Source organism: Lampris incognitus, chromosome 14 (genome assembly GCF_029633865.1).
Source record: "Lampris incognitus isolate fLamInc1 chromosome 14, fLamInc1.hap2, whole genome shotgun sequence".
Lineage (NCBI taxonomy): Eukaryota > Metazoa > Chordata > Actinopteri > Lampriformes > Lampridae > Lampris > Lampris incognitus.
This window is the reverse complement of record NC_079224.1, coordinates 37,915,217-38,059,395: the sequence shown is the minus strand read 5'-3', so window position 1 is coordinate 38,059,395 and position 144,179 is coordinate 37,915,217. Positions and strand designations below refer to the sequence as shown.

General features: G+C 45.6%; 4 protein-coding genes across 6 annotated transcripts in view; 1 reads left to right on the top strand and 3 right to left on the bottom strand.

Annotated features, from left to right (window-relative positions):
- Nucleotides 1-4,490, top strand: part of LOC130124142 (alpha/beta hydrolase domain-containing protein 17A-like) — a 6,417-nt gene extending 1,927 nt beyond the window's left edge. The window contains exons 4-6 of the mRNA XM_056293577.1: nt 1,200-1,394; nt 3,850-4,029; nt 4,265-4,490. Of these exons, the coding sequence (XP_056149552.1) occupies nt 1,200-1,394; nt 3,850-4,029; nt 4,265-4,490 (601 nt within the window). The remainder of the gene's footprint in view (nt 1-1,199; nt 1,395-3,849; nt 4,030-4,264) is intronic.
- Nucleotides 4,491-7,279: 2,789 nt separating this feature from the next.
- LOC130124138 (GRAM domain-containing protein 2B-like) lies at nt 7,280-21,063 on the bottom strand. Of its 3 annotated transcripts, none has more exons than XM_056293569.1 (13): nt 20,899-21,063; nt 19,965-20,099; nt 19,250-19,307; nt 19,068-19,140; nt 18,858-18,961; nt 15,663-15,752; nt 15,503-15,574; nt 15,336-15,401; nt 14,927-15,020; nt 14,525-14,581; nt 14,270-14,369; nt 11,896-12,000; nt 7,280-9,065 (listed from the first exon to the last, which is right to left on the bottom strand). In XM_056293569.1, exons 1-13 carry the CDS (start codon nt 20,937-20,939, stop codon nt 9,032-9,034), a joined length of 1,029 nt encoding a protein of 342 aa, XP_056149544.1. In that variant the 5' UTR covers nt 20,940-21,063; the 3' UTR covers nt 7,280-9,031. The 3 variants fall into 3 exon arrangements, with proteins under 3 accessions (XP_056149544.1, XP_056149545.1, XP_056149547.1); XM_056293570.1 differs by having other exon boundaries at nt 15,336-15,398; XM_056293572.1 differs by lacking the exon at nt 15,503-15,574.
- Nucleotides 21,064-27,723: 6,660 nt separating this feature from the next.
- On the bottom strand, nt 27,724-126,968 carry LOC130124059 (receptor-type tyrosine-protein phosphatase delta-like). Its single transcript, XM_056293441.1, has 37 exons — nt 126,666-126,968; nt 99,297-99,516; nt 94,989-95,134; nt 93,759-93,900; nt 81,225-81,413; nt 73,266-73,280; nt 70,588-70,599; nt 69,700-69,810; nt 68,784-68,795; nt 61,762-62,031; nt 60,633-61,012; nt 57,773-57,974; nt 56,448-56,584; nt 55,951-56,095; nt 52,464-52,781; nt 51,736-51,929; nt 51,487-51,513; nt 50,683-50,800; nt 48,988-49,659; nt 48,102-48,196; nt 47,536-47,789; nt 45,733-45,820; nt 44,900-45,118; nt 44,442-44,599; nt 43,447-43,559; nt 39,804-39,901; nt 39,416-39,539; nt 37,985-38,160; nt 37,478-37,597; nt 34,428-34,582; nt 33,850-34,135; nt 32,856-33,034; nt 32,311-32,437; nt 32,054-32,179; nt 31,093-31,247; nt 30,033-30,168; nt 27,724-28,605 (listed from the first exon to the last, which is right to left on the bottom strand). Exons 2-37 carry the CDS (start codon nt 99,442-99,444, stop codon nt 28,537-28,539), a joined length of 5,916 nt encoding a protein of 1,971 aa, XP_056149416.1. The 5' UTR covers nt 99,445-99,516; nt 126,666-126,968; the 3' UTR covers nt 27,724-28,536.
- A 3,107-nt stretch (nt 126,969-130,075) lies between these two features.
- LOC130123806 (protein fem-1 homolog A) lies at nt 130,076-133,566 on the bottom strand. Its single transcript, XM_056293101.1, has one exon. The coding sequence runs from the start codon at nt 133,408-133,410 to the stop codon at nt 131,557-131,559; it is 1,854 nt and encodes a 617-aa protein (XP_056149076.1). The 5' UTR covers nt 133,411-133,566; the 3' UTR covers nt 130,076-131,556.
- Nucleotides 133,567-144,179: the final 10,613 nt, after the last annotated feature.

The window sequence follows — 144,179 nt, the reverse complement described above, 5'->3', positions numbered from 1 at the left end:
CTCCACAGAGATGAGGTATGTCTTTGTGCACGAGCAAGGTAGGACAAGTCTAGCAAGGAGGATGATAGCTTTTACAAGATTAAACTACAACATTATGGTTTTAATCTTGCAATCCTTTATGTGTTGCTAATAATAAGATGCAGACATTTTTTTCCACTTAATGTGCTTTGACTCCAATTGTCACGTGCAAGCAATCAACATGTAGATTGAGTTTTAGACAACATCGAAATACACACTTCCAGCTGTGAGCCCACTGGTCCAGTGATAGACTGGTGTAAAAATGTGTTAAAATTTTGCCTACTTCCAGATTGCCATAAACATAAAACATGCGTGGCTAATTTGTGTTTAAATGTTAGGTTGTTGGGAGCTGAATTTTTATCAGGTGTATGCAGAGGCTACTGCCGAGTTTGTTAAACAATTAAATAGAGTAAGCTTCTGTGTTTTATATTTGAGAGGCACTGGCACCGCATGTAACCTATAGCCATGTGTGTGTTTTCTAATATTGTTGTACTGCATGATCAGCATGCTGGTAAGGAGTAGCCATAACTTACTTTGTATGCGATGCATGTTGAGTAAATTCTGTATGCTTTCATTTCAAATGTTGAAGCATAGAAAACGTGTCCTTATGGAAGGATAATTAAGCTTTGCTGTGTGTACAGACAGTTATACTTTGTTTTATCATCAGGCTGCTGGAACCCTCTTGGAATAATAATAATCACCCCTCTTCTCATTCCTTAAAGTATCAGCAACACTTGGAATTGTTAGGATGATTCTTCCCTGTTATAGTGTGATTACAAGTTGTCGTCTCCTCTTCATTTTCTTTAAATATTTCCTGCACACATTGTTGATGTATTTCCTCTTCCAGTGTTTAACTTTTATGGTCAAAAATATTTTCTATCACTCTGCTTCTATTCTTAATCATTTTACAGATAAACAAAAATAGATATTGCACGCTTCTTCTGCTTGAACTGGCTTTCTTATAGCATTTCATAGCCCAATGCCATGCATGAATTCTGCCAATTGCACCGAAGACTGAAGTTTTTCTATCTTGCTTTGTTGGTTGCAATGTTATTACAAAATATGACAATGCTTCATAGTATTGGCTTCAGTATAGAACCACGGTTTTTTTCTGTTTTGCTTGCATTCTCTACCTTTTATTCTGTAAGCTTGACCTCTGTCTCTTCTGGTCTGTCCCTCAGGTTCACAGTGTTGTTTTCACACGGTAACGCCGTTGACCTGGGCCAGATGAGTAGTTTCTATATTGGCTTAGGAACACGCATCAACTGCAACATCTTCTCCTACGATTACTCAGGCTACGGTGTAAGCACTGGCAAGCCCTCTGAGAAGAACCTATATGCAGACATTGATGCTGCTTGGCACGCCCTGCGCTCACGGTAAAGACACAAAACAAAGATCAAACATGTTGCATTGTGTTTTCCCTTTTTCTGTGTATGTCATGCGTCATCATTGTGAAACAGTACTTTGTCATTGGAAGCTCATGGGTAGGTGTCCCTTTCGCATTGGACTGACCACCAGATTGCATCCTTGATATCTGCACAAGGGCTCTTCCCTAAGTTATTCAGTTGTATTTTGCACAGTTGTTTTTTGTTTCTCCATCTTTTGCTTTTATCAGTTTATTTGTACTTTGCACACCATCTGTTAATTGAAATTGCCAATTCTGCAACACTGGTACAATTCTTCAACTCAGATACTTGTAAGATGCTAAGTAGGGTTGTGCGATATGATGATATATATCGTGTGACGATAGAAAAACATCTATAATTTCATATTACGCTCTTTCGTTTATTTCGTGTCGCAAATCACTCTTTACGGCAATATTTTTTGTCATTTGGAGTCTGTCCATCTTTGCGTAGATTATATTTTTAAATTACTCATATTGGTTTTTTTGGGGTTTTTTTACTCGCAAAGCTTCTATTGCACTTACAGTAACGTAACTGCTGTAGTTGTCGTCAGCTCTCCACCGCTGTCTGTCTCTCCGCTCTGCTGAGCAACATCTGCCCCCCCCCCACGATGAAACAGAGCAGAGGCAGAGGAGACGAGAAACTAACGCGACCATAAGTGACAGCAAAATGCAGTAGAGACTGTTTATTTATGTTATTCACGTGGTTTATGTGCACTCGTTTAGTTTCAGCTCAGTGTGAGAGTTTCACCTGCCTTATGCTTTCATTTTTGGTTGCGCTACTGCTCTGCTCTCTGTGGTTCAGCCAGGGTGGTGTTTCCCTCCACACACTCTATATTGTGATATGTATTAGGGTTGGGCAATCGTTTCTGTTTTCGTATCGTCCAGTCGTGATCGCCGGGGTGGGGGGAGTGACGTCACAGCACACCAGTGCCAGCACGGTCGTGTCAAAGAAATACGTAACCTCTCGTGTTTGTGAATATTGTGGGTTTTATCTGGTTTGTAGCTCCGGTTTCCTCCCGCAGTCCAAAGACATGTAAGTCAGGTGAATTTGCCATACTAAATTGTCGTTAGGTATGAATGTGTGTGTGTGTGTGTCTCCGCCCTGTGATGGCCTGGCGGCCTGTCCAGGGTGTCTCCCTGCCTGCCGCCCAATGACTGCTGGAATAGGCTCCAGCATCCCTGCGACCCTGAGAACAGGATAAGCGGTTCAGCTAATGGATGGATGGACCTGGTTTGTAGTAGTAGCATATTTATTTGTTTTTATTAAATAATTTATTCGCTCGTTAGCATTTTTTTAAAATTATTATTAACGTTAGAATTTAATTTGGATCAAAGATTTGAATAATCACCTTGAGCGTGGCTCAGCATCTGGTGGAGCGTTGAAATTATCGAACCGTTAGGCTTTCTGTAAGCAATACAGTTAAGTTACATGCGTAAACATTTATAAGAGTATGAAAATTTTATTTAAACTATTTAAACATTACCAAAAATCCGTTTAATAGCACTGTCTCCTCTATTCAACAACTGCTCCCTTTTAAAAGTCCGTGTGTCTTTGCTTGGTGTGACAATATCACAGCGTCTTGCTCCATTTAACATCTTTAATATCACAATCCAAGTCATACCCATAACGTTAACTACTTTTATAGAGCGCAGAGCAAAGTTTTGGTGAGCAGGCGTATGGAGAATGGTGATGTGGGGTGTCAGATCCGTGGAAAAGAGATGGCAGACTGGTTTGTAATTAAGGATTTAAAATTCACTCGTGCTGATTAACCGGGCTCAGCAGGCGGACATGCTGCTCCACCAGAAACATCGCACAGTAGGGTGCAGATTCTAGAGGTTATTTTTGTAGCACTGATGGTCAGTTAGTTAAAATCGCCTTAATGTCGGCATAGGAAAACAAATCGTCGATCATCCCTTCAGTCGTCGATATATAATCCGATCAGCAGTTGGCCTATATCGGGATGAGAGATTTTGGTCATATCGCACAGCCCTAATGCTAAGTCTGCTGTCACACAATATGTCTTGTCTACACTCAATTAAAGGTCTTGACGTGTTTATCCCTGCATCCGGTGTACCAGTTCTGTGTTGTATAACAATCTTGGAAAATTGTCAGCAAGAGTTTACCAGTTCACACTCTAGATGTGGTATACGTTGTGCATTGCTGTCCAGTCATGTGTATCATGTGCTATGGAGGGCCATGTGCATGCAGGCTCATTCCAACCTACCACTACACCAACTGGTTTCACTGATTACTCCTCCCCTGTGCGGCTGAAGGTGTGTTAATCATATGTGTTAATCATCAGGTGTTTGGTAGGAAGGAATACCTGCATACACATGGCTCTCCAGTGTACATCACTGGGCATCGGTGATGTAGTGAGTATAAGTCTTACTGATTGTGATGTTCTCTAATGAAACGTGTGCCTCAGGTATGGCATCAGCCCGGAGAACATCATCCTGTACGGACAAAGCATCGGCACAGTACCCACGGTAGACCTAGCGTCACGGTTTGAGTGCGCCGCTGTGGTCCTCCACTCCCCCCTCACTTCTGGCATGAGGGTGGCCTTCCCTGACACCAAGAAAACATATTGTTTCGATGCCTTCCCTAAGTAAGTCATCCACAACACAACTCATCTACATCCTAAAGGATGGCAAAAAGTGTTGATTCGTTCTTCATTACTGTATGACTTTGTTTGAGTGGATTGCAAACCCAGCAATAGAATCACAACCTATTGTTGGTCAATGTTTGATGGATAGATGTTTTATGAGAGTTTTAAAAGTTCTCTATACATACAGTATAGTTGGGGTATTAATTATTTTCTACTATACTATTTTGTTTTATAGCATAGAAAAGGTGTCTAAGATTCCATCCCCAGTGCTGATCATCCACGGTACGGAGGATGAGGTGATTGACTTCTCCCATGGTTTGGCTCTATTTGAACGCTGTCCCAAGGCTGTTGAGCCCCTCTGGGTCGAGGGAGCGGGCCACAACGATATTGAGCTCTACAGCCAATACCTGGAGAGGCTACGGCGCTTCATCAACCAGGACCTGGCTGCACAACATGCCTGAGATGCAAAGCTACTCTGTGTAAATGGGAACGCGTGCGTACGTGAGTGAGTGAGTGAGTGAACGGATGAGAGAGTTAAGTGAAAGTGCTTTTATGAATTAATGTGTGTCAGAAGGTTTTCATGAATGTGTGCAATCAAGGGTGTAGTTGAGTGTATATCCATTTTTTCCGTGGACCTTTGACACCTAAACAAGAAGTGTGCATGTTTGTGCGTGTGCATGTATGTGAGAAATTGGAAATTGGCGAGTGAACGACATCCCGACGAAGACGTTGGTAGACCTCGCCGGACTGCATGGGGAGCAGACACATGGAGACTCGTCAAAGTTGATAATCCGTGTGTGTGTATGACGAATACCTCCACAGCTGGACTAGTTTTCTTTACAGAGAACCTTAACGTTGGTTAAGCATGTGCCCCCCCCCCCCCAACTCCTTTTTGACCTGACAAAAAAATGGCTATCCTTCTTACTGACTGCCAGGGCATTTCCCACGTTTAAATCCAGCTAACACTAACCTACGCCGTATTCGTGCGGTTCGAAGCTCTGACTACTTTCCTGTGCTGTCGGATGAAGCGAAGGTGGAAGTTTCAAGGGACTAGTCTGGAATACTGACACAGCCTGTACGGTGGGTGGCTGTATGTCCTCCTCTTCCCTGCTGTGGGTTCCACCTACTGGAAATATTCACAGAATGGCCAGGTTCCACTTCATTTCCTTGGCTCTGTGCTGTAGCCTCAGCCTTGTATTTTTCACCAAACTGAAGAAGCAGGTTCCAGGGAATGATTGTGGTTCCACTGTTTTGTTTTCTTCCCCCGTCCAATTTTTAATTTTTCTCGGCAACCAAGATCTGGTTGAAAAGGGTAGCGGAGCCGAACGAGAGCCAGACCGCGAGAGGATGTCTCTGGTTCTGTGGCTCTTTCTCTCGTCTTAATGAAGCAAATAATAAACTGTGGGTCATGCCTGGGTAACCGAAAAGCTCATTTCACATGTGTGTTCACATGTTGTATCTCCATGGTTGGCTCCAAACTGAAGGTAAATGCCCCCCTCTCAACACGTGTGTGAAGAAAAAGGTTTAGTCGGACCGGACTGCCCATGTAGCAGCAGCAGAAATTGATTTTTTTTTTCTTAATGTGAATGAAGTGTAACAGTTACAGGAGGACTTTGAGCTATTATGTGGTTCCCCTAAACAGACCCGCTGGAGTTGGTACTCTGGTCGGGTTTTAAGGGTTTTTAAGAAAGTCACAAATTCAGCACCCACAAAGGTGGCTGCTCAATTGAACAAACTGATGAAGTTTATGTCTGGTAGATATTTCTCCTTCTATCAGGAATCATTTGTTCAGAGTAATCATCTCTTCTTTTATCAGAAATCCTCTCCGTGTACTGATGGAGAGGTTAACCTCTATTCTTCCGTCACAATTTGTTTTCCCATAAACAAGTCTTGTTGAAGTGGCACTCACCGCAAGGGTAAGACAGGCCCTTGTTCACACACCTTCAGCATACTTTCTCACAAGGTTCTTGTTTGGTGTAGGAAATCTGAACATATGTACTGTATCGTAGGGCCATAGACACGTCCTGTTCCAGAATCTCGTGGGTTCCGTTTCGGTGTTTTGACAAACCATGTGCTTTAAATACTTCAGGCAAACAAGGTGCCAAGACAGGAAGTAATGCCAGCTAGCTGTGTTTAATGTCTGTGGCCCTAATGTACAGGAGCTCTTGTATGGGTGGCAGCACGTTTCATGTCTGACCCAAGCCATATTTGAGCCTCTCACTGTTGGTGTGGTGCAGGTTCCACCACACACACCTTTGCACATCACAACACACACACACGCACACACGCACACACACACACACACACAAACACACACACCACTATAGACACACGCGTCCATACAGATACTACATGTACTGTGGTGTATATTTACACATTTCTATATATATTCAGATCAAGCATGACAGAAGCAGGTCTTAAGTTTAGCACTATTGTACAAAGCATCCAAAGTGTATTAAGGGTATACAATGTAAGGTTGTGCATCTTATTTAGAATTATTGACTCTCCTCCACAGGCCAGCAGGGACACTAATGTCCTACTTTGAAGCCCTACAAGTAGGCCCTATGTGTAGACCTGAATGCAAACTAGAAGAACAACTACTGCGATGGTAGTAGGCTAGCACCACCTTGCTGTTCGATGTGCTAACACTGTGCCATTTTGCTCTCTCCAGCCTAGCTAATTCAGGTCTACACAAAGTGCCTGGCGCACAAGAGAACCATCAGCTTCGGTAGCAGTTGTGTTGTTCTGTGAAAGGGAACATGTGCGGTGCTAGCACCGATCCGGATACTCCATTTTGTGGTAACCCCCGAGTGCGAGTAGGTGTTTTGAGCGTTGTGTGGTGTGTCGATGGAAAGAGCACCTCAACTGCACTGCTTTTCATCATCCTTTTCGATTCAGAAATTCAGCCCAGTTCTCATCCCGTGCTTTGTCTCTGGTAAAACGATAACAGGAACTACCTAACCCCGCCCCAAATGAAAAAAAAGAAAAGAAAAGGGGGTTATGAGGTGTCAGACTGGCCAGAGAGTTAAACCCCTTCTCTCCTGTTCATGTAGAAGTAGCTCTCAGTTTTTCCTGAGTAGGTCATATTCGCAGGCTAGCTGCCTGTTCATATGGTCTACCTTAAGAGACGGGCTGGTTGTGCCGATGCACCGCCGTGGATAGGGAATATTGTGTCCTCTGGCCCTGAATGTTAATGGAGGGAAGTGGAGGGTGGGGTGGGGTGGGGGGGTGGGGGGTGGACACTGAAAATTTGTATGCATGTCCATTCATTTGTGTTCGCTGCAAGAGGTGGGGAAGAACATAAGCTCTGTTAGTATGTATAGTTTCTGAGAGCAAAATTGAACTCATGGCATTGGAACATTTAAGCGCTTTCTAAAAAGGGGACGTTTATTTAATTTTTTTTATTACCAATACTAACTGATCTATCGTCATGACTTTTGTGCTAGAGTTTGGGCGGGGCAACAGTGGGCGGGGGCTAGATATATTTGTGGGTTGTTTATATGGTTACTGTACTTACTATTCTATTCTTTGTTTGTATTATGATTTGTAATTTTATGTTGCCGTTTTTTGAACTGAGAATATGATGTAGTGAAATTCATGGGACTGAATCTTGACCTTTTTATTGACAACAGAAAATAATTAAAGAACACTTATGTACAAAATACATTGACTTTATGAATTCTTTTATACGATTTGTATATACACTACATCAATCTTTTAAAGCATTCACTCAAGACCTGAAAAATTAGTAAAAAGAAAATGTTGCTATTATAGGAGGCCATTGTGTCAAGTGTTATGTTTTTGAACCCAAGCTTTTCGGAGATCTGTCTTCCTGTCGGGCCAGATTTGTCATTTTTAATTATATTTCATTACACACAAACACATGAATGAACAGAAGTTGCAGTTTAACTGTGGTGGCCTTCCCAACTATTTATGAAATTATGGCAGATATGCTAATCCTTTAAACCCCAAAGAACATACAGAAGGCCTCGCCATATGGATTATATGGGACACACTGCCCTCTGCTGGCTGATTGCGTACACTAGCAGTCACTCTACTACTACTTTCGGCTGCTCCCGTTAGGGGTCGCCACAGCGGATCATCCGCTGTCACTCTAATACCCGCATAATGCAATTAAAGTCCAGCAATTTATTTACACACTGTAAACCCATTCATCCATCCATTATGCAAGCCGCTTATTCCAATCAGGGTCGTGGGATGCTGGAGCCTATCCCAGCAGTCATTGGGCGGCAGATGGGGAAACACCCCGGACAAGCCGCCAGTCCATCACAGGGCCGACACACATTCACACCTAGGGACAATTTAGTACGGCCAATTCACCTGACTTACATGTCTTTGGACTGTGGGAGAAAACCGGAGCACCCGGAGGAAACCCACGCAGACACGGGGAGAACATGCAAACTCCACACGGAGGATGACCTGGGACGACCCCCAAGGTTGGACAACCCCGGGGTTCGAACCCAGGACCTTCTTGCTGTGAGACGACAGTGGTAACCACTGCACCGCCGTGCCGCCACAATGCAAACCCATAATATTCAATTTCATCTCATTTGCCAGCAAATTTATTTGAAATCGAGGGTAGTAAAAGTGCTTTCTCTCAACTTCACTTTGACGGCGTCTCTCTTGTCTTCATCATCACCGTCGTCCTCATGCTTTTGAGCCAAGACAATTTGGACTGCAAAGGAAAACTACAGCAGCCACTGTGCAGAGCCTCAGTCCATCTTGCAAGTGTTCTGCAGACAATCCAGTTTGCTCAGGAGTAAATCCTAGACCTGACAGTTCTCTGCAAACAGAGACACATCCATCCATCCATCCATTATCTTAACATGTAACACATAATATACACTCATGATGATGTGAGAGAAAGGACCGTCTAGTAAATAGCACCGAATGTGCAAGATGGACAAGGAGAAATGATTTTGAGAGGCTGGGTCCGGCCGGAGGCCCAGTGATGTCTGCAGGCAACGGGTTCATTTTTATCTCAGTTTCTTTCTACTGGCGACGGTTCTTGATACCTGCAAGAGAGAGGAAGAAATGGTAAGAGGAAGGAGCATTACTTCAGCTTACTTTCCATTAAAGCCAGAGGTAGAGAGAAGTGGGTCTCAATGTGTCTTCCTTGGAGCCACCTACACCTGAGAAAGCTGACCGCCCCCCGACACACACCCCTACCAAAAGAGCGCTTCTTCTCTTTTTTCAAAATATTTAATGTCAGTTAAAAAATTATTTTATTATTATTATTATTGAAGGTCAGTCGGGTTCTGTCTGATGGACAACATTCTTGAAATCAATGGTAAATATCCTTTTAACATTTCTTGAGCCTAACCCTTCTTTTTCAGCTCCCACAGAGCATCTGCCCCTTTTCGTTTACCATACATGTTTACTTTGGCGTTTCAGAAATAAAACTATGGTGCTGTATCTGTGAATGTTCTCATTCATCCAGGTCTTGGTTATCCAAAGGAGTTGAATCAAGTGCAACTGGACTGGTATATATCCGTGAAGACGTTTCGCCTCTCATCCAAGAGGCTTCCTCAGTTCGGGCCTTTCTGACTAGACCAAGCTAGTCTGACTGGCTAGTGATGAGACTCAGTATTTATCCTCTTTGGAGTCGTTGTCAGAGCTATAGATGTCCATGGCTCTTTGTGTCCTGATGTTTACCAACGCCCGTCGCTAACAAGAGCCAACAGAGTCTATGGCTCTGTTAGCGACATACCAGTCCAGTTGCACTTGATTCAACTCCTTTGGATATGATGCTGTGAAAGACGTGTGGGTGGTAGCTAGCTCTTCCAACAGGATCATATTAGAGATTTATGATGTGGTGGACTGGCCTACGTAACTATTGCAAAGACAGCACAGGTGTGCACGGTGTGTCATGTCAGGGTGTCTCCCTGCCTGCCGCCCAATGACTGCTGGGATACGCTGCAGCATACCCGCGACCCTGACCGCAGGATAAGCGGTTTGGATAATGGATGGATGGAATGGATATATATATATATATATATATATATATATATATATATATATATATATATATATATAGCGTTTTCTTCCAAAACCGTCAATGGTGTTACAAGTATTCAACTAATGAGAAGCAGAATATCAACACAGATACAGAAAAAAATGCAGTCAATAATTTAAACTCAGTCACATGAATTTCACTGCCATTCATTAAAACTTTTTTCCGGTATCTGTGTTTATATATATATATAGTGTTTTTCCCAAAACCATCAATGGTGTTGAGTGCTCGACTAATGAGGAGCGGAATATCAACACGGATACAGGAAAAAAAAAAGTTTTAAAATCTTTTTTCCTGTATCCGTGTTGATATATATATATACATTTCCCTTGGGGATTCATTCCCCCCCTCCCCCTTTTCTCCCCATTGTATCAATTACTCCACCAATTACTCCACTGTTCCGAGCCGTCCCGGTTGCTGCTCCACCCCCTCTGCCGATCCGGGGAGGGCTGCAGACTACCGCATGCCTCCTCCGATATACTATGTGGAGTCACCAGCCGCTTCTTTTCACGTGACAGTGAGGTATTTCACCAGGGGGATGTAACGCATGGGAGGATCACGCTATTCCCCCCAGTTCCCCCTCCCCCCTGAACAAGCACCCCGACCGACCAGAAGAGGCGCTAGTGCAGCGACCAGGACACACACCCACATCCGGCTTCCCACCCGCAGACACGACTAATTGTGTCTGTAAGGACGCCCGACCAAGCCGGATATTTAACCAACATTTAACATGGGGATTCAAACCAGCGATCCCCGTGTTGGTGGACAACGGAATAGACCGTCACGCTACCCGGACGCCCTGGTGTGTCATATTTTTGAGTGAGGATTAGATCTTAACTAAGAATGCCAAATAAATAAATAAATAAATAAATAAATATTAAACAAACTAATTAATTAATTAATATATTAGAAAACTGGAAACATCCCTTGAACTATATGTACGTGAGAACCTTTACGAAATGGTCGGGTAAGTGAGCTAGGGTTTTGTGCAACCTGTTTTATAAATCTATTTTTGACAACTTTAAGAGCAAGCGAGGCCTCTTTGTCGCCCCCCTGAGGGAGGTTGGGAACACAGGGGCATTTCAACTCAACTCAAAACGTTATTGCAGACCCAGGGCCCATAGCAGACAGACGTCGTAAAAAAAAAAGAAGAAGCCATAAAAGATAAGAACCATAGGTAGTAAACGATAAACCCTAGACAATACATAAAGTAAACACAATAACATAACACAAAAGGAACAGATCCGTGTCTTACAAGCAGGCAGCTATACCAATGGTCCCACTGCTGGGACTGGGAGCGTGTGGCGCTGAATCTTATATTTGATACGCCCATGATGATTACATTACCAGAGTCATTGATCCGATAAATAAATTTATACGCGAGATTTGTTAGAACAGCCTGGAAAGTTTTGACTCCTGCAGCCACAAACGTTTCACTTGCACCGCACCATCTAGGTCTTTTCAGTAGTATTCTCATTGCACCATTACAAGCTACTTGTAGTTTGAGGGAATGTGAATGCGCTACCTTCTTTGCGGGCACCGTGTTCATTAGATTAATTTCCTTCTGGGTGTGCGACACTACGTGTTCTTGCTAAACAGGTTGTAACTTACAGGAAATCATACAAATCCCTTATCGAGTGTGCTTCTGTGACCTGCTGCTGGTGGTTTTGTCCTCCCCATAACCGGTTCTAGCCACCTCACCTTGCTTCACTGGTCCAAACGGAATCACCCTCACGGTCACGTTTGCATTTTCGGCTTTTATCCCGCATACTTCCTCTTTCAAATTCTTTCTGTGTTTGTGCGTTTAAGAATGCGCGCGAATGTGCACTTACGGGGGGAAGGAGTACTCCGTCAGGGCTCCCAAAGTGTTCAGCTGCTCCTCCAGTGCAAGAATCCTCAGCCCGATGAAGCCAGATGCCAACAAGAGCAGTGCCATCCTACACACACACACACACACACACACACACACAAAGTAATTTAGAACAACTTCCCTGAATATCTTGGCAGCAGATTCTACACTGTCACACGCCCATTTACTTTCAATCTGAGATACGTAACTGACTGGATGAAATGTGGCACAGACCGTTTAGAGCTGGCATATATTAAAAGATTTGGGAACGGTGTGAAAAAAAAACAGGAGACACACGTGTTTGGGCACGTGCGTGGAGAACCAGAACATTCTCTGATAACACATCTGTGAACCCATCAAGCCATCTCCTCAGGAATGGAAAAAGACAAGACAACGCAACACAAAACGGTGTTCCTGTTTCTCAGGAAATGGGGTTGGATTGTAAATCTCAGCGGCCGATCTGTAACACTGTCTGCAGTGCAACACAGAACAGACAGTGACTGTTCCCTAGGTAGAATATCACATGGGGAAGTTTGTTACCCACAGAAGAGACTTTTCACATAATGTTAATATGCTGATAAGCTTTGCCCAGGACTATAAGATTTTTATATTGTATACAAATAAAAACGTATGCAAAATTGTATGGCAAAGTCCCATATTGTGAAATGGGCCACATTTATGGTATGGAATTTATATCAATAGCATACATATATGATATTTAATTTACACAATATTGGAATAAAGTCTGATTCTTACATGAATCTGGTTATTTCTGATAAGCAGGAACTACGAGTTTTTTGTTTTGTTTTGTTTTGTCTTGTTTTGGATTTTGCCCCCTTTTCCTCCCCATTATCAATTGTACCCGTTTAATTACCTCACTCTTCCGAGCCGTCCCGGTCGCCACTCCACACCCTCTGCCGATCCGGGGAGGACTGCAGACTACCACATGCCTCCCCCGATACATGTGGAGTCGCCAGCTGCTTCTTTTCACCTGGCAGTGAGGAGTTTCACCAGGGGGACGTAGCGTGTGGGAGGATCATGCTATTCCCCCCAGTTTCCCCTCCCCCCCGAACGACCAGAGGCGGCGCTAGTGCAGTGACTAGGACATTAACCCACACCCGGCTTCCTACCCACAGACATGGCCAAATGTGTCTTTAGGGACGCCTGACCAAGCGGTAGGTACCACAGGGACTTGAACCGGCGATCCTCGTGTTGGATATGGGGACTAGAACGGAATAGATCACCACGCTATCTGGACGCCCCCTACGTGTTTCTTTTTTTTTTATAATCAGTAGTTTCTATTTTCCTTTAACACAAATACAGGCCATGACATCACACATGGATTACAGAGATGGAAGGGACAATTTAACAGGGCCTACTAGACAATATCAAGAGACAGACATATTTGGATTAAGGGTGATCATAAGACGAGTCTTAACAGTATACAAGACAATAGGAACAGCAGAGGAAATTAAAAATAAAAACAAATAAAAACATAGTTGGCAGATAGAGAGTAGTCTATAAATAAATCATACACGGGGCCTCTAATGAAGGAAATATAGTGCGTCCACTTGGCCTCGTATTTTTCCACCTGGTTGATGAGTCTAAAGGAGAGTCGCTCGTGTGCTGCCACAATTCCCAGATGGGAGAACCCTACATTGGTGTGAGGTAGGGTGGCCGACCTCCACTCTGTTACCATGAGCTTTCTACCCAACATCAGGGCTGTCTGGACCCACTCTGCCCGTGCTCGTGTAAGGGCTTTTAAAGGAGTAGGGTCTCCCAGAACAAAGAGGCTTGGAGAAAATGGGATGTCTGTTGTTAGTATGAGTTTGATATTCTCATATGTAGCTGTCCAGAATTCTTGTGCAACACGGCAAGACCACAGCATGTGGATAAGTGTACCCGGGCCCTCCCCACACCTCCAGCAGTCAGGGCTGTCTCTTAGTTTCACCCTGTATAACCTTGAGGGGGTCCAGTATACCCTGTTAATTATTTTGAACTGTACTAATCTTGTCCTGAGTTCCCGTGATGTTTTCTTATAATTCCTTACAATGTTTTCCCACTCCTGACTGGTAAAGGTAAGATTAAGATCAATCTCCCAAATTAACTTTAAATTGGATCCCAAACCATCAGTGTTTAGTCAACAACAAGTAATATTTTGAAGCTTCATGGCCTGTGCCAAACACCTTAACTATATCCCCCTACGTGTTTCTTATAATGTTTTTCATGTGCACGGAGTCAACTTTTACACTCTCTATCTCAACATGAAATACAAAAGAAATACCAGAGAAAAATACAGAACAAGGGTGTGAAGGAGTGCAGGAGAGACACCATTAGTGAGGAACAGCAATACCTACAACAAAAGGTAGATGTAGAAGAGGTGGTTGAGGTTGCCCAGTCCTGTTGTGGAAAGTAAGGGTGAAACTCTTTGGGTAATACTCCGCATCCATGATTCAGCTGATTGAGAAAATAATATCAGATCATAAGTTGAGCCTGAATTTATATTTCTCTCCTTACAATATGCATGAATTAAGTTGATATTTCTGGCGTGCAAACTTAATGTTAGATTTGCAAGTGTGTGTGTGTGTGTGTGTGTGTGTGTTCTCAAACACCTATTTCTTCCCCATCTGTCGAGCTGCTCTGTGGAGTGGAGCTACACCCTCTGGGAACTGTGGATGCACGATAACATTCACTGTGACTTTCAGAGCTTTAAACAAGCTATTGTAAACAGCACAATATCCCTCAGTACTTCATTCTCCGAGGGCCAAGAAAGATTTGCAGATAATATAGGATGCACATTTCAGGAACGGCTTTGTCCGAGATGCAACGGAACAGCTCAAATTCAATTAGGAAGGAAGGAAAAAGGGAAGGAAGGGAAGAAGGAGGGAAAGAGAAATTAAGGAGGGAAAAATGGTAGCATTTCTTCTTACAAAAGGGGTGGACAACACAGCTTCCTCAATTCCACACACGTTTTACTTCTCTCTTTCATTCATTCTCTATAGATGTCCCCTTACCTCCGTTGGAAAGAAATTCCTTTTCAAGAGAAATGCTGTTGTTTCTGCTTGGGTCCGGATCAACACTTTCTTCTAGACTAGAGTAGCTGAAGCTCTGTAGATGAAGATAAATGGGGTTACTGATGGTTAGTGTGTGTGTGTGTGTGTGTGTGTGTGTGTGTGTGTGTGTGTGTGTGTGTGTGTGTGTGTGTGTGTGTGTTTCTCTCCAATTGATCAATGCCGAGGGCAATGAGATGGCTGGAAATTGCCTGAGCTCTCTACTGCCTGAAGAAAAGGGGATCACAACTACACCTACGAGAGGTAAGCGCAGGTAAATTCTGGTGATTTCGAGGCCAACGTTGTTGGTATGTCGTTGGCAAGAATTGGATCAGATGCCGCTCATCTAATATACAATGATCAGTAAACCTACCATGTCCTGATCATCCTCGTTTTCCACAGAGGAGGCATGGGGACTACTGTTGGCACTCTCTCTCTGCTTCAGACATACACAGAAACATGAATCATCCCCCAGCCACAAAATGGCCTTCATCAGAAAACTGCAGCATAGACACGGACAGAGATTAATGTGACATCCACCTGTGCTTGTGAACAGACGGACTGCAGGAGCCTGTAACACAGGTCACGGTTCCTCATAGACACAAATGAATACTGAAAAAGAGCAACAAGATCCAGGGTTAATCCACTAACACGTGAGACACAAACCATGTGCATTCTGCATTTAGTATTCGAGTCTGACCTTCTCTCCATCCGTAGTTTGAATGGACATTATAGACAAGGCGGACTTCTGTTTCTTCACCTCCCTCACACTGGATGTAGGGATCACCACCTATAATGTAGTGACCAGACATAACAGAGTACCGTCTGAATGTTTGAAGCCACAGAATCAATCAATCAATCAATCAATCAATCAATCAATCAATCAATCAATCAATCAATCAATCAATCAATCAAACTACAAAAAAAAGCTTACAGAGACTTCGAGTAGATTCTAATGATGCAATAAGAATACTACTAGAAAGACCTAGATGGTGTCGTGCAAGTTAAATGTTTGTGGCTGCAGGAGTCAGGAAACAGGAACACTTTATTTGTCATTTCATTTCATGTACTTCATTTCCCCCAGCAGTGCAACACAAAGACACACATCCAAAAACTACAAGAACTTCAAGAACACACATACTAACTAACACATATATCTAAACTAATACATATCTCCAAAAACAAAAAAAATCACTGTCCAAGGGAACGAACGCCGCCACGATGACTGTCGGAACTGCCGGTCTGCATGGGCTAGCAGTTAGCTTAGCCTGCCTCGCTTCCGTGTCCTGTCAGACCACCCTCGGAGTTAAGTCTTCGGTCGCAGCTCCAGACAGGGCCGTGGTCCCTGGGCCCACAGGATGCAGCAGACCAAGATCTCCCAGCCGATCCAGTGCCAGCTCTCCCAGCCACCAAAGAAGACAAAACTTAAACGCAGACGTGGACAAAGACACTGCATGGACGGTACTGGGTGAGGCCGCCGCAAACCACAGCACAATCCGGACAGTCTTTGTCAAAGAATTATATCCATTTTCATCAAACAGAAACTCAATTCTACAATATTTCTCCAGAGATGAAGCTGAAAAATTTAGAACAAAATTCTTTCCAATTGCACCAAAAGTAAAAGAAATGCACTTTAAAATTCTTAATGGAATATATCCTTCTGGATAACGTTTAAGACATTGATTTGGTTTAGACTGTAACAACTGCTCGTTTTGCAATGAACACAATGAAATAACAGAACATGTGTTTTACGAATGTCAGCTTGCTGGTGCCTTTTGGGAAGCTCTGCATTACTGGTTGTTTCTCTGAACTACAAAAAAAAAAAGATGTGATTTTTGGTATGCTTGTGAAAGACGGAACACATGATTTGGCAATTAACACAATTACTATTCTTGGAAAGTTCTTTTCACATAAGAACAGATCCCTGAAAACGCAGCCAATCGTCTTCATATTTCATAGGGAACTGTGTCATCATTTCTCATCACTGAAGTTAATGGAGAAGAAGAACGCTATGGAAGTCTCTGAACTGATAGCAGAACTTGAACTTGCAGAGAACCCCTTGGACCCCCCCCCCTTCATTGATGTATTTAATTTTATTTATTTAAATTTCTTCATTTTCTTTACTTTTATTTCCCCCCTCTTTCTTTTGTTTTATGCGTTGCATGTAGAATTTAAACGTGAAGACAGGAAGAAATGGAAACGGATGATCCGCTGTGGCGACCCCTAACGGGAGCAGCCGAAAGTAGTAGTAGTAGATGTAGAATTTAAACGTGAATAAAAAAAACTGTTCAAAAAAGAAAAAATCTTCCCACACCGGTACTGGATGAGACCGCTGCAAACGTGAATTCATACCGCTATCTTCCCACACCAGAAGCGGAAATACTTTTCAGGCTGTTCTGAGAAATCTCATGTATAAATGTATTCGCTGGTTCAATGACTGATAATCTAATCATGAGTTTAACAAATATAAGACTCAGTGCCACACGCTACCAATCCCGACAGTAGGACCACTGGTATAGCTGCCTTCTTGTAAGACACTGATTTTTTTCCTTTTCATGTTATTTTATTGTGTTTACTTTATGTATTGTCTTGGGTTTATCTTTTACCTCTGGTTCTCATCTTTTATGGCTTTATTTTTTATTATTATTTTTAGGGGTCCAAGCAGCGATAGCTGCTGGAACCCTATTGTTTTTCTAAGGATTATTATTATTGTTGTTGTTTCCGCAAAACGCTACAATAAGCACATTTACGTTTTGGGTCATATCTCGGGCTCTGTATGGAATTTTTGAGAAATTCTTTTCCCCCCCTCTAATTCCCTGGAAACTCCCGAATCTAACGCACCCATCCCTGCCAATTTCCACCTGCCAAATTTTCCTGCTATTTTCAAAAAACTTAAAGTGAAACTAAAATGATCTAATCTGAGCCTGTTCATCCTGATTCACATGAAATTTGGTATGCGTGATCTCCAGACAATGCTGATAAAAAGTTGTGGAACCAATTTTGATATGTCATTCCATTTCGAAGTAACATGTCAATCAAAATTTAAGGTGTGGCCCATAGTGATTGTATTGCCTATGTCTAGTGATGTAATTGTCCAAACTTAACGAAATTTGTCACGCACAATCACCACAACATTCTTTGGAAGCACACCAAATTTTGTGTAATGTCGTCCATAGGGGGCTCTACAACTGACACATGTCAATATCTCAAAAACCGTTGCAATACTGCTTGGATCCCGTTAATAACTGCTTGTGGCCATATTTTACCTTGTCTTTGTCTGTTATGGACCCTGAGTCTGCAATACCATTTTGAGTTGAGTGAGACTCAATCAATCAATCAATCAAAACGTTATGTACCACATTTCATATATTGAAATGCCATGCAATGCAATGCGCTTTACATAAAATGAAACTTCATCTTCTGTACTTTTTTCCAAGAAATGTCTCATCTTTTTGCAGGGTTATGAATGATCAGCCACAAACACTGGCATCCCTGGAAATGCTCTTAAGTAAGATGTACAGAGCCGAGGCTGTATAACCAAGGCACTATTTTATTCTGTGTACATGGTCCCACATTTCCTTAGTATAATCATTAGTACTGGGACCTGAGGGTGTGTGTGTGTGTGAATACTGGTAGTGACAGTGTATGCTGAGTGCACTGTTGAAGGCTGACGGTGCCTTTAGATCTGTCAAGGTAAAATTGCGAGCTTATTAAGTGAAAGAGGAAATGCTCTTACCAAAATGAAATCCATGGCTAAAATCATTTGACGTCAAACCGTGTTAATGGTTAAGGAAACAGGAAACCAGCTCTCCTGTTCGTAAACGGATATCTGTGAACTCGTTGAATTGAATTAGGGTGTGGTTCACCGTAACCTATAATCAATAGGGAGTCTCACCTTGGTGTCTTTGAGGAGCACAGAGGAGAAGAAACACACATAGTTCTCTGAGACAAAGAGTTTCCCATGGTACAGCACTTCCTTCTGCAGGGCACAAGTGAAAGCTGAAATGGACAATGCATAATGTGCACGTGAGCGACACAACGGGAGGTATTTCCAGTATGTAAATCAAGAAATGAGCGAGAGACTCTTGACCTTAACTCGGCTTACTGTGTGTTACATTTTCCCCCTCAGGAATGCCTTGAAACAGCTTGTGGAAGGTTTTGTTGTGTTTTGCAAAGCTCTGCAGATGGGTAAGAAAAGTCATAGAATAACAGATAAATACTAAACTCTACTGGAAGCTTTAAAGAAAGCAACAGACTCACACTTTTAAGGGTGTTTAAAGTACTTACACGTTTAGAAATGAGCCCGTCGTGTCGGTCGGTATGCTCTTCTGCTATTGTTTGGTCCCTTTGAGCAAGATGAGGCAGAGTCAGAGGAAATCAGAAAAGAAATGAAGAAAAACAAAATTTGTTTAAAAAGAATTCAAATCGCAGGTGCCGTGTTTCATTCATACCAGAGGACAGCACCTTCATTCATCCATCCATAAGTTCTTGTTTATTTACATGGGACACACAAACACAAACACACACACACACATATAGTATATATAATCCAGTGAGTCAACTAAATTCTTTGAGACAGTACAACCCTATTTCATGTCATAAGCAATCATCAGCTGTTCTTTCATGCTATATGCAACCATCAGCTGTTGCATATAGCATGAAACAAGCTTGTATTGTTTATTAAAGAATTAGTTGAATCACTGGATTATTTTGCTCCTTATTTGTTGAGCACTTTCCCTACCATTGAGGGTTTCATTTAATGAAATTATATATATATATAAAAGTGACAATTGAATTTACAATCTCTGATGTCCTGTATATGTGGATATGGCCAAAGTTGATTAATTTCAAACACTAGTTCCTTGATGGGCATTAAAGTTCCCATATAACCGATAAAATGTACCTTATTCCAATCAAAAATCAGTCGATGAAATAACAATAAACAAAACATAGAGCCCAGTGTTTTTAAGGATTTTAGGGAAAGCGGACCCCTCCCATCTACCTGAGCGGGCTTCTCCTGCTGAGGCTTTGGCTGAGCTCCTGGATCTCCAGCCGGGCCTCCTCCAGACTCTTGCTGGACCTCTTGCTGAGCTTGCTTCCTCTGCGATGACTGAGTAGTCCCACACCCTCCAGAGCACTGCCAGAGCAGATTAAAACCATCATACATGTCGGATACCCATCTTCAGGTCGGCTTTCTGTACTTACGTCTGGGGGAGCTGTCACACCACAGAGCGACGATCGATGAAGAATTACAGATAGCCAACATTTGACCATGAGAGCACAACATTTGAATTAAGTCAACTCGAACTTATTTGCATAGCCCTGAGTCACAATATAGTCCCAGAGGTTTTATAATGGCCATTACATTTTGTGCAATGTACACCCCCCACCCCCACCCTAAGATGCTCGATTCAGATGATGAAAAAACTAGGCCTTAGCATAGGCATGTCTTATACAGTACCGGTCAAAAAGCCTGGACACACCTGAATGAGTGTGTTTTTCAAAATCTTGAACTCATTGCCTATTTCTGAATTTCTTCTCAAAACAATTTTAGATTTAAACAATATACATTTCTGACACCCCCCAAACCTACCCCAACAAGTTGTTTCATGTAGCACTTAAGTGAAATTTAGAAAAATTAAAGAAACCCCTTGTCCACACTTTTGATTGGCACTTTAGGGGCCCAATGAACAGAGTAGCCAAGCAGTGACAGATTTATAACAAACACCTAATGACTAAATGATGACACAAGTTGTACCAAACTGTGTTATGAAAAGCTAATTAGCAAGTGACATAATCCATGCCCACTGGAAATAATGCAAAGGCATACACTGCCCGTCTCTCTGGTGGGATCAGTGCTGTTACTGAAAAATATAAAACTTGACAGAATGAGGAACGTGGGGCAAAGTGCTGGGAAGGGGATGAGGTTTACTCACACGGAGCTGTCCAGCGAGAACCGCCTCTTCTTCAGACTCATTGCGCGAGATCTAAAGTGAAATCATAAAAGTCGTATCCACAACCCTCCAACATGCGCCGTGCTGGGATATGAGCTCTAGATTAACGCCCTTACTGTTCCCTCCCGTTCACAAAGCCGCATCACTTGTATATTAAGAAGTACCCTGCAACAGCAAGACGGGAAGAAGTAGACAGCAGCCCACTTCCCTCACAAACCGGTCAACGTTGCAGGCTGGCCGCCCTTCCTCAGGTTAACCTATCGACTTTCAGGGGGAGGAGTTTGCAACTTGGGAATCAACCAATCAGAAAGAGCTGGGGCAAACCGTGTGAGTGCGCCATGGCGTTGTTCCCACGACGTCATAGTGTCGCTCCGGGACCGTCATTGCAACGGACCAATCACGTTGTTGCGCTGTCGGGGGGGGGGGGGGGGTTGTGAGTTGGCGTGGTTTAGCTATCAAGGGTAAGGTTAGGGTAAGGTTATGTTAAACCTTTATTTAAGCAACTTTGATAGATTAGGGTAAGGTAAGTGGTAGGTTGGGGGTTAGGTCGAGGCACCACGTGATTGGTCCGTTGCAATTATGGGCTTGGAACAATATTTAATTATGATGTCGCGCGAACACCAACGCGGGGATATCAGATCGTGCATTGAGATGGTAACAATACTATGCCTGTTGTGGTAACAACCGTTGGTATGAGTTGCACGCACAGTCAACCCTGACACACACACACATACACACACACACTCGTTCACTATCCTGATGAGGACCCCTCATTGACTACATTCATTTCCTAACCCTTACCCTAACCTTAACCACGCAAACTACATGCCTTACCCTAACCTTAACCTAACCCTAATTCTAACCGTAACCCTAAAACCAAGTCCTAACTCTAAAATAGACCCTTTTCCTTGTGAGGACCTCTGTAATGTCCACACAAGGTAGGTGCTCTCAGGTTTTTCTATGCTACTGAGGACATCTGGTCCACATTAGGATAGTTAAACATGTACACACACACACACACACACACACACACACACACACACACACACACACACACACACACACACACACACACACACACACACACACGCAAGCCAGAAGCCAGGTATGTGAAGACAGTTGATGCATGTGCTCAGTCACAACAGCTCAAGTGACTGCTGTCACGAGCAGGTCTCCTCCTACACAACCCGTTCAGCCTGCACAGATAGACATCAGAAAACGACTGGCGGGCTTCTGACCTATGACTCAGCCCTGTGACAAAGCGTTAATGGCACCAAATCCCAGGAGAGTGAACTTCGTTTCACACCAAAATGCCAGGCGGTTTTAAAGTCCCGTAAAAGTATTAGAATTTTTGGACGAGCTTCGCTCCCTAATTACAGTTTTGCTGCTCGCGTACAGGAATGGTTAAATGGTTTGGGGGCCTAATTTCCTGCGCAGTCTCTTCCAGCAGCCGTTTCCTCAAACAGTGCTTTAGATGGTTTTTTAATGGACCCCTGCCTGCTCAGAGGCCTCCAAACATTAGAGACCCATTGGGTCAAGGATTTGCCATGCATGAATACTTAATGTTTGCTCATCTGTGTCTGCGCGTTCATGTGTGTGTGAACGTGCGGAGTGGTGGTGACGGGGAGAGCAGCATGTTTCTGCATGACCCTGTACACATCTTTACATATTTTACCTTGCATAATTGTCATGTTCCTCTTAAGAGGTTTGCCCATTGCAGGCTATTACATTAATGAGAATATCCCATAAAATGGGATAATGTAATCAAAAGCAGTGTTTCCACCACAGTTTGGTTTAAGTGGGATAAAATGAGCACTAATGATAAAACTGGTGCCTTAAGGCTGAAGGATCATTACCGTCTTTCTCTCGACGTCACAACTCTGTTCTGCAGTCCAAATATTCACAACTTCATTGCATTTTAACTTGCCTGATGTGTGTTTACTGATCTGCTGGGGGCATGAGAGACATATAACAGAATAACTCACATACTACCGATGATAAAGTCCACTTTTTATCAAAACCTGCAGCATGATGCAAGAACAAAAGAGGAACAATAGAAATTACAGTGACATTTAACTCGTATTGATGTAGATAACCGGCAATGGTGCCTTTATGACTTACAACTTGGCACAATTAAATGTTCCCGTTCACTATTTTCTTGTTCTTCTCCCAGCAGGACATGCTCCTTAACTGTTTGGTGAGGCATTAGTCGGGTCATGGTGATCCTCCGTCTCCCTGATGCCATTGTTCAATGCCACCATACAAAGAACAATCGGTGACAGTAATGAATATGAACCAGGGCCTATGTCTCCAGAACTGGAACTGGTGGAAGATGTCTCCAGGTCACAACGGCACTGAAGTTGGATGAAGGCTGCGACAGAGGGTGGTCCCCAATCGTCTTTGTTCTCCATGCCATTGGACTCTGGCCACCCTCTGCCAAGGACCATGTGGTGGCTGCAGGCGCATCAGCCACTCCACGTAAAAAGCTGTCACGTGCAGGCATCCTCCCTTTATGTGGCTCCAGGATCGGCCTCTACACCCACCTGAGGACCCAGAGGGACCCAGAGGGAGGATGGTCATACTTAACCCAGAGTGACCGCCGATGATGATGATAATTGTGTCTCCAGAGGGAATAGGTTGATATTACATTCTGAATAGTAATTACACCAAGCAGTTGGGGTTTTAGTCATCGGGCCTGCAGGCCTAACTAGCTATTGTGGTTGAGAAGTGTGTCTGCACGTGCAGACACACTTCTCAACCACAATAGGAAACTCAGGAAACCGCTGTGACAACAATACAAATGGACCAAGCATCTCACTTTGGAAGTTTGTGTTGTGTTCAGTTTGCTTTTTATTGTGTATATTGTAATATAGTATGACTATATTTAAAATGATTTGGGATATTTTATGATAAGACGAGTGATGTAGTTCACTAGTGATGTAGGTAACTTTGCCATAATCTTCAGTCAGCGACCATCACTGGGTGACCAACCACCAATTTTGGACGATATTTTCAGAAAAGCAAATTTATGTATTTTTCCCATTCAGATACACTATTCTCTAAAACATACATCAGTTTGACATCTACTTTGACGTATACTATGCATTTATGCAACGAAGATTGCATAAATGTCTTCATCACTTTATGCAATGAAGATTGCATAAATGGAGGTGGATATGCAAATAGATAGATCCATCTTTCTATCTATCTATCTATCTATCTATCTATCTATCTATCTATCTATCTATCTATCTATCTATTTATTGAAAACTCACATGAGTGTAGAAACAAGGAGGAAAGTGTGTGTGCATGAAAGCTAAGTTTCACTTTTACTAAATGTAAAATTTGTGAAAGTCAAAGCAAAAAGAAAAAAAAACATATTGTGATTTTCATCATTTCCATGCAACGTGAGTACTCGGGCGTGGGTGCTGTAAATATGAAGCGTCATGCCATGAGCCACGCCAGTCTCGAGGAACGGCATTCATGGGGTCCGTATCTCCTCATCAGAAACATACAGGCTGCACCATGTTCCAGAGTGGAGATCTTTAACTTTGGAGAAAAGTGAACCGCATTGCAGATAACAGTGATGACATCCAAGTATCATTCACTCCCACCGCCTTTCCCCAAAGAACACAATTTGTTGTGGAAACAGGAGGGCATTCACATTATGTTCTCTGTCCCTGCATTGTGAAAAGCATTTAAACCTTCACGGGCGCCTGTTTATTATACGGTGGACGCTGGCCATCTGGTGTCCTTGTTTCATGAGAGATATTTGCTTGATGAAGGCATGTTGCTTATGATGGTCTGCTGATCGCTTTACACTGTATTTAGGTTGGGGGCTATGCTAGAGGTTCTCCACTGTATTTCACATTAAGTCCTCCACCCGTCCTGCATCAACGCTTATCCAGCTGTGTGTTAAACTCTACATGATGAAGAGCAGAGATGAAACGTTGCTGTGTCAAAAATCTGGATTACAGTAGTCACATCTGTGTTCGCACCCAGGACGAGTATATTGTCTCCACCTAGTGGACAGAGAGGGGATGAACACCATTATGTATAGGTACATACATACATGTATATTAAACACGCTCATCTCCATTCAACGACTGTCATGATCTCCTCTAGTGTGGGGTGAGATACACAGAAAGATAGATGCTGTAATTACAATGAAATAGATGGACAGAAATATAAATAGATAAATAGCATTTGAAGCTATCATTCTAAAATAGATATAGACTTTGATAGATAGGTTGATAGATGGATATAATAATAATCATCATCATCATCATTACATATAGATATAGATGGTAGATAGATAGATAGATGCTATCATTATTATAAAACATATAGATGGATAGAAATATAAATAGGTAAACGGCATTTGAAGCTATTGTTATTATAAGAGAGATAGATAGATAGATACTAGATGGATGGCTAGATAAGATAGACAGATAGAAAGATAAATAGCAAATATGAATCTAGAGGCTTGTTGTGTTGTATTTCCAACCATCCTGCTTTTTAATACAAAGTCAAGATACAATATCTACATCCATAGTTTGAAAGGAAAGGTACATAGGTGAGGGGGACGGCGTCATAAGAGCTGGCCCTCGATAAACTTCATATGTTTCATCTGTGCGTTTTATACTTCTCTTGACACACTAATGACCAGAAATGTAAGGAATAACATATTTCATATATGTCACACATTGTCAAGACTTTTGGACCACACATAAATCTCATATCAGAATAATTTTTAGAACCAAACAAAGGACTCTGAGGGCCTGTAAAACGCGTAGCGGGGGTCTGACTCACGCCCATTCGCTGTCAAAAATACACTTGTTACCGTGTGCTCTCCTGGTCACGGCAAACTAAACAACTGTGCACAGCTTGCCATAGTACAGTTTCACCAAACTGCTCCGCTCTAAAAAGCTAGGTTCCCTGATTCCTTACACCCACCACGGACCATAACACTCTTGCTATGACCGTAACACCGTCGATATGGGGGGGGGGGAGGGGGGTCGGTCGGGGTTAATCACTGTAAACTTAAAACTAGGTCTTGATCAAATGTACATGTCTAGCTAACTAGTCGGACATCAGTAGGAAACAGCACCCTACAAAGAGTGCATATCATATGTTTAAGCAAATAAAAAGAACAAAAAAGCACCAAAACCTGGCTGTTAAAAAAACAAAAAAACAAAAAAACAACCCAAAAACACTGACAATATCATACAATAACATTGGCTTGCGAAAGAAACGAGTAAACAACATCTCATTGGTTATATTTGCTAGATATCCCATATAAATAAATAAAAACAGGCGTTAAAAAGTAAACAAAATATAAGAATCATATTTTTTACAAAAAAAAAACAAATCATCATTCGACATAAGTATGACAAAAAGTGAACTCTTAACAATAAGGCGTTTTTTTTCTCCCGACAATAAGAACTACGTCACGTCTAACCCCACATTATAGCTTGTGCTCAGGCTTATTTGTAGCTGTACTGTATAGATCTCCAATGATAGACTGTATGTACAAAACCAAGCGAAACCTCCAAGAGTTCGGGTACACCGGGACCTTACTGTGCTCTTCAATCACAACATGGAACCGATTATGATTATATGTCAAATCAAGAACGTTAGATACCATTAGCAAAGGACTTTGTGCAGTGGGCTGGAAAAGACTTTTTTTGGGGGGGGGGGGGTAAGTTGAGATGCTCTGTACAGAAGGAGATTCGGGATCAGACAGAATTAATCAGGAGTCGAGTCTGAGCGTTCGGGTCAAGAGGAGCCACAAAAAAAAAAAAGTGAGCGATTCATCTACGAGGCCCCTTTTTCAACCCTCCAACTTCGTTAACCTAAACCCTTGCCAATGAAATGTTCCGAGTCGTTTTAAACTGCAAAATTGGCTGAATTCAAGTAGGTGAGCTTTAGAGGAGGAAGTCGCCCGTGAACGCTCGGTCTCGACTCAGCTTTGTCTCTCCGCGTGACGCCGCAATTGGCCCAGTTGAGCTGACGTCGGATCGGAGTCCAAGACCAGGATCCGTCCTTGGCGAAAGTGACCGTATGACACAAAATGCTTAGCGCACAACACTGGAAAGCGCATGAGCAATAAGCAGCATGTTGAGAGATGACACAGAGAGAGAGAGAAAGAAAAAAGTCCGTTCAACATAAGGCAAAGACATAGAAATACATCAAACCACTTTGAAAATCTGTCGAAATGGGCTGGCAGCTTGTGTAAAAATAGTAGGGCAAACAGATTGGACCAGTTCATTCGTTAATATTTCTTTCATTAAGCCATTGCTGAAATAGACACACTGGGGTGGACATCAAGAGGAGCTGAGCCGGACGATGTAAAACCCATAAAGTCCCATAGCAAGCAAGAGTAGTGGAGTTAACAATACATTTGATAACAAGCCCAAGCCTGTAACGAGGATTAAGCGGGCTCTAATTGCTGTTCTGAGGCTGTACTCTGTTCCCACCAAAGGTTTACACAAGAATTTGGGTGTGTTAGCTGGTACGAGACCAACGGGGGTGGACTCTACCCTCACTTCAGTCAAGTATGCTGGATGAGAGAGAGAGAGAGAGAGAGAGAGAGAGAGAGAGAGAGAGAGAGAGAGAGAGAGAGAGAGAGAGAGAGAGAGAGACTCTACCCTGACTTCAGTCAAGTATACTGGAGGATGGAGAGAGAGAGAGAGAGAGAGAGAGAGAGAGAGAGAGAGAGAGAGAGAGAGAGAGAGAGAGAGAGAGAGAGAGAGAGACTCTACCCTGACTTCAGTCAAGTATACTGGAGGATGGAGAGAGAGAGAGAGAGAGAGAGAGAGAGAGAGAGAGAGAGAGAGAGAGAGAGAGAGAGAGAGAGAGAGAGCGAGCGAGAGAGCGGTCCAACTCTCCTTTACGGGTTGATGTTCATGATCGGTCTGCCCCAGAATGGTGTGATTTCTCTTGGCACTGTGGGAAAATAAGCATCCATCACATGCTTCTCAGACAGGTCCCCAGGGTGGTTAAGTTACGTCCATGGTCCTCTGCTGAGGCAAAAACCTGTCATCTGCAGAAAACTACGCTCAGAACTAGCTGCGGAGGCAGTAGACACCTCTGAAACAGACTCACAGACACAGAGAAATTACGCCTCGTAATCTCCTAGTACACCAAACCAATAGATACAAAGTTGAGGATAAAAAGCCCATTTCGGGTGCAGCAAATATCCAGGCTCTTTGTGTAATCTTTTTTTTTTATAATAATAATTTTATACACACATTGTACCTTAATTCCTGTTCAGTAGCAGTTTGTTTTTCACTGGTTCATATTGGAGATAGCTGACCACAACACACACAGGTATTATATGTCCTTCACACTGGAACACTGAGGTAAGTATATGGATTACACATGGATAGTCTCCACACCCACGGGCTCTTCAGGGAACATCCTGTTGAGCTGGGTGCCCTTGGACATAGAGTTCTTGTTGCTTTTTGTTGGTGATTTTGTCCTAGTTGGTGCCGAATTCGTCCTTGAATCTCTCCCCTCTTATTCTTAATGTTATTTCAGACGTTCTCTCTCCTGGTTACGCGTTTGTTTTGTGGACCTCCGAGCAAAAAAGGATGGAGGGATGGTTCCCGTCTTCACCTATGTTGCATAGTGGTCGAAGCTACCAAGGTACTCCAGAGCAGCCTGGTAGCAGAACTGGTACTCGTCCTGGGGGAGAGACACACAGATGCCGCGTGGAGTTAGCAAAATATACACAGGTGGACATGGCTTGTTGCATGGGTACGTCCAGGGCTGATCTACCTCACAAGTTATTACCGACAGTCTCTCTTTGTGTCTGACAGGTTTTCAGGCATGTCAGTAATACTCAGTGGTCCATTTGTAAAAAAAAAAAATTGGGGTGGATGGTGGGATCTGGTGGTGCTTAAAAAAAAATCGCCTTTTCTTCCTGTCTTTCTTTCTTTTTGGTTGAATTTTCTCCCCAATTGTAGCCGGCCAATTATCCCACTCTTCCGAGCCGTCCCGGTCACTGCTCCACCCCCTCTGCCAATCCAGGGAGGGCTGCAGACTACCACATGCCTCCTCCGATACATGTGAAGTCCGCTTCTTTTCACCTGACAGCGAGGAGTTTCGCCAGGGGGACGTAGCGTGTGGGAGGATCACGCTATTCCCCCCAGTTCCCCCTCCCCTCCAAACAGGCGCCCCGACCGACCAGAGGAGGTGCTAGTGCAGCGACCAGGACACATACCCCCCCACAGACACAGCCAATTGTGTCTGTAGGGACGCCAGACCAAGCCGGACGTAAAACAGGGATTCAAACTAGCGATCCCTGTGTTGGTAGGCAATGGAATAGACCGCCACGCCACCTGGACGCCCCTAATAATCGCCTTTTCAACCATAGCATAGACCAACATATTCTTAATCATGAAAGATTTTCTTACATCAAGTATACTCAAAAAAAATTAAAATAAAACCACGTCTCTGGTGTGCAAATCTCCAATAAGAATATAATTAGATACTGATAATAGCCAAGTCAAGTTAAATCAGATTTATTTGAATAGCCCTAAATCCTAATTTAAGCCCAGAGGACATTACAGCCACAGTTACATTCTGCATAATTTACAACACCCTCTATCCTTATCTTTATCCTTTATCCGACTGGTACAAGGAAATACGCCACAGAAAAACCCCACAAAGACACCTTAATAGAGTTCTTTATGCATACTAATGGTCAGATATATCAAATATCGGTAACCCAAAGGGAATGGAAAGGTGGAAAGGGAGGATGGCAGTTTTACAAAAGGATGGTTTTGGTCAATTTGTTTAAGGGGGATCGCATCACCCATGGTACCCTCCCCCCCAAATCGGCCCCTGATAATACTTAAGATTAATTATTATTAAAAAATGTGCATTGCTAATACAATCACAGACCATCATAAAATACAAAACAGAAGTTTGGAGTTGGATAATTTGTCTAATGCGTGGGGAAACAAAGTGGTAAGAGTGTGAAGCACTCCTGTGTGTGCTTTTTTTCCCCTGTCTTCTTCCCTAGTTATCCCTGCTTCTTTGTGTGGATCTCTTGCCGGATCAGTGTGTGTGGGTTCGGTGGTGAAGCTTTGATGTTTCCGTCTGTGTACCTCAGTCTGCACCATCGCTGGTCTCTGTGTCCGCAGCATTTTGACAGTCTGGAAGATGTCCACGGCTCCTTCATAGCGCATCCTCTCCAGTACAATACTCAGAGTGATGAAGACACCGGTCCGCCCCACGCCAGCACTACACTCAGAGAAGCAAGCAACAACCAATCTTGCTTACAATGTTTTACTCTGTTGAATTGTGCTATGACATTAGTTTACAGTATGTTTTTTGTTTTATGAAGTGTATTTTGAGTTTTTTACATCGTATATGGAGCTGGAAGTGGCAGAATGGAAGATGCTAAGATTTTCATTGGGCGTGACGAAGAAGGACAGGATTAGGAACAAGTATATTAGAGGGACAGCTCAGGTTGGATGGTTTGGAGACAAAGCAAGAGAGGCGAGATTGAGATGGTTTGGACATGTGTGGAGGAGAGATGCTGGGTATAATGGGAGAAGGATGCTGAATATGGAGCTGCCAGGGAAGAGGAAAAGAGGAATTGCCAAAGAGGAGGTTTATGGATGTGGTGAGGGAGGACATGCAGGTGGCTGGTGTGACAGAAGAAGATGCAGAGGACAGGAAGAAATGGAAACAGATGATCCGCTGTGACGACCCCTAACAGGAGCAGCTGGAAATAGTAATAGTAGTAGTAGTAGATATGTCTTTGTGTAGATTTCAGTCATCCAGGTAATAAAATATCCAGGAGAGGTTTAAATCTGTTCCCTGGATACATGGTGAAATGTCCTCAAATCAATAGATTTAAATCTCTCCTGGTTATGCTGTATATGTTGTACCTTCGAATTATAGAAAACAGAACTGCATGTGGTGGCGGAGTCTTACATGTTGGTCGCACGAAGCAACATGTAAGATACATGCGGGCAACATATATCATGTGGTGTATGGAATGAGATCATTCTAGCTGTGAACTGTAAAGCGTAACGTAAAGAAATATGTACCGATCAAAGCCCTAAAAAGTTGCCATCCATTCAATTCTCATTGCTGTTTTTAATATAATAAAAAATTGTAGTGGGCGCTATAAAAACACGACTGGCAACACCATCTTACCTGCAGTGAACGGTGATTGGTCCATCCTGGCCAAACTGCTCCTTTGTTTTGTGCACCTGGCCAATGAAATCGATGAAGCCCTCTCCAGACTTGGGCACCCCTTGCTCGGGCCAGTCAGTGAACTGGAACTGACGGACCGTCCGGGATTGGCCGTCCTGAGGGGAGCCAGGAACCAATGAGAACGATGCAACATTCACAGCCATTGAAAACCTGAGGCTAAAATTGATTTAAAAAGGGGTATCTGTATTCATGTCAACACACATCAAGTCCTTTATCGAGTGACCAAACAAAAAAGGACCTTATTTAAAGTGCACCTCCCAGCTGGATGGAGTAAGGGCTGAGTTACCTCCAAACCAATATCCGGTTTTCCGTCTAATGATTACTGTTATCTGACACTGGATCGCTAGCTGGAGTTAACTTGTATCTGCAATGTCGGTAAGCCTGCCATTGTCAACCACTCAGTAGGCAATTACATCTTTTCTCTTCTGCTCAGCCTGCCCGACTCCCCTTTAATGGGGATCAATAGTTTGTCTGCCGATGGGACGACAGTGAAGGACAGGCTTTACTGAACTTATCTGTGACTGGCAGCCATGTGCACAACACACACACACAGACGTACACACGTCTGCACGCATGCACTCAGCCCTTGTCAAGATAGGCGTCAGGAGTATGGGTAGAATGAGGTAATCTAGGTTGAGCTGTCAATAAAAGTAATCCGCTGTGAAACACTCACACACACTCACAAAAGATACACACACAGCAGGTCAATACAACATGTTCGGTGTCACAGCTACATTGTCGAACAGCATTGCTGGATAGGGAATTGAGGGGAAGGGATGTTACAGCAGCACCTGAATACAACCCAAAAGCAGAATGAACACACACACACACACACACACACACACACACACACACACACACACACACACACACACACACACACACACACACACACACCTACCCTGGCATCTGTGACTTTGAACTCTCGAAGGATGTACTGGGGCATGTTGTACTCGGCCATGGGGTCGACCACAAAGTACTGGTACCTAGCTGAGCGCTCAGCGGGCCAGTACTGGTGGCACTTCTCCTAAAATGGCACAAATGAAGAAAAGGAAAACAAGTGTGATATTTCTCTAAAATGCACTAGGCTTGAGATATCCTAAAATACACTATACTATGCGGTTCTATGTGTGTGTGTGTGTGTGTGTGTGTGTATACCCGTCCCATCTCTCTCAGCTTTGTGAGCATGACCACTATAGTGGAGTTGTGCTCCCAAAGCATCCTCCAGAAGTCCTCTGTAGTCTCAGCCAGCGGACCCTGGGTGGCGATATAGCCTCTCTGCTGTCTAGAATGCACACACACACACACACACACACACACACACACACACACACACACACACATATTAGCACATGAAACATAACCAATGTCCTCACTCTCTTTCTTCACCTCCTTTCTTGCTATCTCGCTATAGCTTCAGCTTCAAAAGAAACTCATCTTCAGGGAACAAAAGCGGTCAAAACAGGCATGTGCGACAGCTCCGAATCCCTGAATCATCAGAAGCACTTCGCAGTCCTTTTATCCACTGGGAGCGAGGAGAGTGCTGTGTGCCGAGATTAATAACGGTCCACGGATACAGTAGCCGTGCATCTGACAGGACGTGACAGGTGAAAGCGCACAGTGGTGAAAACCCATCCGATCCATTTATTCATCAGAAGACAAGGAGGTCGGGTCACATTAGTGTGTGCAGGAGGAACATGTACCTGTATCCGTCAATGTAACTGGCGTTGACATAATCAGAGCCCTCCAGGCCTCTAATTGGCTGAAGACAGACACGGGTGGTTTCGTAGGGCATGATGTTGACGAGTCGGTTCTTGAATTTGTTGCAAGGCAGGTTGGCTGTGACAAACCGAGATGTATGGGCTTTGGTGTTGGCCAGTCGCTGGATGGAGAAAGAGCATTTTGATTATTTGCTACAGTGGTTTTAAAAAAATGTTCTGACTCTGGGGAACTGCATTTTCAAAACTATATCTTATGGTGAATTGAAACCATTATTTATCATTTAACTTTTAGTGTAGTAACATACAAGCCTCCTGTATTTTTTTTAATCCTCCCAGAAAATTGTGCACTGCAAAAACAGGATAGCTGAACAAGTCTGCCAGTCTTGATTTCACACAGAATCTCATCACCCAGTTTCAAGATACACTTACTCATCATGAAATGACAATGTAAGAGTATGAATGATTGAAGAATATATGACAAGAATATTTATTCTTTTTTTGGATTCCCCTCACCCTGCCTTTTTCTCTCCAATTATGCCTGACCAATTACCCCACTCTTGCCGAACCCGGTCATGCTCCAGCCCCTCTGCCGATCTGGGGAGGGCTGCAGACTACCACATGCCTCCTCCGATACATGTGGAGTCGCCAGCCGCTTCTTTTCACCTGACAGTGAGGAGTTTCGCCAGGGGGACGTAGCGTGTGGGAGGATCACGCTATTCCCCCCAAACAGGCGCCCCGACCGACCAGAGGAGGCGCTAGTGCAGAGACCAGGACACATACCCACATCCGGCTTCCCACCTGCAGACACAGCCAATTGTGTCTGTAGGGACACCGGGCTAAGCCGGAGGTAACACAGGGATTCGAACCGGTGATCTCCATGTTGGTAGGCAACGGAATAGAGTGCTACGCTACCCGCACGCCCCCAAGAATATTTATTCTTGAATTATCTAACTTACTTATTTCACTTTCCCCTCACCTTGAACTCCAGCTCCATGCCGGTGACGTGCTCCCCGCTCTCCACCTGGGACAGTTTCTGCATGTAGGAGTACAGACTCCTGGCAGCCACCTCTGTGTTGCCACAGGCCACGGCCTCCAGCAGGGCCTCGTGGATGAAGCTGTACTGGTCCTCTGTCTGCACCATGTAGTTCCGCTGGGAGCGCATCAGGGTCACGTGGCCATAGATGTCCACAGCACGTTCGTGTCTAATGCGCTCCAGCATGGCATCAATGACAATGAAGCAGCCAGTACGACCGACACCAGCACTGACAGAGAGAGAGGTAAAGACAGGGAGAGAGAGAGAGAGAGAGAGAGAGACATAAGGTATGTATATATATATATATTATTAAATTCTCAGATACTCTTTTCTAGATATTCTTAGACAGTTTTACTCTTCCTGCTTTAATGTTGCATCATGTCCCTTGGGTCTTTTTTCATAAGCATCCCACTATCCTCGTGCAGTCTTACTTAGCGATCAATAAAACCTGGACTTAAACACTAAAGGGAAAGAAGCTGTCTGGTTTTAAGAACCGTGTGTCTGTGTGTGTGTGCTTCTACCTGCAGTGAGCGATGATGGGACCAGCGTCCGGGGGGTTGCAGGCTTTGACCCTGCGAAGGAAGTTCAGGAAGGGGGTGGGGTACTCTGGAACACCATGATCCGGCCAGGCGGTGAACTGGAACTGACGCACCTCCCTCCGCTCGCTGCTGCCACTCTGAGATGGAGAACAAGCAAAATCCCCCACCTTTACAACCACTGAAGGAGGAAGCACTATCACGATGTAGGTATATATCACAACATCTGCTCACATACCATGCTAAGGTTCATTACATTGAACTGTTTGGTAATGCCACATATAATGTCAAACCAAAACTAGTTTTCAAATAATACTCCCTCAAAGGTTTCAGACCTCATTTGGTAAAAAATTTTAGGTAATATTTTCTCGTTATCATTAATTTAGACAACAAAATTGTGTTTCATGATATACAGTATGTGGCAATATCCAAAATGTTATCCTGATACAATACCTTTCAATGACGCTAAATTATACCAAATTGTCTTTATGCATGTTCAATAATCCAGTTAAGGAAATCACAGGAAGTTGAATCAGTTCATCTGAACACAATGTTTACTGAGAGAAACGTTTCATCACTCATCTAAGTGACCTCTTCAGTCTCAACTGACTGCAGGTATCCCCACCCTTATAAACAATACAATGGCATAACGACCAAAAAGTTTCAATACACAAATTGTCGTGACCATTAACTAGAGTTACAATGGCCATGTGTACTAGTCAAACCAGCGGTTGAGTGGCCAGTGAGAGGGAGGAACGCTGGTTTGAACCGGGAGTCAAAGAGGCCATCTATATGAAGAGGGAACGACCATCCCTGGGGGGGGGGGGGGGGGGGGGGCTGAGAGTACACCTGTCGCCATCTTACAATGCTGTGATTGCAACCATTCCTCAATCCTCTGTGACTAGTACACATGGCCATTGTAACTCTAGTTACGATGTTAGTTAATGGTCATGGTAATTTGCATATGAAACCAATTGTTGGTTTTGGTCATTATGCCACTGTTAGACTGAAGAGGTCACTTAGAAGAGCGATGAAACGTGTCTCTCAATAAATGTGTGCAGATGAACTGATTCAGCTTCCTGTGACAATATCAAATTATTGCTTGTTTCTCAGTATGGTAGCAATTCAATTTTAAACATCTGTCCCTCTGATTTGGGGCCCCTAAAAGACCCCCCCCATCACACACATTTGAGGTAACCCTGCAAGTCATCATTTTGCGCACACAATTAATAATCCTTAAAAAGTTGGGTCGGGTACTCTGCCAACTGGCTGTGGCACTAACTTGTGCAGAACACGTCATGAAACTGGTTGCAGTGCACAGCTGTTAGTCAGAAACGCCTCCATTAATCACAATTGTACTACGAGCCATGTCTTGGTACATTAGGATCTGCAGGCAACTCATTAAGGAGACTCATTTTAGCAAACAAATTAAAAAAATCGCTCCTGAGGGAATTCTGGACCCCGTACAGAAAAATAACCCTAACTAATCCTAAACTCTGTCACGATCTTAACACTTTTAACTTAACATAACACACACACACACACACACACACACACACACAGATCACACATAATTGGCCATTTGCTGAATACGGCTTGTGTGTTTCTTTGATGCTGGATCTATTTCTTCGCCTGATATTTCACAGCAACACACTGAATAAAATTTAAAAGAGCTGCTACACTTCGAAAGCCTGCTGGCCTAGTTTCTCCACGGCAAGAAGTAGGCCACAGAAACATGCCGGTCTCACAGCCAGAGATCGGCCCCGCGTTATCAGGAAGTATTCTTCTCCCGACAGTGACCACGTCTCTGCAGCGGGCACAGAAAGTTGGACTTGTTACCAAAACTTCGTGAAGCCCACTCGGATTTATTCTTCTCTGTACAGCTGCCCCCCCCCACCCAAACCCTATACATCACCCGCGTGATGCTGCAGATTTTATTTTTGATTCATGATTCTGCTAGTTTCTCGTTCTTGACTTGTATCTGTGAGACGAGAAGGTTTTCACTGTTTATCGCAGTACGTTAAGCGAGAAAAATGAAGGAATAGAGAAGTAGGGTTGGCGTAAATGAAAAAGGGCCTTGAAGGAGATGAGGAGAGAAAAAGAGAGATGGGGGCAGATAACCAGAAAAGGCAGGTGGAAAGATGTAAAGAAGGCTGGGCAGAGTTTGAGGTTCCTGCTCTTTTTAAGAAAAATGTTTTTCCAGGACTTTTTCAGGGATGTTTTCCACAACTTTTGCTCAGATATGCATGACAAGCGGTTACTTGCAGACGGTAATTTCATTCACTATCAGTGGAAGCCTCCACAATCTCTAAATGGACTGTGCAACTTTTCATTTTTTTTTGTGGACCCCCTTTCACCCAATTGTACTTGGTCAATTACCCCACTCTTCCGAGCCGTCATGGTTGCTGCTCAACCCCCTCTGCCGATCTGGGAAGGCTGCAGACTACCACATGCCTCCTCCCATACATGTGGAGTCGCCAGCCACTTCTTTTCACCTGACAGTGAGGAGTGGGAGGATCATGCTACCCCCCCCCAGTTCCCCCTACCTCCCGAACATGCATCCCGACCGACCAGAGGAGGCACTAGTGCAGCGACCAGGACACATACCCACATCCGGCTTCCCACCCAGACATGGCCGATTGTGTCTGTAGGGATGCCCGACCAAGCCGGAGGCAACACGAGGATTCGAACCGGCGATCCCTGTGTTGACAGGCAACAGAATAGACTGCCACGCCACCTTGACACCCGACTGTGCAACTTTTAGCTGGTCACTGAAAATACCTCCCAAACTCCAAGCACCATTATATGGCTAAACTTACATAATTTCAGCTAAAAATTGCCCAAAAAATATGCCATCTCAATGGGTAAAAATAATTTTATTACATAACTTTAGAATTTGCAATGAACACATAGCATCTCGAGGACACTGATCTGTTTAGTCAATTTTCAGGTGTTTTCCATGTGCCATGTGTGGAAAACTAGTCTACACTGTCTCAGGTTTACCAGGATACGTGGGACCCCTGGACTTAACTTACCTTATGCAGGGAGAAGGTGCGAACGCAGAATGTGGCCAGTTCCATGGTGTCCAATAGGGTGACCTGGATCATACCGTAGGTCTCTGTCCCACGACTCGGCCAGTATTGGTCACATTTTATCTACAGGGAAAACAACGATAACGCCACCATTTTTAAATTACACCGTAGGGCTGGGTTTTCTGTGAATCAGTTTCGTTTTCCTTCTCCAAAGAGTCCTCTGATATATCAGCCATGACTATAAATAGATGTGGTCTCTACTGTTGGGGCCTGTAATTCCCCTCTAATGCAACCTTGATGAAAATGACCTTTGGAGAAACCCACGCAGTAGACGTCTATTTTGGAAACACCGCCTTGAGTGGCATACTGTGTGCCCGTACTCCATAATGTGCCGATGCCCTTGGTAAGTCAGTGTGTACACTTGTAATTTAACAGTGCTCTGTGGTGTCCTAGCTAATTCACAACGGAGAACAGAGGATGACGGTGTTGGATGAGGGTGTGGTTTCTCACGCGCGACTTCTCCTCCAGACGTGTCATCATGACCACAGACGCCGCCCGCTGCTCCCACACCATTCTCCAGAAGTCCCCGAACGTCTCTGCTAGCGGACCCTGGGTAGCGATGTAAGCATTCTGCTTCCTGTAGCCGTCAATGTAGTTGGCGTTGATGTAGTCGCTACCCAGGATACCTGCACACGGCGAAATGCGAGGATCTTGTTAAATCTCAAATCAAAACCCTAAATCCAATCAAAAACCACATCGCTGTGACAACGGAGCACGGTAGCAGATTTTGCTGGTAGTTAAATGTTCTGTGTTCGAGCTCAGTAAAAAAGAAAAAAACAGCACCCCCCCTTTTTTTTCTCCCCAATTTATCCAGCAAATTACCCCACTCTTCTGAGCCATCCTGGTTGCTGCCCCACCCCCTCTGCCAATCCGGGAAGGGCTGCAGACTACCATATGCCTCCTCTGATACATGTGGAGTCACCAGCTGCCTCTTTTCACCTGACAGTGAGGAGTTTCACCAGGGGGATATAGCGCGTGAGAGGCTCATGCTATCCCCCCCCCCCCCCCAGTTCTCCCCTCCTCCCCGCATAGGCGCCCCGACCGGCCAGAGGAGGCGCTACTGCACCGACCAGGACACATCCAGCTTCCCACCCGCAGACACGGCCAATTGTGTCTGTAGGGACGCCTGATCAAGCCGGAGTTAACACAGGGATTCGAACCGGTGATCCCTGTGTTGGTAGGTAACGGAATTGACTGCTACACCACCCGGACACCCCAATACAGCAATCTTGACACAAAATAGGAATAATTCAGTTTATTGATCATAGCGAATGAGCATTGAGGCAGTGCTTGCAGTTCACAATACCAATCGCAATACAAACCACAGGACAACTCCAGCTTGAGGAGGAGCTGGCAGAGCAGAGATCACTACTTCCAGCGCTATCTTTCAGTAAGCTTAATCCAAACAAGTGCAAAAAATGAATTAACTTCTTTGTGTGACGGTAATTGACCTCTGTATCTGTTCTCATTTAATGCACTACTGGTAAAAGCTGATGGCTGAGTGACTAAGAGAAGAGAACAAACAAACAAGATACTGTCAATGTAAATTTACAAGCTCCAGATCAAACCCATTCTCCCCCAATTGTTCTGGAGGAGTGCTGGCTGCACTTGAATGCACTCGCACTGTTTGTCAGTCTCATGCCACTGCACACAGCCGGTCTGGCACACTGTTTACAATTTCACATTTCAGCATTGTGCTGCTCCCTCGCTCTCTCTCTCTCTCTTTGCCGCTCACTCCTCCGTGCTCAAACATAGTCAACCTCTCACTTTCACTCGGCATCTCTTGGCCTCTACACTCCTCTGCTATGCATTTTTTTCCCTCCAAACTTCCAACTGATACTTCTCATTTCCTAATGCCCCCCCCCCCCACTGATATCCTACCCTCTATCGGAGACAGGATGACTCTGGTGTGGTCGTAGGCGATGACGTTGGCGTAACGGTTCTTCGGCTTGTTGACCTCCAGGTTGGAGTGCTCCCAGGTGAACTGCTGACCAGGGTCAATCGACTGAGGAGAAACAGTAAATACAGGCTGACAAGAGGAAATTTACAACGGTAATAATGGTTATTTGTCAGCCGATTCAGTCACGGGTCTCAGAGGTTATTAGGAAGATGTGTGACTCTTCCAACGAGGCTACTTGTTAACCTCTAATGTAGGCAACAGAGATGCAAAGGTTTATCGACCTCAGCTTCACGATGCATACGGCTCAACATCCGTAATCCATATGGATGTTAACTATCCAGCCGTGCTGCTCGGTGATGCATTTCTCACCTCGTATTCCTGAGACAGCCTGAGGTTGTCATTAGCTTTCAGCAGCTCAGTGTGTTCAGCTAGATCGCTAATGGGGATGGGAGGATGGCTCATCATTCCTGTGTGACAAAAGACCGTCAAAGGGCAGAGGTCAGGGGGGGGAACAACATCGGGGGACCGTCCCAAAATGTCAACAGCCAACTTCATTTAACAACACTTTGAATTTGAGAGAGCTATGCAAGAAGTGATGAAAACATTTCATATCATCAAGGAATACTCTGTGGTGGGAAATCAGTTTTGAGCCGTGTGCTGGGACAAACTGAGGCGAATAATGTTTGTTTGTAAAAACTGTTTTTCTTTGATAACTAGTTTTGTCTGATCAGAGGTGCAACGACTCAGAAAATGAACACAGACAGAACACTAATTAGGAGAGTTGAGCACACACATGCCCACTTACACATGCCCAAACACCCACACATTCACACACATGGGCATGCATGCATGCACACGCACGCATGCGCGTGCGCACACACACGCACGCACACACACACACACACAAAGAAAATAAATGAACAATCCTTATCCTCCGACATCCCCTTCTTCGCAGAGCTAGAGGTAGAGGAGTGGAGTTCATCCACCATTCCTAATGTGCACAGCTACTGCGCTAGAGCCAAGTATGAGTTATGAAGCTATGCATGAGATTCAATATCGATACAGTCTCGTAGTTCCACACCAGAATCAGAATGGATTCTCCATACATCTAGACTTGTGTATTGATGCACTACAAAAGGTTTCCAAGTCATTCATTCTGTTATATTCTTTTTTTGGCAGAATTTAAAAGAACTTTATCCGCTGACCTTCTCGCCAGATGAAGACACCAAGCACCAAGTGACACCAAGCTCTTCTCCACGGTCATGTCTTTTTTTTTTTGGGGGGGGGGGTGTTTTTCTCCCCAATTGTATTTGGCCAATTACCCCACTCCTCCGAGCCGTCCCGGTCGCTGCTCCACCCCCTTTGCCGATCCGGGGAGGGCTGCAGACTACCTCATGCCTCCTCTGATACATGCTTCTTTTAACCTGACGGTGAGGAGTTTCACCAGGGGGACGTAGCGCGTTGGAGGATCACAGCTATTCCCTCAGTTTCCCCTCCCCCCCCGGACAGGCGCCCCATCTGACCGACCAGAGGAGGCGCTAGTGCAGCGACGAGGACACATACCCACATCTGGCTTCTCACCCTTAGACACCGCCAATTTTGTCTGTAGGGACACCTGACCAAGCAGGAGTAACATGTGGATTCAATCCAGCGATCCTCATGTTGGTAGGCAACAGAATAGACCGCCACACTACCTAGATGCCCTACCAAACTAACACTGGCGAGCTAATGTTCGCAATTGCATCTTTTACCATAAATGTATGCTAGAGCATAACATTATGCACTGATCTATTCTTGTAGTTTGCAAATTAATGGGGGGCCTGAGGAAGAGCTGACAGATCGAAATGTTGCCGAATGAAACAAGTACTGGGAGGATTTCAGTGTGCACACCTCACTCCTTTGTTCTATGTTTTGCAATTTTTGTATTGCACCTGAATATTTTTTTTTCTGTATGTGCACACACTTGGTTCCTCTTCTGAAATCAACGGCCGTCAACATTTTCAAAGTGACCACATGGCAGGAAAATGTATGTTGGGTTTTCCAGTTCAGGAATTGTGCACATTTAATTTATCCTCCACTTTTTAGAAGATCATACTGACTCGGAACTGGAGGGACTTTGTAGTTGTCATACTTTATGCTGATTGGTTCGATGCAAATGAAATCTCCACTTTTCAACTGAAGTGAGTGACCAGTCCCCTCGTTTCGTGCAGCTCGGGACGATACAGTGACTTGAGGTGCCATATTGGCTCCTTCCACTAACTTTTCATTGGTTTGCACATTGCCAAATTTTGGCATCACAACCGATGCGAACACACAGCAATATCCATCAACATGCATGTTTACCCTATTTGTCTTATTATTTCGTTCTCTTTTTCAATGTCTTTTTATGCCCTTATGTAAAGTACCTTTTGAATCATCTTTGTGTATGAAATGTGCCATATATATATAAATAAACTTGCCTTATCCCCACCAGATTCTCTGAAGTATCAAATTTGTGATATTAATCTTCTTCCTCTTCTGGCTTGTTCCCTGTTTTTCAGGATTTTTCTGTTTTGTTTTTGTTTTCTGTTTTTCAGGAATTCTATAAAAAATTTTAATAATACATTTTTATACAGCGAATTTTATAATTTCCATCGGTACCATGTGATATTTATTATATTTCATTATATTATTTATTATATGTGAAATTTGTGATATTAATAAATAACCTTAACACCCCGTTTCTGAAGATCATTATTTATTTATTTTTAACTTACTGACAACCACAGTGGTGATTGGAGTGACTGGAGTCCCGTGCTGTCTGTAGCACAAACAAGAAGCACCAGCTGACGCTCGCGAAAATATGAATGGTGCTGTATTAAGCAGAGCTCTGCAAAACCAGCAAACCTTTCTTCCCCCTTTGAAAATACAAGTATCTGGGAGCAGTAACGCCTGGGAATAGAATAACGTCCTGAGAATTCGCGGCTCATCGAGTAGTCGACAGATGTCGACTCGAGGCGAGACCGTGGCATTCGATGTTTACATTGAAATGAATAGGAGGGTTCTTCTCGACTTATGTCAGCCGGCAGCAGTGTGTATTGGTCTATTTCACATTTCAAAAATCTGTATGAAATAAAAAAGCATTTACTCAACTGCCAAACAAATAATAATAATAAAAAAAAACAGAATGGTTTTAGTTTTTGATATTGTATTATGTTATAAAAGGTAATCTATGAGCTTGTTCTTTTATATTTGCCTGTTAGCAACTTGCTGCTTACTACCTGTGTTATTCTTTTTCTTTTGGCTGCTATGATGAAAACTTTTTTTATTCTCTCCCCCCCCTCCCCTTTTTCTCCCTAATTGTATCCGGCCAACCACCCCACTCTTCCTAGCCGTCCCGGTCGCTGCTCCACACCCTCTGCTGATCCGGGGAGGGCTTCAGACTACCACATAACTCCTCCGACACATGTGGAGTCGCCAGCTGCTTCTTTTCACCTGACAGCGAGGAGTTTCGCCAGGGGGATGTAGCGCGTGGGCGGATCACGCTATTCCCTCAGTTCCCCCTCTCCGCCAAACAGGCGCCTTGACCGACCAGAGGAGGCGCTAGTGCAGCGACCGGGACATATACCCACATCTGGCTACCCGGCTGCAGACACTGCCAATTGTGTCTGTAGGGATGCTTGACCAAGCCGGAGGCAACACGGGAATTTGAACCGGGATCCCTGTGTTGGCAGGCAACGGAATAGACTGCCACGCTACCTGGACGCCTTGCTATGATAAAAACTTAATTGCTGTTGCACCCTGTTATTTTTCTTGGTAAATCCTACCTGACACTCACCATCAAAATGAGCAACTCCAAAAGCGTTCATGACATGGATATTCGCAGATTAACTCTAGTTTTAAAGAGCGCCGGTGACAGAGAGTATTAAAAAAGTCATTCGTTTGCATGTGAAACTCCAGCTTTATAGCTTTACGTGTGCTAATACACTCAAAGTAAAAGCATGTGTTTGTATGTTTGTGAGTTGCTTCATACCTGGTGTCTGGAAATTGATGCGTCTCATCTCCACAGGGTCAGTGGGGTGGTGGGCCATCATCTCAGCGTTATTCAAAAGGCTTTTGGTGCCGGGTTCAGATTCCTTGCGCTTACTTCTTGGGGACCAACGAGTCAAGTAAACATTAACACAAAGCAATGAGGACAGCGTTAAAAGAGGACTCGGTAATGATACTGATTACTCACTTGATTACATACTTAAGGTGTACACTGTATCGATTGGAAAACATGACATGTCAGGGCCCCGTGTCAGTTCTCTTCAGAACATTTGGTACAGTACCAAGTAATTGCCCTGGGTTAAAATGCAAAAAGAGCTTGTCGTTGGTTTAATCTTACCTGTCAGGTTTGCTGCTTCCAACGAAGCAGGAGCGGGGAAAAGAATAATTAGATGTAGAAAAGGAAGGAAACAGACAGATTGTTAGAGAAGAAAATCAATATAATGCATCAGTATTCAAAAGTCTGAACTGACGCCTTGCAGCGGATAACACTGGCCTTTGGCTGGGTCAGACTGTTTGAAGCCTGTTAGAGGAATGCATAAACTTCTAAACTGGATTTAATTCATTGAATATTCTGATATCATCTGAGAATGTGTCAGCATAACAAATGCAAGATAAGACAGTCCTTACACAAGCATGATCAATTAGATCTTTGATACTGAGTGTAGTATTAATATTTTTTTGGCACTTTTTTCACAGCGACGGGAAAGGCCCCGGGCTGGATTCAAGCCCAGGCCGAGGTGGAAGGACTCAGCCTTGATACGTATATGGTACGCGCTATACCAGGTGAGCCACCGGGAACCCCCTGAGTGTAGTATTAACAGTAAACACTAAACACAATGGACAGAAACTCTATCTCGAAGGAGCTCGGCCAAATTCTCTCTGTCAGTTAACACGTCCCTCTCACAGCTGTTTATCTTACAGTTTTAATGGAAGTAATTGCAGGGCCAAAATGCACGGCGTTCATCTGCAATTACTCACTTCTTGTAAAGGAGGATGGCAATCACAATGCAGATGATGAAGACCACAGCCAGGACAGGTCCCACCACCCAGATCAGACCGTCCCCAGCATCCAAGGGTTGGGGGTCTGAGTCTGGAGCAATAACTGGATCTGTGTAAGGGCTGGCCACATACATCTTCTGTAAACACACAAATGGGCATAGGACTCGGTGAAAAGAGTGGACTACGCATGTAGAGGTAGAGCCACCTCTGACCAGTGTTTGTTTATGCACATCAGCAGCTGTGATGGAAAAGCTGGGTTGTTATTGCCTTTTTTATTTGTTACACTTTGACTGACATGAATTTTATTGTCTTAGCAGAGCGGCCATATTGACTGCAATGTATAGTGACAGCCTGTGGGAGACAAATATGGCGTAGCGGAATGAGGGTAAAGATAGTGACACGGAGTGTCAATGGACATGACAGGGTTCCTTTCGTACCCCAGTTGTGGCGTTGAGTTCAGCCAGGATGAAGAAGACATACTCCTGTCCCGCCTCCAACGCTCGGTTCTCAAAGCCGCCGTAGTCGAGCTGGTCTCCCAGGGTGAAAAAGGCTGGCAGGGTGGCAGGTGTGAAGCGGGCTGTGATGTAAGCCCGGCGCAGGTCCACCTGCTTCTGCTGCCTTGAATCCCTCTGCCGCTGACTGATGTCTTTTAACAGCTGAGAGATGGAGAGATGCAAGGTGGATAGGAGAGAGGCGGTGGCAGAAGGAGAGAGAGGAAACAGAAACAAGAAGGGTGGAATTTTGTTGCACTATATATGACTTAATAATGGTTGACAGGGTTACCACTCTTTCCATGACTTTTGCGTGTCTGTACATGTGAGCCGTTGCTCATGGAAGGTCATATTATTCCGCATTAAGTATCAGTGGAAAACTCAATAGTCTCCAAATGGACGGTATAACTTTTAGCTGCTCACTGAACACATTCCCCAAACACTGGTGCTACTCCAGCGGTTAAAACTATGGATAAGATGATGCAATCCCAGCAAGAATCATGCAAAAAAATATGTAGTTTCAGCTGGTAATGATACAATTTTATTACCCAACTTTCCAATTTTCCTTGAACCCAATATTTCCAGGACATCTGATCAATTTGATCATTTTCCAGAAATTTATATAGTTTCCATGATTTCCGGGACATGTGGAAACCCTGGTTTGAACACTTCTCTTTTAATTCAACACAGTCAACAGAAGTTCTCAGTTCTGCAAATGTGATTTTGTTTGCAGGTCCTCTCCTCCTCCCAGGTAGAGCTCAGCGTGTGCTGTCTCTCACCTCCTCTAGGTCCATTTCATCCGGACTCTTAAGGTGTCTGATGACGCCTCTTGCTCTCCTCAGTGGAACCACCACCACATAGACATTCCTGTAAAAGCAAAAGAACACAAACAGCATTGAACAAACAATCATCTACACATGTTAAAGGACTGAACATTAACTTTTTTCAAGCGCTTCATTGCTACCCGTCACACCAACAAAGACTGCACTGTGCATTACTTAACACCATGAGACTAGCAGATTTTGTTTAGTCTTGTACGAGGTATAAATGCTTTTATCATCTCGATAGGACTACCATCCATCCATTATCCAAGCCGCTTATCCGAATTCGGGTTGCGGGGATGCTGGAGCCTATCCCAGCAGTCATTGGACGGCAGGTGGGGAGACATCCTGGACAGGCCGCCAGACCATCACAGGGCCGACACATTCACACCTAGGGACAATTTAGTACGGCCGATTCACCTGACCTTTTCAGGCTAACATTCTCCGTTTTATTTACGGCGAGTGTAAAATGCAGCAGCAAGGCTTTTAACCAAATCTAAGCGGCGAGATTTTACTACCCTGATTTTAGCATCACTAAATTGGTTGCCTGTTAATTTTAGAACCGATCTCAAAATCTTATTGATTGCCTATAAGGCTGGCATTAGTGTAGCACCCAGCTATATCGCAGATATTTTAGTCCCATGTGAGCTTACTCGCAGCCCGAGACCCTCTGGCAATGCCAGCCGACTCCCATCAATACATGAAAGGTGCTGTATTTTGCACAGCTCTGCAAAAACCTTTTTTCATAGAAAACACGAGTCTGCCTTATTACTGCTTGTAGGATAGTGCTTCGACACCGGAAAATAAAGGGAGATATTTCACTGAAGCAATGGACGGATGAAAATTTCTTGCTGTGAAAAACTGCTATAGCTTGATAGATAGGGAAGATACGGGGCTTAAATATTAATGCAATATAATATAATAGGCAAGAACTGCGCCCTTTTAGGATGTCCCAGTAAGCAAGATGTATAATTAGCATAATATATTCCTCTCACCCAGTTGTCTCCCTTAACTATACAGAGATGATTTTCTCTTCTGAACACCTGTTTTCCCTTGTTGGTTGTTTTTATCTCCTGTCTGGCTTGTTTTTAGTGTTGTTTTGACAGGTTTTATATTCTGTGTATGTACATAAAAAAAAAAGGGCAAGAAAACGTAAATAGCAAGATAAGAAAATACAAATCTGCAGGAGCACTGACTCCTGAGAAGAATACGGCGTTCTGAGAAGCGGCGACTCATCAAGTAGACGCACATCCACGCAACACTGAACGCCACCGGTTCTGGGGGTTTACATAAACTGAAATGAATAGGGACATCCTTCTTGATATGCGACGACTGGCGCCAGTGTGTGTTGTTGGCCTTGAGGAGGTCAGGTCAGTTACATCGCTCCGTTCTTTGAGATCATTATTAAAGACAACCGTTTATAAAAGTGCTTTTGTTAGATTTTGTCTCTGCACCTGTGTTTTTTATTGGCTTTAATCTGTCATTTCTGTTTTACTAATTGCTTTCAGTGTTGCTTTTGTTCCTTGAATGCCGTCAGTCACACCACCTTTGGCTCCTGTTTCTCCTCATATCTAAATCATCGTTTTATCATTTTTTTGAAGCACTTTATAACTTTGGTTTTTTTTAAAAAAATTTTTAAAAGCATAATAATTAACATTATCATTTTAAGATCATTATCATTATAAGCATACGGTGACATGAACATAACGCGGATGCGTCATTAACAACAACTCAGGTCATAAATTTCAATGCTGGTCTTACTTGACGGGTGTACGAGTCTCAAGCGAGGGCAGGATAATGGTGACAGTGGTCTCGGTATCACGGGTGTGATCAATCTCTGGGCGGCGGATGGTGATTGGCGGGGAGGTCTTGGCGTGGATGCGGTGGCGAAGGCCTCCCATGTTCCCCTCTGGAGAGGTGATTTTAAAGTCGTAGGTGGTGTCAGGCTGCAGGTTGGGGATCACCGCCTTCTTCAGACGAGCGTCCACCTCCATTTTCTGCCGGTTATATTCCACCTGGATACGGCCATAGTTTTAATGGGATTTGGGTTAAAAATTCAAAAGTAAAAATATCTTGTACATGTGATGCTCATATCTACATCCTAACATATATGCAGCCCTGTATAGTTTAATTAGTGGAGCCTGGCACCATCAGGCTGGGGTCAACCGTGGTAAAAAATATATACATGCATAATACTGCAAGGCATTATAGTTTAAAGTATATGCTTGTAAATATATGCCCTGTTATGGTGAATAAATAAGCTTTGTGTTATATAAAGATGTGTACTACTTTATCGCAAAGTAGCACAAATCAGCTGGTTGACGTACAGTGAAGCGATAGGGGTTGCTACTTTCTGGAAACTCCCAGGTCAGCAGGACGCTGGTCTTAGTGGCCAGATTGACTGAGAAGTTCCTTGGCACATCTGATAGATGAATTAAAAAAAAAAGTTACACATAAATGAAGAATTTCTCTCAATTTCAGGGCTCCTCTGCAGAACACCACCGCAGACCTGCAAAATGGAGGGAGGGAGCCAATTCAGATCTGTTACAAGGAAAGAATGGCACATGATGAAGAGGAAGATGAGGAAGTGATGTGGAGAGTGGATGCCAAGAGTTGTATACATACAATAAAAGTCAAGACAGACAGAAGGAATGTGACATGCCACATTCTCAGCCTTAAGTGTAAGGTTGTGTTAAGAGTCCAACGTCAGCATGTCAACAAAGATTTTGGAAAAAGGTGGCTATGGGGGTTTCTAAGAAGCAAAGGCTTACCTGTAGATATACAGCCAGACATTGCCCCCGATTTGTTTCAGTCAGACTTAGACTTAACACTTACCTCCTGTGTTAGATACGTCCGATTCCTCTACTGACTTTTACCTGAAGGTATGTGATAAGCAGTGCTCTTGAAGCAAACATCCATAAGCATTCAGCCTGTTTCCACTTGTGGTGAAGGGTAGAGTAGGTGATGGAGGTGTTGGTGAGTGAATGGGTAGAGGAGATTGGGGAGAGTAGTAGTGTTCCTCTGGACTTTGCAGGTCTCAGCATCTTAGAGGTGCACAAGTGAGAGGACCAGCTTGTAAGAACTGGTCCAGAGTTAACTTAGTATTTTTTGAAGCACAATACCAAATCCATAGAGGGGAGGGGGAGTGGAGACGTGACCTGGAGCAATGCTTAAAGGATAAGGGGTGCTCCTCGGGCCTGAGGCCAGCCCTACCTGTTTCTAAGGCCAGGGTTTGGCACAACAGCGGCGGGCTGAAAGGGCCTGGCCCGACTTTGGTGTGGGCCCTGAGCTGGACCTCATAGGCTGTGCTGTGGTTGAGGCCCAGGATGGTGTAGCTGGACTCGCTGGCGGGTAGCCTGACCTGACACAAGGCAGCAGAGAGGGCAGGTAGGGCAGGTAGGTTAGATGGGGCTGGGGCAGCAGAGGGTTTGAGGACCTCTGCCTTTCGGTACGCTAGGGTGTACTCTGTGATGATGCCATTGCACTCTTCTGGGGAAGGGGGCAGCCAAGAAAGCTGGAGGGAGCAGCAAGTGGCATTGACCAATTCTGATATTTTAGGGTATCCCAAGGGTAGATACTCAGGAATTTCTATTTCCTGTCGCACTACATCTCCATAGCCTGCTCGGCTCTTAGCAGAGAAGACAAAGACGTAGGAGGAGCCTGGGGAGAGGTTACTGACAGTGAAGTTTTTTTCTCGAGCTGTGAAATCCACTGTGGTGTCTAAGGAGGTGTTCTTCGGGCCAAACTGTAGGCGGTATCCCTGTATTTCCACTTGGGGCCCCTGACTATCAGAGCCTGACTCAGAGCACCCTAGAGGAGGAGCCCATCGAACCAGCGCAGATGGACCGGATCCTGGATGCACCCAAAGGGAGGGGGGGCCAGGCACTGCAAACAGAAAGGAGGTGTGAGCAGCATAAAATTAATCTTGGTATATATAAAGAAACAAACAAACACATCAAGTAAACCCTCGGGGAAGAGATATTCAAGAACGCAATCATGATTTTCAACACTATGTTGTGTGGATAACACTCCATAATATTAGGCAGGCTTCTGTGTATCTCTGAAATGCCTGTGAAGTTGTGTGGAAAAATGTCCGCCATGTATATGAAACGCTGCCAAAATTGTGTCTGCCAATGATCTCACTACTAGATAATCTGTGAATGTGAAGATGCACTTTCTGGTTTGCTGAAAGGCTGCATTGTAATTGCACTGCAGGAAAACACGAGTATCAGCCCTACATACAACTGTGTGAGAAAATGAGAACAACGATGCAACATTACGCAGCTGTATGTAAGGTTGTTATTCACCCTTTTTGCTTACGCAACGCAGGCTATTGGCAAACCAGGAAATAAGTTTTCACATTCACAGATTATCTGCCAGTGACATCAGCGGCAGATAATTTCAGTGATGCTTCAGAGACAAACAAATGACTGCTCAGTATCATGACTGCTGATGGAGCATTATCCCTACAACATCATCTTGAAAATTGTGATTGTTTCCTTTTTCTTTTTCTTCTTTTTTGAGAATGTAGTGGTGTTTTGGAAAACCAGTCGTTTTCAAGATACACAGCGATGAGGTAAAGTATCTCTAATTGTGGCTACGTCGCTTGTGCAAATCATATTGTCAGATTTCACAGGGAATCCGATCCGGAGACGAGCATTTAAAATCACTTTAAAGCAATATCTAATCTTCATGCTGATGGTCTCGTTTGCTTATGTCGGTCATACAGAGGCATCAAAATTAAATTGAGACTGACAAATAACCCCTTGTAGAAGCTTTGAGTTTTTATTGATTCGGTTGGTTATCTAGTGTAAATAAAAAGGCTCCTGGCACGGCTTATAGTAAGGTCATTTGAGTGTGTTGGTTCTGCATCCAGCGCACTGATCTGTGTGTTTGGCATATACTTACCGATCCCTAGGGTCTGCACCAACTTGGCTTTGCTGTGTGTACCGTCCCCTTTGGTTGTGTAGGCTGCCACTGAGATGGAGTACAGAGTCTCTGCTTTCAGACCTCCCAGAATCATCTCCTGTTGTAAAGAAAGCATTACAGAAACATGAGCCCAAGCCGAAAATGCATCATTTTCCCACTGATATGATGAGAAGCTATCCATCCATTAACCGACTCAGTGTCACGGGATGCTGGAGCCTACCCCAGCAGTCATTGGGCGGCAGGCGAGGAGACACCCTGGACAGGCTGCCAGTCCATCACAGGGCCGACACATTCACACCTAGGGCCAATTTAGCATGGCCGATTCACCTGACCTGCATGTCTTTGGACTGTGGGAGGAAACCGGAGCACCCGGAGGAAACCCACGCAGACACGGGGAGAACATGCAAACTCCACACAGAGGACGACCCGGGATGACCCCCAAGGTTGGACAAACCCAGGGCTCGAACCCAGGACCTTCTTGCTGTGAGGCGACCATGCTAACCACTGCGCAACCCTATCAGTAGCCCTAGCCCTAAGCCCTAGGAGAAGCTATCTCCGTTTATTTTGTTTTAAGTGAGGGTTCACTGAGGGCTGCATTAAAATAATTAAATAAATAAATCCCACGTTACATCACAAAAAGTTTAAATGCATTACAGGCTCACTGACACTGGTAGTCAAAACTTGTTAATGAGGATTTCATAACCGCCCTTATGTAATGTTTCATACGTTACATTAACAGTGATTTAAGTTTATAGCACAAAGAGAATGTGTAGTCACACTCACATACTGAGTCGAGTCATCCTCCTCCATCTGACCCCACAGGCAGGACACACCCCGCAGGCAGTCGAGACAGAGGCAGAGAAAAGGAACAGCGAGTCAAATGAGCAAAGGAAAAAGCAAGGACGGCTGGAAATTTCGAAAATACCCCCGAGGCAGAGCTGTGTGTGCGTTGCTTGATGTTAAAAATGAACCTTATGCAATTCATGCATGAATCCCGTATTCAGAAGCTAGACATCGGCGTTATTATGTCACCTGAGAGTCATCCAACAGCAGGTCTTTGATCCAGGGCAGGCTTCGTGATTCGCCACTCTCCACGCGGCTGTAGTGCACCTGGTAACCACGAATCTGGCCCTGCCGCAGTCGCGGTAACACCGACCGCCAGGTGACTCTGAGTGCCGAGGAGTTCAGTGGCCGCACGTCCACCTGACGAGGGGCAGCCCCAGGGACTGAACATGCATGGTCACACACACACACACACACACACACACACACACACACACACACACACACACAAACACACACACACACACACACACACACAGACAACCACAAAAATAATGCCCATAATTAATGGCTGCCATCACCGATAAAAATATAGCTGTCTGTCTTTGTGTGTGTATTGGTGTGGTAGAGAGAGAGCGAGAAAGAGAGAGAGACAGAGAGGTAGAGAAAGAGAGAGAGACAGACAGACAGAGAGAGAGAGAGTGTGATTGACTGTGTGCTTGCATGGTTGTACTGTGTGTGTGTATGTGTGTGTGTGTGTGTGTTTGTGTGTGTGTGTGTGCGCTGGCCGAACTCACCAGCATCATTAAAAATATCCCTATACAAGCTTTTAACTAACTACCTCCAGTGTACGCAAGCAGATACGAAGACAGACAGACACACAAACACACACAGAGTAACAGTAAATAATGCTCTGAACAATCAATACCATTTGGGTCTAATCACCGACTAACCCTTGCCACTGCAAAAATACTCACCATCCTCATCAGTTCTGCACAACACAGCCAGGCTCAAGGGTCCACTTCCCTCTGCAGTGGAGGCTGCCATAGTAATATTGTACCAGCTCCATTTCTCCAGTCCCTCTATCACCGTCTGTCCCTGCTTGGTGGGGATAGGAAGGCTCTTCATCTCTTGACCGTGACCCTCAGCTCGGGCCCCAGAGAGCCTCTGGTAGCTCAGCTCATAACCTGCCAAAACGCCATTCTGGCCTTCGATTGGAGGCGGCTTCCAACTTACTCTCACGGAGGTAGAGCTGGCGCTCTCACAGGACACACCCTCGGGTGCAGCTGAGGGCTCTGAGCGGACAACGGGTAAAGAGGGCAATTGGCAAAGAGTTTAGGAAAGACCCAAGAGAATGGAATAGAGAGGCAAAGAGAGGGGGAAAAAGTCCAAGCGAAGAGAAGGATTGAAGATAAGGATGAAAAGAGGAAACAATAGCAAAACTAAGGTGAATTGAACCGACAGAGACAAATGATAACATCCGGAACAAGGTGACTCAGGAAAACTGAGAGCAACAGCAAAACGCAGAAACAAAATTTCGGGCGCGGAACCTAATGAAATAAAACAGAGAGGTTAGTATCGACCGCAAGTAGTCAATTCAATCATACCCAAGGAGAATTTGTAACTGATATCCCATGATTGCATTTTATACATCGCCAGTAGCTGCGGGTACAAAAGGGGCCATTTTTATGAATGAAAAGCAGATAAAAACTTATTTTCGAAGGCTGCGATGTGCAGTTCACTGAAAAGAAGCACTGAGACACATACACATTTCTGACCACTAGTCCCCATGGTGGCGTTTTCCTGGATTCCTCTAGGTAATAAAACACGGAGACTTTCCGATGCTGACTATGGTAAGATCTTGAGCTACGCTGAAGATAAAAAAAAAACAACCCCAAAAACAAACAAACAAAAAAACCTGCATCATACACTGCCAGGAATGAATTAGGAGGTAGGTGGAGTGAGAAACAGCGATAGACAGAAGAGGAGAAGGCACTCTGAATGATGGCAAGAGTGGGAATAAGACGACAAGCTGTAGATGCTGAGATTTAATGACAACAACTGTCATGTAAGAACACATTTTGCGAACACACACACACAAGTGCACACACACAACTACTACAAATTTCCAAAGAATTAAACCACTTCTTACCTTGAACAACATCCCCTAAAAACACAGGTTTCGGGTGAAAACCAATATGCAACACACACACACACACACACACACACACACACACACACCATCCATTATCCAAACTGCTTATCCTGCTCTCAGGGTCGCGGGGGTGCCGGAGTCTATCCCAGCAGTCATCGGGCGGCAGGCAGGGAGACACCCTGGACAGGCCACCAGACCATCACAGGGCCGACACACACACCCCCACACACACATTCACACCTAGGGACAATTTAGTATGGCCAATTCACCTGACCTACATGTGGGAGGAAACCAGAGCACCCGGAAGAAACCCACGCAGACACGGGGAAAACATGCAAACTCCACACAGAGGTAACCAAAGGAGTTGAATCAAGTGCAACTGGACTTGGTATATATCCGTGAAGACGTTTCGCCTCTCATCCAAGAGGCTTCTGCCTCAGTTCGTGCCTTTCTGACTAGACCAAGCTAGTCTGACTGGCTGGTGATGAGACTCAGAATTTATCCTCTTGGAGTTGTTGTCAGAGCTATAGATGTCCATGGGTCTTTGTGTCCCGATGTTTACCAACACCCGTCGCTAACAGAGCCATAGATATGAGTGGCTCTTTTGTGTACCGATGTTTGACCGTGCCCGTCGTTATCGGAGCTATTGATATGCGTGGCTCTCCTGTGCTCCGATGTCCAGCCGCGCCCATCGCCACACAGAGGACGACCCAGGACTACCCCCAAGGTTGGACTACCCCGGGGCTCGAACTCAGGACCTTCTTGCTGTGAGGCGACCACGCTAACCACTGCACCGCCGTGCCGCCTAAACACATACACACATACAAACAAACGCACGCACGCGCACGCACATACACACACACAGACATGGGGGAGGGCTGCTGGTGGTTGACGGTAGTATATGTCTGAGGGTATGATAGTCATAGCTGGCAGGTTTAAGTATCTATCCGCTCAGCTGTACCGCCACTGTTCTGTTGGCCCCAGGGGACAAATCTAGATGTGCACTAAGGCCCGGTGATAACGAAGCGCAAGTATAACTTCACTTGAAAGTGAATTCTACTGCATGAAATGGCTTGCTTATCTGCCACCTTCGCTCTCCTGCCCCACTGCCAGTCTCTTCGTTTTTTTCTTCTTGGGGGTATGGAGAGGTGAGGAAAGACCAACCAAGTGTATATTACACTTCAAAATGCATTAATTCAACCCCAAGAGTTCAAAAAGGCTTACCTGTTAGTTAGGCGCAATGCACCGATGGACTCCTCGCTTGACCGAGACAGAATTCTATCAATTCTTTCCCTTGCACCATTTTCTCTATAATCTTTGATATTTTTTCCTTTCTTGTTAGCAGATATGAAATGACTAGATGTGTCAGAGCCATACAACAGATCCAATCTGGCGTCTTATCGTCTATCTGAGATTGTTTTCAAAAAGGAGACAAGGGAGAGAATCTCAGTGATGCTGCAGAGATGAAAAGGCCTTGGATACAGCACACACTCGCCTGCACTTACCTGCTAACACAGAAGACCAATCACAACCCTTCAATCCTCCTCATGGCTGCCTACCAATGTGTGTGTGTGGGGGGGAGAGTTAACCCCTTCAAAGAAATATGATGCTGTGACAGATTTGAGAAAGAATGAAGAAAAAAAGTGAAAGCAGGGCGGGAAAGAAGAGAGTAGTGAAACATTAAACCAGTCTCCGGGTACTCCGTCTCCATCTGTCAAGTTGCTTTGGCTGTATGAGAAAGCAAAAGGCTGACCAGAGGAAGAAAGGCACACTCCAGACTTGGCTTGATGGATGGGAGTGGGTTGGACAGATGGGCTAGATAAATGAGATGGATGGATAGATGTGGAGATGGCTGCCAGTTTTCACCGAGTCATAGGGATTTAAGTGTTTGTGTGTGAAAATGTTTGTTTATATGTGTGTGTGTGTGTGTGTGTGTACCTGGTTTTTCTATCCTAATGGGGACCAAATGTCTCCATAAGGATACAAAAACCTGAAACCACCTACCTTGTGGGGATATTTTATGGGTTCCCATGAGGAAGAGGGTCTATTTTAGGGTTAGGTCTTAGGTTTAGAGTTAAGGTTAGAATTAGGATTAGGTTAAGGTTAGGAATGTAGTTATGATGATTAAGGTTAGGGTTAATGGCTAGGGAATGAATGTAGTCAATTAGGGGTCCCCACAAGTATAGGGTGACATGGTATTCGTGTATGTTTGTGTGTGTGTGTGTGTGTGTGTGTGTGTGTGTGTGTGTGTGTGTGTGTGTGTGTATACACTTGTGTGAATGTGTGTTTGGCTGCACACGGTAACGTACTGGCCTGCGACGTCCTCTGGACCAGTTCATTGGTGAAAGCTCCAATGCCTTTGTTAGAGATGGCGGCCAGGGAGAAGGAGTACTCTGTGTTGGCTTTCAAACCCTCCACCGTGTAAGAATTCCTGGGCCCAAAGGTCAGCTTCTCCTGCGTGAGAGTGAGATGGGAGCGGAGGAGAAGTTGAGCGATGTGAAAAGGATTAAATGAACAGATGGGAAAATAAAAGGATAAAGAGGGAAGCGAAGTGAGAGAGGAGATGATCAGTCAGAGAGTGGTGCTGGACATTGGGGATAATCTTTTGAAATTCCTCTTCTTTTCTTCCTCTTATCCCTCTAGCCTGTTTGCAAATCCACTTGCTGGAGGGATCGAGAGAGAGAGAGAGAGAGAGAGAGAGAGAGAGAGAGAGAGAGAGAGAGAGAGAGAGAGAGAGAGAGAGAGAGAGAGAGAGAGAGAGAGAGAGAGAGAGAGAGAGAGAGAGAGAGAGAGAGAGAGATCTTACCAAACTGCCAAACTTGACAGGCTTGTAGAGCAGCTCGTAGTTGACGATGCCCTCTTTAGTATAAGCGGGCTCCCAGGTCAGCTCGATGCTCGTGTCTGTCACTCTTCCAACTTTGAACTTCCCCGGCTGACCTGGAACTGCAGCGGCCGTGATAGTACCCGGTGTTAGAAACACAGTCAGCTGGCAAACTGCACAACCATCTAAACAAGTCACTCAGATAATGCAGTACTGAGTCTTAAAGGGATAGTTCAGGTTTTTTTAACAGTGTGGTATGAGTTACTCGCGAGCAGGAAATACTGACGCGTAGACATTAGCCAGGTCAGGGCATCCTTACCAGATGCCTCAGCGAGTTAGTAGCTTGTCAGAAGGGAAAAAAAAAAGATTTTAACCATCTGCAACAGAATACATTTGTCATGTATTAACAACCTAAATATCATGTTCGTTGAAGATTAGTCTACTGTAAAATATAGTAGTGCGACACAAGCGCTTCTCAACAAAATGGTTTTAAGATATAGCCTCTATCTGTGAAGAGAAAGAGCATCGATAACAGAGGGCAGATGTTGTATTCTGTCATGGATGGCTATAACTTTTTTTTTTTTTGCGTATTGTGTCATGTTTTTGTTAGCTGTCCTCCGTTCACCGCTGTGCATTTTTCCCCGACAAGCTGCTGACTCGCTGTGACAAGCGGCCTGATCTACGAACGCAGGACTTACTGACTCAGTCAATGTCCACGTTAATATATCTACTTGTGAGCAACTCATCCCAGCATGTGTCGGAAAACCCGGACTAGCCCTTTAAAATCTTTTTTTTTTAGGAAAGGGGGAAACTGCCGATGGGCTCGGATTGTTTTTTGTTGCCGTTTCTGCTGCATTTTTTTGTTATGAAGATTTTTTTTCTTGAATCAAGTGACATGTTAAATAAGTAGGAGCCTGCCCCCATAATGTAGGCAACACCAATTTATTTAAGAAGAGAGGGGCGTTCGCCCTGCAGATTCTTTAAACAAGTTTATTTACTTTAGAAAAAATTAAGTTATAGCACCCCATTAGCAGATTTGTTTATTTGTTTGGGATTTAATACTCGACTAAAATTATTTTTCAAGATGGATATTTTTTGCAGTATAAGGGCTTCAAGAGAATATTTTTCCTTTGCCTTTAGAAGTTAATTTACTTGATCAATCAGAAGCACCAACACACAACCAAGCATCTATCAACAAACTCACATCTGCATAAATGCACACCTGCAAACACAAGCGTGCACATACGCACACACACATACACACACATGTAGAAAAACACACACACGTGCCCAGTAACCCAAATACTGACCTCCAGGCATGACTTTGACATGGACCGGATCAGAAAAAGGTCCGTCCCCTACAGATGTGAAGGCCAGTACCTGGACAGTGTAGGTCTCTGAGGGTACCAGATTCTGGATGGTGGTGATCACACTGTCCAGGACATTATGGATCTGCCACTCGTTCATCGGCCGCGATGGATCCATGGTGTAGTACACACGATAGCCCTTCACCTAGACAAGATGGAGAGAAGAGTGAGAGGCCACTAGATAGGTCTAGGACATTGTTAGAGAGGACAAAATTCAGTATATTATCTGAAAGGTACTCGGTGGACTAGACACTATTAAGTGGTCATTCACCTAATCCCACTGTCCCACATGGTAATCCATAATACCTCTTTATATTACACAGAGCAGATTAGATTTTTACCACAGGGAGAATCAAATCTGTGAATGTAATTTAATTTCTTTTTTCCAAATGGTCTGGCGGATTTGTTGGCTCAGTGTTTCTAAGGTAGGTAGGTCACTGACAAAAGGTGAAGCCTTCTTATGTCTCGGGCTGCTGTGGCTTTGACCCGGATAAACAGACTCTGCCCTCACTTTATGGCTGACGTGACCTTTTCCCAATAAGAGTGTTAAATGGCTGTTGCCCGGCGATGCTAAAATGTAATCACTACTGCTCCTGAGTAATCTGTTTATTGCTTATGTATATTGTGGGCAATCTGACAATGGTTACCTTTTCCCCACTTACCACATGTATGACCTCTCTGGTAAGCTTTGATATTTATTAAATCTGTATGTACCCTTTTAAAACCTATGCTTTTATTAAAAAATTCGGTTAGCTGCTGAAGGGAACAACCTTCTCTGTAGGTTGTGGCTTTATTTTTTAGACCTACAGCTACACACAGCAGCGATTGAATGTTCTGCTATATACGCTGATGAACCAAAACATTATGAGCACTCACAGGTGAATCGAATAACATCGATCAACTCCAAACAAGGACACATCTCAAGGTCTGGGTAGATTAGATGGTAAGCGAACAATTAGTCCTAGCCAGTGTGTTGGATGCAAGAGAAATGGGCAGACCTGAGCGACTTTGACAAGGGCCAAATTGTTATGGCCAGATGGCCGGGTCAGAGCATCTCTGAAACGGTAAGGTTTGTGCGGTGCTGCCGGCCAGCCGTGGTGAATACAGTGTCTCTCTGCGAGTATACGACTGTGGTCTGAGGAGGGACCAACCACAACCAGGCGACACAGGATGTTGGGCACCCAAGGGTCATTGATGTGCGACGGCAACGAAGGCTATCCTGTCTGGTTCAAACTGACAGAAGGTCTACTGTGGCACAAGTCACAGAAAATTGTAATGATGGTTACAAGAGGAATGTGTCACAACACACAGTGCATCGCACCCTGCGACGTATGGGGCTGTGTAGCTGCAGACCAGTCAGAGTGCCCATGATGACCCCTGTCCACCGTCGCAAGCGTCAGAACTGGAGCTTGGAACAATGGAAGAAGACCGCCTGGTCCAATGAGTCCCGTTTTCTTTTAGATCATGGGGATGGCCATGTATGTGTGCACCGGTTACCTGGGGGAAGTGATGGCACTTGGATGCACTGTGGGAAGACGACAAGCTGGTGGGGGGAGTGTGGTGGGGGGAGTGTGATGCTCTGGGCAATGTTCTGCTGGGAAACCCTGGGTCCGGCCATTCATGTGGACATCAATTTGACACGTGCCACTGACTTAAACATTACTGCAGACCAGGTACACCCCTTCATGGCAATGGTATTCCCTGATGGCAGTAGCCTCTTTCAGCAGGATAATGCATCCTCCCACACCGCACTCATTGTTCAGGAATGGTTTCAGGAACATGATGGCGTGTTCAAGGTGTTGCCTTGGCCTCCAAATTCTCCAGATCTCAATCCGATTGAGCATCCGTGGGATGTTTTGGACTGACAAGTCCGATCTATGGCGGTTCCACCTTGCAACTTACAGGACTTGAAGGATCTGTTGCTAATGTTTTGGTGCCAGATACCACAGGACACCTTCAGGGGTCTTGTCGAGTCCATGCCTTGGCGGGTCAGCACTGTGTTGGCGGCACACGGACAACCAACAGCATATTAGGCCATAATGGTTAGGTCATAATATTTTAGCTCATCAGTGTATTTGTGACTTTCTGAAATCATTGCTTAGTGTAGTTAGGTTTGACAAGTGCATTTTTATACCAATAATGCTACAAATGAGACAATATTATCATTATTATTAGCGCTGCAACTAATAATTATTTGCATTATTAACCCAAAGTGATATCTTCAACCTGATTACTTGGTCTCACCAGCAGCCAAAATCACGTTATAACAATATGATTCACCCAACTAAGCAACAATGTTGAGTAAATGTCTAAAACTGGGCTAAATTTGGGTGAAAAGTGAAAGTCTCGTAAAAGTTTAAAATCTCTTGGCTGGAGAGCCAACCCGTCACTACTAAAGCAAAAGCAATTAAAAGTACTCTAGCACAATATATGGACTTACACTATGTATTTCAGAATGTTAAATTGTTTTGGAAACACGTAATTATGTAATAATGGATTAAACAGTTTGGTCTTAGAGTGGGCTAATTTTAGCCAGATATATTCTGGGCTAGGTGAGCGCTGAGCTACCATCTTGAAATTGGGTCTACTGCTCAGTGGGATGGAAAGGCAAACAAAACTGTAACCAACAAATGTTTGGTATTTTTACTTTTCAAAAATTACTAAAATGATTAACTGACTGGCAAAAATTATGACTAATTTTTTGTCAATCAATTAACTCATTGTTTCAGCACTAATTATTATTATCACAATCACTATCTGTAATATGACACTTTATACATGGCTGTCTTGACCTCTATCCCACCTGTCCATTGGGCTCTTCTGGTTCCTCCCAGCGGACCATCACAGTGTTTTGGGAAATGATTCGGGCTTGGACATTTCTGGGTGGGCTAGCTGGGGCTTGCTCCCCGGTGCGGGCCTCCACACGCATAGATGGCGGCCCCTGACCGATGCTGTTGAAGGCTGACACTCGGATCTCATACTCTGTATTTGGGTACAGCCCCCCGATGCTGTAGCGGGTGGTGGTGATGCTGTCCACCGTCTCATACTTGCTGTCAGGGGCCTTGGCGCGGTACTGGATGATGTAATAGGAGACGGGATCAGGGTTGCCAGAGTCCCAGGTGATGGTCACACTGGTGGCCGTGGTCTCTGTGACTATAGGCGTGCCAGGGGGCTTTGGCAAAGCTTAGAGGGTTGGAGGAGATTGAAGGGGGATATTAAATCAAAACAGAGAAAATAACACAAAGCACCCTCTTTTTCCACTGTACAAATTTAATGACCCAACCTCAAAGCTGAAATCCAGGATTATTCTCCATTATAAAATAGTTATTTTATCTATCGGGACCATGAAGTCAGGTTACATAATACTAACTGTCATCTTTACTGCAGTTGGAGAGACTCTCCATATACCACTGTTGAATTTTTTGACTGCGTAGGTCGAACACTGGCGCAGCGGCAAACATGTTCCTACTCAAACAGAAAAAAGAATTGATGATGATGTAGCATTGCTTCCACTGGATACCTAATCTATCAAGTCTACAATCAATATTACAGTACAATACCTTTTCTATATAGTATGATATTGTTTGTAATACATTAGATTAAACTGTTAACTTGGGTCTGAGGACGCCATTTTACAAGAGTAGGAACTGTTTACTTCTGAACTGATGACACACAAGCCACAATGGCCGCTACACCTTATTTGTAGTTCTCGTGGCCAGAGGGAGAGACAGATATGGAAAATCACAAAATTCAACTTTAACCCCCGCCACCCCCCCCCCAAAAAACCCCCCACTGTGATCTTACAGACATTTCAGCAGAAATGTCTGTTCACTTTTTCTCTTTCAGTGGCTATAGTACATGAATAGAAACTGCTTTAGTCAAGGCTGCCTTGGGGTGGGGTGGGGTGGGGTGGGGTGGGGGTTGTCCCTTACTCTTGACGGAGACCTGAGCGGTGGCCTCGATGATGCCCAGGCTGCTCATGGCCACGCAGGTGTAGTTGGCAGACTCCCGCACGCCATTGAGCTCCAGAACGTTGCGGCCAATCGGCATTTCGTCCTCTGGCGTCAGGTCCTCACTGCCCAGCATCCATTTGACATAGGGCATGGGTGAACCCACCGCCACACAGGTGATGTTGACGCTCCCTCCGGGCATGATCTCATGATTGAGGGGGAGGATGGAGAAACGAGGGGGCACGCGGCGCACTGGGAAAGGAGGAGAGCCGGGGGAGAGAGGAGGGGATGGGGGTTGGGGGGAGGTGGGGGGGGAAGAGAGTGAGGAGGAGAAGGGCAGAGGGGGGGGTTGGAGAGAGAGAGAGAGAGAGATGGAGAACGGGAGAGAGAGATAGAGACAAAGAGAGAGCAAGGTAGAGGGCAAGTAAGATAGAAGTTGAGAAAAAAGTGAAGACAGGTTAAAGAAAATAAGAGTAGGAGAAAAGGAGAAAGGAGAGAGTGAGAGCAAACAGATGGAAGAGGAGAGAGAGTGAGACAGAGAGAGAGAACGAGAGAGAAATATGAGAGAGATAAAAAAGAAGAGGAGAAGAGGAGAGGTAACAGGAAGGGGGAGAATGAACTTCAGGGTTTTTACAAAAAATTTTACAAAGGGATATTTCAAGTTTAGTTCAAGCTACTTTTATGGCACTGATGATTTCAACAGAAAGACACAAATCTTGTGTTGAGAGCTCAACTGATCAGAGTGAGCTGCCTACTCAAAATAATAATAGTGAAAAACTCTTGAGTACCATTTGACCCAGGACATGACGCCTATAGTCAAGTTTCTCATCTTAACCATCTTTACTGTGTTCTCTCTCCGGCCCCCTACCCGTTTAAACAGAGGAAGAAAACTTTGGGGGTCTCAGGATCTTGGCTACTGTATAGCTGCATGTCCCCTGCCTTCGGCACTGCTCCGAGCGATGGCTAAACGCTCGCCAACTAAACCAGAAACTTCAGTGAGAAACTTTAATGTGAATCTTCAATGAGATTCCTGTGCCTTGGGGTTTCTGTCTCTGCAGCAGGCAGATGGGCTCCTTTTGGAGACAGTATGCATTCTAGGGCCTATCAATAGGTCCTGCTAGCTATCTGCTGCCCCCCCCCCACCCCCACCGCCGGGAGACGAACAAGCAAAGTGGCAAGTCTATTCAGTACTGCATCTGCAGCGTCTTGGCTGATTGTATATTATATAGGAAGATACACTGAGAGACTCAAGCTATAGGTCACTCGCATGCCTGGAGGACTCAAGAGGGATAAGAATGGTGGATAAAACACAAAGAAGAGAACGGAGAACTTGAGAGAGAGAGAGAGAGAGAGAGAGAGAGAGAGAGAGAGAGAGAGAGAGAGAGAGAGAGAGAGAGAGAGAGAGAGAGAGAGAGAGAGAGAGAGAGAGGTAGAGCAAGACAGAGGAAGAGCAACAAAGAGATAGACAGAGACAGAGAGAGACAGAGACAGAGAGAGACAGAAAGACAGACAGAAAGACAGACAGACAGACAGAGGAGCGAAACAGAGTGAGAGAGAGAGAAAGAGAGAGGGACGAGCGAGACAGAGGAATAGCAACAGAGACAGAGAGACAGAGAGAGAGAAAGACAGACAGAGAGAGAGAGAGAGAGAGAGAGAGAGCGCTCTGCTTCTCTTCCAGACAATGACAGGCAATGTAGCAAAGGACAGCCACATTGTACATCAAGATACTGTACGGTACATAGGATTCAAAACTGATAACAGCGTGTACTCAAATGGACTGGCAATGTGGAGAGGATTGGGTCGAGGGGTCTTATCAGGCATTGTGGGGCGATTACAGAGTGATCATTGGACACATTAAGTAAAGGAACAACAAGACGGCATGAGGGCGGCAGAACAGGAAAGAGCATGTGAGAGGAAAAAAGAGAAATGTGAGGTAGTATGTGCATGTTTATAAGTTAATAAACTTATGTACATGTGTCTGTCGCTCCTACACATCAGGGTGCAGACAGAATGCAGAGGAAGGAGAGAAAAAACGGGTGGGGGGGGAAGGGGGGGAAGACGGAGGGAGGAGGAGAGAAAGAGAGGATGAGAAGAGGGGTCAGGGCAGAGGGGGAGGGAGAAAAAAGAGGAGCGAGAAAGAAGAAAATACATGGATCTATTTAAAAACACGGCTATATTAGACTCAGGCCCATTCAGAAGGTACACAAACATAAGAAGAGGAAATAAAGTACTTTTATTGAATGTTGAAGGAAAAGAAAAAGAGGATACCCCCCGGGGGGCCCGAAACTCAGGCAATTAAAACAAACAGAGAGAGAAAGAGAGTGATGGACAAAGACCTCTAGATGAAAAGGAGGAGATGCAAAGGGAAGGCAGACAGAGAACATTACCTCGAAACTCAACTACACGTAACTCTCCATTCCAACACTAGGGCTTGTGTGTGTGTGTGTGTGTGTGTGTGTGTGTGTGTGTGTGTGTGTGTGTGTGTGTGTGTGTAAAAAAAATAAATCTTAGAATCACAGAAAGGTACAAGTGAAAAGACTTGGATAAAAATGTGCTTGGCCTCTACTACAACAGCCACAAGCCTCTTTTTAAATCGAGCGTGAGCTATTCTTGCATCCGAAAAAATGCAATAAGCAAACACGGCTGCAAAAACCACCTCTCCTTATTGAGCAACATCATTACTTGGGATCTTCACGGGCCACATCCCCCCTATCAAAGAATCTAGAAACAATTGGACACAAGTTAATATTTGGTTTTCTCTTGCGTCGTTTCAACATGTCGAAATAGTGAAGCTGTCAAGACGTCATTTCATTCACTTAAGAGAATGTGCAATATACAATCGGGACAATTGTAGAAAAAGCCAAAAAGACACCCAGAATTGGACACAGAAGTTGAAGACAAGAAAGAGACAATTGAAAAGACAAAAAAAAAAAACAAAAAAAAACAAACAAGTAGATCTGTTAGAAAAGAATATGATTAGGCAAGCGTCGTCTCATCCCAGCATGCTGGAGACAAGCAGCGTTCCTGGCAGACCCATGCACAAGACAAAACACACGGTAAAGTGCAAGGCGGTGTGACGTGACACTATCAAATTCACCCGTTCAGTCATTTCACATCCATCAGCTCGCACCTCTACGGTCAGAAACACATGCAATGGGTTGGTGATATGGATGATGGCGTGATGAAAATGAGACTTCAAAAGCATTATCCGCGGATGGAGCCATTTTGCCCTCACAAACCTCGATCAGAACCGCGTGATTAACGCTTCAGGGATCCACCAAATAAATTTAAAAAAAAAAAGAAGCTGTGCTCGACAACAAAGAGAACTCATAAAACGGGATAAACTCTCCCACATGCTGTAGGATAGTCCCTGACTTAAAGTGAATCAAGTCAAGTCCCTCTTGATTTCCTTTACACTTTATGGGAGCCCGAGGCTTGATTCTTTGTTAGCAGCGGTATCATTAGCCATGTCCTCAACAGCAAGTCTTGAGGCGGCAGGGCTCAGGAAACCTTGGCGCTGACATGAAGATCATTGCTTGTATCGCAACGCTATAGTGCCCCATTCAGGACCGACACTGAGCGGATATCTGCAGAGCCTGGTCCTGCCTGTCTCAAGGACACAGATTTCATTACCCACTGGAATAAGATGAAATCATTAACATCTCCTCAGTGTAAAAATGTCGGACAGACATCTTTCTTTTTCACATGTCAGTCAACAGAACCGTGCCGGAGTGTTCTTTAGAGATAGCGACGCGACAGCCACAAGGAAAACAGATGAATAATAATGTATTTGCATAGGCACCGCCCCTACTGGTGTGCTTACTTTAAGCATTCGTAAGACGAGAAGAAGAGTTCTGGATACTGCTCGTGGGTCAAACTTTTGCCACTTTGAAATAAACGTGATACCTATTATTATTGATTTAATTTAATCTATTTTTTATTCTTTGGGGGGATCCCCCCGTTTCTCCCCAATTGTATCCGGCCAATTACCCTAATCTTCTGAGCAGTCGCTACTCCATCCCCTCTGCTGATCAGGGGAGGGCTGCAGACTACCACATGCCTCCTCTGAGTCGCCAGCCGCTTCTTTTCACCTGACAGTGAGGAGTTTCGCCAGGGGGACGTAGCACATGGGAGGATCACATTATTTCCCCAGTTCCCCCTCCCCCCCGATCAGGTGCCCTGACCAACCAGAAGAGGCGCTAGTGCAGCAACCAGGACACATACCCACATCTGGCTTCCCACCCACAGACACGGCCAACTGTGTCTGTAGGGACGCTCGACCAAGCCGGAGGTAACATGGGGATTTGAACCGGCGACGCCTGTGTTGATAGGCAACGGAATAGACTGCTATGCTTCCTGGACGCCCCGTTATTATTGATTTTATATGATCATTGTTACCAGTACTGTTTATGTGAACTGGTGCATTTCTTCTTGAGTTAATTATATGAATTAAGCTTAATTAATGATGCTCCTCAGACAAACAGAGTCAGGGGTCGTTCACACATTTCCTCCAGCACATAAAGCAGCAGATCACGCAGGCTTACGGAAGCATGACTGGCAATGCTAAATAAACCCTCCACGCAACAAGTGCAGAATTAGACCAGACAGGAACACTTATGTGCTGAAGCAAGACATTAAAGGAAGCATCGCAAAAATACCCTCACTGAGAACAGCAACACATGGCAAGATAACACACCTGATAATCATAGCCAGACCGAGCATATTAATAGAAGTGAAAACACGCCATACCATGCACTTGTCATTCAACAAGCACAGACATGCAAGTGGGGCTTTTTTTTCCCTCTCTTCCTCACTTTCTCTCTGCCGCTCTCCTTTTCTCCCTCCATGCAAACATTGGCTCTTTTTATATCTTCCAATTCCTGGGTCTCCATGACAACAACATCTTTCCATGCAGAAAACAATAAACAGGGAGTAAAGGCAATACCACGGGTTCTGCACGCAAGGCCTCACAATGCAGTCAATGCACGCTGCTGCGTAGGCTTCATTATGGCACCTCAGTTAATGAATTCTCTGCATGATGGTTCAGACAAATCGTGTCACTGAAGATCTGGTCTGGGGTTCTTTAATTTTTTTTTCTTCTTTTGTATGTTACCTCCCCCGTCCAGGTGGGGTGTCATTTTTGCTCCCGTTTGTTTCTGCGTTTGTTTTTGTGTCAGCAATATGACAGAAAAACTATCGTGAAATGAGACAAAAATTATAGAAAGTACAGAATACCATCCTAAAACGTTTGGCATTTTGAGTGAAATACAATCAAGGTGATGTGATTTCACCAAAAAGTGAGTATTGTTTTGTTTTTTTCCAATTACTTAGTCAAAAATTGTTAAATTTACTTCAAATATGGCCATTGCTAAGATATTACTTTATCTAATGCCATGGTAAAAAAAAAAAAAGAAAAAAAAAGCATTTACTTGAAGATCGGCAGGGTTTGAAGTTTAGGGAGTTATTGTGAGTCTGATTTAGGGGTGGGACGATACTGGATCGAATTCCGAGTCGTTCAATACAGTCTTCATGGTTCGAGGCGTTTCGTGAGAACGGACCGGGATTTCACTCCCACCTAAAATGACCATGGGCAGTCAAGATGACGGCCGGTTTTTAAATTCTATATTCTGTCAAGATAAAAACCAGTTGTGATATTAATGCATTGCATTTGTCAGTATGTCTGTTAGGAAACGACTGACACCAAAATTAACATTTTAACAACTATAATACTGTAGCGAATTCAGGAAGCAGCCGCGTCTCCGGCACCACGGGCGGCTGCGCTAACCAGTCAACTAAAGGGTCCAACCCGTTAGCCAACGGGCTACACATCCGTGATCGTTACAATACTATTTTTGAAACAATTTAAAATCGCTGCTGTCCAACGCCTGTAAATACTGCAACGCCTCGGTGGAAGTTATGGTGCGTCTGAAACGGCGTATGTACCCAGACATATTGGAAGTAGTACCTGAAAAACGAAACGGAAAACACATACCGTATTGCTAATTGAACAAACGTAACAAGGCATATAATGTGAAATATAAAAAAAGAACTGAACATTGCGACGGAAATGACGCGAGCAACACACGTCATAAATAGTGACATGACGCGCAACTTACGCGCGATCACTTTGACGGCTCACGGTCGTTTTAGGTAGATCTTGTCATAACTTTGTTTTTTATGTGCAATTGATCTAAAGCTCATTTTAATGCAAAATATATGTAATTTTAGGAGCATTCAGAGAGGGGCAGGTCTGTATCCCCCCCCCACAAAGTTATTAAACTTCGAAAATCCAAAACGGCCAAAATGCCCGCCGTGGTCATACTAGTAGCTTTTAAAGTTTTTTTCTTAATATAAATGTATTTCTGATTTTTCTCCCAATTTTGTGGCCAATCACTCCCTATTCTAGTTCAAACACCCACCCTCGTACTGCGTGCGTTCGCCAACTGCATCTCTCCGTCCAGCAGTCTCGAAGGAGACGCCTTTCGTGGCGAGGCGAATCCAGGCCAACCACTGACACAAAGTCGATGCTTAGACCGCTACACCACCGCGGACCCCAAAGTTTAAAGTTTTAAAGTGAAGCAATTGTGTTACACAACAAGAAAAGACGGCACAAAATGTTGTTAGAACTTTTGCACTTGCATTACGTTTGAATACGTGCCTTGATAACGCCGAAAGGTTGGGCCTAATTCTTAAAACAAATCAAAAATAGAGAACTGCAATGGCGCTTGGTCTCTCGCTTACCAAGGCATCCATCGTATCATACTGAATCCCACCCCTATGATCAGTCAAAATAACATATATTCCGGTACGTATAAGTTAAAAATGGCTCAAAATTTAGAGCTACAAAAACGCTGATGGCAAGCCATGGCAGATGCTGCCTGGAACACAAGAAAGATTTCCAGGGAGGGTGTTTGTCGTGCCTGGCACCAGTTGTTCCTCTTTGTTTTTAGCAAATGAGGGCTTTCTGAAACAAATGAGTGACTAAGGAAAAAGAGCACACCAACCTTCTCGAAGCTCTGTGGGATGGAGGGGGTTTGATGCGGAACACAATGATGTGAGGGGGTGGGGGGAGAGAGAGACAGAGAGAGAGAGAGATAGAGAGACAGAAAGAGAGAACGGGGAAACAGAGAGAATAAAAACAGCCAGCGCAAAGCCGCACCTACAGTAATAACACACACACACACACACACACACACACACACACACACACACACACACACACATATATACACACAAACATGCACGGATACATGAATCGCACACACACATACTCCTCCGATCCAACTTAAAAATAAAACCTGACAACTCAAAACAGAATATGGTGTTACAAGCATAACCCAGTGAGACACTCGTACCCAACACCCAGTAGCTAGAATGAGCTAAAGAGGGATAGGGCTGGTTGGCCAAATGGTGCAATCAATTGCAAAATGTATGCAAGTACAAATAGCAGATAGAGCCATCTCCATTGACTTAAGATTGTGTACCTTTTACAGGGCAGCTTTGACTCATCCCTCTTTATCTACCTCTAGAAAAGAAAACATTTTAGCTGAAAGATAAGTGGATAAGTGATGTATCCATGCAGTTAAACCAAGGTGAGTTCCCACTGACAACGGGGCTCTGGGACTCAGCACCTAGGTTTAATAAAAGTGGATTTTGTTAAAGGAAGTGTGAAAATACACAATATGTTGGAGACAGTGAATGGGGTTAGTATTTAGCTCTCACTTAAGGTAAGTGTTCTGCAATAAATGGACGGGAAAAAGTCAGTATTAATGTCACCTGTTGCAATGATGTGTGTGTGTGTGTGTGTGTGTGTGTGTGTGTGTGTGTGTGTGTGTGTGTGTGTGTGTGTGTGTGTGTGTGTGTGTGTGTGTGTGTGTGCGTGTGAGTGTGCGTGTGTGTGCTCCAAAAGTCAGGTCCTACCTCGCACGTATAGGTTGGCAGGAGAAGAGTAGCGCACACCTTGAGAGTTGGTGGCCACACATTCATACTTCCCTTGGTCTGTCTCCTCGCTGTTCTCTATCTGCAACGCTCCTGAAAAAGAGAACGAGAGAGATATAGAGAGTAAAATTGAGTTTGCAGGCAAAGTTATTGCCCCCACTTGCATTCTTCCTTTTCATCAGGTCTTAGTCCATCGGTGTTATCTCTTTCCTTTGTCTCTGTTGTTTGTTGCCCTCAGGTACCTTCTCTTCTGAAACAGGCAATAAAGCATTTTCTCTCCTGCTGCTTTGAAGTGCCTTCCGTACGGCCACGACTCTGATGTATCTGTTTTTGAACAGATCCCTATATTTCTCTCTCCACCACCCTTTCCCAATTCCCCTCTTTCTCCCTGCGGTGTGGGAAGATGGCGGTGCGAATTCATGTTTGCAGCGGCCTCAGTACCGGTGTGGGAAGATAGCGGTGCGAATTCACGTTTGCGGCGGCCTCACCCAGTACCGTCCATGCAGTGTCTTTGTCCACGTCTAAGTTTTGTCTTCGTTTTGATTGCTGGGAGAGCTGGCACTGGATCAGCTAGCAGAGCTTGGTCTGCTGCATCCTTTGGGCTCAGGGATCACGCCCCTGCCCGGAGCTGCGCCCGAGGAGGTAACACCTAGGGCGGTCTGACAGGAGGCGGAAGCGGGGCAAGCTAAGCGAACTGCTAGCTCATGCAGACCGGCAGTCAGACAACACCAAGGGCGGTCTGGCGGCGGCCTCACCTGGTGTTGACTGTGGTGTTTTTGATGTCATCATGTGGAGTGTGGGGTGGGGTGTCGAGGGTGTCTGGCTGGGAGAGCTTGGTGTGCTTCGTCCGGTGGGCCCACGGACCATGGCCTCTGCTCGGAGCTGCGCCCAAGGATAAAACACCGAAGGCGGTCTGGCAGGACGTGGAAGCAGAGCGGGCTAAGCTAACTGCTAGCCCATGCAGACCTGTGGTTCTGACAGTCATCCTGGCTGGCGTTTGCTCCATTGGACAGTGCTTTTTTGTTTAGTTTGGATATATGTTAGTTTGGATAATTGTGTTCTTGCAGTTTTTGTATGTGTTTTGTCTTTGTGTTGTACTGCTGTGGGCTGGAGGAAACGGGATTTTGTTTCATTTCATGTAACGCAAGTACATGAAATGAAACGACAAATAAAGTGTTCCTGATTCCTGCAAGTAAGCAGACACAATAACACAATCAAAATTTGGAAAAATCCCTCCAAAAAATCTTAGCAGCCAAAAACGACCCCCAAGATGACTTGACACACACCGTGGTGTGTCGTTGCATGCTTTTAATAACTGGTATCAGCTCTCCAATTAGTCTCAAATTTGGCATGAGCATCCTCCGCTTCTCACCTGACAGCTAACTGGCAGCAAGTTACACAGAATTACCCGAGGCAGCATTCTCACTCTATAGCTTAATTTCCCTCCCTAATATCGTGTGTTTCCATAAATATGCCATAATTACACACCATGTTCTTTTTCTTACATGATAATATTCTTACTGAATGGCTGTTTTTTTGGTTTTTGTTTCCAACGAGAGCCTTTGAATTACTAGCTGCGGTTCTTTTTTTCCCCTCTCATCCTGCTGCGTCGCACACACACCTCATCTGAAATAGAGTTTGACATGGAGCCCGAGGAGGAAGCACAGAAGCAGGGATTACACTCTGCAGCATCGTGCAGTGAGGGAAGTGACACAAAACAAGACACGCGTGCGCGCGCACGCACACACACGCACACACCGGGTAGGGATGAGGAACACAAGTGCACACAAGGGTGTTGATAAACAGGCGCCTTTATATGTTCATGCACTAAGGCACACAAACACATGAGCGCACACACACACACACACACACACACACACTCACAGAGCTGCTTTAAGTCTGATACGAAGCTTAGGGGAGAGGCACTGTGACTGACAAAGGCAGTGTGCGTCTGACAGAGGGAAGATTTTCTATGAGACTGTGTACCCGAGCAGAGAGACTGAGATTACAGGGATCTCGCTTGTGACTGACTGTGGCAAAACAGTAGATATGGTATGCTCTTAGATGCGATTTTCGCAGGACTGAACAGGAGGTGAGCGCACACAGACACACACACACACACACACACACACACACACACACACACACGGACACACATACACACACGGGGTCTGTGATCCTACATGCGACTATTTTTCACTGTTCAGTCTAATGAAGAAACTGCTCAGGCGAGAGCCCCAAAATGTTGTGTGTGTGTGTGTGTGTGTTTCTCTAAACTATACAATAACTGATCTGTAGAGGCTGGAGTTAGAACAGCATGTTTTCGAGATCTCGGGGGGAGGGAAAGTTTGACTTGTTAAAGAGTCAGCGAGGGTGCAAGTGTGTGTCTGCGTATTTACTGAGCTGAGGCCCTGCTTGCTGAAGCTGTCATCTCTTCGCTTCCCTCCTCTGCAGCTACATGAAAGAAAGTCAACCCCTCCTCCCCCTTCTCCACCAGTCTCTCTATCTCTCCATCTCTCGTCTCCCTATGGTATGGAGCGGAGTTGGGAGACAAACAGGAATAAATTATCGGGACCTCTAGCAGTACACTGAGGAAAGAAGAAGATGGAGTCAAAGAGTCGGGGAAAGGAGGGGGGAATAGAGAGAACTAGAGATGGAGCGGAGAAGAGATGGAGCTGGACAGGTGAAGACTCACGAACAAGAACTCTTTCGGCAGCTGAAAACAGCTCACACAGTGAACCATCAGCAGAAATTCACCAGTTACCAGCTGAAATCTTGTATTATGCAAAGCCCGGCACTGCCGCACGGAGAGATGGTCTGCACGTGCCGGGTGTGTATGTGCACTTGATATTAGAAAAAAACTACACAAAAAGAACAGAAAAACTTATACTATACACACACATTCATGCACACACGCGTACATGTGAAAAAACCCAGAGGACAGACAGAACACTGGCAACGGATAAACGCAATAGCATGAAAGGTGGCGGCGGCACAGAATTGGCTAAAGAAGAACGTGGGAGATAACGGAGGGGGAGAAAGAACAGTTTGCAGGTTATTAGTGATTCTGAGAGCTGCTGACAGTACCCAGAATGAGATTTGACATCAGTAAACTGAACCGCTGTGAACTTCGGGATGGTGTACTCTGTCCGCTGAGACCTGGCCGATCAGATGACAGGAGATACCGGTAACCTGATAGCTCCGAGAAACATCTAGGTCAGCCTAACCAACCCGGGTCAGGACTCCATCAAGACAGGAAATCAACTTTTCAGGCAACTAGCCCTCATGATTAAAAATAGAACCACAGTGGAGTCCGGGTGGCGTGGCGGTCTATTCTGTTACCTACCAACACAGGGATCACTGGTTTGAATCCCTGTGTTACCTCCGGCTTGGTCGAGCGTCCCTACAGACACAATTGGCTGTGTCTGTGGGTGGGAAGCCGGATGTGGGTATGTGTCCTGGTCGCTGCACTAGTGCCTCCTCTGATTGGTCGGGGTGCCTATTCGGGGCGGGGCTGGGGGGAATAGCGTGATCCTTCCATGCGCTACGTCCCCCCAGTGAAACTTCTCACTGTCAGGTGAAAAGAAGCGGCTGGTGCCACCACATGTATCGGAGGAGGCATGTGGTAGTCTGAAGCCCTCGCCAGATAGGCAGAGGGGGTGAAGCAGCGACCAGGACAGATCAGAAGCATGGGGTAATTGGCCGGGTATAATTTGGGAGAAAGGGGGGGGGGGTCAAACCACAATCGACCAGCCATTATAATTTTGTTTGTCCAATTAAAGAAAACATAGATGGGGTATCAATAAAGTGATCACAAAACAGGTCATTTGTTCTTGGCACACTTAAGTACCAAAGAAATCGATTAGTCGGACAGAAATTTAAGTTAATATTTTCTAAAATCACTTATGAGTAATCCTCATGCATTTTGCACCATCCTAGAAAAGTTGAATCAGTTCATCTGGACACAAGGGGAGAGAGGACAACAGCTGGCTAAGCATAAACCAGTGGTGAGTCCGTATGTGGCAGGAGTGTTGGAACAGTTGAGATGTGTATTTGCCAAACACCAAGTCTTGATTGATTTCAAACCCCAAAACACACTGTGCCGGAAATTGGTTCACCCCAAGGACTGGGTCCGCCGGCACAAACAGAGCAATATAGTGTATGCTGTTAAGTGCCGGGAGGCTTGCCGTGACTTGTACATCGGGGAAACCAAACAGAGGATGTTACAACACAGGAGAGCTAACGCATCAGTCCAGGACTCCCCAGTCTACACCCATCTACAGGCCAGTGGCCACTCTTTCAAGGATGAGGATGTGCACATCCTTGATAGGGAGGAACTCTGGTTTGAACGGGGAGTCCAACGAGGCCATCTATCTGAAGAGGGAACGACCATACCTGACCCGGGGGGGGGGGTACATCAACCTTTATTTTAATAGGCAAGTTAATTAAGAGCAAACTCTTATTTACAATAACGGCCTATGTTGGGGGTAAGTGCCCCCTAGGGGAAGGGGATGGGGAGTAAAATAAAAAAGAGAGGTAAAAACAAGGAACAGCAGTGACATGAAAGGCCATGTCTGTCGCCATCTTACAATGCTGTGATTGCAACTATTCCCAAATCCTCTGTGAATAGTACACATGGCCATTGTAATTCTAGTTAATGCTCACAGCAATTGCATATGAAACCAGTGTTAGATTGCCGGTTTCAGTCATTATGCAACTGTATTGTTTATAAGGGTGGGGACACCTGCAGTCAGTTGAGGCCGAAGAGGTCCCTTAGGGCCCCGACACACCAATGTCAGGCCGTCGGTGAGCGTCGATGACCCTAGTTTTTGCGGTGTGTCCCGCACCGTCAGCACTAGTCTGACCCCTGTTGGTAGCTTTTCAGCCGATTCATTAAGTTGAATCGGCAGAGCCCATTGGGGAAAGAGATCACTCTGATTGGCTGTTCAGCTTAGCGAATCAGTGCATATTGTACATACTAGTTGGCTGTTGGCTGTAGTCTTTGCAGTGTGTTCAAATGCTACTTTTTGGCCCAGACGGCAGACGACGCAACAGTCGGCCTTTGTCGCCACTAGTCAGCTTGGTGTGTCTGGGCCCTTAGATGAGTGATCAGGAATGAGGACCTACAAGAACACATACATCCAAGCTTTAAAAAAAAAAAAAAAGCTACAAAAACTACAAAACTACAAAAACACATATCAAACAGCCAAAAAAAATTTTTTTTTGTTTTTTCACTGTTCAAGAGGCGAACGCCAGCCAGGATGACTGTCGGAACTGCCGGTCTGCATGGGCTGGCAGTTAGCTTAGCCTGCCCCGCTTTCGCGTCCTATCAGACCGCCCTTGTTGTTTCCTCTTCGGGCACAGCTCCGGGCAGGGCCGTGATCCCTGGGCTCACCGGACGCAGCAGACCAGGCTCCCGCTGCCGATCCAACGCCAGCTCTCCCAGCCAGACACCCTCGACTCGATTTGTGTCCAGATGAACTGATTCAGCTTTCTGGGATTCTTCACCTGAATTATTGAGCATACATCAAGACATTTTGTACCGTCTCTTTCTATGAGCACTAGACCACTCCCGCACAGCATCTGAGACAACTGAGAACAGCTATGGATTACTGCATAAAAAACACAATATTAGCCATTTACAAATAATAATGAATGTTTTAACATGCTGGCTTCAAGGTTTCTAGACGTGACAAGTTAAAGCAGATTACTCATTTTGATCAGACTTTAAAATCTAACTGTTTAACACTTGACTGCTCCATTGTTTGGACACAAATTCCAACAATAAACAAACAAGCTAAAGACCCAGCCCAAGATCCCTCAGGGGCAATTAAGCAGTGGGTGTGTACATAGTACATAATCCATGCATAAATGAATTCACCTCGAAGCATTGGCCTTCCAGGATGAATGCATGATTAACATTCAGTTGTCTCCAGCGTAGCTCCAAACACGTCCACTCAAACTACCACGAAAAGCACGCTCGCCCACAGAGGAAATGGAACGCTACTACACTTGCTTTCCTCAAATTACCCCAGATCCAGTGACCCTAAGCGAAGCAGTAAGTAGGAATGCAAAACTGGATAATTGTTTTACCTTCAAGGCACAGCGACCTGTGAAAGCACTGTCACCGAACACATGCCGAAAGGTCGCCTGCCGAAGTGGTTTGTAGAATTGGGGAGGTTTAAATCAAGGCACTTTTTACTGCCGTCTGATGGGTGACAGGTGGTAATTTTCCACCCTGGTGTTCACTACATTATTTCCCCACTACATTATTAACTCTGGTGAGACTAAAAGGGAAGAATTAGAGACAGATAAGGATGTAAACATGCAGCACACCGACGCGAGGAAAAAAGCAGGAGGGTTACGTGGGGACGTGAAATGCCAGTATTTTTGAATTAATGTCATAAGGGCCTGGCAGCATCTGAGTCAGTGCAGACAGGGTGCACAATCCTGTTGACACAAAATCATGCATTTTTCATGGCTGGCTGGCTATAAAGGTATGAAAGTAGAACGATAAAAAAGATATTGGCAATCATAAATGTTGGCAACACTGCTCCCCTATGTTACATGTTCGTGATTTAGCAGTAAAAACAACCTTGAAGACAGCCTTAAAACAAAAAATCCAAGTCTAACCCTTTTAGCCCCATGTCCCAGAGGAAGGAGGCCAAATCCATAACCACAACCTGAAATCAGATCAGAGTTCTCACCTACAGATGTCAGACATATTCATCCATCACCCAGCAGTCAACCTCAGGTTCTTAATTGCACACCATCTGTTCCAGTGTAGGTCTAAGTAGGCCTAATGTGTGCTAAGGTAAGCTCTGCAGATAAGACTGTTGAATGACAGAGATGGATGGATGGCTCAGTGTGGTTCTGCTCCTGTCCATCTTGACTGCCACGGCAGATGGTGTGGAAAAATGGATGGATGTCTGCGCTGAGATCCAAAGACATTAAGCAAAGTTAAATACTGCACTGGACCATATGCTGCCATCCTCAGGGAACTGGTATGTGTGTGTGTGTGTGTGTGTGTGTGTGTGTGTGTGTGTGTGTGTGTGTGTGTGTGTGTGTGTGTGTGTGTGTGTGTGTGTGTGTTCTTGTAGTTCTATACACTTGTTCGGAACAATTGAGTTTTGAACCACAAGAGTGAAGACATTTTGTCTGGTCCTCACTTCTTTAAGGGTCTATTTTAGGGCTAGGATTTGGGTTTAGGGTTAGGGTTAGGATAACAATTACGACTATGTTATGGTTGAGGTAAGGGTTAAGGTTAGGCATGTAGTTCTGATGGTTAATGAATGTATTCAATGAAGGGTCCTCACAAAGACAGAAGTACAAGGATGTGTGTGTGGTGTGTGTAAAAGTATGCGTGTCATGTGTACACGTGCCTATCTTGGTATGTGTATGGACTCAGTCCAGTGACAGATGCACATGTGAGCAGTAACAGCAGTGTAAAGATACCACAGATGATGGATACCGAAGAGCTTCGGAGGTTTGGGGTGGAACTTGAGCACACTCGCTCTCAGTATAATTTTTCATCCTGTAGAGGGGCCATTAAAACATTCTCAGAATCCATTCTTTCTTCTCACCAGTTTCTCCCTTTTTACTTTGCTACCATTTCCCCACACCAAGGTTTCCCAAACTCTTTTCATGCCATGACCAACCTGTGGCAATATTTTTTGGCCCGGGAAACCACCAAATATTTTGCATAGCAAAATCAGCAACAAATTCTCATAACCTGTCAAAAACCTGCATAATTAACAATCCTCTACATTGTTCATAAATGGGAGTATATTCAGTCATGGCCTACTAATGATCAAATAAAACATGTCAACATTAAACAATATTTTTCTGATATTCTGGAATACAACACTGAATTATTTGAATCATCTCAAAAAGTGTGAAAATTACGTTTTCCTGAATCTATAATGTGGGGAATTAGCCAACTGTGATTCGTGCCCACCATTTTGATTTGTTTTGTTGTGTGTGTGTGTGTGTGTGTGTGTGTGGGGGGGGGGGGGTTGGATGTGAGATGGGTGGTGAGGACCAATGTTTCTGTTATGGCGGAGTAACGAAAGCGCCCACATTTACAGTATGTTGTCACGGAAAGCAACGCCAAACTTTGGTGTCAATCAATCAAACAATGGAATCAATTAAAAGTGAATGGAACGAGGCGGTGGCGTGCAACAAGCCGCTGTTTCTCCTGATGTTCTGAAAACATAACGTTATGTACTGACCTATTCATGAAGCTGGCAAAACAACAGCAAGCCAACATTCTCAAGAGAGTTTTGCCAGGGGGACGTAGTGCGTGGGAGGATCACGCTATTCCCCCCCCCCGAACAGGCACCCTGACCGACCAGAGGAGGCGCTAGTGCAGCGACTAGGACACATACACACACCCAGCTTCCGACCTGCAGACACGGCCAATTGTGTCTGTAGGGGACGTCTGACTAAGCCAGAGGGAACATGGGGATTTGAACTGGCAACCCCTGTGTTGGTAGGCAACGGAATAGCTCACCATGCCACCTGGACACCCAAACTTATCGACCTTAACAGGAACTCCAAACGAGTTCTTCGGTCCCCCAACTGGCTTTGAGAGGGAGCCGTGCTAATTGGTTTGCTAAAATGAAATCATTATTTCACAATTAGCTGAAAAATGTTCAACTCAAGCCAGCAACTATATCCCACATTTCACATGTCTTGAGGCAAAAGAGCGGCTTGTTGTGCCACGTCGCCTCGTTCCATTCACTCTTCAATGATTCACGATCGCTCTCAGCCTGAAATGTCTACAGGCCAAGCTTTTGAAAGATGGAGGGCTGTAAAATTGGAAAAAGGATTCAACAGTGATGCCGACCTTGCAGCATTTTTACTGTGCAAGGTAAATGACCTTTTGTAATTTCCAGCAAGTGTGGTATTACTGGGATACGAAGGTCGTGAATCGGGGATAGAAGTGGTGTAGCTCCATCCTGTGGCTACACCTCACATCAAAAAAAAACAAAACACACACACACACACACACACACACACACAAGAATAACATACAGAAAAATGAAAAGCATAAAAAAGAAAAAAACAGAGGTCACTAATTCCACACAATACAGATTCTACTTTTAAAATCAATCTCCAAACAAAATGTGTTTGTGGACATCCCATGCCCCATCTGCCCCCGCGCTGCAACCTACGTGTGGGTCATGATGTATAGTTTGAAAATCACTGCCCAATACTGTCCCTAAACATTTGATGGTAATAATTCAACATGCTTGATTGTGACTGAAATCCTCAGGAACCCTATATCTTACTGAGGCTTACTGTTTGTTTTTTTTGTCTCATTTTTCTCCCCAATTGTACTTGGCCAATTACCCCACTCTTCCAAGCCATCCCAGTCACTGCCCCCCCGCCGATCCAGGGAGGGCTGCAGACTACCACATGTCTCCTCCGATACATGTGGAGTCACCAGCTGCTTCTTTTCACCTGACAGTGAGGAGTTTCACCTGGGGGACGTAGCGCGTAGGAGGAGCCCGCTAATCCCCCCAGTTCCCCCTCCCCCCTGAAGAGGCACCCCGACTTACCAGAGGGGGCTCTAGTGCAGCGACCAGGACACTTGCCCACATCTGGCTTCCCACCCGCAGACACGGCCAATTGTGTCTGTACGGACGCCCGACCAAGCCGGAGGTAACGCAGGGATTCGAACCAGTGATCCCTGTGTTGGTAGGCAACAGAATAGACCGCTACGCCACCCGGACACCTACCGAGGCTTACTATTATTGCAAATACAGGAGTTTACTAATATGCCAAGCTAAGTGGTTCTCTGCTTAACAGGCAGTGAACGTCAGTAAAGTAGCCGTTTAAGGCTCTGCTCATGGCCTGGAGAGAAGGTCTAGCTGCTGAAAATTATAATTAAAACCAAAATCTAAAAAGAGAACAACACAATAGTTTTGTTTACAGATGTAATGGGCGGGTTGAAACAGATGCAGTGATACTCTGTTGCTCCAAGGAAACCAGCGTTTTATCTTAAACTACTACCGCAGGAAAGAAAAAAACCCTTTGAAGTGTGTTTAACCTGATTACCATTCTATAAAGACAAGTATCACACTGCTCCATGTTGGCTTTTCTCCAACAGGCATGCTGCTAATAAAGACTTATAATTAACTCTCTTATGGTGGTTTACCTTTATTTGCATAAATGTACTTTCTGCCGCTGATTTAAATCTCATATATTTTACACTACGGGGTTGTTATAGAGTTGTGAGCGTAGGCAATTATGTTCTAGATAGTTTTTTTGCGAGTGCATCTACAGGATCAGTGTTTCCATTTGCATCCTCTCAGCAGCAACACCCCCCCCACCCCCTATATCTCATATCCCAATGACCAATGGTAGAATATCATTGGCTGAGGCAGTTAAGAGAGTACTCATTTCAAATCACAATGCTGGTATCCACAGAGGTAGTGGGCATTTTCAGGTTAAGCGGTAGATCATCCCGATGCCACTCGTAAATTCTACGGGCCAAGCTCATGGATCTTTTAAAGCTTTAGAGCTTCAGAATCAATCAACTTACAGGCAAGTCATCACAAATCATCATCTCAGACAACTGAATGCAACACGCTGCACGGGGCGACAGAGACACACTGTTTACAAAGGGTAACTGTGATCAGCGAAGGATATTGGCTGACAGCAAGAAGCTATCGGGGCTGCCAGAACACGGCAGCTTAGATAATATGGATGAAGCAACAAGAGAATCATTTCCCACCACCATCACTTTCTTTCCCCCCCGAGGACTGCTGTGCAAAAATGTCCGAGGAAACACCTCTGCCAACTCCACGAGACACTGCATCATCTCAGAGAAGAGCGCAACAGAGCTGAACAAACTGCCTTCGGTGCGAGTCATGATTTCTCTCTTTTCTCAATAGTCCATCTCTCTGCACTGTCTCTATGTAATTCAAAACTTTCCTGTTTCTAAAGCATCATTATCCCAGTCCACCTCCATCCCTTGCGGCTACTCTCTGATTGGGTTAAAGAGGTTGTCCTTCATTTCTTCAATGATTCGTTTGTCAGACTGCAAATTCCCACGTTCCATTGGACGTGATCCTGAATGTGCAGAAGGCTTTCGTTCACATGCAGGTCAGACTTTCATGCAGGCTGCAGATTTTGGTGTAACAATGTCACCTGATGCAGTAATATTGAGGACATATTAATCGATATCCAACATTAAATTAAACCTGATTAAGCAGTGGATATTGTTTGGCTGTGTATTTTAGCGGCTATAACTTGGTTTTCTGCATTTGACACACAACTTCTTTCTTCTCTATCTTCCTCTCTTTCTTTTGTGGTTGACTTGACAACTTTCCTGTGGGCGCCATTATATTTGAATTCAAATATAAAACAGTATACTATAGAGGAGCAGTTGCAAGAGCAGCAATATGGCAATTATTACCATGAAAAAAATTACAGATAACCATTTCATGCCTTACGTCATTCTCAGCCACCCCCCCCCCAATTCATTTCCTCTGTCTTACCTGAGCGGAGCTGTTTGATGCGGCCCTGGCTGTAACTGGGGTCAACAGGCAGGAAGTCTTTAAACCAGGAGATCTCGGGGTCAGGGATCCCGCTGGCAGCACACAGCATGGTGGCTGTCCTCGTCCTTTCTACCACCTTCAGCTGGGGACCCATATCTATACTGGGGAAGCCAAACGGCAACAGGTCCTCTGGAATGATGGAGAGGGAGACAGAGAGCAAGACAGCAAGAGAGAGAGAGAGAGAGAGAGAGAGAGAGAGAGAGAGAGAGAGAGAGAGAGAGAGAGAGAGAGAGTTTGTGGGTAATTAGATAATTATGTGGTTTTGGCATACCTACATTTCAACTAACCTGTTATGACTGATTTTGGTGTGTGGAGGTGTTTTGCAGAGCTCTGGCCAAACAAGACACATCGAGTTATCTGCTTCATGTCACAATGTTCAGCCGACAGCATGGAATGGCGCCCCCCCCCCCCAATGCACAGAATCCATCTGTTCCTTCAAATCCCTCCTCCACAGTGAAAAACAAGCTTCACTCACATGAGCAGTGATGTGAAAGCGACTGTTCCCCCCGACCCAAAACATCTGCGAACCTGCGAGAGCAGAGACACCAGCAAGGACAGTGGTGCCACTCTTCCTCCTCATCAAAGCCGCGTGTTCACTCCTTCAACTAAACAGTCATTAGATGGCCTGGCAGGCTGGCAGAGACACAGCTAAGGTTTAGTAAGTGTCTGACAGCTGGGTCCAGGCGATTTCTGCAAGAGTGCAAACACACTGCCCAGGCAGCATGACTTTATGACTACCCGAAATGCTCTACATGCACACACAACGAATACAATGTAGGAGTCTGATGGCGGTGGCAGTGAACCTTGGGTTTCCTATGGTGTGGCTCTGTGCTACGGGGTTGTAATGATCTCTTTCTAATAACTATGCAGAGAGCTGCAGAGAAACAGCCATAGCAATTAAAGACTGAGATCCAGAGGAGGGGCAGGGCACTGGGGTAATAAGGACTTGTTAGCAGTAATTGTTAAAGTGCATCACCAATTAGGAGGGGGGGGATGATCTGGGATATAACTGCCTGAGTCTGGATATGTCTGATTCTATTGGAGACTGGTAGATGACTGCGAGCAGACATGCACACGCGTGTGTGCACACAGTTTTTTTTTGTGACCCCCCCCCCCTTTTCTCCCCAATTGTACCCGTCCAATTACCCCACTCTTCCGAGCCGTCCTGGGCGCTGTCCCATCCCCCGATGCGGGGAGGGCTGCAGACTACCACATGCCTCCACCGATACATGTGGAGTCACCAGCCGCTTCTTTTCACCTGACAGTGAGGAGTTTCGCCAGGGGGACATAGCGTGTGGGAGGATCACGCTATTCCCCCCAGTCCCCACCCCCCGAACAGACGCCCCGACTGACCAGAGGAGGCGCTAGTGCAGCGACCAGGACACATACCCACATCCGGCTTCCCACCCGCAGACACGGCCAATTGTGTCTGTAGGGACGCCCGACCAAGCCAGGGGTAACATGGGGATTCGAACCGGCGATCCCTGTGTTGATAGGCAACAGAATAGACTGCTACACTACATGGACGCTGCAAGGCTATGTGTTTTTGTTTGTATTTTCAGTCTTGCGATACCAGACAAACGGAGATCTCCACCTACCAATCGTCTGGGGACTTCTAAAAGCAAAACAGTTGCTACAATGGCGGTGAGAACGGCCGCTAACAATCCTACGCCTACTCCTTTAGAAATCTAGGTCACACCTTACCAGAAATGATGCTCTCCCCCCTCCATAGTGAAACAAACTGGAGATATAGCGAATAACTGTAAGACAGAGAGAGCTTTTTTATCGAATGTGTGCTCAGTCCACAGGATTGGTGAAATTAAGGATATACAGCATGTGAAAGATGAGTTGGCTTGTTTACCGACTGGTTACGGGAAAAGTTTGGTCTGTCAAGCTTGGCTAACTGCGACCTGTTGTCAGCACAGGGACAGAATTTTATGGTACTGGTCATATGCTCATTGCTGTCGATAATGGAGAATCATGTTTTCTTCGGGGCGGCATGGTGGTGCAGTGGTTAGCGCGGTCGCCTCACAGCAAGGAGGTCCTGGGTTTGAGCCCCGAGGTAGTCCAATCTCGGTAGGTAATCCCGGGTTGTCCTCTGTGTGGAGATTGCATGTTCTCCCTGTGTCTGCATGGGTTTCCTCCGGGGATTTCGGTTTCCTCCAACAGTCCAAAGACATGTAGGTCAGGTGAATTGGCGGTACTAAATTGTGCCTAGGAATGAATGTGTGTGTGTGTGTGTGTGCGTGTGTGTGCGTGCGTGTGTGTGTGTGTGTGTGTGTGTGTGTGTGTGTGTGTGTGTGTGTGTGTGTGTGTGTGTGTGTGTGTGTGCGTGTGTGTGTCAGCCCTGTGATGGCCTGGCGGCCTGTCCAGGGTGTCTCCCTGCCTGCTGCCCAATGACTGCTGGAATAGGCTCCAGCATTCCTGCAACCCTGAGAACAGGATAAGCGGTTAAGACAATGGATGGATGGATGTTTTCTTTGGTGACTGCGGCTGAGCCTTCTCATAATACTGGTCCATAAGTGTTTACAACACGTGACTTCTGCATGTCACCGCCCCAATATGAAGGGATGCCCTAAAGACTCTGGATTGGTTCTGCAATGCAGGGTTGTTTTTAAACTCTCTAATTGTTTCCACCCAGTTTTAGCAACGAAAACTTTCAGTCTCTAGTTGAGCAAATCCAAAGGAGTTGAATCAAGTGCAACTGGACTTGGTATATATCCGTGAAGACGTTTCGCCTCTCATCCAAGAGGCTTCCTCAGTTCGTGCCTTTCTGACTAGACCAAGCTAGTCTGACAGGCTGGTGATGAGACTCAGAATTTATCCTCTTTGGAGTCATTGTCAGAGCTATAGATGTCCATGGCTCTTTGTGTCCCGATGTTTACCAACGCCCGTTGTTAACAGAGCCATAGATATGAGTGGCTCTTTTGTGTACCGATGTTTGGCCGCGTACGTCGTTATCGGAGCTATTGATATGCGTGGCTCTCCTGTGCCCCGATGTCCAGCCGCGCCCGTCGCCATCTGAGCTATTGATTTGCATTTGTTTAGCAGCGACAGTCGTTGGGGGTGTTAGTTTCGACTTCATTATTCAGTGGTCATGAGAGTCGTTGGAGCCGTTAGTGACCGACTGTTGTTCTTGGAGGCTAGGCTTCTTGAGTCTCCTGGGTAGAGATGAAAGGACGGCATTGTAAGTGGGAGATAGGTGGTGTCGCAGACCTCCTCCTCTGTTGGGGGATGGTTTTTCCAATTTCACATAGATGGCTTCCTTCACCCCTCTTTCAAACCATCTATCTTCTCTGTCCAAAATGTGTACGTTGCTGTCCTCGAAGGAGTGTGCCTTCTCCTTTAGGTGTAGATAGACTGCTGAGTCTTGTCTTGAGGAGTTTGGCCTTCTGTGTTGGGCCATCCATTTGTGTAGTGGTTGTTTGGTTTCTCCTATGTATAGGTCAGTGCAATCCTCATTGCATTGTCCAGCATACACCAGATTACTTTTTTGGGTGTGTGGTACAGTCTTTGGAATGAACCAGTCTTTGTTGGAGTGTGTTGCTGGGTTTGAAGTATACCGGGATGCGGTGTTTATTGAAAATTCTCCTGAGTTTCTCGGAGACCCCAGAAACATACGGGATGACTGTGCTATTCCTTCTGTTCCTTTTCTCCTCGTCGCTCACCTGGTTGGTCTTTTTGGAACGTGTTGCAGTTTTCACAAAGGTCCAACTGGGGTAGCCGCAGGTTTTTAAAGGTCCCCTCAGGTGTTTGTGTTCTTTTCGTTGGGCCTGAGTGCTGCTGGGCACATTGTCAGCTCTGTGTCGCAGAGTTCTGATGACGCTAAGTTTGCGTTCCAGAGGGTGGTGTGAGTCGAAAAGTAGACATTGGTCTGTGTGTAGGTTTCTTGTAAATCCCAATGTGTAGGCTCCTGTCTTCCCCAATGTGGACGTCACAGTCAAAGAAGGGCAAAATTGTTCTTTATGTCTTCCCTTGTGAACCTAATGTTCTTGTCCACTGAGTTGATGTGTTTGGTAAACGCTTGCACCTCTTGTGTTTGGATTTTGACCCATGTGTCGTCCACATATCTGAACCAGTGGCTCGGAGGTGTTCCTCTGAAGGAGTTCAGGGCCCTGTGTTCTACCTCTTCCATATATAAGTTGGCGACAATGGGCGATACTGGTGAGCCCATTGCACAGCCGTGTTTCTGTCTGTAAAACTGGCCCCTGAATTGGAAATATGTAGTGTTCAGGCAAAGGTCCAGTAGTTGGCAAATCTGGTCTGGGCTAAGGTTGGTCCTATTGTGGAGGGTGTCGTCCCGTAGCAAACACTGCCTCACAGTTTCCAAAGCCTCCATGGTTGGGATGCAGGTGAATAACGAGGTCACGTCGTAGGATACCATGGTTTCATCTGGTTCCAGTTTTACGCCTTGGACCTTGTCCACGAAGTCAATGGAGTTTTGGATATGGTGAGGTGTTTCGCCCACTAAAGGGGTCAAGATGTTGGCTATATGTTTGGCAATGCTGTACGTGACCGAGTTTATGCTGCTGACGATGGGCCTGAGGGGGGTTCCATCTTTATGGATCTTAGGGAGTCCATATATGCATGGAATGTCATCTGAGGAAGCCTCTTGGATGAGAGGCGAAACGTCTTCGCGGATATATACCAAGTCCAGTTGCACTTGATTCAACTCCTTTGGATAACCATGACCTGGATGAATGAGAACATTCACAGACTAGTTGAGCAAAGTGTTTAGAGACTGACTTGTGAGCATTGGTGGATTATGAGACAATAGGCCCCTGGGCACAGATGTGTAAAAGCCCCCCCCCCCCAGCAGGGCAGGTACAGTGATTTGCAGCCACCAGCACAATAGCTAAATTTACCTGTACCTCAAAAGGATTTACAGCACACAAACACACAATTATTGCCAACAGCATAATTACTAAGACATTTATTCACCTGCAGTTTCCTTCAGTATTTCAGTAGGACTTTTGGGGCTTGGTTACTGACATGAATAGGTTTTTTTCCACCAGTGGAACTACCCGAACCTTGTAGGGGGCCGGCAGCTTTGCTCATGTTTTCACTAGAGGAACTTCCCCTGACCGGAACTCTTACTGGGACTTTTACGGGAACGTCTGTAGTCCCTGCTCTGGGGTAGGTACTTCTGAGCGGCCCTGAAAACCTGCTGGGCGGGGCTCAACGCTGATTGGATGAACATTGGAGGCAACCAGTCTACTACTACGGTGTGCAACAAGTGCCATTTTTATAAGCCAGCAACCAACCTGTGTGGTAGCACGCTAGACGAAATGGAGAAATCAGCCGAAAAATGTCTGCGTCGCCGAACTCTATCCTCGGCCATAGCTCGGTCCAGCAAAACAATCCTCCATTTGACTTCATCCCTTCTCCTTTCTTCCCTCTCGGTTTCCTCTTCTAGTATTACTCGTTTGCCATCATCAACATAAAGTTAGCCATATAGGCTAACACAACAGACAACAGTGCCGCATCCATCTCGGTGTTGAGCTGTTGTTGTCGTAGGCACTAGGGCATGGGGTAATTACGTTGTGGTGAAAGCTGTCGCAAAATGTTGACATCAACTCATGAGCCCGATGGTTCCTACATCGCTATGGAAGTACGACACTTGAGAGGGCCGACTACAGGGTAGTTCCACTTGTAGTTCGCGCCAGCCTGGGAGTTTAGTTCTTCCTATGGAAAATCGCCTAATGACTGAGACAAGAAATGCAAATAACAGCGACTTCATGCAGAGGCTGTCTGGCTTAGGGGCCCCCTGAGCCCTTGGGCCCCTGGGCCTGGGCCCGGTAGGCCTGTTCGGTAAGCCACCCACGCTTGCGAGTCTAGTATTTTCATGTCTCTAATTTGTGAGACGTGGGGAATAATGTGCATTAACAAGTACACATTTACACAGGCAAATTAAGGTGGGCACACCAAACCAGTGCTTGCCGGCAGTTGTAAAGGCACACACACACACACACACACACACACACACACACATACCGAAATAAAGACACACACACTCCAATGAATGAAATTAAGCAGCTCTGTGATAACAGTCCAGATGGCCAAGCCATGTAACCAAGTATCCATCAGTGTTCCCTTCTCCTGTTACCACACAAACACACACGCACGTGCGCGCACACACACACACACACACACACACACACACACACAACTTACTTCCCTTATACCTGGTTCTATAATTATATATTCTACTTTCTGTCCTACAGAAGAGAAATAATTACCAGGGACAGCAATATGCTTGACTGATAAATGCATACCTGAGAGATCCTCTTGACTATCAGACACCCCGCCACCACTACCATCACACACACACACACACACACACACACACACACACACACACAAGATTACTGGCTCGGTCCACCATCCCCAGCAAATCTGAAGCACGCTGAGCCGTTCGCACTTTGTGTGTGTGTGTGTGTTTTTTTCCCCCTCTGCTTTTCTTTTCCAGGTCCCCCACTGCCTGTCCACACGACAGACGCATACCATCTGTTTGCACACTCTCTGCAACGAGAAGGGAAGACGGAGCAGCGGTAGGCACCGGCGCTCTCTCCGCAGAGGAGGGCTTTGGAGAGGGCCTGTCAGATAGGACTGTCAAGCTGCTGCCGATGACGGGCAGAAACTGGGGCTGAGAGCTGGGCGGGAGAAAAGGGATGCCATCTTGCTGAGACAAAGCTGAGAGGCGAGTCAAAAGCGCATGAAATACGAGTGAGCCAGCGCTACTGTAACGCCTGGTGAACACCAAGTGTGTTTATTTGTTGTTGTTTTTTTTTGTTGTCCCGAAGTGCAAGTGTGCATATTTTCAATTGCGCAGCTAACATTAAGTGTTTATATCATGACTGGATGCTTAACGTTGAAATAGTAAAATAGATGCTTTTGCACTGGTTCAACAGAGCATAAGTTAGCTCATCTGAATCGTGTTTTTAGCGAACCACCAACCCAGACAAGCAAGCTGACACATCAGAAACACTTCCTTAACCTTAAGACTCTCATAACAACAAATGCTGTCATTAGAGGCATGGTGTGGCTACCGCAACACAACCGGTGTAGACCTAACGCAAAAGCGATCGCGCCAGATCCCCCCCCTCCCCTGCTGCCCTCAGCTGGTCAGGAGACTTTCTGTCCTGTGACAGGGAACACAAAACTACTCCCTGCACCAACCAGCAGATCAATGCTAATGATCGGGCTGAATGGAGGCCGGTGGTACAGCCATCGACGGGACATGGGGGGGGGGGGGATATTGATGGCCGGTTCAGGAGGGTTGGCTCCCCCGAGACGGGAAACTATGCGAGACATACATCTGCTCCCCTCCGCCCTCACCCTGCCTCCTGCCCTCATCTGTGGGTTCAGATGGTCTTTTTAGCACCCCGCCGGCTACTGCTACATTGACTCCCTAACCATTAATTAGTTGAGGAGTGTGTGTGTGTGTGTGTGTGTGTGGGAGGGGGGGTAGGTATATGAGGTCTTTATCAGCGAGGGAAGAGATGAACTGTGGGCTGACTGGCAGACAGACAGGCAGGCACACAGACAGACAGACAGACACTATTTATTGAATAGCAGAAGAATACCAATCTAGGGGGAAAATTTTCCTCGTGAAACTCAGCGCGCAGCACTTCTTTCCTATTTAAAAGCAACGCAAATGAAGGCAAACCTTAAGTAAGGATAACACATTCAAAATACATACAGTCTGCAGTCAATTTGTTGTGAATTTATGCTTAAATGCAATCTATAGATTTACATTTGTATTTTTTTAATCTGATGATGTAAACAATGCTTTTTTGATTATATGCCAGAGCTAGGCGAGGATTAAGTGTGTACATGCCAGTGCAGATCAGAATCAGAATCAGTGTATTTGACCTACACATACAAGGAATTGACTCCGGCTTCTCCGTTGCTCTCCATGTACTTACACAGGATAGACATACAGCTAAGACAAAGATGATAAGGTAAACATAAACATTCAACTACCATGTACAGATATAGATGTATAGAAAAAGTATATTATAAAAAAGGTGTTATAACAGGAAGACAGTGCAATGGTGCAGACCGCAAGGATGCTGGAGTAAATATGTTACTTTACATACATGAGGTAGGTAGACATGACAGAATATGCATGCGTACTATATACAGTACACAGTATCAGTATCTATATGGATATCAGTGTGCATATGTACAGATAATGTAATTTTCATTGTTTCAGAACTTGATGCCTCTGTTGATAGAGACAGCTGGTGCACCTGAAGAGAAAAGGGCACCATGTGTTCGTGAGCCAGCACTGTGGAGGGATGTTTGTGATATTTGGCTTTCACCTTTACTTCTTCAGCATCACTGAGACAGAGAGACTAGATGGCTAGATAGACGGACGGACGGACGGACGGACGGACGGACGGACGGACGGACAGATAGATAGATAGATAGATAGACAGATAGACAGATAGATAGATAGATAGATAGATAGATAGATAGACAGAGATAGATAGACAGAGATAGATAGATAGAGACAGACAGTGTAAGTGGACACTGATGAACAGTTCAGGGAAGTGAACAACAGCAAGCTACAGGTATTAAGCCAGGCTCCTGGATGAGTCAGCGGCCGCTTGAAATAGATACTGCAGGCACAGCCTTGAAAATGCTCTTTGCCAAATTAATCATTTATCAAATACAAACACCGCAGCGCAAAACTTCAGTTTATTTTTCATTTGGTAAAATTGGAAAAATTGTGTGTGTGTTTAAACACTGTTTGTGTCAACAGCATATGAGGGAAGATTGGCAAGAGCCACCCAACATTGTTCCCCGGTGTCATCTGTTTGTGTGTGTGTGTGTGTCAAAAGCCTGGAAGCGCAAATTCTGGCCTCGTTATATTTGCAGAAGGGCAATCAGGCTTGGTGCTGAAACCAGGCGTCGGAGCCAACCAGATCTGGGCAAATATGCAATTGCTACATGCATCCTCGAGCGCACGCACGCACGCACACGTGAACACACACACACACACACACACACACACACACACACACACACACACACACACACACACACAAACTAATTTACAAACACATGATACTCACAGTACAAACAAATAAACACAAATCCAGTCTTTCCTTCCCTCTTTTCAGCTCAGTCCTTCTTCCTCTCTCTCCAACATGCACACAACCACCATAAACACCATTGTGCTGGTAAGAAACAGGTTGGCCATTTTTCTTTCTGCTCGTTTCAGCAGAAAATGGCCTATTGTGGTGGAGGGGCAGGAGAACGGCGGATCTCCGGGAGCCCTGTCTCGGGATTAGTCAGCGTCTACCCTGCAGTCATCAAAGGAAGTAATGCTGTGACTCTTATAGACTGCAGGAGGGCTGGAGGGGAACACTTTAAATGGTAATGGGCCTTTATGATAATGGATCCAAGTGTGATGGTGACTTGCACTAAATCACTCACTGTACATCATTCCCACCAAAGCCCCTCCTGTGCCCACCTTCCCGACCCCCGTTTAGTTTGCTTTGAATCTCCTCCTCTCCAGATCTACCCAACACAGCATATTCCCTTTTCCCTCATATGCACACATACACACACGCACACACGCACGCACGCACCCACATGCCATCCGCTTTAGTGGTTGCCCACTAAAGGAGTGTAATCCTCTTGCAGGCAGAGCTGATACTCTCAGTTGCTGGTGGACCAAAATGCCGCCTGAGCTGCTGGCCTGCCAATGCAGCAGATGCACTAAGGGAACCACTGATCTGACTCTGTCATTGACATGACGGGTGTGTGCTGTGGTAGGAGAGCATCCCCCCACCCTCCTTTTATTCCTTTCCTTCCCTCATTTCCCTTTCTCCTAAAATGGGACACTGGGAGGTGAGTATAATCAGGATTACTCTGCACCAACCTAAACACACACACACACACACACACACACACACACACACTAGCGTGGTAATGCAGGTAGGCACATGCGCGTGCGCACGCGCACACACACACACACACAAAATGATGCAGTGATGAGAATCTCTCGCCCACCAGAGGTTTTAAACGCGCACAACTGCAAATATTCAGATCTCCTAAAGGCAGAACCACACAACTGCACTGTCCATAGAAAATGCCAGCTTAGGGTGGGAGGTGGGTGGGGGGTTGAGATGCTATGAAAATGCAAAAGGTAAAAAAAAAAGGAGCGAGAGAGAGCGTGGAGAGACAGACAGAATAGATGGCAGAGAAAATGAAAGAATGAATAAAACAAGAGAGAAAAAAATGAAAATGCCATAGCTACAGGGACAAAGAGGGAGCAGACGGGGGGGGGGGGGGGGGGGCCGGGAGCGAAATAAGAGGTTACAGGTAATGTGATGCATCATAATGACGGTGAAGCAAAGTCAAGTGCCATCTCCCAACATCTTAGCTGACCACGACCTGGCACTCCTGCATCCATTAAATCTTCCGTGGAACAGTGGCCCATATCCTGTGGCCAACCACAGAGCCCTTCTTGCACTGTACACTTTGGCTACCAGAGTCGACCATTTGATATAGAAAATAAGATACAAGACAGCAAGGGATGAATAGGAGACTCTTCAGTGGCTAGGCATGGGATTGGACCATTGATGCAAAGCTGTCTTTCTAGTGCAGTGGATTTCAAAAGATGATCCCTTTTGCAGGGTTTTGCAAAAGTTATCCCCCCCCCTTTTCTCCCAGTGCTACTTTACCCTATTTTACCGAGCCATTCCGGTCGCTGCTCCACCCCCTCTGCAGAGCCGGGGAGGGCTGTGGACTACCACATGCCTCCTCTGATACGTGTGGAGTTGCCAGTCGATTCTTTTCACCTGACAGTGAGGAGTTTCACCAGGGGGACGTAGCACGTGGGAGGATCACGCTATTCCCCCCTCCCCCCCAAACACGCACCCCCGACCGACCAGAGGTGGCGCTAGTGCAGCGACCAGGACACATACCCACATCCGCTTCCCACCTGCAGACACGGCCAATTGTGTCTGCAGGGACGCCCGACCAAGCCGGAGGTAACATGGGGATTCGAACCAGCGATCCCCGTGTTGGTAGGCAACAGAATAGACCGCTACGCTACGCGGACACCCATGTTATTCTTTTTATTTTGAAACTACCAACTGCGAGTCTCCTCTTAAGCTTTCACTTCACTGTAGACAGCAGAGAGAAATAGCCTTGGCAACTTAAATAACAATAGCATTGGGTAGCATTATTTCTGAAAGAGAAACCTATGGATTCTGACCCAGTGCCTGAAGCACAAAACTCTGTTACAACCTCCAGGTTCAGTGATCTAGCAAACAGTTTTGTGTGTAGTTCACAATGTAGGTCTTTTTTTATTTCTTGTGGAGATTGCACAAAGTGTACATAAGGGAGAATGAGAGATGGTGCATTCAGTTGTGGAAGGGAGAGCAGTAAACTCTATGGTGCACAGATCTAAGTGTAGCTTAATTCGTAGGATATACACACACAGATTCAATAGACTCAAATACAAAGTCCCCCTGTCCTTTCTTTTTTCTTATAGTATCTCATACAGACACATGCATGCAATTGTGCACAAGCATAAACTGAGGCCTGCCCCAGGGGTGTGGAGTTTATGCAGTAATGTGCAAGATTGGGGCTGTGTGCGTAGCGATGATGGGCCCGGTAACAGATGCACGGGGGTCTATTCCCCAGGCGAACAGCCTTCTGCTCACCACACAGCCGTTGCCAACTCTAAATTCCTCCTCCAATCTCCTTCACTTCTGTATCGCTTCCTTTCCTCTAATTTCATCTCCGTTGTTTCACCTCATCCCGTGTCATTGCCTTGTTTTGCCCTACTCTTCTCCCTCATCTATCTCCCATGCAATTCTGTCTCACCCCTCTTCAACACCCCGCTCCTCTCTTTTTTTGCTCACTTCCTCAACTTCCCCCCAGATCTACTGCCAAACCAAGGACTAATCCTGTGGGGTTTTTCCATGTAGAAGCAACCCATGTAGCCATCACTTCATCCCTCCATCCTTTCCTGTTGTGCTGGGCGGAGAGCCAGTGTCCAGATCCCAGGCGCCCAGCCACATGCAGCAACGTTAGCTCTTAGCCCTTAGGAGCAACACATTAGATAAGCTTACCACCAAGGAGACGGACGGGGTACGTTAGATTAACACCCTCACTCTGGCCAGCAAGTGCACTGATTATGAAAGAGGAGCTGGGACGCTGAAGGCACGTTCGCTAGCACACTAGCTTGCCCCAACTGTGGCCAAATCTCTGGCGGCCACCCTCGGAGCAGGCTATAAAAAGAGCAGCTCACCACAGCCCGTGTGGAGGCAGCATGTGGCGCGACTGCATCTTCACATCTGACAGCCTGAGGAGCCGGTGACAGCAGTTGTGAGGCCATGCGTGCCTGTTTGTGTGTATGTGTGCATGCATGCATCTGTATGAGCGTGTGTGTGTTTGCTTTTGTGCACAAGTGAGAAGAATGCACCTTTGAAGCTGAAAAGGTCTTACCTCTGATGATAGCCAGCTTTGCAGTGACAGCGACCTCTCCCTCGCTGTTGCGTGCCACACACTCATAGATGTTCTCATCTCTAGGCGCTCTGAGCGGCTGGATCCTCAGCACGGCCCCTGCACCCTCATCAAACTCTACAGTCTGGCGAGTCAAGGAACAGTAGGAGGAAACCAGGGAAAGGAGGACAGACAGACACATCCCATGGTCACGAACACATCAGCGCACAAAACAAAACGGTAGGTTATTGTGCTGCTTACCGAGACCTTGTGCATGATATCTTTTGACATTAGTGATGAAATGCTGTACTGATTCCCAGGAGGGAAATTCATATTTGACTTGCTCTCCTCCACAGGGAGATAACAGTGCAAGGTCTGCTAAATAGCAGCGCCCTTGGAGCTCATTGGAATTCAGTCTTGCTCAAGGACACTTCAGTGGGACGGACGCTTGACAACATCAAGACCTGAATCTGGGTTCTTCCCAATGATGTGCAGTCTCTTTATCCTCCAGTGGGCCACCTTACTGCTTCAGTATACATTACATACTGTCTCTGGCCATACTGTATATAATCCAGTGTCTAACACGACAAGCTTTTACACTCCATACTTATGGCACAGACTCGCGTATCTGTGACTTATAGATCATGTTTTTTAAATCTGAGGTGAGGACTTGTTTCATTAGTTTATTGTTGGATATTTATATTGCTTTTTTATATAGTTTAGTTTATAAATATCGTTTATAAACCCATAAGTCATAGTTAGTTTATACATCTATAGTTTCACATAAAAAATGGTTATAACAAAACAAAATAAAATAATTCTGAATACTTAACTGAAGAGTTTTATTGAAATTCTATGCTCAAATTATTTTATATCTAAAATCATATAGTTATAGCCCATTAACACTAACTACTAGTTTATTAATTTTTATATAAATTTACAAGTATTATTGTGTATGAAGTTTTAGTGACCAAAAAAACCCCATTAACCCAGGTCCATTTAACCTTACAGGACAGCTTACATAGGCCAAAATTTACTTTTAGGATACATTATTTATTTGTATATTATGTCATGTATTATTTAGTATGCCTTTTTTTTTAAAGCAGAGTATCAAAGATCGATAGTCTACGAAAATCTATCCCACCATGTTTGTGTTTCTCCACGTTTGGTCAATTTTGTATGAGTCATGTCACCACAGTAGCAGCATTGACCATTGTGCATTGTGACAACAACCTCGATGCGCTGGGAGTTGACCTTCTTGCCCTTCTTGTTCCAGTTGACTACAGGCTTGGGATCACCAGTGGCCTGGCACACAAATGAGGCTACGCCCCCCGACACCCCGATCTGGTCAGTGGGAATCTTGGTGAACTTTGGAGAGGCTAAAACAGACAGAGAGGGACAGAGATGGGGGGGGGGGCAACAAAAAATACAGTGAGACAAAAGAATATGCAAAGAAAAAGGGAAAATAGAATAATAAGAGTGAAACACTATACGGACGATGTATAATTTCAGAACTGACATTGCAGTACACACATGGAACATACTTTTTTTCCACAAACTTGGCCGCTGTACTTCCACTTCATCTTCGTAGGGCAAAGATTGGGTCTGAATCGTTGCCAGCAATGTTAACAAGCCAACTTTCTGTCACCTTCAATTCTGTCTGCGATCATTTATTTTGTGTTTCAACAAAATGTGTAACGCAATAAAGGTGTTGTCATTGACATAACTTTATGTTTCTGTTGTCAGATGACCATGGACTATAAAAAGTGGTCACAAGGGTCACAAAATGCTAACGGCCCCAAAATTAACATTAGCCTTGGTTAGCGAGACAGCATTTTGCGACCCTTGATCAAATCACTTTGTTTAGTCTTGAAGTCGTCTCACAACAGAAACATAAATACACATCAATGACAGCACCTGTATTGTGCTCACAGACAGACTCAAAGACCATAGAACGTTGGCTTTAATATTGAAGGCAATGGAGCAATCCGATCTTTAACCGGACGAAGCGGAAGCACATTGGCCATGTTTGTGAAGGCAAAGTGGGCTCATCCGTCATGTCGGGCTAAAACTCTTACTGCTTGATAGAAAATGAAATCCAGCAAAGTTTGCTTTTTTATGACTACTTTTGAAAAATAATATTCTACTGCATCTGACAATTAGTCTAATTTAGTCTAATTTAATGACTTCTTCGACACCTGGCTTATTTCCCCCCTTCAACACATGGAACTCTGAAAGTTAGAAGCGTCATATATTTGGTGAAATAACGAAATACCTTCCGAGCCGTCCTGGTCGCTGCGCCACCCCCTCTGCTGATCCGGGGAGGGCTGCAGACTACCACATGCCTCCTCCAATACATGTGGAGTCGCCAGCCGCTTCTTTTCACCTGACAGTGAGGAGTTTTGCCAGGGGGATGTAGCGCGTGGGAGGATCACACTATTCCCTCAGTTCCCCCTCCCCGCCAAACAGGCGCCTTGACCGACCAGAGGAGGCGCTAGTGCAGCGACCGGGACATATACCCACATCCGGCTTCCCACCTGCAGACGCGGCCAATTATGGACGTCCGACAAAGCCGGAGGTGACACGGGGATTCGAACTGGCAATCCCCCTGTTGGTAGGCAACGAAATAGACCGCCACGCCACCCGGACACACCAACTTTTTTATTCTTTGGCAACACGTATCACAACAGAAACATTAAAAAAAAGAAAACATCAAAATATTGATTCTGTTTTCCTCAGTATTGTTCATCAGTAACCAAGACCAAAAGGAAACTGAACCTGCTCAGCAACCAGAAACCATCCCATCTGACCAACAGCACCATTAGAACCTTACCCCACATGGGTTAACCGTCAGCGAGTGGTCTGGCTGACTTGTTCTGATGGCTGCATGTTGTGCTTACTTCCTGAGTATCATCTAGAGGACATCCTGAAGGACTTCCTGTTGGTCATAAATAAAAGATGGGCTCGGGCTTCAGACGAACATCTCTCTCTCTCTCACTCTTTCTCTCTGCTCTCCCCAGGGCCGACGCGACAACTGCATGCCGCAAAGACTGCCACGACATGACTGTTTCATAGGTGGGGAGAGGTGGCAGCAAAGTCTGAGTGGATAATTGGTTGAAATATAGTACTGTAACACAAGTGCAATTTTGTTGTCTCACACTGGCATTTCCATTTGAAGTTTTTGGGGAGCTTAATTCGAAGAATTTAGAAACCTGCGAGCTGTGTTTATTTCTGAAACTGTCCCTTGAGAAAACATGGAGATGGATATTTCCATGATGCAGCTGTTATGCACAGTATCTTAGTGCAGCTGTTATCCTCTGCCTATCACCCAGAATTCAGACTTCAAGAAATACATTCAAAGCCAGATATTAAGCTTACAGTACTAACGAGCATTAAGATTTCACAATGGACAAATCTGATCAAATGACTTCATGCCCCCCCACCCCACCCAAGCCCCCGCCCTCTACTCTCTCTATCTGTGGCCAGACATCACTTCTATCCTTGTGTGTCTGTGGCCTGTTGCCATGGCACCAAGCTTAACTCCTCCTCAGCTGCGAAATCAGTTCTATCCATCAGGGCGAAGTCGGGCTGACCCTCACCATAGCAACCTGGCTCCCTCCTCCCACTCCCCCTATGTCTGGGTGGGCGAGGTCCTGCTGTGTCGATTCACTTCTGCTCTGGAGACAAGAGCAAGAAGAAGGAGAAGAAGAAGAAAATCCCCTGGCAAATGCACTAAAAGCTGCTTGCATGTTTTCTCACTCTTGCACACTTCACTGGCAAACAGCCACATGAACCACGTTCCAGTTCCACCACAGTGCCTTGACAGAAACCTAAAAAATACTGTGCAAAAGCCACATAACACCTCTGTGGCTTTTGCACTGTGTTCTGCCTCTGAACTACCCACTCTCACTGTCAGAAATAAAGTGGTTTTATTTTGTGCTTGCCATAGTACTGAAGAGAGAAGATGCCAAATGCCGGAGTATGCTCATTTGGAACAAATTCATATATACCAGCCGACGTAGAACCCAAGACCAGGGTTTTTCCTGCCTATTAAACTCTTAGGCAGCACAGAGAGAATTGAGCTAAGTGCCTTTTCTCCCTACCACCTACATGAGAAAAAAATGAAATATCAAAAGTGCAAAAAAATGCCAGGCAGAAAATTGTCTTTTCTCTGCTGTAGGCTTCTGAATGAGTTTCCATAATGTTTCTTATCCTGCTCAGAACTTCTACATGGGTTTCAGCGGCTTTACATTTGCTTGTAAATGCTTTTTTGTGTACTCTTAAATACTCTACAACACAGATCTGGGAGCAAAACCCACCCTTCTGGCAAAGTTGCCACCTAAGCCTCTTTAAAAGCTGGGGGAAACCCTGCAAGGCTCTTTGGATCCGTGCTGCACAGAGACTCGTCACCATCAGAAAATTCTGGAAATCTGCTGCGACTGCGGATGAAGAGCAATGTCTCTTTAGCAGTGGGACTCACTCTTCACCCCACTTGTGCGGAGGTGATGACTGATGTACTACTTGGCAGTTCTAATCAAAAAACATTTGAAGGCTATACTCACCTAACACAACCAGTCCGCTGAAATTGCATCAAAGGCCGCGAAGCTAAATAATTCACTCTGGGTTTTTTTAATGGACTGTGGTAAGACCAAAGTAAAATCCCCTATTTTATTTTTTTGTCTTTACCGAGATAGTAGGAAAACTGATAAAGACTGAGACACGAGAGAGATGAATGTTGTTTTTATTATTTTTGGAAGAATTCAATCCTTGGCCAGCAGCAGGGATACACAAAGCGTGGTCCCGGAGGCGCATAGCTTAGCTATTACACCATATTAACCACCAGCTGCGGCTTGGTATTTCTTGACGTGCAATGCAATCTCTTGGTTGAATGAAAAAAAAAAAAAATCAGATGCAGCAATCTTTTCAGATTGCTGCATCTGATTTTTTCTCTCCTGCATCTGCAGGAGGAAGAAAAAATGGATCTGTATATCTACATCTCCACCTTACGATTGCATCTACCTACAAAATCCAGCGTGGCTGTTACTTCTGGGGCAGTGACAAGTAATGGAATTTAAACTGACGGTTGTGTGTGTGTGTGTGTGTGTGTATATGTGGACCACTGAGGCAGGAAATCTCTGGAAATAGCATGAATGAGGAGATGATAAGAAGCACGACGGTGATGGGCCCTCCCAGCACATCAGACCACATTAACCATGTCACTGGATTAGACTGATTTACTGACAGGTGTGGTCAGACTGCTGGGACAAACGCACACACAAGCATACACTCACTCAGAGATGCAAGTGGGCACATCACAGTAAGCATGGTCACTTGTGCTATGGTATACACACCTACACAAAGGGAGGCAGGCACACACACACACACACACAGGAGAAAAGCAGTTCCCAATCATAAAAGCATAAGCTGACAGCCATATCAGTCAGTCAACCTAGCAAGAGACTGAGTATGAAAGAAAAAGACAAACTGATGGACAGATGGGAAAGCGCCACTGATCAATTGTTAGATAACTGATCCTCATACCTAAGGCTTCACACACGCTGCTCAGAGAGGCAGTTATCAAGAGGACCACGGGCAGCAGCAGACGGGGAGGAGAGAGGGAGGAGAAGTGGTGCCCTGAGATGAGCCTCTCGGACATGGGTTGCATTCCACCTGGCCTGGGCTGAGACATGGTACCGCTGCGGGTTGATCGGAGATCAAGGATATTAGGGGGGCAGGGTGTCACTCAACAGGGGTAGACACGCTGTGGAAACACAAAAGAAATGCATCATTCACGTCATTTGAATACACGGAAAAAAATAATGACATTTCTTGCACATCCAGTTCACTTTTCATCCCCCCCCTCTCCCCTTTCTCCCCAGTTGTAGCCGGCCAATTACCCCACTCTTCCAAGCCATCCCGGTCACTGCTCCACCCCCTCTGCCGATCCGGGGAGGGCAGCAGACTACCACATGCCTCCTCCGATACATGTGGAGTCGCCAGCCGCTTCTTTTCACCCGACAGTGAAGAGTTTCGTCAGGGGGACGTAGCGCGTGGGAGGATCACGCTAGTCCCCCGAACAGGCACCCCGACCGACCAGAGGAGGTGCTAGTGCAGTGACCAGGACACATACCCACAACCGGCTTCCCACCCGCAGACACGGCCAATTGTGTCTGTAGGCAAGCCCGACCAAACCGGAGGTAACACGGGGATTCGAACCACCGATCCCCGTGTTGGTAGGCAACGGACTAGACCGCCATGCCACCCGGATGCCCCCACTTTTCATTCCTCTTTAGGTGGAGTGGAAACGCAAGTAGAGAGGTAGGTCGGGAAAACATACCTATATGCTTTTACACGGCTATTGAAAAACATCTTCATGAAGAAAATTAAATAGAAACTCAGGCTAACATGGGATTAAGTCTTTCGATTTGGCCCATACACTTCTGATTTGGGATTAACAGCTCATGCAGACCAGCGCTGAGTGATTTCATACTAGAACAATAGACTGCGGCTCAATAAGACAAGAAACAGACTGAAATAGTTTGTGACTTACTGCCTCTAAATTAATAAGTCTCCTTTTCTACTGAGCCGTGAAATGAGCTGCACTGATACGTGTGTGTGTGTGTGTACGTGTGTGTGTTTTCAGTCCTCCCTAATAATTCCATTTCACGTTGGCTCTGGACTAATTCCCTTTTAGCACTAAAAAGTGTTTTACTGTTCTGGTGGCACATAAATGCAATACAACCAGAGTACACTACAGTAATGGAAAACACTTAAACAAAGAGGATTGAGGGGTCGGCATGAGTTGAGTGAAATGCCACAAATTCAATAACAGCTAATGTATCAGAGGCAACCCCTAGTTGATCTTTAACACCGAGTTGTTTCTCTCGCCCTCTGTCGCTCTCTTTTTGTCCATCTATGTATTCATCTATGTATAAATCCATGTATGTATGAATGAATCTGTCAGTTTGTCTAACAAACACACGTCCACGTGCACACACTCACACACGTACAACTGGGTGTGTGAGCATAATCCAGTTTTGTCTTTGCTTGCGGAGGTTCAGACAAGCTGTGCAGAAGCTCCCTGTATGAGATTCAATAACTCCCCAGTCCCGTCGAGACCTCCGTTATACCCCCCGCTCGCTGCCAAATGTGGGAGAACCCAGGTGGGAAGGCCGAATGACAGAGGAGCCTTTGTGGGGGAACCTTGATCTGACAACCACAATGGTGTTGGACTTATGCATCAGCACAGTGCAAATACTATATAAACAACAGTCGTTTTTAAAAAAATGTTTAGTTATTTTGTCTTAAATTTAGTTAACTACTGACATCAGTAGGCCTACAACAGTGGTGTGTGGGTTGATACACCTGTGCGTGTGTGTGTGAGTGAGTGAGTGAGTGAGTGAATGAGAGAGAGAGAGATGCCCTTCCTATTATCAGCGATGTAAACGGAGCCAGGCCTAGCTTCACATAGCTCTGTTATTAATACAATAATCACATGCGGATTATATGCGGATCATAAATCAGAATCTAATTTATGATCTATAATATGATCTATCTATAGTAAAACATGAGCCAACTCATCACAAACAGACGGCCAAACGCTGCTCATGGTCCATCGATTCCCGGTGCAGTCCCAGCAGGGCAATGGTACAATGCCTGAAGAAGACGAATCTCCCCCCACCCCACCCATCCTCACCACATTCTACAAAGGCACCATAGTAGGCTTGGGTGATTGGACGAATATATCAGAAATTGCCGATTGTTGGGCTGAAGGAACATTTTGACATATCCCCCAATCCTACACCATAGAGAGCATTCTGACCAGCTGTATCACAGTGTGGCATGGGAATTGTAAGGCCTCCAATCGCAAGTCCTTACAGCAGAGAGTGAAGGCAGCTAGAAAGATCATAGAAACTGTTGTTGCATTGATCCAGGCCATCTACGACGCACGCGGTAGGCCCTCAGCATCGTGAAGGACCCCACCCACCCTTCCCACATCCACTTCACCCCTCTGGCAGGAGGTACCAGAGCGTCTGTGCTGCCTCCAGTTTCATTCCTCAGGCTGTGAGGTTCCTCAACAGCCTGAACACTCAAGACTTTCTACGCAATTACCTTTTGACCTTCTTTTTGCAACAAAAAAAAAAAACTGCACTGTCACTCTAAACAACACACCTACCTGCACAACTTTCGCTGCTAGAAACTCAGTCGGTATCAGGTGTGCTTGTGATGTTTAGGTTTGTGAAATGCTTTTTGTTTTTAATGTACTTTTTGTTTAATATTTATTGTGTTTTATTTATGTGGCACTGTGGTTCATGTGAAACGCAATCTCGTTCCCCTGTATGTATGGGACAAGCATGCTGTGAAAATTACACTAAAAGCAGTCTAAATTCTAATTCTAAATTCAAACTGGACTTGGTGTGAAAAAAAATCATTCTGAGCATAATTCGTACTTTTGTGTCATTTTATCGCAGCAGTGACGTTGAGTTTGTCATCGGTGAGCATCGTCGCAGTACGATAGTTTCGTACTCGGTGTGTAGGACTTCATGGAGATGCATTATTTTGTTGTAAAATCTTGTCCTGTCTTTTTTTTTTCGTGCGAAAAATTCAGACTTGGTCTGAACTGACAAACAGAACTGTGTGCAAGTGTAGCCAGTCTGGGCCTGTTCCTGCTGATGGCCCACGCTACCGCTCTGCATTGTCTAAAGATGATAGGACTCTGAAGCTTCAGTTCAGCCGAATTGGTGGCATATTTATTCTGAATGGCGTGATATTAAAAATGCAGCAGCACGTTAGCCTCACAGCACGTTGCTCTCCCTGCGGTTTCTTCCTATTTTTTCTCCCTGTTAAAGGGTGTTTTTTTTTTTAGGGAGTTGTTCCTTATCTGACGCGAGGGTCTAAGGACAGGATTGTTGCTGTGAAGCCCCTTGAAGGCAAATTTGTAATTTGTGATACTGGGCTATACAAATAAAATCGACTTGACTCGCTTTCCCACCGACAGCCATTGCCAGACTGAGGCAGAGATGCTATAGAAAAATATCCACCTGTATCTAAAATACTATCTGCACTGCTGTGTTTCAACACATGTTAATTTACAATTCTAATCTGTAAAAGTAGCCAATTCTACACCACAATACTACACCACCGGCCATTTTATATTTTAACAACAAAGCAAATAAAGAGAACACCACTAGTAATATAAAAATGCACTTCCTACAAAACACACATGAAATTCTACATGAAAACATGGGGGGCAGCAACTTAGCCATACCTGAACGGAGCGATATTAGAAAACGCAGCAGGTTAGCGGCTAACGGCACACCTCGGCGACAAGGGGAGAGGAGCTAGCATGAAAACCCTGTCGCAGAGTGCGGCGCCGTTTAAAGTAACAAACCTGCTGCTAACAGAAAAATGCTAAAGTCGACACCACACTCGGTTCTCCGTAAAACTATTAACCAGCAACACTTCAAACGTTATATCATTAGTTCACGTCACAAGTCACACTGCATTTGTACTCCTAGAAGAACTTTTAAAACACAAACTAGCGAGAGCGCTAGCCTGACTCACCTTCCCCACAGGCGGCCATTGGCAGCCTGAGGGCGGAGAGCGCGGGCTCTGCCGATGACGTCATCACGGATCAGAGGTGACGGCGCCGACGTGAGAAATAAAAGAACAAAATAGCCCTCAAAGTATTTATTATTGAAAACGTTTCAAAATGATATAATAAAAAAAAATTTTTTTTAAATGTAAACTACTAATAAGACACGTTAGTCCCTAGCTAACGGGTCGGACCCTTTAGCCGAGCGGTCAGTGATATCGCCTTGTGATGCAGTACACGTCGTATCGAATCCCGTACCGGGCAAGAAAATAACCGGTTACATAAAGGAGGGATTTTCGGCGGAATTCATTGTCTGCTACACAAGCAGGTATGCATGCTCACTCATAGTGACATCCTGGTGCAAACACTACATACTAAGTACTTACGTTTCTGAATAGGTGTGCACGCTTAGATCGTATTCACACACACAAGCATGCTTTGCATTTGTAAAGGTTATGCAAACTTGCCCTTGCTAAATGAAATAGGCATTTTGGGCGAGTTACGTATTCATAGAATCCTCAAACCACTTATTGAGCTAATGACCTGCTCGAACACGCTTAGAGTCTGCCAGTTTTCACTTTAAAAATAGCTCATCTGAAAACATGGCTGTCTATCTGATGTTGGCTCTATTTCTCACTGCTCTGCCCTCGTCTTATCTAACACCGCGTAATAGACAGTGAATAGAAAAGCTTTCAGCATCCCTTTTTCAATTGAACAACGCGATAAGGAAAATCAGATCAGAGCTCATTCAAGCACCATTGGCAGCATGTTAAGTAAATTCTCCTCTTAGGGAAACTCAATTTGCCTCTGTTAATCTAACTAGAGCCCCTGTTCGGCGTGGAGCCGCACCACCACTACCACTGAAACATCAGGTTTTCCTCACATACTCCTGTTTATACTCCCGCTGTCCTGCATTGAACCTGGTGTCGTGTATTTGCTGTGTTTTATAGCTCCCTGTGACCTCAGTCCAACCCTATCTATCATTATCAGGTTGTTTTATTTTATCCCTCTCCCTTGGTCTTTCACCTGTTGACTAAACCCCCTGGTCTTCCGCCAGTCCAGTCTCTCGCCCTCTCCCTAATCCTTAATCTTACTCCCGTCTCTCTCCTGTATTAGTCACCGTGTTTCTAAATCCCCTCTACCCGCGTGTGCTCTTGTATCCTGTTCTACTCTCTCGTCCTCTCCTCGCCTATCTTCTCCATAGCCCCTTTTCTTTCCTCTCCTGTCATCCTTTTTACTGTCATCTCCTCTATGGCATCCTATACCTTTCTCTCCCCCTCTCTCTCTCTCTCTCTCTCTCTCTCTCTCTCTCTCTCTCTCTCTCTCTCTCTCTCTCTCTCTCTCTCTCTCTCTCTCTCTCTCTCTCTCTCTCTCTCTCTCTCTCTCTCCGGTACCCACGGCTAGGATCAAAATCCCCATCCTCCCCCAGCTGCCCTACCGGCTGCTCCAGCTGTTGTTGGTCCATTGACACAGTTCAAACAAAAGGGCTTAAAGCCCTTTACATCTGTGAATGGTGCATGCAGGCCAAAACAGATTCGGATTAGTAAACAGGGCCATCTTGGGCTTGTCTGTACTCATTGTAATAGATGGTAATGCTTGCGAACCCTCTCTTCCCGTCTAAACACCTGGCACAGGCCTCCTAAGAGAATGGCCAAGCACAGAACTATACCATGCTGTTAATAGATGCAGATTTTATAGAGGGGTGGCACCTGTTTGTTTGAAAAGAGGGTCGTTCGTTTTTGTTTTGTTGTTCTCAAAGGAAAATTCCGTTTTTCTTTTACAACCTGCGTCTTATTTTTTGCAGTTTTTGCCATCATGTGTATTGGTTATGATGTCATTTTACGCACCAGCTTCATTTTGGACATGGGCCACCCCTAGACACAGCTTTACGATGATAACGGACTGTACAAATAAAATTGACTTGACATCTTACGGGGCAACTGAACATGAGCATTAAACTTGTCCTTTCAACAAACAAACAAAAAAAGAAACGCTACTGTCTCAGACTGTGTACATGATTTCTTATTATCTATGACTTTCAGTTGCACTGGTCAGGTAGTTATTTGATGGTTACTATTACCTGCGGTACGTATATCTGGTCATTCCTGCAAGCTGAACCAGGAATTAGTTCAGTAATATGACTGGCCATTGATAATATTGGACATTTCAGGTAATAACTTTTCATTTGCAGTTTTGTTTTCCCTTCCAAATGAAGCGTATCTGACCCTTGTGTTCAGTTGCTCAATGAGATGTCATTGTAACGCTGTGTCCAGCAATGGCCCAGTGTCCAAGATATCCTCAATGAAGTCGGTGAGTAAAATGACACCATAACTGATACGTACAATGGCAAAAACCATGAAAATAAGACTCGGGTTGTAAAAAAAAGAAAAGAAGGTATTATCCTTTAATAAATGACTGTATGAACAAGGCCTAACCCGACTGTCTCTCTATTCTCATTACTCATAGGGCTCAATATCCAGTGAACCAGCACCAAAAAGAGGAGATGGGAGGGGTTTGGTTTGGTTTTATTACCTTTAGAGAGAGACGTCACGGTAAGTCAACCTGACTGACTGATGGAGAGACTCTAAAAACGTACCGTGGGGTTTTTATCTGCAGATGAAAACGGCATAGCTCAGCTAGCGAAACGGAAACCGATGCAAGTTATTACGCTCTACCCAGCTGATGAAATAACATGTTTAGGTAGCATGTGGCTCTCCTTGCTCCGCTGGGGCCCTTGGAAGATAGCATGTTTTGTTTTTCTCACCTCACCCCCCCCAGCCTCCCTCCTCCTCCCTCCCCCCTCCCCCCTTTACCCAGGATTTCTTTCACCACAAGTGGGCTGCGATGGTCTCACTGGGCCCATCTCCATGACAACGAGCCACCAGCTCCCACAGATAGAGCAGCTCTGTTATCCTGCAGGAGCACTGGCGGATCTAGAAATTTTTACATGGGGTGGCAAAGGGGTGGCAGTGGTGAGGGGGGGTAGTCTAGATCAGGCAGTCTTAATGTAAATTATTTTAATTCCCCTGCCTTGCCTTGCTTTGCCAATAAAGGGCAATAGATATATCATCTACGATAATGAGTCTGATTCATGTATCAGTTCGCTACAAAAATATACGCGTTTGCAAAATATAAATACTGCATATACACTCAGTACACGTCTCATTTAAACGATGCCGCACTGAATTTATGACTGAGTCCTGTTCCCGCTGAAAATCTATGATTACCATAATGTAGCAATTGCAACAAGATGATTCAAATAGCACAATAAAACAAAACAAAAATGTTAGTCTTTCAAAAAAAATATTCTCAGGCATCGCTTTCTCATACAACTCTGTTTCTCTAGCTGTTTTCATGTGCAGTCTGAGTGAGCGAGTGATTGCTGCTGCTTACTGGACGGTTCTAGTCAAACCCAACACATAAACCAACTAAAGCAGATATCTATGTCATAACGCTTTATATCAGAACATAGCCGATAACTAAACAACACCATTTTACTGATTGAACTGGCATGTTGGCGTTTACATTGTAATTTGTAAAAGCTGTCAGAGAACCAGCATACCATGAGGTCGAGCTGGACATGTGGCAGACACTTTAATCTCTCTCCGTCTCCCTTCGCTTGCCTCTTGGTTCCTGTCTTTCTGTCCATCTGTCTCTCCGTCTTGATCCCTCACTCTGTCATTGTCTTGCTCTCGCCCTCTGTCTGAATCCCTTTCGTCTCTCTCACTGGCGTCATCTCTCTCGTTTCCGCTTCTTTCTTCATCCCTCACTCAGCTCTTCATCACTCACGTCTTCCTCACTCATTTCCTGGCCCCTCTCCCCCCTCTCTCAGTGGGTTCAACGTCTTCTCTTTCATCTTCTTCTCCAAACTATGCCTCCATTTGGCCGATATTAATTTTTCTTTCTTTTTTGTTGTTGTTGTTGAAAAAGCTGGCAATGTCGCCACTTTTGTTCCTTCTTCTCATCTTTATCTCTGGCTGAGCTGCAGGACTCAAGATATAAAAGGATTTGGAGGGTCAAGTCAAAGCATTTGACTACATTGGAGGGGTGCATATCCCGCGAGAGGACAACTTTTAAATGTAGACTTTGGTAAAGCTTTTTTTTAAATTTTTTAACTGGGGTTTATTTATCTTATTTCTTAAGGGGCTAAAATTTGGCCTTGACCTCCTACTCGTTCCTTGTTGGTAGTCAACAGCCGAGTAGATAAATATCAAACATGGCTGACGAAAAAAAACGGCCTAACCAGTCTACTGTGGGAAGATGGTGGCGCCAACTCACGTTTGCGGCGGCCTAACCCAGTACCAACTAAGCAAGGGTCTTTGTCCACGTCTACATCTGTATCTAACTTTGTGTCATCGTGTGACTCTTTTATTTTGATCGTCGATCCCCCCGTTTAATGGCTGAGAGAGCTGGTGTTGGATCGGCTGAGAGAGCTTACGGCCCTTTCTGTAGCTGTGCGGCCCTGTCCGGAGCTGTGCGGCCCTGCACGGAGCTGTGCGGCCCTGCCCGGAGCTGTGCGGCCCTGCCCGGAGCTGTGCGGCCCTGCCCGGAGCTGTGCGGCCCTGCCCGGAGCTGTATGGCCCTGCACGGAGCTGTGCGGCCCTGCACGGAGCTGTGCGGCCCTGCCCGGAGCTGTGCGGCCCTGCCCGGAGCTGTGCGGCCCTGCCCGGAGCTGCGCGGCCCTGCCCGGAGCTGCGCAGCCCTGCCCGGAGCTGCGCGGCCCTGCCCGGAGCTGTGCGGCCCTGCCCGGAGCTGTATGGCCCTGCCTGGAGCTGTGCGGCCCTGCCCGGAGCTGTATGGCCCTGCCCGGAGCTGTGCGGCCCTGCCCGGAGCTGTATGGCCCTGCCCGGAGCTGTGCGGCCCTGCACGGAGCTGTGCGGCCCTGCCCGGAGCTGTGCGGCCCTGCCCGGAGCTGTGCGGCCCTGCCCGGAGCTGTATGGCCCAGCCCGGAGCTGTGCGGCCCTGCCCGGAGCTGTGCGGCCCTGCCCGGAGCTGCGCGGCCCTGCCCGGAGCTGCGCGGCCCTGCCCGGAGCTGTGCGGCCCTGCCCGGAGCTGTATGGCCCTGCCCGGAGCTGTGCGGCCCTGCCCGGAGCTGTATGGCCCTGCCCGGAGCTGTAAGGCCCTGCCCGGAGCTGTAAGGCCCTGCCCGGAGCTGTATGGCCCTGCACGGAGCTGTGCGGCCCTGCCCGGAGCTGTGCGGCCCTGCACGGAGCTGTGCGGCCCTGCACGGAGCTGTGCGGCCCTGCCCGGAGCTGTGCGGCCCTGCCCGGAGCTGTGCGGCCCTGCCCGGAGCTGTGCGGCCCTGCACGGAGCTGTGCGGCCCTGCCCGGAGCTGTATGGCCCTGCCCGGAGCTGTGCGGCCCTGCCCGGAGCTGTATGGCCCTGCCCGGAGCTGTATGGCCCTGCACGGAGCTGTGCGGCCCTGCCCGGAGCTGTGCGGCCCTGCCCGGAGCTGTGCGGCCCTGCACGGAGCTGTGCGGCCCTGCCCGGAGCTGTGCGGCCCTGCCCGGAGCTGTGCGGCCCTGCCCGGAGCTGTGCGGCCCTGCCCGGAGCTGTGCGGCCCTGCCCAGAGCTGTATGGCCCTGCCCGGAGCTGTGAGGCCCTGCACGGAGCTGCGCCCAAGAGGAAACACCGAGGCGGTCTGGTGGCGGCCTCGCCTAGCGTCGACTATGCAGTGTTTTCGTCTGCGTTTGTGTCATCGTGTGGAGTGCAGGGGAGGTGCGTTGAAGGTGTCTGGCTGGGAGAGCCAGAGCTGGATTGGCTGAGGGAGCCTGATCTGCTGCATCCGATGGGCCCAAGGACCACAGCCCTAACCGGAGCTGCGCCCAAAGAGGACACACCAAGGGCGGTGTGACAGGATGCGGAAGCGGGGCAGGCTAAGCTACCTGCTAGCCCATGCAGACCGGCAGTTCCGGCAGTCATCCATGCTGGAGTTCATTCACTGGACAGAGGTATTTTTTGGACTGTGTTGCACTGAGTGGACCGTGATGTTAACTGGGGGGGGGGGGGGGGGTTGCTTTGTTGTCTCTGTTTTTGTATGTTTTTGGTGGTGTCGTTTTTTGGGAAATTTTGGACGTGTGTCTTTTGTCTTTTGTGTTGCACCGCTGTGGGCTGGGAGAAACGACATTTTGTTTCTTTGTGTACGCCAGTACATGTAAGAAATGACAGTAAATTGTTCCTGAATCCTGATTCCTATACTGCAGCGCTTTGCTCACTGTTCGTCCTCGCCACCGTAAAACCCACACTCGTGTTCAGCTTCAGAAACATTGACAAACGTCCTCTTTTGGAAACTGGAAACTCACCACACCGTCACATCCCTTCTGAATTGTCTGCATCATCATCATCATCATCATCATCATCATCATCTGGTCGAGTATCCTCGAACTATCCACAGCGTTGAGTTTTCTGCACAACGCGCTGCTTCAGCAGGTGCTGCGACCTCAACTAATGTTGCATTCGCTTGAACTGGGAACTTGAAATCAGAGTTGCATTTTTATTTTCATTTTCTAGATTTCCCAAAACCGGTGTGGCAAGGCCTTTTAGGAGGGTGGCAGCTGCCACCCAATACCACCCCATCGATCCGCCAGGTTGCGGCACCATGGCGAGCTGCAAGACACTGCCTGGTACTCTCCTATTCAATGGGGAGGAACAGCTTGAATGATATGGTGAGTATTTCTGAGGTGACTAAACAGGAACCAGAAGGTCTTTGTTTATTTATTTATTTATTTTTGCTTTTGAGAGACGTGAAAGTATTCGAGGGACAGCTGGTGAGAGCTAAACGATAATTCAGAGACAAAGGCTATTAAATAACAAAACAGTCTCCCAACCCTCCAATACGTCTACGATGCTGTATCAATATTTATATAATTTTAGCATATATACATTAATATTTAAATGTAATATACATAACGATGAGAAGAATATTATGAAATCCTGTGTTTTTTTTGTGTTTTTTTTTAAACGAGCAAATCCCTACACAGGTTTGATCATGCTCCAAAATCGTATAACAGATGTAACAGCCGTATGCTGCATGATCCGCCAATTACAATTTTAGGAATATGAAGTGTGTTTGGAGCGAGAACTGGGCTGTGTTAAAATACCCTCCACGGACTGATGCCGCCTTACAGTTTTCGGTGACCCTGAACCCGCTTGGCAGAGATTACACTCACAAATGTGATGTACCACCATAGGTGTGTGCACATGCATGCACACACACACACACACACACACACACACACACGCTCCAACACGCGTACATAATCACGGCAGATGGCAAGGCATCATGGGGCTAGATTGCCAGCCACTCTCACACTTTCCTCCCTCTCCCTAACAAAAACACACACATGCGAGTCCACACACACACACACACACAAGCACACACATGCACGTGCACACTCACACACAAGCAGACACATGCACGTGCACACTCACACACATAAGCAGATGTACATAGGGGATCAGAGCGACACAGGATGAGGCAGAGCTTACTGCAGGCGCGTAATGCACCTCTCCGGCTAAATGTTGAGCAGTCGAAATACCGTATCTAAGGTCCCACTCAACAAGAAAACATCCCTGTCACTCAAACGGAGTGATTCCTTGGCCTGGATATAAATATTCCTTGAGAAGAGGGCTGATTGAAAATGTCAAACGCTGCAGTCAAGAATGTCAAATTGGGACTGCTTCCATATGCATGACTGGTTATAAATTGGTCTGAAAGGAGCTAAAACCAGTACCACTGAACACCGAGTGTTGCATATATATCATCAAATAGAAACGTTTCTTTCTTATTCTTTTTTTTTTTGTGGATTTTGTCCCCCTCCTTTTTCTCCCCAATTGTAACCAATTACCCCACTCTTCCGAACTGTCCCGGTCGCTGCTCCGCCCCCTCTGCTGATTCAGGGAGGGCTGCAGACCACCACATGCCCCCTCCGGTACACGGGGAGTCGCCAGCCGCTTCTTTTCACCTGACAGTGGGGAGTTTCGCCAGGGGGACGTAGCATGTGGTAGGATCACGCTATCCCCCCCTATCCCCCCCGAACAAGTGCCCTGAACGACCAGAGGAGGCGCTAGTGCAGCGACCAGGACACATACCCACAGTCGGCTTTCCACCCGTAGACACGGCCAATTGTGTCTGTAGGGGCGGCTGACCGAGCCGGAGGTAACGCAGGGATTCGAACCAGCGATCCCAGTGTTGGTAGGCAACGGAATAGACCGCCACGCCACCCGGATGCCCAAATAGAAACATTTCTAACCAGAGATGCCGCAAGAACAGGACATCATCACCCCTGTTGGTTTCAAATCTACACTCCCCAAAAGAAGTAGGAGTGATAGGGACGAAAAATCCCCCACAACAGGAGGTTCCAGCCTGGCTAATGGCCACCATTACATTCCCTGATTGCTGTGCCTGAAATGAATAAGGAGACGGGAATGGCACTAAAGATTTTAAAGATACAAAATGCTCCACTTTATAATGACTGTGTGTGTGTGTGTGTGTGTGTGTGTGTGTGTGTGTGTGTGTGTGTGTGTTTGTGTGCCTGCCCGTGTGCACACATGCCTCGCTTCCTCGCTCAACTCAAAGCTTCCATTTCCTCCTCTTCAACTGGATCTCTAACCATCTGCTTCCCCATAGCTGGAGGTAAAGGAGTTATCACGGCCTTGCTTCATATGCTGTTTGCCAGCATTAGCATTTAGATTCATTTTATATTCCAGCACCACAACTTTTCCTGCCCCCCTGACTTGACCCGGCGGAATCGCTGCTCCCTTTTTTATGCATCGCAAGACTGATTTGTTTGTCAGTGGACCAGTGATTGAGAAACGGTCATTTGTGGGCAGAGGGAGCGAGGTAAGGACGGAGGGAGAATCGTGACTGGTCTGGAACCTTGTTCCCTCCCTCCCTAGCCCAACCTGCCAAACTGACTGAGTCAAAGTCTGGCTTTGACCTCAAATTCGGCAAGCCTGGGACAGTAGAGAGCCATAGGGGCCCAACGATGCACACCCACGCATCTTGAAGGGGCTCCAAGGTCAGACAGACAAACACCGCTGGACGGAGGCACCGGGTGATGGATGCGTTCACCGTCAGATGAGCTCAGCAACAGATGGACTGGCTTTCGCTTTACAGGAAACTGTGTCAACAAATGGCAAAATACATACGTGCAGTGCGGATTACCAGTGAGGATCAGACCAGTGGAAATGCCGTCTACATACAGCATTCACAGACTGAGTGAGGCTGTTCTGCTCAAAACACATATAGCTAGTGTTGTGAAGTTAATGCCAAAGAAATGTCAGCTTGTGCAAATCCGATTGGATGAAGGTAATGCGCTATAATCCTTAAACTATTGCTTATTAACACTGGAGAAAACAACCTGTCTTATAGTTGTTATTGTGTGTAGGGTTTACTTTCACAAAGTTATATTATTTAACAATGTTTTTTCCCCTTTTTTTTATCCCCCCTACCCCCTCTTTTTGTTTTTACTCCCCAAATGTATCTGGCCAATTACCCCACTCTTCCGAGCTGCCCCGGTCGCTGCTCCACCCCCTCTGCCGATCCGGGGAGGGCTGCAGACAACCACGTCTCCTCTGATACATGGGGAGTCACCAGCCGCTTCTTTTCACCTGACAGTGAGGTGTTTCGCCAGGGGGACGTAGCGCGTGGAAAGATCACACTATTCCCCCACGAACAGGCGCCCCGATCGACCAGAGGAGGCGCTAGTGCAGCGATCAGGACCCATACCCACATCCGGCTTCCCACCCGCAGACACGTCCAATTGTGTCTGTAGGGACGCCTGACCATGCCGGAGGTAACACAGGGATTCGAGCCACCGATCCCCGTGTTAGTAGGCAACGGAATAGACCGCCACGCCACGCCACCCGGACGCCCTAGAATGCTTTTAGATCTGTCCATAATTGATGCACTCTCAGAAACCACTGATTTAGTCTGTTAGAGGAAATTTAACAGTGTGCATGTATGCTATGAGGTAGCTAAGGACTGCATGCAGAACGTTCTGCGGTTATTACCAAATAAGGTGTGTTCGAACACGTGACCAAAAGTCACCAAAAATGTATTGTCGGCCATGTTGGAGGATAAGAACGCTGTGGGTGAATTGCACTTCAGCAGCAAAATCGTCGCCGTTATCAGACATGCCTTCATTTTGTTTAATTTACAAATGTGGTAATAATAGAGTTTTCACTGCATGACCATAACTCTAGTTCATCTTCAGAGACGGGTTCAGAATTTGCAGGTAATTCTGTTTCTATGTAAACAGCTTCTTTTCTCGGTTTGGGACTCACTTTGCATTGTGGGCAAAGCCAAGTGGTTCTGGCTTTACTTGGCAACCTTTTGTAGCCTAAACCGCCAAGATGGAAATATGTTCCATGTTGACAAAATTGATTGTGGCATTGCAACAGTTTCTCATTGATGTTGGGCATTTTTCCACAAATACAAATCTTTTCTAAGTTCACTGCCTTTGTGGCATAACTTTCATTTGTTGATTTTTACTTAGTTGTCCTTTTCTTTGGCTTAAATTCAGGAAGTTTTCTGCAGTGGGGGCAGTACCATGCCTTTGGAACTTTCTGTATAAAAAGGCAAAGAGAAGTGAAACTTTGAAACAGGGCAAGATTCGTTTTTACAAAACAAAATTTCTTTGGATGTACGTATTTTGCTTGCAATAACAACATCCATCTATGTCTCTGTTCCTCTCTATTTTCAGATTTTGTTTCCTTGTGTACCATCTTCCAAGTGTTTCCGGTAAAACACAGATCCTCCAAAATAAGGATAACTTTGGTACACACTCATCCCAAGGATTTTGATCTGGCATGATTTTCTCATGAACCAAACCTGTCATGTTTTCTTGCACAGACAACAAAGTCACAGTATGAACGACTGACTGTATGAAGTTGCTGCTGAACCAGACAATGATAGATGTGGTTCCTTTTCAATACATATTTTGAGCTAACCTTTTCCAAACATGATTTCTTTTGAGTGTATGATTTAAAATCTATACCCTCAATACAAAAAGGGCATTTCACCTCCCCACAACAGTCACAGGAACAAAGGAAGTCTGGAGTTTTATGGAGAAATGGGTAGTTTCTTGATAAATGTGCCACATTTTGAAATCTTGAAATTCTTATGCAGAGGTTTCATCGACTTTTCATATTCAGAAATAGCAAGGTCCTCGTGTTCACATCCATGCCTTGTGGATGCTGTGCTGAATTTAAAAACATCTGGGTAGCTTATAGTCTTGATGAGCGACTGAAACGGTTGGGCTGGGTCAGTATGATAAGCTGCATAACACTTCGATGAACCAACGCTTTCAACTCTGTGTTTATAAAAACAGCCTCCCTTTGATTGTGAAATTGTTTCCCTTTCCACGATTTTCACTTCTTCATCTGTGATGTTTAGTTCTACTTTGTGGCACTCCTTGAGAAGCTCGTTATACTCCAGAGTAGTAAACTTTTTTATCGAAAAGGTCTCTGATTGAATTTACATTTCTTGATTTTGACAGAAACGACTCTGAATAAGGTGAAATGACTGAAAGATGTGCTTTACCTTGTGTAGGTTTCCAAAGAATGAAGCCTTAGCTTGACACTCTAATGACTCTCCTCAACCATATCCACATCAGAAAAAAAAAATTCCACAGGACCACCCTGTAAAATGTAACTTTTTACTTCAACACAAGATATATTTGGTACAGAACGATTTATCGATTAGCAAAGAAAAAAAAAGAGAAAAAAATGGGTTAACAAGAACAGGAGTCCGAGAGGTCAAAAAACTGTGGCTCCACTCTCTCCTTGCCTGACTCCACCCCCTTTCTTCTCCAACTCTCCTCGCGAGAGTATCAAAAGACAACTAAAGGTGCATGCAGTTGCTAGGAAGCAACCATTACAGTCTCCTATTCCCAAATATTACAAATGTAACATAAGTGAGATCTTATACATTTTAAATTATTCACACACCTTTTATGTGCAAGGAAACAATTAACTTATTGCATTACTGTAAATATGAACTGTAAATCAATGCATGATATTAGTCAAATATTTATATTTTATATTTTATCAATAAACTGCATTTAGGCTCCTACATTACTGGCCCTTAATTGTTATCAATGTCCTTGAAACAATCAGTCAAAAAAATTTAACTTAAAGGAGCCTACATGCTAAGCTACTTAAAGTTCAACTAACTAAGGAAACCTTCTCTTTCTTCGCCACATCCCAAATGAGGACTTCGCTTCAGAACAGCTCATCAATTATCCTCAGATTCTTGAAGGAGACATAGCGTCATTACTGGGCGACAAAGTTCATTGGTCTTGGTCTGAACTTTCACTTGACGAACAAGGCCTTTCTTGTCAGGAAAAGTCTCCACAATTCTTCCAAGTGGCCATGAATTACTGGGTGATGTGTCATCCACAGTCAGCACCACATCACCGACACAGAAGTTTCTTCCAGGCGTGGACCATAGTTGATGTTCTTGGAGCTGCTGGAGGTATTCTTTGCACCAGAGTTTCCAGAAGACGTCCGTGAGGTACTAGACTTGCCTCCATCTGCGGTTAGCGTACCGGTCATCCTCCACACTTGTTGAATACTCCTGGTGGTAATTCGGGCTTGACCTCAAGTAACACCAGGTGGTTGGGCGTTAAGGCCTCTAAATCATTGAGGTCTGAAGATGCCTTTGTAGTGGACCTGCTGTTTATGACTTTGTCTGGCAGGTCTTCGTCCCAACTCTATTTCTGCCTGCATAAATCTTGCAGGATTCTTTTGGCAGGCAGCACTACTGGAGTTAGAAAGCCCAATGGGTCATAGATGGAACTGATGAGGGAAATCAGGCCTCTCCTGGTGTGTGGTCAGTCTTTGAGGTTGAGGTTGAACTTGAACTGATCTGATTCGACAGACCACTGGATTCCCAATCCTCTCTATTGGCAAGTTGTTTTCATCCAAGTCCAGACCTTGAAACCCTTGTGCTCTTTCCTCTTCGGAAATTGAGTTGAGCAACTTCCGGCTGTTGCTCAACCATTTGTTAGTTGAAATCCACCTTTCGCCAACATGCTCCTCAAGTCAGTGCAAAGGGCAATTGCTGTATCTTCATCAGTAGTTGACTTAAGACAGTCTACATAAAAATTCCTTTTGACTGTTTTGGCAGCTTCTTTACCAAATTCATCCTCAAAATCTGTTGCACATTTCAGAAGTGCAAAGGTTGCAACACTTGGCGATGATGTTGCCCGAAAGATGTAGACCAACATCTTGTGTTCAACAAGCACCTGCTCGTAGTTCCCATCAGGCCACCAGAGAAACATGAAGAGATCCGTGTCTTCATTGCTGACTCTGACCTGGTGGAACATGGCCTCCACGTCGGCCATAACCGCCACAGTCTCTTGTTGGAATCTCATGAGGACCACCACTAGTGAGCTTGTTAGGTTTGGTCCTTGCAGGAGCTGTTGGTTCAGCAATGTTCCTCGAAAGCTTGCTCCGCAGTCAAAGACAACACACAGTTTTTGCTTGACTGGATGTCTGATCTCCATGGTGAGGCTGATACCATGTTCGCCCCTCAGTTGGCTCACGTTCAGAACTGTTGAGCTTCACCGCGTAGCCTTTCTTGAGGATGTCATCCATGAATACAACATATTCTGTATAAAACCTGACACCTCTAGAGAATCTTTTCCGTAGGTTCAGCGCACGTTGCTTGGCAACTGATCTGTTATTTGGCATACACAATGACTTATTCCTCACCGGAGGGCAAACACTGTAATAACCATCCTCAAGTTTTGAGGATTGGGACACCATGTTAATAAACTGGTGATCATCCTTGGACATTTCGATGCCCTCGTTTTGTCCAGCATCAGGAAAGTCCTGTTTGAACTGCAGTTGCCAGAGCTCTTCTAGTTTGGCTACTGAGATTCAATTTGCAGTTACTTCTATCTATTTGTTTGTCTCCATTATATCGCTTCTACCTCTGAGTGGGCCATTTATCGTCCAGCCTAATATTGTTCTCACGACGTATGGTCCACCATCCATGCTGCTGACCACTTTTAGTGGCTCCATTGCCTTGGGAACATTTGCTCCTATGAGTAATCCAACCTCTGCTTGGATAGTGGGAAGTTTCACCTCCTTTAGGTGAGGCCAACTGTTCACGTCCTCTTGGCGGGGAATATTATCTTTGGTTATAGGGATGGTTTTCTGTGAAAACACCTCTGAAAGTTTGATAAACTGATTTTCATCCAGGCTACTGATTTCCAGTTCAGTCACAATGCAAGTGTTCACAACTGATTAATTTCCCATTGTTTGCAACGCAATGCTTGTATTGTGTCCATTCACACTAAGTTGCTTTATCAGTGACTCTGTAGTGAAGATAGCTGCGCTACCTGGGTCCAAAAATGCTGTCACTACCTTGGTTCCCTTTTGTTCCTTGACATACACTGGAATGGTTGAAAGAGCACAATCTTCCTTACCGGCCCCAGTGATGCCAAAAGTTTCTGTCATTTGTACAAGGGCACTTGATACGGATTGCTGTTCACAACTTTCTTTTGCCGTTTCTTCTTTCGAGTCACTAGTGTTCATGTGCAGCAGTATGGGATGCAGTCTAGAGCATTCTTGACATTGAAATTTCTCTTTGCAGCTGTTACTCATGTGACCATGTTTCAAACATGCAAAACACAGACCTTTGCTTCTCAAGAGGTCACTCTTTTCTTTGTGTGGCTTGCTTTTGAATTTTCTGCAGACTGTGAGGCTGTGTTGCTTTCCTTTGCAATAAACACAAGGCTTGCTGTTTGCGTCCACTGAGACAGTTTGTGTTTTTGGTGTTGCTTGTTTGTCGTTTTCTGTCTTGACTTTGTTTTCGGTTCTTGGGGGGGACAACAGCTGTTGTGAATACTTTCTTTGGTTTGAGTGTCTCTGCATATTGTCGTTTTGGTTCCTGTCGGACTGGGTCTCTCATGCTTGTGGTGGTTTCTTTTATGTTTCCATAGAGTATTATACAGTGTAATATACATAGTGTAATATACACATAACTTACTTATTGACAAAGTCGACAAAGTCCTTGTACTTCACTTTTTTCTTTGTTTTTTCTTGAAAGTCACAGGCAGACTTTCTCCAAGTTTCTTTGAATTTGTATGGCAGCTTGTTAGCCAGTGCCTTTATGTTAGCTGTGTTGTCCAAGTCTTCCATGTAGCTAATATCTGTCGTTGTGTTGGAGCAGCCCATGAGGAATAACACGAAGGACTGTAGCGCAGCGCCATCTTTTGGCTTGATTGTCTGCCAATCCAAAGCCTCCTTTTATGTAGGCTTCTGCTATCTTGTAGTCATCGCCAAAACGCTCTTTTAGCATTTGTTTTGCTTTAACATAACCTGCTGAAGGTTCCATGTTGATGTAGCTCTTAACCAATTCATGCGGTTGTCCACTTGTGTATTGCAGCAAAAATTGTAGGCGATCGTCACTAGTGCGGACTTCAACTGCATGTTCAATAGGTCTGATAAAGAATTTATATTCAAGCGGGTCACCCTCGAATGTTGGAATTGTGAGATCAGGAAGTAATAATGCGTTGTAATTCTTCACAAGGTACTCGGGACGTTGGCTTGCTGAGAGATAGCCGTGCATAGACTATCAAGTACTGGTCCGTCATTGAATTCTATGTTCGGCGCAGGAGCACCGTCGCCACAGCCGGGACGCGAACCCGTATCTCTCGCACCGCGGGCGACAACGTTAACCAGTCGACTAAAGGATCCGACCCGTTAGCTAAGGGCTACCGAGCCTATTCATGCGTGATCATTACATTATATTTGGTACAGAACGATTGTCGATTAGAAAAAAAAAAGTTTTTTTAACAAGAACAGGAGTCCGAGAGGTCAAAAACCCGTGGCTCCACTCTCTCCTTGCCTGACTCCACCCCCTTTCTTCTCCAACTCTTCTCGCGAGAGTCTCAAACGACAATTAAAGCTGCATGCAGTTACTAGGAAGCAACAGTTATAGTCGCCTATTCCCAAATATTACAAATGTAACATAAACGAGATCTTTTATACATTTTAAATTATTCACAAACCTTTTATATGCAAGGAATCAAACAATTGTTGCATTACTGTAAATCATTTCATGCTAATTAGTCAAATATTTATATTTTATCAATAAACTGCATTTAGGCTCTACACCTTGCATTGATTCAGAGCTGTTGTAGCGTGCCAATAAACTCCACAGTAGACTGGTTAAGTTTTACACACTCGAACTGCTTTTCACCACCCTTCCGTGCTACGTTACCACTGAGGTCGCCACTTGTGCGCGTCATAAGTCCTCGCCTGTAATTTAGAGTGACCACACCATAACTCTACAGCTGTCAAACTCTCCCGAGTTCAGCTTTACTTGGCTCTGTAATGTCTGTTGCCTTCTTAGAGCTCTTCTCTGTAGTTGCAGCTTCATTGATGTGCTTCTCTTTAATGAGTGCTCCATATCCTCCTTCAGTTTTTTGGCAGATTTAAAACGAATGGCATTTACCTCTGCATAATCAACGTGCTAGACATATGAACGCAAAAGCCATGTACATTTCCCCTGAGTGTATGATAATTTGCCATTAAGTCGTATCCACACTTCTACACAAAACAAGACACTCGCTATGTCCGAGCAACATTCACCCAATCCGGCCATACAACCAGTACAGTGGGCAGAAAGAACTACACCAGTGGTGCCCAACCCTGCTCCTGGAGAGCTACCATCCTGCCATTTCCCCACTCCAACTCTAATTTAACACACCCGATTCTACTAAATTACCTATTGACCAAGACCTTCATTAATTGAATCAGATGTGTTAAATCAGGGAGTGAAAACCGGCAGGAGGGTAGCAGCAGGGTTGGGCACCACTGAACTACACCATCATCAGTTGTTATGATCCATAGCCGGACAAGTGGATCATTCATCCGTTGAGAATGCCTAACTTTCGCAACCAAAACATGTCTTTTTTATAATACAACTGTAAACTACTAATAAGACACGTTAGTCCCTAGCTAACGGGTCTGACCCTTTAGCCGAGCGGTTAGTGATGTCGCCTTGTGGTGCAGTATACCCCGTATCGCATCGGGCAAGAAAATAACCGGTTACACAACCAAGAACATATAAACCCAGAAACCACGTGATTGTAGGCTTGAACGCTTCGAAATACTTTGAACTGATTTTTTTTTTGTGCTCGTGTCCAGAACAAGATAGTGTAACGTGCATGGATAAGTAGACACGTTGGTCCTTGACTAACGGGTCGGACCCTTTAGTCGACTGGTTAACATTATCGCTTGCGGAGCGGGAGATACGGGTTCGCGTCTCGGCTGTGGCGACGGTTCCCGGGCTGCCCACCCCCCCAATTCGCTACAATATGAAAGAATGTCACAAGATTGGATTGGTGGTGGACATTCTGGACTGAACTTCTGAGCAGGAATGAGCAGTGGATCCATTTCAATTTTTTATATATTTTCTCTTGGTAGCGACTTTTCACATCTCCTTCGAGTTTAGCTGCAGATAGCATTAGTTTCGTGTGTACATCGTCACTAAGTCCTCCAACATGGCCGCGGCCTCGTATTGAAAACACGTGTGACGTCACGCAAACATGCCCCATTGTTTATTAGACGCATGTCCTAACATGATCCAACCACAAAACACACACACACACACACCAACTTGGTTTGCAAAATCCGAACATCTAGCGAAACACGCCAACATTTTTTCCCTCTTGTTGCCTTCTCTTAGATATCAATAGCAGACAGTAGTCTGTGCCGTGGCTCATTAGACAGGCTGATGGTTGAGGTCTTGTCAGCTCAATGTCCAATTAGCATGTCTCAGCTTGGCACAGACCTTTATCCTAGCAGGGGAGGGAACTGTATATACATACTGATAGTCACATAATTATGCGCTTGCATGTGCAGCCTTGAATCCTGACTGGTCCTGGCAGATGATAAAAGAGGCATTGCATAAAAGCACTGCTTAAAATGAAAGACTAAATAGCATGAATTCAAAAACCTATCTATCTATCTATCTATCTATCTATCTATCTATCTATCTATCTATCTATCTATCTATCTATCTATCTATCTATCTATCTATCTATCTATCTATCTATCTGTCTGTCTATCTATCTGTCTGTCTGTCTGTCTGTCTGTCTGTCTGTCCATCCGTCTATCCGTCTATCCATCTATCTATCTATCTATCTATCTATCTATCTATCTATCTATCTATCTATCTATCTATCTATCTATCTATCTATCTATCTATCTATCTGTTTCTCCCATGTTCATGCCGTTGTCATCCCTTGGAGCTTCGGCGTCATTCCTCACTAAAGAGACTGATTAAGATCCCATCAATCGGAGCCCACATGTGAAAGGCTGCCAGCCAGAAGACAGCGTAGCCTATTAGCGAGCTTCTTCGGGAGCAGGAAGATGTCTCTCCGACAACAGCGAACACCATTTTCTTGGACCTCGCTGACATCATTCTCGCCATCATTATTCGCTTCCATTAATTTTTTTCCCTTCCTCCCATCCAATATAATTTCTTTAGAAAAGCACGCGCAGATTAGTCATTAGTCATTTATGATTAGACACTAGAGGAAGCGCTGTCATGTTAAGACAATTTACAGGCCATATCTTGTAAGCATAAGCAGAAACATATCACCCACTGGTATAAGCACGTATTGATTAACTATGCGTGCTGATTGGGTAGTCGTGCTGCATGTTGCACCGCGGAAGCCCGTTGGTGACCCTTCAGATACCGAGTGGGGTTCTCAGTGCAGCCCCGAAGGCCGCGAATAGCCGTAGACAACGAGTAACCTGCACCGCCCATTCACCGTTAGCCCCACCTGTACCGCGTATTCGAGAAGTCGTCCATTCATCAATTCAAGACCTCAGTGAACGCGTCCCGCTCCCGTGGGAGGTATTTATTAATTTCCCGGGGAACTTTGTTGTGTTTACCCAGAATCCAGATCTCTCCCACGGCGGCGGTGCCATGGTATCGCCTGTCCGACGTGGTCACATGATCTGCTCCTGCGGGAGCTCGTTATCTCTCAGCGCTGCGGAGCTGTGCCAGAACAACAACAGACTCGTCTATAGCGTCCTCTCTGTATCAGAGCACATCTAATACCCCTCTCCCACTCTGTACCTGCCCTTTAGTTTAGGGCAATTCACCACTCCGCGGTCGGAAGAGGGCTAGCAATTTAACTGGAAGCGAACCCCCCCCCCCCCTAATTCACCGCTGAATGAGTAGCATGGTTGAATTTTGAAGGATAACATGCCGGCGAACAAATCGTATTTACTTGCTACAAAGGCAGCCGGCCATGGCAGTTTTGTCACTAACCACTAACCACTGCTTCCTGGTGGAGATGAGATTTGAGACGCCAAATGAATTCCTCCTTAAGGGACCATAAACTTGTGAATAGAATTGAAAGCCGGTGTAATGGGATGGGTGGGGGGGTGGGGGGGAGCCTTTGTCCTCTGATGCCCAAATCAGATTAAGTTTGTCCCTGTGAGTGAGAGATGAAATGCTTGTCAGGAGCACCGGTCTCACTCACATAGGCGGCGGGACGTCGCTCACATATCGCCAGCCAAACGACGAATACCCCATTTGCCCCGTCACCTCATGGCACGTGCAGGCAGCCCTTTTAGGAAGAACTGGTGGCGTGCCGCACATGGGAAACGCGTGACGTCAAACAACACAGCGTCGCTGATTTAACGGGTCAAGATATCATGAAATAGTCAACAGCCGCGCTAAATAGCCGTACACCCACTCTCTGACTCCCCCCCCATCTCTCTCAAACACACACACACACACACACACACACACACACACACACACACACACACACACACACACACACACACACACACACACACACACACACACACACACACACACACACACGCGCGCGCACACACACACACGTTAATTGTTCCCACCGACTTCAGTTTCTGACCTTATACTTGTGAAGCCGTGAGGGGCGATGATGCAATGCAAATGATGTCTTTACTCTGTTTGCACCCCTCCCTCCCCTCCCCTCTCCTCTCCTCCTCCCCCAGCCTGCGCAGTAAAGGTCTGCAGAGCTGTTCTCCTAATTAAAAGAAGTTCTTTTGTTGAGTAAATATCAAAACATCTCCTTGTCTCGGGTCCGTGAAAAACCAAATTAAAAAGGCCACACCAAGTCTGAGTACGCAGCAGAGCTCTGGGGTCTACTCTGCTCTATTTGTCTTTATCTTTCTCAAACAGACGCAGCTTTCGGGTCCAGCAGGAAAGCCTGTGGGTCATGGTAATGTCAGACTGGCTCGGTCGGACGGAGGATTTTTTCTTTTTTTTGAAGGCCAACAAACAGTTTCTTTAGAGACGGGGAGATGCAATCTGGGGTTTGACAAAAAGACAGTGAATTTATATTCATATTGATATCATTACTGTTAATACCATTCATAACAAATAGTGTGGATTAGATGAAGATACAGTATTGTTATCTATGCAGAAAGGTCCATATGACCCCCCCCCCGGCTAAGGCTGGCCAGACATATCACACTTACTTTTCCTCGTGCTCTGCAACATTTGTGCAGCCGCGCAGCACAAATGTTGCAGAGCACGCGCCGCAAAGATGGTGCAAAACGAGGGTTTTCCTCCTTCAAAGAGACGAAAATACTCTTAAGGCTTGTCACTCGGTTGAAAGCGGGTGCATAGAACATTCTGGGGCTTGAACATTTAGTGCCAGTTAGCGGCGAGTGCTCCCCACCCCCAGTTCTGATTAGGCAGTTTGTCTTGTGCTATGTCAGCCATCTTGTCAGTCAGCCTCTCCGCCCTTAATGACTCCTGTCATTCAGGGATGTAACTGTCAAGACGAGTCAACCGCTGCACTTCCCCCTGCCGTGATTGGATAATGAGCTGAGCGTCAACACGTTTAACGCATTTATACTGCAAATTATCAACAAGATGCCAAGCACGGAGACGCGTATTTCTCCTTCTTCTGGAGACGGAGGAGTGTGAGGGCAGAGAGGAAAGTTGAGAGCGAAGACCGGGGGGTGGTGGTGGATGCAGCGGTAACGAAGGACGATGTCTGATTTTTGTAGGAGTGGAAGGGAGGTGTTCAAAAGAAAAGTGGAGGTTCTTCAGATGTGGCAATGCTGATGAAAAGAGAAAAAAAAGGAGAGATGAGTGCTGGAGCCGAGAGGTGGAGAGGAGAGGAAGAAAAGAGGGGTTGTTGATCAGTGTGCATTATTCATCCCTGCTGACACATCAGAATCTCTGATTCATCTGGAGAAGGGCATCAGTCAAGTCACAACCTATCTCTTAGCTTTCACTCACACACGCGCGCGCACGCACGCACGCACACGCGCGTGCCCGTGCACGCACGCACACCACACACCTGCATGTGCCATTCTGGTTACATGTTGATGTGGCTCAAGCCCTCTACAATGCAGAAAGCTGCAACCACATATATACACCTACTAGATGGTGCATCTGACGTCCAGACTACGGAGAAGTGCTTATTCACCATTTTGACTCCCATCACCACCAGTGTGCAGCACCAGTTCAAATACACTTGTCACGAAGGAAATGCAGCAACCCCAAGCCCCAGACTTTCCTGGCCGGTGCAGTGGTGGCTGTTGACATGTTTCCATTGCCAGCATAGAGAATCAACAGAGCTCAGTCAGTACCAGCTCTGGTAGAAACCAAAGCTGCTCCACGGGTATTGGGTGTCATCCCATATTTCCAGTCGATGCGAAGTTATTTCTGCTGAGAAGAGGCAGGGGATCACTGACGCCCGTGGATGAACCCTATGGGATGCTGCACGAAGTCAGTAGACACCGTCACTGGCTTATAAGCCACTGTCCCTAACAATGAATACCTGAGGGGGCGTGCATCTCTTGACACAGATACCTGATCTGCTTGTCAGATACTGGGGCAGAGGGGATTTGAATGATTGTCTCGCTGTCCCATTTTGCTGAGGGACTGGTGTGTGTGTGTGTGTGTGTGTGTGTGTGTGTGTGTGTGTTTATGTATGTGTGTGTGTGTGTGTGTGTGTGTGTGTGTGTGTGTGTGTGTGTGTGTGTGTGTGTGTGTGTGTGTGTGTGTGTGTGTCTCCAGTGATGCTGAGAAGTGGAGTAGAAATCGCAGAGGCCAAAAAAGGCGGCGGGGGGGTCTTCAGTGGAGATGAATCCATGTGTAAAAACGGATGATTAACATAATTAGGAATGTGGAAATGGTCTGGAACAATAACCAGCAAACACAAGGCGCCCCAGGGAAACTTCCCATCTGTGTGTGTGTGTGTGTGTGTGTGTGTGTGTGTGTGTGTGTGAGGGGAGGGGGGAAAAAAACACCCCGACTTTTCATACATGAAATATGACACTTTGATTTTCCAGTTGACATTGGCCCCGCTCAGCAGATATGTAGAGGCATAAACAGGCGGATGAAGTGTTCCTGATTACGGCCCTGACAAGCTATAACCCTAAAAGTGTGTGAGGGTGAATCGATGTAGCATTAAATTACAACGTGTGTGTGTGTGTGTGTGTGTGTGACTGACAGCGTTAAAAGCATACACCCCCCCTCCCCCGCCGCTTGTAACTGTAAACATATGGCAAATCTATATCCGATGAGACTGTAAACGGGCCAATGGCCACATAATACAGCGATGGGCTGGTTTTAAATTATACATCATGCAGGGAAACAGATGCTCAGCCGTATAGGTGCAGTCCCTCCATTGTCTGGAGAGCAGCCTATTTGAATAAGTCCATCCGCCTCGCCACCTGGCGCCCCGCTTTCATTTGGCCCAACTGCACAATAAATGCAAATTGTCCGAAGGGGAGACAACGCGAGGTTTGGTATTAACCGGAACCCGGACTGAGCTGTCGGTCCAACTGTTCCGACTAAATGACACGATGAAGTATATCAGTCATTTCTAAATGTGATGAGCAACGAACTGGATGTGGAACAAAGGAGACGCTCTGCCAATCTGCTGCTGGGGCTCCGCGCGCGCGGCGGCGGCGGCCGGGAGAGGGGGGGGCGGTTAAGGGGGACGCGCGCGCTCTGTTGCCGACCAGGCGAACTACACGCGCGCGCACACACACACACACGCGCGCGCGCACGGGCTCCCCCCCCCCCATTCGACCCAAACCAAACCATTAAAACAAAGTCACAAACGCCCGAGGATAACATGTAGTGACGAGGACACGTCGCCTATAAACGGCGCAGTTTAAACTCAGCGCTACACGTGTCCCATTAGATGCGAAAAGGTTTTTATTTTATTTTTATTCTTTGTCCGTCTGACATGTGGGAATAAGCGATCTGGGTGAGGTCGCGCTGCACACAGCCACTGCGCGCCTTCATCGAGCTGGGTTACCTTGGTAGGAAGTGCCCCGTCCTCTGCGCTGGCAGGTGAATGCATGTGGGATAGGTCTGCAACTCGAAGCGCCCTCGGAAACACGGAAAATAGCAGGTAAATCCAGAGTTTCCCCCTCAAGGATCTGCCTTTGGCAACGATGCGCACATCGCCGACGTTCTGCAACTACCCGGTCGACTTCTCGGGACCACCGCGGGTCACGGCGAACAGCCCTGCTGCCGGGGGAGCATCGCTGGTCGCGCGGCCGTAGATACTGGTGGTTGATGTCATTGATACTCCCTGCTTTCCTCCTTAATGCCCTCTTCTCTTCCTCTTCCTCTCTCTCCTCTTCGCTCACCCCCCCTCCCCTCTCTATCTCACACACCGGAGCCCTCCCCCTCCCACTCACATGACGTGATGCAGTCGAGATCTCCAATAGCAACCGTATCCCCCATCACCCCCCATTACATTACCCTGGCGCTGGACCGCTGACTAGTGCTGAAGAGGTGGCTGCTGAGGCGGGTTGGACGTTTTGTACTGGCAGTCTTTACTGCTAAAGGCTTTACATTCCCCGTGGGTCAGAATAAGGGGTTGAAACCCTGCAAATTCTAATAATAACTACAGGACTAATATGGATTAATTATAGTTGTAGGTAGGGATATACCAAGCCAGAGCTAAGAGATCTGGGCTTCATCATACATGTCTGTCTCTCTCTATCTGCAAATATATGTAGATGTACACCGATCAGCCAAAACATTAAAACCAATGACAGGTAAGTGAATAACATTATCTTGTTACAGTGGCACCTGTCAAGGGGTGGGCTATATTAGGCAGCAAGTGAACAGTCAGTTCTTGTTGTTGTGTTGGAAGCAGGAAAAATGGGCAAGCACAAGGATCGGAGCGACTTTGACAAGGGCCAAATTGTGATGGCTAGACGACTGGGTCAGAGCATCTCCAAAGCAGGAGGTCTTTTGGGGTGTTCCTGGTATACAGTGGTTAGTATCTACCATATGTGCTCCAAAGAAGGACAACCGGTGAACTGGTGACAGGGTCATGGGCGCCAAGGCTCATTAACGTGCATGGGGAGTGAAGGTTAGCCCGTCTGGTCCGATCCCACAGATGAGCTACTGTAGCTCAAACTGCTGATAAAGTAGATGGTGGCTATGATAGACAGGTGTCAGAACACACAGTGCATCACAGCTTGCTGTGAATGGGGCTGTGTAGCTGCAGACTGTTCAGAGGGCCCATGATGCCCCCTGTCCACCACCAAAAGTGCCTACAATCGGCACATGAGCATCAGAACTAGACCATGGAGTGGTGAATGGGTGGCCTGGTCTGACGAATCACATTTTCTTTTACATCATGGGGATGGCCGGGTGCATGTGCATTGTTTACCCGGGGAAGTATTGATACCAGGATGCACTATGGGAAGAAGGCGAGCCGGTGGAGGCAGTGTGATGGCTCTGGCAATGTTCTGTTGGGAAACCTTGGGTCCTGGCATTCATGTGGATGTTACTTTGAAACATACCACCTACCAAAACATTGTTGAAGACCAAGTACACCCCTTCATGGCAACGGTATTCCCTGATGGCAGTGGTATTCCCTGATGGCAGTGGCCTCTTTCAGCAGGATAATGCACCCTGCCACACTGCAAACATTGTTCAGGGGTGGTTTAAGGAACATGACAGAGTTCAAGGTGTTGTCTTGGGCCTACAAATTCCCCAGATCTCAATCTGATCGAGCATCTGTGGGATGTGCTGGAAAAACACGTCTGATCCATGGAGGCCCCACCTTGCAACTTACAGGAGTTAAAGGATCTGCTGCTAACGTCTTGGTGCCAGATACCAGAGGACACCTTCAGAGGTCTTGTGGGAGTCCATGCCTCGACGGTTCAGAGCGACACGACGGGGGCCTACACAATATTAGGCAGGTGGTTTTAATGTTTTGGCTGAACAGTGTATGTGTGGGGAGGGGGGAGAGAAAGAGAGCAAGAGAATAGCTATTCATGTATTTCAAAGATAAAACATTTTGTCTTTTATAGTTCAAATAACACGCTGCCTTATGCCTTTTGGCTAGAGACCACACTGAGACAAGCAAGCAATTCACACATAATTAGGTCAAAGAATGGTGTTGCAGGCTGACACGATGGCCCCAGGACTGGGTGAAGAAAGCTTGATTCAACCATCCTTGCTCAACTCCAGCCCCACACGCTAAACTCTGCGAGGCAGCGTCAGCACAACTGCCTACCTATGTCTGCCTTGTCCCATTGTCACAGAGATAGTACCCAAACTTCCCCTTGACACCCTGATTACACACGGTTAGACTGTCAGAGGCATGCAGAGATCGATACGGACAACGTGTTCGCGTTGCTTTCTGGGTAAGATAACGTGTGAATAAAAATAATGCGCTCTTAAATCATTCGCCAGGTATTGCGTTTCTCACGGGTTCGTAATGAACAAAGGCTACTCGTCTGCAGGATTTTCTTTGTTTATTACTGACACCTAGCGGGGAAAGAGGAAACTACCACTGTGTCAGGTCATTTCTTTGTGGTTGGGGGCATACAGACCAGAGTCCTGTTTATAATAAATTATTTTTTTAAAAATCGCATTCTCTCCATCAGAAAGCATATGGGCTGCACAAACCTAACAAATCTATCTAAAACTCCCCATTCAAACCCTCACAAACACAATTCTTAATGGCCGCTTCTTGGTGGGGTGGTTCCCCTATTATGGAGACAGCACAATATCCTCTCCTTCTACGACACACACATTTTCCAATCTGTTCAACACAATGTCCAATCGACACAATTAACTTGTTGCTTTGACACATCACACCCCCAGGCCCGCCTTAAATTGCAGCATTTTCAACATTTAACACATTTATTTAAAGAGTGTCAACACCATCTCCTGGTGTTGAGTCAATGTTTGTTATTCGGCTAACTCTACAATTGGGTTGACCTTTAAAAATGCATTATTGTTTTCGGTTGCAATTAAAAACTATACTGACTCTGCAATTCACCCTGTGACCTGCATGACTGTATGGTCTTACAGTACTCCTATTTTCAAAGCTGAGGCTAGGGAGAGACGTCCCTAAAATTAGCTGGGTAAGTGGCCCTGTCTCCACCGCTGCCCTGCGGTTGTGACGTTAATTACACTCTATTTATACTTTAAGAGTTCAGGGTGCTGAAAGATCAAGTTTCTGTTATACTTTTATTTCCATGTCTCCAAGTTTATGTGAGCACTGGGGAGGGCCTGCGTCCAGCACGCTGATCTTAAAAAGTAGGACATGATGAATACAAGCTGAGACTGAATTCTACTTTGACTGTTTTGCTGCTAGGGTATGAGAAACAATATTTTCATTCTTGACACCAAAATGTAGAAAAAAATAAAATTGTCACACAAAAACACACAGACCCACTTGATGTTGTGATACTGAATTTTATTCAAGTATCCCCAACACACTTTTGTTCTCAAGTTGTCAGTTAGGTGAGAGGCAGCGACAGTCCATAGACTGGATGTAGAAGTTGTCTATTTAGGATTAAGAGTTTCAAAATTTGCATTCGATTTGGTGTTGCTCAAGTACAGACAGAAAAAAAAGAGAAACATTCATGTTCAAACAAACGTCAGAAACAGGACTAAGATGCAGGTACGACCGAAGAGCCACTGTTCGTTAATAACTTATGAACTGCATCGGAGGTTGCAGCAACAATCCACTTCAAAAACAGAATTCACACACACGACCTGGGATAGTTCACTTCAGATCTCCCCCAAAGCTAGCAAGCCAAGACTCTGTTGCTATGAAGAGACAATCCTAAAACTCTCTCTTTGACGGAGACCTGGATACCTTTGTTTATGGCGGCCAACTATTGTGATTTTACAAAGATATCAGCACACATCTAAGATAAAAGAAATAACATGTGAATTCTCTTTTTATTGGTGGATTTCACTATGAATATCCTCTTTGACCGAGATATCCCAAACTGCATAGGTTAGAAATGATGGCTGTGTGGACTAAACTGGGAAAGGCTGATATCCGTCTTTACACTTTGAGTGAAAGGATATCTCTCATACTCTCATCATAGTCTGGCACTGTGGATGCTGCAGGCAGTCAAAGTAGACAGAAAACATCCTTCAGCTAAAGTGGTTCACCTTGAAATTAGGCCAAATCAGCTATCATCCAATTTGCCTAAACCACTCACGTTTTGAGTACAGTCATGTGGCTGATATTCGGCACAATAGGTATACCATTTCTCCATGTCAAAGAAACATAGTTGAAGGGATATATGCAAAAAGCAATACTAGTTATGACAGTTGGGCAGAAATATCAAGCAGCCAAGTTTGAATGATTTCGATCATTCAAATTGATCTTTTTCCACTAGTAGCTCAACTGATCAACCGAACAAGCCATCATGTTAACTTTTCATTCTGTCATGCAAGCTATCTGCTTAAATGAGGTCAATATTTCCTATCAATAACAAAACCCATCTTTCACACAAGCCAACCACCAACAAAAACACTCAGGCACCACTATAGTGTAAGAATTTCCCATTAATTTGGGAGAAAAATGAAGAAAAAGCATTAAAGCTTACACTGAACTTAAGTTTCGCCCAGCTTCAAATAGCAGTTAAAACCTAGCATTACTGTTTAAGTATCCATGACTTAATAATAGATAAGAGACAATTGAACAGCTCTCACCCACAGATTTAAGTCTGGAGACCAGGTGGTTTATTGCTGTGGTTTATGACAAAAGGCAGGGATGGTACTGGTAGGGAAAATGAGAGGAGAGGGGATCAAGCCGAGAGGGGGATGAGTAGAATGCTGTGGAGAGGGTTTACAATAAGTAGTTAGGTACGTGGACAGACAATATGAGAAGGATGCCTCATTAATAGTAAAGTTTAGGGGACAGTTAAAGGTCAATGCAGCTCAATGAATGCCTCCATCTCCTCGGAGATGAGCCCCTTATAGGGCAGTCTATGCCTCTCAATTGTGCGCGCTGCCAGGCACTGAAGGGTGATGTAGTTCAGCGGGTAAAGGTTTGGGTGCCCACTACTCTGCTCATCCAACAGCTCATAGGCTGTCTTCCTCTGTGCATTTGTGGCGTCAAAGTGAGCTCCTGCTTTCACAAGTAGTGCCATAATCTCTGGGCAACCATTGCCCGCAGCGATGTGTAGTGGAGTGTTGTTGTCACAGTCACGTGAGTCGATGTCTGCACCACATTCCAGGAGAAGTGATGCCACTGTGTGGGAAGGGAAGCGGCCCACGGGGTAACGGCCCACAGATGTCGTTTCCTTGTCAACAGCCATGTGGAGAGGGGTAAATCCTCCACGTCCACGAGGGTTCAGCTTCAATAAACGATACACGGTCTGCTTCTTCTGGTGCTCCTGCTCTGGATTACACTCAATTTTTTCCAGCAGAAAGATAAGGTGGAGGATGATGGAGAGGGCCTTGGTGAACTGTGGAGCTTCTGGGGCGTTATCCTTCTGGGCCACGGCTCTCTCCACTTCCCTAACACTTTTCCCCAGCACACCCATCAGATCTCGGAAGGTGATGCGTGTTGCCAGGGTGCCTTTGGCACGGTCTTGAAGGACAAATGAGAAAAGCTCTGCAAAGGACAAGAAGCTGGAGGCCGTCATTGGACTGAGGGGGTCCAGGTTGCTCTGCTGCATATCTAAGGCATACTTCCACAGGCTGATGCAGCGTTCAAAATTGCCAGAGTCAGCATAAACAGCTCCCCTGTAGCGGATATAATAAGAGGTGTCTGGATGGGACGGCCCCAATATGCGCTCACGGACAAGCAAGGCCTGCATCCGCATCTCATCTGGGTCTGTGATAAGAGCTTCCAGCTCCTCTGCAGTGCTCACCTCCTGGGCACAATCATAGGCAGGGATAGGGGGACCTGGTGGAGGCTTGGCAAGGGGACCCGCTTTATCCCCCGCTTGTCTCAATTCCATGGCCCTCCTCCAGTATCTCAGTGCCCCTAGGAGATCCCGTTTTTTATCCACAAAAGTGGCCCCTAGGAGTTCAAGTGCATCAATACGCTCTTCTCTGGAGGAGCGAGGCTGATGGGCAAGGTACTCTACTATGTTGGTGTGACCCGTTACACTTGCGGCGAGGAGTGGGGTCATCCCATATCCGTCTCTCTCCATACGAGCATTGCACTTCAGCAACATTTTCATAATCTCCAGACTACCAGACTCGGCGCAGTCGTGCAGGGCAGTGTTGCCCTTCACGCTCTTACGGTTGACATCCGCACCGCGGTCCAGGAGGAACTTGGCTATCTCTTTGTGGCCCTTGTAGCAGGAGATCATGAGGCAGGTGTGGCCATGGCGGTTGGCCACCTCCATGTCAGCTCTGTGTTCCACCAGGTAACGGACGATTTCCAGGTGCCCGTCGAAGCAGGCGGCTCTGAGGGGCGTTGAATTGGTCAACGTAGCGTTGTTCACAGAGGCACCGTGTTTTAGCAGCGTTTTGACCACGGGGAGGTGACCGGCCGCCGAGGCCGCCCATAGCGGCGGAGCCCCCTCGATGGTCTCACCGTCAAAGTTCACCGACCCTCCGAGTTCAACATTGGCTTTACAGTGTTCCAGGAGGTAGTCTACCACCTCTAAATGTCCGTACCGAGAGGCAATTAACAGAGGGGTGCCTCCTTGGGTTTTCTCCTCGGCCAAAGCCTCCAACTCCTCGGGAGTTTTGTTGCTCAGCAACTTCTGGATAAGTTTCAGCTTACCATCTCTGGCCGCGTTATATACCGCCGTCGTTATATCCATTTTACAGCCTTTGTGCTTTTCCGCCGACCGCCAACCCCATAACCACACGCAGGTCTACGGGGAGAAAGCGTGAGGCCGATTTCAAATAATAAACTTCAGGAATCTTGCCCTGCACTCTGTTTCTAGCCCACATCTTCCTGCCATTTTGAGGGTGCCGTCAAGATGGCGCTTGTGTTGTTTGACAGGTCTATGTTTATAATTTCGGCAAGCCGTTTCGGATGGTGTAGTCTTTCAAAAGTGGGCCAGCCGTTCAAAATGTCGGCGCCCGTAGGCCGTAAAGAACTACAGCTACCATAATGCACCCGAACCGAATGACCTAACGACTCGTGGATTCGCTTGTTATGCCAACCCGGACCGACACGGCGCGCGAGCTCATTCCATACCTGTTAATGGCCTGGTTCATAAACTCCCAGGTCATTAATGAACAGTCTATTTTAAGAGTTATATATTCAAAAGCAGTTTAATAATCATCGTAGAAGGGCATGGATATTAAAAATAAATTGTAGGCCTACGTCACGACAAGAGATTGAAACACGGCAGTGGGTCAGCCGTGTAAATCCTAAATAGAAATACACGTATGACCATTTGCCTAGCAGTACAAGTGGCCAATGAGGCGGAAGACATGAGTGACGTCACCACCCCGCTTAGGCCTTATTGTAACAGTGTGTGTATCTGTGTTGTATTGCCACGTATGCGTTCGTGCCATAATATAACTTGGTTTTGCGAACACGTGACATTCGGGAATCATATTTAAGAATTATTTCTGCATGACCACAAAATTAAAGAAACTGACAAGCTCAACGCAGCTATAATGACTAATCAGTTCCACGTATGAGCTTATTTCCATTTTAAAAAGGCCTCAAAATTATTCACAACGTATTCTCACGCTATTTCAAAAGGAACGAAGAAAGAAATCATGCTGACCTTTAATTCGTACAAGAAACCTATGCCTGTTGACAAGATAAGAATCTATTCGGAAATATCAGTGGAAAAAAAACCCATGTGGTTGTTAAATGGCAACAACAGATCAGCAGGAGGCGCTAAATTACAATTTAACTTTAAGGTAAGGCACTCGCTCATGAGGAGGACAGAGAAGAGAGGTAGATCATGTCTATGACACTTCCATAACACCAAGAACACTGGGCAACAAAAAATTTTCAAGCATTTTGCTCCCCGAAAAAACAAACAAACCCAGAGCTTATGACAGACGATGTCAAGTTGCACACAAAAATAATTTCAGATTTGCATCACGTAGGAATTTGGAGAAACATTAACATTAAAATTAATAATTAAATCAAAATTAACATTAACATTAGAATAACTTAATCGAATTTAACATGTTTAATCGCATAATGATGCTGACACATTGTGTTAGTTCAACTGAGCTTACATTGTTGTGCAGCTGATTTTCCTTTGTACTCGGCATCATCAGTGTCCAACAATAGTCGGCCAGCATTGAATGAATAAATGATGATTTATTTTAAACGTAAATAAGCAGGATATTACATGCAGACAAACCATTGCCAATAATTTGAAGTGATCAACAAATCCACACATCAAACTCAGCAAACAGAACTCCGTATGAATCAGATTATTTGTTACATGTTGGAAAAGGAGTAGGAGGAAGATTTATACACTTATTTTTTCCTACCCCTTCTCACTTACTCTTAAGTTAATTCAGCTACTAACATTTCAAACTCAATTCCCACTGTACTGTATAGTTCAAATTCAATGCAAGTTGTGCTGCACAACACAGACTCAACTACTGTGAACAATAGGAGAAAAAAGAAAACACACCAAAAACATGAGAGAAAGAGAAAAAAGAAAAAGAAAAACATCCTAATGTCATGTACCAAGAATAAACAAATCTCAATGCTACATACAACCCAAATATCCACTCGGTGTCATAGAAATAAAGATTGAAAAAAAATGTAATAAGAGATAAATGAAACTTAAACAGTTAACACAACTCTTCGTCGTCCCTATATCGCTTGATAATCAGACCTTTGTACTTCTTCTTGAGCTGCGTAATGTTTGTACTTTCAGTTCCATGATCAGACTGTTCCACAATTTTACCCCAAAGATTGAAATGGCCGTGCTCTCCAAAGTTGTATGAACACACAATTTCTTGAAGTTTGATATCCCTCTCAAATTATATTCCCATCTGAGAATATATTGTTTCTTGCTTTGAACATTATTTGTGCTGTGTTAAGTTCTACTAAATCCCTGAACTTCAAGGCACTTGACTTTTAAAATAGCTTGTTGGTGTGTTCACAATATCCCACATTATCAACTATCCTTATGGCTCTTTTTTGTAGTATACATGGTTGTAGGTTGGTTTTGTAGGTGTTACCCCATATCTCCACACAGTAGTTCAGATATGGTAAAATAAATGAACAATAGAGTGCACAATGATTTATGATCCAGAATGTGACTTGCTTTTCTCGTGACTGCAATGCTCCTTGCCAGCTTTGCTCGCACATATGTGAGGTTTCCAGCAGATTTTGTGTCCTAATATCACACCTAGAAATGTATTTTCATATACTCTTTCTAGTTGGATAGTGTTAATCAATTTTACTTTGGTATTTATTATATGATTTCCAAACAATATAATCTTTGTTTTGTCCAGATTTAAGGACAATTTGTTTTTGTCAAACCACCGTTTTAATTTTTCCATTTCTATTGTGGTCACCTCCAAATCTGCTGTAAATTCTCACTAGAACAAAATATATTCGTGTCATCCACAAATAAAACAAATTTCAACTTTTTTGATATCTTGCATGTATCATTTAAGTACAGAATGAACAGTTTTGGACCTAAAACTGACCTCTGGGGTACACCAAAAGTAATATCCATGCATAACTGTTTATGTTCACCTATCATTACAAACTGCTGCCTGTTACTTAAATAGCTTTTTAGCCAATTCTGTACAACCCTTCTGATACCACATTTTCCAATTTGTCTATTAATCTATTGTGATCAATAGTCTCAAAGGTGCTTTTTTTTAGATCTATAAATATTCCCACGGCAAACTTTTTTGGTCTATGCTATTAGTTATTTCTTCAATTAATTCAATAAATGAGTGCCTTTATTTTTCATTGCATACACAATGAGCACCAGAGATGTTGATCTGTTTGGTTGAAACCCATACTGGCTATCGGTCAACAAATTGTGCTTGTCAATGAATTTGTCTAGTCTAGCAGCAAATAGTTTGTCTGTCAAATGTCTAGCATTGTAGGCCCCAAGAAAGGCCAGAGGTCTTTAAAAGGTTTTGCTGGTAAGGGGTCAAGTAGGCAAAATAGTTAGTTTAGAAGCTGACACGAGCTTAGTCAAAGTATCCAGAGATAGTCTCAAAAGCTGTAATAGCAGGGACGATCAGGAATCAGGAACAATTTATTGTCATTTCTTTTGTGTACATGTGTACACAAAAGAAACGAAATTCCGTTTCCCCCCAGCCCACAGCAGTGCGACACAAAAGACAAAAACACACATCCCAAATTTCCCAAAAACGACACCGCCAAAAACATACAAAAACAGAGAGAACAAAGCAAAAAAAAAAAACAAAAAAAAACGCAAACGGTTAACAACACAGTCCATTCAGTGCAACACAGTCCAAAAAAATGCCACTGTCCAGAGAGCGAACGCCAGCCAGGATGACTGTCGGAACTGCCGGTCTGTATGGGCTAACAGTTAGCTTAGCCTGCCCCACTTCCGTGTCCTGTCAGACCACCCTTGCTGTTTCCTCCTTGGGTGCAGCTCCGGCAGGGCCGTGGTCCCTGGGCCCACTGGACGCAGCAGATCAGGCTCCCCCAGCCGATCCAACACCAGCTCTTCCAGCCAGACACCTCGACGACCAGCGCTTTGGACGATATATGGTTACACTTTTGATAACAGAGGTTTGGTTCTGTAGGTACTTCGCTGCAAATTTCACCACCACCAGTGGTAGGAATGATTATTATATTGTTGTGACTCATATTTAGGAGAGGAGATCTTGGGAGCAATACAGCAGGGTAGGGAGAAGACGGTCTCAGTGTTATAGAGCAAGGTGTCAGTCTGGTAATCTATTAGCAATTCCCTGATTAAACATTAAACTAGTTGACTCCACATCTGCACTAGGTTTAAACCTAGCGGCTCATTAATCACCTGCAACCTGACGAATGACAGGTCCCCAGTGTCAAACTATACGGAAACAGCTATCCACACAGAACAAAAATATAAACGCAACGCTTTTGCTCCAATTTTTCACGAGTTGAAATCAAAGATCGAAGACTTTTTCTATGTACACAAAAGGCCTATTTCTCTCAAATTTTGTTCACAAATTTGTTTAAATCTCTGTCAGTGAGCACTTCTCCTTTGCCGAGATAATCAATCCACCTGACAGGTGGGCATATCAAAATGCTGATTAGACAGCATGATTATTGCACAGGTGTGCCTTAGGCTGGTCACAATAAAAGGCCACTCTAAAATGTGCAGTTTTATCACACAGCACAATGCCACAGATGTCGCAAGTTTTGAGGGAGCGTGCAGTTGGCATGCTGACTGCAGGAATGTCCGCCAAAGCTGTTGCCCGTGAATTGAAAGTTCATTTCTCTACCATAAGCCGTCTCCAAAGGCGTTTCCGAGAATTTGGCAGTACATCCAACTGCAGACCACCTGTAACCACGCCAGCCCAGGACCTCCACATCCGGCATCTTCACCTGCAAGATCGTCTGAGACCAGCCATCCGGACAGCTGATGCAACAGCTGGTTTGCATAACCAAATAATTTCTGCACAAACTGTCAGAAACCGTCTCAGGGAAGCTCATTTGCATGCCCGTCGTCCTCACCGGGGTCTTGACCTGACTGCAGTTCGTCATCGTAACCGACTTGAGTGGACAAATGCTCACCTTCGATGGTGTATGGCACTCTGGAGAAGTGCTCTCGTCATGGATGAACCCCGGTTTTCACTGTACCGGGCAGATGGCAGACAGCGTGTATGACGTTCTGTGGGTGAGTGGTTTGCTGATGTCAACATTGTGAATAGAGTGGCCCATGGTGGCGGTGGGGTTATGGTATGGGCAGGCATATGCTACGGACAACGAACACAGGTGCATTTTATTTATGGCATTTTGAATGCACAGAGATACCGTGATGAGATCCTGAGACCCACTGTTGTGCTATTCATCCATCACCTCATGCTGCAGTATGATAATGCACGGCCCCATGTTGCAAGGATCTATACACAATTCTTGGAAGCTGAAAACATCCCAGTTCTTGCATGGCCTGCATACCCAACCGGACATGTCACCCGTTGAGCATGTTTGGGATGCTCTGGAACGGCGTACACGACAGCGTGTTCCAGTTCCTGCCAATATCCAGCAACTTCACAGCCATTGAAGAGTGGACCAACATTCCACAGGCCACAGCCAACAACCTGATCAACTCCATGTGAGGCATATGGTGGTCACACCAGATACTTACTGGTTTTCTGAGCCCCCCCCCCCCCCGCCTGCATATGTCAAATCCATAGTTCAGTGCCTAATAAATGTCTCTTTTTAAAGATAAAACTACACATTTTAGACTGGCCTTTTATTGTGATCAGCCGTGTCTTATTAGTAGTTTACACGAGTAATGGGGTCTCCTATCACTAGCGTGCGTTGCTTTACTGTCGACGGGAGTGGGTGAAGCACGCTGGCCGGGAGCACTACCAACAGGGCTGGTGAGTGGCGAAAACCGGTTTGAAGTCTGGAGAGCTGCCTGCAGACCAGGCCACACGACCGGTGGCTTGCTCTTGCGAGCCTTCCCACGCCGGTAAACGGAGACGAACTCCACCACATCTGCCGACGAGGCTGAGCTAGTGCTAACAATAGCAGGTTTGCTGTCAGGCCCAGGGCTAAGGCTATCTGGAATGCTCGTCACATCTGACGTAAAACCTAGCTGAAAGGAGCTGCTCCAACTCACAGACACGAATCTCTAGTAGAGGCAACCTATCTGTAACGACAGAACCGTCACCACACATAATCGAACGAGGCTGCTTTGACTGCGAATGCAGCAGAGCTAACTGCTAAACCAGGCTAAGCTAGTAAACCAGGAACGACAGGCTGCCTACTAAACACAAGAGTCGCATGAGAAAGAAGGCTAGAGAGTCTAGCGATAAGTGAACGATGCACAGAAAATAGCTAAATCAGAATACATGAAGAGGTTGGAGCAGGATATAGAGAGGAGGTGGTAGAAAAATAAACGGCAGTTATCGATCTCACAAAGGCGGAAGCTGGAAACCGAGGCAATGACGTCCACACTGTCAAAAATAAGATGTTTGACTGAGTTTTATTAATAGGTTGTGGCAGTTCCATCCTCATTTTGTCTTTTTGGTTGGTACATCAAATATTTCATACTTTCACGTGATCCTTTTGCAAATGTTCCTATTAGCAAATGAAAACAGATCCCCAGGAATGTTGTAATGTTCTTTGGGACTACACAGCGATCAGCCAACACTGAAACAACCGACAGGTGAAGTGATTAACTTTGTTTATCTCGTTACAATGGCACCTGTCGGGGGTGTAATGATCTGTGCCCTCTGGCTATGTTAACTTATAACATTAATGAAGCAAGGACGACTTCTCTCGTGCTGGGTGTTTATTCACCGACCGGATTCCGACTGACGTTGTTATGTACATCACGTGACTTTGTTGTGGCGCTACGGAAAGCTGTAAGGGACATTAGCAAATCAAATATTACTAGCAAATATTACATCTCCCTTTTTCTGAAAAGTGCTGCTTTCTCTGCAGAGATACAGACCACGTTGAGCACGTTTATAAGCGAATACAATCTTAATAAGAAAGAATATGAAAATGGAACTCTTATATAACTGGACTGCAACAAAGTAGTGTAAAACATTTCCTTCCCTGTCTAAATGTGACACCGTAATAACATTTCATCTTTTTTTTTTTTAACATTCATAAGTCAAGGATTTGTCTTGGTTTGACCGTGCGACCTGACCTCGTGGTGTAACCAGGCTGTGTGTCTGGTTGTCGCTGATTGTTCGTGTCTGGAGGTTCAGCATGCTCTTGCTGATGGGCTTGTGTGTTGTTGTTAGCGCTGGTAACAGTCTGCTGTGAAGTGTGTGTGTGTGTAGTGTGAGTGTTCACTCTGCTTTGTCGCAGGTGTTGACGGTTGCGTCGGTAGATCTGACCTTCTTTGGTTTGGATGTGGTAGCTCCTGTCTGTGTTCGCTGGTCTTTCCACAGTTGCAGGTCTCCAGGATCCATCCTCCTGCCGGAAGCGGATTGGTGTGCCTGCGGGCAGGTGGGGCAGAGGTTTGGCTGTTCGGTTGTAGTATGCCTGCTGGCGCTGTTGACATACCTCTCTCCTTTTGTGAACATCCTCCTGACTGGCGATCTGTGGCTGCAGGTGTTTTGCTGTTGATGGGAGAATGGACCGCAGCCTCCGACTCATCAGTAGCTGTGCCGGTGATTTCAGGTTGTCCACCGGTGTGTTGCGATACTCCAGTAAGCTCATGTAGGGGTCTTTGTTCTCAGCTTTGGCTTTGTCCAGGATGCGTTTGGCCGTCTGGACAGTCTTCTCGGAGAGGCCGTTGCTCTGTGGGTAGTGGGGGCTTGTGGTGGTGTGTGAGAAACCCCATGTCTGTGAGAAGTTGCGGAACTCACCAGAGCTGTAGCACGGACCGTTGTCGCTGATGATAGTCTCGGGGATTCCGTGTCGAGCCATTGCTGCTTTCAGCTTCATGATGACGGCAGATGAGGTGCAGCTGTAAAGTCTTTCTAGCTCGAAGAATCTGGAGTAGTAGTCCACAGTGACTATGAAGTCCTGTGAGTTCCATGTGAATAGGTCTGTGCCTATCACTTGCCACGGCCGCTCGGGTATGGCGTGTGACATCATTGGTTCCTTTGCATTTGCGCTGCGCCGTTCTTGGCATATGCTGCAGTCTGCTACCGCATCCTCGATCTGTTTCCCCATGCCAGGCCAGAACAGTAAGTCTCTTGCTCGGCATTTGCTTTTTTCCACGCCAAGGTGGCCGGCATGGATGCGCTGTATCATGTCCTTGCGAAGCTTTTGGGGGACAATGATTCTCTCACCTTTGAACAGGATACCGTCCATTTCTGAGATTTCTGCTCTGTGGTTCCAGTATTCCTGGATGCTGGGCGGGCACTTTTTCTTTGTGTCTGGCCAGCCAGTGAGTGTGGCTCGTCTGAGTGCGGTGAGCTGTGGATCTTGCGCTGTTTCCTGCTTGATTTCTGTGAGTCTTGTGTCGCTCACAGGGATGTTGCTGAGGACTGTGTGCACTTGGGCCTCCATCCCTTCCTGTAGGTCACTGTCGTGGTGTTCTATTGACTTGCGTGACAGTGTGTCGGCCACCGGTATGTCCTTACCGGGGCGGTGGATGATTTGGATGTCGTATTTTTGGAGCGCCAGGATCATCCGTTGCAGCCGGGGTGGTGCTGCTGCCAGTGGCTTTTTTAGTATTGCCTCCAGAGGCTTGTGGTCTGACTCCACAATCACTTTTCGTCCATACATGTACTCGTGGAACCTCTTGCAGCCGAAGACCACAGCGTAGAGCTCCTTCTCTATCTGTGCGTAGTTTTCTTCAGTGCTGTTGAGTGACTTGGACGCATAGGCAATTGGTTTGCCATCTTGGAGCATGACAGCCCCAAGGCCACTTTTGGATGCATCCACTTGGAGTCGCAGCTCTTTCTGCGGGTCGAAATATGAGAGTACTGGACCTGGGTGCTGTGTAATGAGATTCTTCATCTCTTGGAACGCCTTGTCGTGGACTGCATCCCACACAAACTCACTGTCCTGTTTCAGAAGCTGTCTGAGGGGTGAGTTTATCTGTGAGAGGTGTGGAGCAAATCTGGCGAGGTAGTTGATCATGCCGAGGACTGTCTCCAGCTCTGCTTTGTTCTGTGGGGGTTGCATGTCCTTGACCGCCTTCACCTTGTGTGGGTCTGGTTTGATGCCTTCGTGTGAGAGCGTGTGGCCGAAGTAGCTTACCTCGGACACGCATATGTGACACTTGTCGGGGTTGAGCCTCACCCCTCGCTCCCTTGTGCGCTTCAGCATCGCTCTGAGACGCTGGTCATGTTCCTCTTTAGTCTTGCCGAACACTAGTATATCGTCCACTATGGCCGTCACACCGTCCAATCCTTCATATGTTTCATCCACGCGTCTCTGGAACTCGTCTTGAGCGGACACGATTCCGAATGGCAGTCTGAGGAAACGATACCTGCCAAACACTGTGTTAAATGTCGTCAACATTGAGGATTCAGTGCTCAGTTTGATGGCCCAATAGCCTGACCGCGCGTCTAACACGCTAAAGTACTCAGCTCCAGCAAGCTTTGTGGTGGCGTCCTCCAGCGTGGGGAGGGGGTAGTGAGGTCGTTGTATCACTTTGTTAAGAGCTCTGGGGTCTAAACACACTCTAAGTTTGCCTGTCTTTGGCTTCTCAACAATGACGAGTGCGTTCACCCATTCTGTGGGTTCTGTTACCTTACAGATTATGCCGCCTTTCTCCATGCTGTCAAGCTCGTCCCTCAGTTTGCTGCGTAGGGCGATGGGGATTCTGCGTGGCGGGCAGACGACCGGCGTTGCATCTGGTGTGACGCGGAAGGTGCACTCGCCTGGGAACTCTCCTATTCCTTGGAAAACATCTGCATACTCATCCATTATGCTCTGTGATGTGACATTGTTTTCCTCGCTCACAGCCATCACTATTTTTACCAAGTTTAGGTCACGGCATGTTTTCATTGCCATGACTGGTGGGGCGTTTGTGTCAATGACGTAAAAGTCCAGCATCATTGCATTGTCTCTGTACTTACATTTGAGTTTGCATGTGCCTTTCACGCTCAGCGCGCCTCCTCCATATTCAGTGAGTCTGTGTATTGCTGGTTTCAGTGTCACATTTTTGAACAGCGCCTGGAACAGGTTGGTGGGAATAGTATTGGCCTGTGCCCCAGTGTCTAGTTTAAACTTTACCTTCTGTGGAGGTGTGCCAATTCCAACCTCTACGTAAGCCTGCTCGTTGCTTTTTCCGTTGTTCTCTATTGAGATGCAGTCTATGTACAGCTCTGTCTGTTCTCCCACAGCGGTGCTCTCCACTGTAATGTTGTCGAAGTACAGTTCTTCCTGCTCTCTGTCAGTGGTGTACTCTTCTGGGTTCTCTCCGACGGCATGTACTGTGCCGCGGTAGTACTTTGTCTGTCCCTGGGAGCTAGACTTGCATACTTTAGCAAAATGATTGAGCTTCTTGCATTTAATGCATTGTTTACCCTTAGCTGGGCAAGTGGCTTTAGCGCCGTGTAGCCCTCCACAATAGCTACACGCCCTGGCGGCGGTGCTAACGTCCCTTTGTCTGAAGTTAGCGTTAGCTGCTTTGGGTGCGTTCGGTTTGTAAGTCTTTCTGCCTATTGCGTGCACCGTTTCATGTGTGCTGCCCTGGCCCATAGACTTTAGCTGTTGCTTTGCTAGCTCGTGTGAGCGGGCTACATCTATGGCCTTTTCTAGCGTTAGCTCAGCTCCCTGGCTAAGTAGCTTTTCTCTCACTCTGGGTGAGTTGGTGGCAAACACGATGCGGTCCCTGACCATCTCGTCGGCATTTGGGTAGCCACAGTCTTTGACTAGGAGCTTTAGCTCAGTTACAAATCGTTCGAAGGATTCACTCTCTCCCTGCATCTTTTCATGAAATTTATATCTGGCATAAATCGGGTTTGCTTTGGGGGTGATGTACTCAGTGTACTTATCGTAGTACGTTTCTAGCTTCTTGGCTTGTTCTCC

What these genes read in the sequence shown, in the direction of transcription:
- LOC130124138 (XM_056293569.1), bottom strand. Translation starts at nt 20,939, where the DNA reads ATGAGTCTGAAGAAGAGGCGGTTCTCGCTGGACAGCTCCGT. An exon ending in GGAATTTCTTTCCAACGGAG is followed by an intron (nt 14,582 to 14,926) that starts GTAAGGGGACAT and finishes GTGCATCCACAG; the next exon opens with TTCCCAGAGGGTGTAGCTCC. An exon ending in ACGGAGTACTCCTTCCCCCC is followed by an intron (nt 9,066 to 11,895) that starts GTAAGTGCACAT and finishes TCTCTCTTGCAG; the next exon opens with GTATCAAGAACCGTCGCCAG.
- LOC130124059 (XM_056293441.1), bottom strand. Translation starts at nt 99,444, where the DNA reads ATGTCTCAGCCCAGGCCAGGTGGAATGCAACCCATGTCCGAGAGGCTC. An exon ending in GTCTGGAGGAGAAGTCGCGC is followed by an intron (nt 37,598 to 37,984) that starts GTGAGAAACCAC and finishes TTTTCCCTGTAG; the next exon opens with ATAAAATGTGACCAATACTG. An exon ending in AGTTACATTGACGGATACAG is followed by an intron (nt 32,438 to 32,855) that starts GTACATGTTCCT and finishes TGTGCATTCTAG; the next exon opens with ACAGCAGAGAGGCTATATCG.
- LOC130123806 (XM_056293101.1), bottom strand. Translation starts at nt 133,410, where the DNA reads ATGGATATAACGACGGCGGTATATAACGCGGCCAGAGATGGTAAGCTG.